The sequence below is a fragment of the Mesoplodon mirus genome, assembly GCF_964341445.2.
Source record: "Mesoplodon mirus genome assembly, chromosome: 13".
In the NCBI taxonomy this organism is placed as follows: Eukaryota; Metazoa; Chordata; class Mammalia; order Artiodactyla; family Ziphiidae; genus Mesoplodon; species Mesoplodon mirus.
Genome location: NC_138989.1, coordinates 66940401 through 67059465, shown reverse-complemented (window position 1 = coordinate 67059465; position 119065 = coordinate 66940401). Strand labels below are relative to the sequence as shown.

The following is a 119065-nucleotide window of genomic DNA, read 5'->3' as shown; positions in this document are numbered from 1 at the left end:
TTTTTCAAGAAAGTTGATTTCAGAGGGAGAAGGAATGGCAACCACAATTATCAAAGGTAAGAGGAAGCTATCAAATGAAAAAAGAAAAATGCATGAGTTCCCTTTCACTTAAGATCACGAAAGTTACCAGGGAAAATGTCATCCATATAGGAGTAGAATACTAAGCATCCTCTAAGGGATAATGCAGTGATATTTACTGCCGTAGGAAAATGTCTGCAATACATCATTCATACGTAATATTCAGTTGAAAAAAAGCAGGTCACACCAAGTATAGTCTGATTCCGTTTATGCAAAATTATACACAAACACACACACACATACACGTACACCATTACCATATCTACATGTATAGAAAATTCACCAAAGAGAGGGGGATTTAGGCTTTTCTTATTTATATTTTTCTGCTTTGTTTGAACTTTTACAATGAGCATGTATAATTATTATAATCATTTTTAAAATTATACTTTTATAATACTTTTTGTAATCATTTTTGAGGAAAAAAAGGCCTAAGTTCACTCTTTAAAATGATGAAAAAAAATAGATATGGCAAACCTACACTTTTTCATCAGATGCTTGCATATTAGGACCAAGGAAACTTGCAAGAAGTGTATCTAGAGAAACAGAAAATACTTCCTTATGAAACCCATAAAACATTATTACCCCAGGAGGTAGTATAAGCTAAAAGGGCTTCAATGACTCCAATAGCAATAGGTCCATATTGGGTTACTGAGAGAAACCAAGATGTTTTGAGGGTGCTGCATTCCAGGTTGAGACAGGGGCTTCTGAAGTGCTAGAGTGTCTCAGCTAATGTTCTGGGATTACCATATCACCCTCCTCTCTGAAGCCAGAAAATTTCTTCTTAAGTCAACAAAAATTTTGTAAACTAAAGGTTCCCTTAGATTTTATTTTATTATTATTTTTTGCCAAACTTTTATTTTAAAAAGCTCGAGCTTTGTGAACTGTTTAAAAAATATATTAAAAAGCTGTAAAATATAAAACAGTAGAGAAAGGTATTGTGGCAGATAGAGTTAAGGTGGTGCATGGGTACCACCATGGCCCCTGCCTCCTGCTGTTCATATCCTTCTATAATTCCTTCTCCTTGAGTGTGGGTGGGACTGGGCACTTACTCCTAACCAGTAAAATATGGCACAAGGATGCAATACGATTATGTCATTTACAAGACTCCATCTTGCTGGCAGACTTGCTCTGGAGTCTCTCTCCCTTGCTGGCAGTAATCGAGCAAGCTACCCTGAAGCGGAAACCCCCATGACAAGGAACTATAGGAGGCCTCTAGTTGCTACAGGCAGCCTCAGTCCTACAACTACAAGGATTCTGCCGACAACCTGAGTGAGCACTGAAAACAGATTCTTCCCCTAGTGGAGACTCTGATGAGACTGCAGACCTGGCCAAGACCTGGATTGCAGCCTAGTGAGACCCTGAAGCAGAGAATCCAGCTAAACCAGGCCCGAACTCCCTGACCCACAGAAACTATGAGATAATAAATGCAAATAACCCACTAAATTTATAATCTTCTATGCAGCATTAGATAACTGATACAGGTACTAAATAAACAGTGAAGACTTACCCTACACCCAAACCTCTTAACACAACAGTTACTTGTTTCTATTTTAATCACCCTTCCACCTTAACCCCTACTCTCTAAACTGTTAAATATTACAGCCTCCACTCTGGCATGTGGAGGCATGTTCTCATGAAAGGAACCCCTGTGTGATCCAAGGGAAGTAAAGCATAATACCTGCTCTGACCTCAGGGTTTCAACATAAGACAGTATATAATTAGGGTTGAACTGTGTACACCTCAAGGCCACGTGTCCCAAGTGCATTAGTTCCTTCTTCCAACAGCTCTTTTCCTAACTCCCAATCTTGGTCTGGGACATCATCACCTGTAACTTGTAATAATTCTTCACTTCTTCACAGACAAGACATTTACTCAGTCACCACCTCCTGTTGGCTCTATAAGTATCTCTTTGAGTCTCTCATCTTCATCCTTATCCCTACTTCCTGCTTCAACATCTTCATCTTCTCTCTCTCTCAGGTGAATGTCACTGCCTTGGAACTGGTCTCCTGATGCCAATCTCTCTCTCCCAATATATTTGCCATTGGAAAACTGTCCTAAAACACAAATCAGACCATGTCATTGCTCGGCTTACATTTTTCTTTTTTTCGGCTTAAAATTTTTTAATGATACCTTGTTGCCAATAGAATAAGGTCCAGATACCTTAGAATACCACAGGAGTCCTCATAGTCTGCCCTTACTTACTTCCTTAAGCATTCTTATCTCTCATCTATCCAGCCAAGTACTCAAAGTTCTGGATAGCTTAATATTCCCCAAACATGTCATTTCTCTCCTAGACACTCTTGCTCACTTTGTTGTCTGGTCCTTGAAGGTCCATCCCTACTTCTCTCCCCAGAGAAACTTCTATTCATCTCTTACATCCTAGCTCAACTGTTACCATTTCTAGGTTGCTTTCCCTGAACACACAGGTACAGTTAGTGTCCCCCTCCTTAGTGCTTCAAAAGTAGTTAGAAAACACCTCCATTATTCTTACTTATCAAATTACACCATGACTGTCTGCATGTCAGTTTTCACCACTAGACCAAGAATCCTTGGATGACAGAACTATACTTCCTTGAGTCATCAAACGCTAGGTACTGTGATGAGTGGTAGGAATTTCAATAACTACCATTTATCAGGACCTAACAAGTGAGAGGCACTGTACTGAGTGCTGAACATCTTATTCATGCATTAACTGAACAGATATTACTAGGCATCTACTAGGTATGTAAGTGATCACTGAGTTTATTGTACAGGGAAATAAACAGTGACCACAGAAACAACTATTTAAATAACATAATTTTAGATACTGATGATGCTAAGAAGTCAATAAAAATAGCACAAAATAGCAGAATGCCTGGGGTGAGGAGAAATCACTTAACCCCAGAGGTTCAGCCTTTGAGAAGACAGCATTTGAGCTAAGATTGAACTGATGAGAAGGAGACAACCACACAGAGAAGGGATTATTATATACAATTCTCACAGCAGCCCTTCTAAGTCGAGTTTTTAACTCCATTTTAAAGGTGGGGAAAGTACAGCTTAAGCTGGCTGATCTGCTAAGGTAATAAGCCGAGACCCAGCTGGGACCGGAACCCCGGTCTGCCTGACTCTGGGCCAAGGCTCTGGTGAACACTGTCCTCTTCAGTCTGCCTGGTGCTAAGCCCACTCTGTTCCTATGGCTGGGACACCCCTCTTCTCCCAGCCCAGGGCACCCTTCCTCCTCCTCTAACAACTCACAGGTCACCTTCTCTGAGGATGACCCCAAGTGGAAAAGAACATTTCACTCCCCAGAACATCTACCACCCTTTGTATTCTCTCATGATACTTCTACCTATCTCCTGCTGGAAATAAGTATGTTCCTGTGCTTGGGCAGCGTCTATTCAATATGTCTGACGTAACCCACTCCATCCTCCATGCCCTAAGCCTACAGAAATCCTTGCTCTCAACATTTACAGGAAGAATCAAAAGTAAATACATAAATAAGGAAGGAAGGGAGGGAGGGAGGGAGGGAGGAGGGAAGGAAGGAAGGAAGGAAGGAAGGAAGGAAGGAAGGAAGGAAGGAAGGAGGGAAGGAAGAAAGATAGTTTAGTGGGTGTGGCCAGACACCCCAGTGCCTTCCAAGTATTGCCAGGGCTCCAGCACTGAAATGGAGTGCAACTGTCAGGGCTGTTTCTAAGCAAAAGGCCCAAGGAGAGCCAAGAAAATGAAGCAGGACAAGAGACAGCCTTAACGAGAGAGCTGAATGCACACTAACCTGCTTTAAGTTGGCTTTTCATAAGCTGCGTCTGGGTTCCCTCCCCACAGTCAAAGAGCCAGCACTCGCCTTCACACCGAAGGACCAGAGCAGAGGCACCCCGGGTTGGGGATGGGTATGCTGCGCCTGTCCCCAGAAATGTCACATCCATAGACATCTTCCACCCTGGAACGAGAATATCCCTTAGGGATTATTACACAGCGCTGCTCAAAATCACCAAAAACAGGTTCTTGTGAGTTTTAACTATTACCTATGTTTTGGTTATTAAGAATAGTTTGGATTCCTGTTCTCTGATAGTTTTCCACAGAAATCTGAAGAAAGATTTTAGTAACTCTTAATCCGTTAAAACCACAAATTACCAAACCTTGTATGACTGCTCACACAGACAAAAATAAATGTTAAAAAAGCCAAACCCAGTCAATTAATAACTATAATTGAATTCCAACTATATGACATTCTGGAAAAGGCAAAACTATGGGAATGGTAAAAACCCAGTGGTTTGACTCTACAAGGTGGGTACTATATCATCATCCCCATTTTAGAGATGAGGAGGCTGAGGCACAGAGAGGTAGTGACTTGCCTAGGGTCCCACGGCTAGTAAGTGGCAGAGCTAGGATTCAGACACCAGGACACTAGCTCCAGGGCAACTCTATCATGTCACCTTCTGTCTTAAGCGTTCCTTATGTTGTAGCTTTATTATCCATAACAAAGGTCCAGGTGACACCTTAATTTCAGATGTCTAGCCTCTAGAATTGTGCAAGAATAAATTTCTGTTGTTAAAAAAAAAAAAAGGACAGTGGTTTGGGGGAAGGGGGATGAATAGGTGGAGCACACGGGATTTTTAGGACATGGGATTTAGCACATGGGATTTTTTAGCAAAACTGTTCTGTATGATACAGTAAAGACAGACACACATCATTGTACATTGGTCAAAACCCATAGAATATACAACACAAAGAGTGAATGAACCCTAATGTAAACTTTAGTTAATAATAATGTATCAGGGAACCAGATCCCACATGCATGCCGCAACTAAGAGTTCACATGCCACAACTAAGGAGCCCACTAAGGCGCTGCAACTAAGGAGCCTGCCTGCCGCAACTTAGACCCAGTGCAACCAAATAAATAAATATTAAAAAAAATAATGTATCAATATTGGCTCATCACTACCACACTAATGTAAGATGTTAATATTAGTGGAAATTGGGGGGAGGAGTGGGTATATAAGAACTCTGTACTTTCTGCTTATTAATTTTTTTAAAAAGTCTTTCTAATAAATAAACAACTCTAGTGAGATTCTGGGCAAGAGCTGGAATTTAATTATGCTCACTGAGTGATAACTCTGGTGCCCGTGGTGAGCAGCCCTTTCTCTGAACCATCATAAACCACAGCAATGCTCTACAACACTCTAGAGTAATGCTAATACCACACAGTAATGCTGAGTGAATGTCTCACTCCCCTAATAATAGAGTCCATGAGGGGTTAGCACCTGGGCTTCTGATCTTATAAGTGATCAGCCATAACCTGTTGAGTGTGTAGATTTCTGCCAACTCCTGAGATCTTTTTTTCCTTTTACTACTTTTGGGCACATCTATCACTGATATACTTCTGTGATAGGAGATATGCATCAAATAAAATAAGCACAAACTCAAACTTATATATCAATATAACCAATTATAGAGCATCCACATTGATGGCAGGGAAGAAAACAAACATATAAGTTTAAGAAAAACTACTAAAACAAGAAAATTTGACAGCGAGCTAGATAAATATATCATCTATAGGGAAAAAAATCTATCAAAAACTTTTCTCAGTCCTAGCAATAACCAGATAAACATAAAAATGAGGAAAATACCCCTCAGTCACAAGAGAAAAATAAGCCTTATAAAATAACTAGAAAGTTAATAGGAAAGGAATAGACCCAAAAAGAGATACACATTAGCTTCCCTGATAGGAAGATTTACTATCACAGAAATGTCTATCTTTTCATAATTAATGTATATATATTTAATGTAAATTCTATCAGATTTCCAGTGGGATTTATCTTGGAACAAAAGCAACCCAAAGATCACATGGAAGAAAAAAATACATGTCTGAGAATGGGCAAGAAAAGTACACAAAGCATTGAGTAGTGACTTAACTTTTCTAGATATTAACACTTACTACACTCATCAGGCATAAAGAAAACAGAACAATATTGGCACAAAAATAGAGGTGACAGAGAAGGGACAGTCCAGAAATAAACCCAGGTACGTACAGAAGTCAATATACAACAAAAGTATAAAAAGGGTGGCTTTTTTAATGAACAACACTGACATAATTGGCTACTTCTGCAGCAAAAAGTAAAGCAAGTTGCTTATTTTGCATTGTATATAAAAATACATTCCATGTGGTTTAGAAATGTAAATGTGAAAGGTCCAAAAAATACGTTCAAAAAATTAGGAGAATATGTATATAACTTTGGGGATGAGAAAGCCCTTAATGGCAAGACATGAAACCCAGAAATTTTTTAAAACGACATTTTTACTACATAAAAACTTTCACATATCAAGATTCTTAAAGTCAAAGGACCAAAAAAAACACCTGGAGAAAACTGTACGGTATGATAAAGGGTTAATGCCCCTAAGAAATGGTCCAAGTAAATGCATTAATAAAAACAAAAAAACTGATAAAATAGAAAAATAAGCAATGAATATACACAGGAAATTCACAGTAGAAATCCAAATGGCCAATAAGCATGAGAAGTGCTCAGTCACCCAGTAGTTAGAAGAAATGCAAGTTAAAGGGACAGAGACATTGTTTTCCACACATCAGCTGGCGAATATTAATGCTATCCGGTGCTAACCAAGACGAGGGAAATTGGGTACCTGCATCTCACTAGCGGTGTTAGTCTGAATTGCTGTTATGTTCTGGGAGGGTAAGCTGGCAATATATATTACCAATAATAATGATGCTGCTAATAACAACATACTTTAACCCAGCAATCCCATTTTTGGGAATCGATCTGACAGAAATAAAGGATCTGTGTACAATGATGTTTATTGTGCTACTTTTAAGGAGGCTAAAATTTGGAAACCATCTGAATATATATATACATATATATATATATATATATATATATCAATAGGGAAACAACTGAACATTTTATTGTATATTCACATCATGAACTATTTATTCTACAGTTCAGCCAGGTCTGTAACTCTTGTCCTGAAGGGATGACAATGAGAAAAGTTACAGATGGTTATGGCATAATCTCATTTTTATAACAATGCCCAAACCCCTACATTATACAAGACAGTCTGGTGAGGAAGAATGTACACCATATTGCTAATATTGGTTATCTCAGGGGTGATTAAAATGATGGCGGTGATAGTGGAGATTATTAACTTCTCTTTTAAATCTTTGAATTGTTTTTGGTTGCAATAAGCAGCATTTCATTTATTTATTTGATTTTATTTTATATTTAATTTACTTAATATTGATGGTTTGTTTTTGTTTTTGTTTTTGCGGTACGCGGGCCTCTCACTGCTGTGGCCTCTCCCGTTGCGGAGCACAGGCTCCGGACGCGCAGGCTCAGTGGCCATGGCTCACGGGCCCAGCCGCTCCGCGGCATGTGGGATCTTCCCGGACCGGGGCACGAACCCGTGTCCCCTGCATCGGCAGGCGGACTCTCAACCACTGCGCCACCAGGGAAGCCCCAATATTGATGATTTTTAAGAAATGTGTCATAATGCCGAACATGCTCTTCTAACTACGTATCACCTGATCTCCCTTTCCATTTGCGGATACTGTCGCCTCACACAGCAGGTGGGTGGTACGTCTCTCCACCCCCCACACAAGCCTTCAGGTTATTGCTAGTGTCCTTTCCATGTGTCACTCCACATTTTCACTTCCAAGATCAGGACTTCCTCTGATAATATTTGCAGAGGCTTTCTTATTGGATTGCAGTTTGCAAGAGGCGGAAGAATACACAGAATGTAGAAAGTTGAAAACTTAAGGTAATAAATGCAGAAAGTATAATAGAATATCATCACTTTGCATGTGTAACAAATAATAGATCTAAGCCAGTGGTACGGAACCCTGGAGAGTATGAGAGTATTAGAATCACCTAGAGAGCTTTTAAAACATAGCAATGATTGGGCTCCATCCCAGAACAATTAAACAGGAAATTCTGCAAGAGACGTGTGTTTTAGAATTAAAAAAAAAAAATTCTTCCCCTGTGATTCCAACATGCAGTCAGTTTTGACAACCACTTAGTGAAAGGCTAATGGAGAACTATAATGGATGGATCGGGCTGACGTGAGCTCACTAGTCAACTGGTCAACCTTTTTTTAAAAAAACTTTTGTTATGAAAAATTTCAAACACAGATTAATACAATGCACTGTCACATACCCATCACCGAGCTTCAACAATTATCAACTCACGGTCAGTCCTGTTTCATCTTTATCCCTCACCCATCGTCTAAGAATAGTTGACAAGTGGTATTATTGGGTACTTCCATCAAGGAGCACATGCTGTCTGGCTGTCTCTCTTTTTCTGACGTTAACAGCCACTAATGATCATTTCCAGGATCAATTATTTCATTAGGGGTTGCCAAGCTGATATTCTCTCATTCCTTCTGTGGTTATTAGCTGGCATCCTTCTGTAATTCCCTGATCAATTAGTTAGTCACCCTGCAATACAATTTGTACCAGTGATCAATCTTGACACCACAAAGAGAGACAAGACCTAATCCAACTCCTGATGCGATGTAATATGAAGTACACAGTAATTTAGGAGGTTTTCTTGCCAAAAAGTATAACCTGCATCTGGAAAAGGCTGTTATCTAAATACCAGTTTATTAAAGGACACCACAGGGATGGAAAAAGCAAAATTCAGTATGTAAGAAACATTACAGGACAAATGACTTGGCTTCTTCAACAAGTGAAATACAAGGAAAAACAATAATAAAGAGGAAGGAGATGAAGAGATATGAGCCGTCAACCAAGTGTAGCATGTGAAGCCTGTTTGACTCCTGATTTGGACAACCAGATAATGGGAGGAAAAAAAGAGACAATAGGGGATATGTAAACTTTCACTGGATAGATGGTAACATGAAATTCTTATGAGATTGATAATGGTTTTATATTTAAGGCGTTACTGTGTTCTATAGACATAAACAAGTATTTAATGGATGAAACGGTACATTTAGACTTTAAAATAATCCAGTGGGGGTGAAGGTACCAGATGAAACTGACTTGTGAGTTGGTACATTCAGTACATGATTCTATTTTTGGATATATTTGAAAGTTTCCATAATAAAAAGATGAAAAACAAGCCAAATAATCAACTCTTCCACTAGGTCGGAAGTAATCAGAAGTTAATTTATTTAATCAGTGGTGCATGTTTTGTGACATGCACCATTCTAAGCACTAGGAAATAAGTGACCAAACCAGATTTTGATCCCTGTCTTTTTGGACAAAAACAAAAAACAAAAAACAAAAAACCCAGCCGCTTGTTTTCTAATGACTGTGAACCACTTTGGAGCAAGTGCACATTCCCGGCGAGAACACAGCACACGATCGATCGCAGTACTGTCACTTGACACTCTGGGCCAGTGGTTCTCAGTCCCGGCTCCATATCACAAACACCTGGTGATTCTGGGGCCTCAGCACTTGGAAGGCTTCCCAGAAGATTCTAAAGGCTGCCGGGTTCAGAACGAGTTTCTAGGCAGGCAGTGCCAACCCTGCAATCAGCCAGTGGTGCAGGTAGGGCAGACACTGCCAGCCTCCATTTTAGAGATGAAAAAAGCGTGACCCGCGAGATAGAGTGAGCGGCCAAGGCCGAGCCAGGGCCAGAGGCCAGGTCTCCAACCGTTGGCCAGCCAAGCCTCTCCTCCTAGTCAGCATCAGTGTAGCAAAAGGAGGGGTGGGCGTCGGCAGGAGCGCCGGGCAACTGAGGCCCCCGTCTGGGGGGTGGGGGTGGACAAGGCGCGTCCTCGCTCCCCGGCGCTCCCGGGCCTGGGTCCTCTGCTCCGGTCCCGGCCCGCGAGTCCGCAGGAAGCGCGCCCTCAGCCCGCTCGGCGGGCGCGTGGGGGGCCTCAGCGGCGCAGACCCTGGCCCGCCCCCCTCCGGCGCGCCCTGCCCCACTCACCCACTCCCCGAGACCCGCGGCAAGAGCCGAGGGAGGCGCAGGCCCGCAGCGAGGCCCAGCCGTCCACGGGGACACGACGCGCGCGGGCGGAAGTGCGCCGCCGGCCGTGCCCGCGTGAGGCCACTCTAGGAGGCGCCGGAGGTCCGCGCTCGGTGGTGCTCGCCGGAGCTCAACCGCGCGCGCCCGGCCATCCGCTCTGTCCTGCAGTGGGACTCCCTCTCCTTCACTCGCCCGCACCAGCGCGCTTGGTTCGATGGCGGCGGTAACCCGTGAGGACTAGAGCCCCAAGGTGAAAAACGTCTACTGTTAAGCTTTTTGTTTTCCGTGTAATGTTTTCAAACAAGAGTGTTCTCCCAGATGCTTTGCTCTGGCATGTCTTTGTGTAAAGTCTGTTCTTTCATGGGGATGAATCGTTCTACCTTAATCACTAAATCTGAAAGTGTAAGCTTGCGCTGCCTTAGAATCAGGGTTCATAGCAGCGTTACTATAGATCCCGAGTCTCCGCTCCATTTCACTTTGCTATTCCAGGGATACAGCGGAATGTTTGCTGAAAATCTGAAGCGGCCTGTGCTGTGCTCGCACGAGCGTCGCGGGTGTGTTCACTTAGTGAACGCACAGCATTGCCTGCTGGACGCGCGAGTGAAGAGCCGGGGCCTAAACTGCATGTAGTGACTACAACCCACGGGGAAAACACTCATTGATTTAAATCCCAATTTTCAAAATTCCAGGCTTGGGATTTCCCTGGTGGCACAGTGGTTAAAATTCCCCCTGCCAATGCAGGGGACACGGGTTCGAGACCTGGTCCGGGAGGATCTCACATGCTGAAGAGCAACTAAGCCCACGTGCCACAACTACTGAAGCCCGTGCACCTAGAGCCTGTGCTCTGCAACAAGAGAAGCTACCACAAGGAGAAGCCTGCACACCGTCAGCGAAGACCCAAGACCCAGGCAAAAAAAATAATAATAATTTAAAATTTTCGTGCTCCTATGCAGTGCTAGATGCACTGGTATTTGCTCACATGCTCAAAGTGGTCAACGTATCCAACAGCTTCATAACAGGAATAGAAGTGCTGTGGATGTGAGGTTTTTAAAACTACCTGGATAGAGGGATCAAGATCCCATCCTCCCCCCGACCCAGACTGCTTTGCTCAATAAACCATTAGATCATTTACTTTTGGGCCTCTTCAAAGCTTTTATTTATTCAAATGTTAATTGAGCTTCGACTTTGTGGATAGTATTATTTTTGATGCTGAGAGAGTTTTTTAAGTATGTCATGGCCCCTGGTTTTAGGAGCATACACTGAGGTTGGGAAAAGAGGTATCAGGAAGCCACTAACATGAGGGAACAAAAGAGAAGCCAAAGGGAGTGATAAGACGATAGAAATAGGGAGATCACTCAGTTAAGAAAGGGTTAGGGAAAACCCTGGCAGTCCAGTGCTTAGGACCATGCACTTTCACTGCCGAGGGGTCCCACAAGCTGCGCTGGGTGCCCCCCACCCCCCATAAAAAGAAACAGAGACTTGAACTGGTTCTTGTAGGATGGTCGAGACTTGGATTAGTGTTCTGGAAATGGAAACATAAGGTGGATTTGTTTGTGTGGGGACTGGTTTAGCAAAGTATTAAAAACTGGACCTTGAACGTTATTTATTCTGACACTTGCCTAGCTAAGAAGTGCTCAGGAAGACACATTCTACAGCTAGGTCTCGATCACAACTCAGCTGGGGCTTCCCCACAGCGGTACCCTCCATAGATCTGCCCACTCCAGAGGCACCTGGCTGGTTCCTGCCACCCACCACCCATACCCCAATCAAGGTTTCTTACAACTCCTCAGAGGTTCTTATAGCTTTAGAGAATACTGGACAGTGCTTCTTGTTCATTTTTAAAACTTTACATTATGGGAAATTTTTAACATACACAAAAGTTGAGACAATGTTTAATGAACCATTATGTGTAATCGTCACTCAGCTTCAACAGTTAGTAACACCTGGTCCAGTTTGTTTCACCTAGAACCCCTGCCCCTCCAAAGACAACAAAAAGCCCTGGATTATTTTCATTTCCAGGCACAGTATCATTTTTTCCATGAACACTTCTAAAAGCATTTAAGGATCTTTTCTTTTTTTAAAAATCTCATCTCTGTATAATGATGGTAGACAGTTCAGTATATAAATATAAAGATAAGGACTTTAAAAAATGCAACCATAATATCATTATCATACAAAGACAATAATTCCTTAACAAAGACAATAATTCCTCAAATATACAGTCACTGTTCAAATTTTCCTGATCATCTCATAACTTTTTACAGCTCATTTGTTCTAGTCATAAAATCAAAATATAAAATAAAAGAAACTGAAAGCTCTCTTAAAAAACTTAGCTACAGGGAGATTGGTTCAAGATGGCGGAGTAGGGGCTTCCCTGGTGGCGCAGTGGTTGAGGGTCCGCCTGCCGATGCAGGGGACGCGGGTTCGTGCCCTGGTCCAGGAGGATCCCACATGCCGCGGAGTGGCTGGGCCTGTGAGCCACGGCTGCTGAGCCTGCGTGTCTGGAGACTGTGCTCCGCAGCGGGAGAGGCCACAACAGTGAGAGGCCCGTGTACCGAAAAAAAAAAAAAAAAAAAGATGGCGGAGTAGAAGGACGTGCTCTTACTCCCTCTTGAGAGAGCACCAAAATCACAACTAACTGCTGAACAATCATCGACAGAAAGACACTGGAACTCACCAAAAAAGATACCCTACATCCAAAGACAAAGGAGAAGCCACAATGAGACGGTAGGAGGGGCGCAATCAAAGTAAAATCAAATCCCATAACTGCTGGGTGGGTGACTCACAGACTGGAGAACACTTATACCACAGAAGTCCAGCCACTGGAGTGAAGGTTCTGAGCCCCACGTCAGGCTTCCCAACCTGGGGGTCCGGCAATGGGAGGAGGAATTCCTAGAGAATCAGATTTTGAAGGCTCGTGGGATTTGATTGCAGGACTTTGACAGGACTGGGGGAAACAGAGACTCCACTCTTGGAGGGCACACACAAAGTAGTGTGCGCATCGGGACCCAGGGGGAAGGAGCAGTGACCCCACAGGAGACTGAACCAGACCTACCTGCTAGTGTTGGAGGGTCTCCTGCAGAGGCGGGGGGTGGCTGTGGCTCACCGTGGGGACAAGGACACTGGCAGCAGAAGCTCTGGGAAGTAATCCTTGGAGTGAGCCCTCCCAGAGTCTGTCATTAGCCCCACCAAAGAGCCTGGGTAGGCTCCAGTGTTGGGTTGCCTCAGGCCGAACAACCAACAGGGAGGGAACCCAGCCCCACCCATCAGCAGACAAGCGGATTAAAGTTTTACTGAGCTCTGTCCACCAGAGCAACAGCCAGCTCTACCCACCACCGTCCCTCCCATCAGGAAACTTGCACAAGCCTCTTAGATAGCCTCATCCACCAGAGGGCAGACAGCAGAAGCAAGATCTACAATCCTGCAGCCTGTGGAACAAAAACCACATTCACAGAAAGATAGACAAGATGAAAAGGCAGAGGGCTAGCTACCAGATGAAGGAACAAGATAAAACCCCAGTAAAACAACTAAATGAAGTGGAGATAGGCAACCTTCCAGAAAAAGAATTCAGAATAATGATAGTGAAGATGATCCAGGACCTCAGAAAAAGAATGGAGGCAAAGATCGATAAGGTGTAACAAAGACCTAGAAGAATTAAAGAACAAACAGAGATGAACAATACAATAACTGAAATGAAAAATACAGTAGAAGGAATCAATAGCAGAATAACTGAAGCAGAAGAACAGAGCAGAATAAAGAAAAAAGAATGAAAAGAAATGAAGACAGCCTAAGAGACCTCTTGGACAATATTAAATGCAACAACATTCGCATTACAGGGGTCCCAGAAGGAGGAGAGAGAGAGAAAGGACCCAAGAAAATCTTTGAAGAGATTATAGTCGAAAACTTCCCTAACATGGGAAAGGAAATAACCACCCAAGTCCAGGAAGCACAGAGATAAACCCACAGCAAACATCATTCTCAATGGTGAAAAACTGAAAGCATTTCCTCTAAGATCAGGAACAAGACAAGGATGTCCACTGTCACCACTATTATTCAACATAGTTTTGGAAGTCCTAGCCACGGCAATCAGAGAAGAAAAAGAAATGAATACAAATTGGAAAAGAAGTAAAACTGTCACTGTTTGCAGATGACATGATACTATACATAAAGAATCCTATTCTGTGATTATGTGAGAGAATACCTTTGGTCTTAGGAAATGCACACAGAAGTACTTAGGAGTAAAGGGGCATCATGTCTGCAATTTATTCTTAAATCATTCAGCAAATAAATATTTATATAGTGAGAGAGAAAGAGAGAATGACGAAACTAATAGAGCAAAATATAAACAATTGGTGAATCTCGGTAAAGGCGCTTGGGAGTTCTTTGCACTGTTCTTGCAACATTTCTATAAGTTTGAAATTATATCTATATTAAAAAATAATAATGAAAAGGAGGGAGTGATCAACTGTGACAAATGATGCTTAAGGATCTAGTAAAATTAAAGTGTGACCTTTGAATTTGGCAGTGTGTAGGTTTCTGTGGATGCTGGCTATGAAGGCCTGATTGGAGAGGTTCAAGAGCAAGTGGAAGGAGAAGAGTGGAAGTCAGGAAGTATAGAGGAAGTACTGAAGGGTTTTGATTTAAAGAATAGTGACTTGGGGCAATAGCTGGAGGGGAAGAAGAGTCAAGAGTCCTCCGGCCCCAGTCAGCAGGACAGTGATCCAATAGAGGGAAAATGGATGATGCAGAGAGGGGAGAATTGATGAGCAAGGCCCTTAAGCAGGTGAGAGGAGATGGTACCTCATGCCCAAGTGGGGGGCTGGTCCTGGCTGACAGGAGTGTGGCCCATTCCTAAGCACGTGGGTGCAGATGCAGGTTGGCACTGCCCTCCAGCCAAAAAGCACCAGGAGCACAGCTGTACCTGTGACCAAGTTGGGTTTCTCACTCACTGCAGCCGGGGAGAGCACACAAGTGGGGAACTCTGGGGTGTCGGTATGAGTGTGTTAGGAATCACCTATTACAGGATTCGGGGTTTCGTTGGGTAGTTTTGCAGAGGGCGCATGGAAGCCGGGGTTCACTCGGGATTGGGTGCTGTCAGGAAGCAGGGACACACCTATGACTGATGATCTCAATAAACCTTTTCTATAGGGAATGCAGACTAGAGTGAGGCTAAAACTGTAATGGGTAAAGTATTGTAGTCAAGCATATTAGTCAGGATGCGGGGGCCGGGGGGAGGGCATGAGGGAGGTTATTTCTGTGGTTTGGACGATGCTCAGGTTTGTCCGTGTGTAGACGGGCTGGTGGAGTAGCCTTGTTTTGGTCTTGAGCCACTGTGGTCAGAGTGGCCTTGTCTGATGTTGATGTTCTTGTCTGACGTGAGATGGTTTCCATGCAACAGGACAGCCCTGGCCGAAGCCTAGCTGTGAGTTCCTAGTATCAGGCCAGCTCCTGGAAGTTAGGAGCTGCTGCTTTTCACTTTCTCAAGGTTCCTGGGGAGATGGGGAGAAGGGGAGCTTGAGGACATTCTCTTCTGATCGTCTTATTTGTCTGTGAAATAGGAAGCAAAGCTGTCTTGAGAGCAAGGATGTGGGAGGATGTCAGGGAATCTGACAGTAGGGAAGGTATCAGAGTCCCTGGACGGGCAAGTGCCAGGAGCATTGAGGGTGCCTTGAAATTAGTGATTTTGACTGAGCACGACTGGGATGTTCTACAGCCGTGCTGTGCTGCTCAGCCTGTGCTCAGAGGACGTGGAGAATCTAGTTTAAACAGGATCAGAGTTTTGTCAAAACAGGACGCAAGGGCTTCCCTGGTGGCGCAGTGGTTGAGAGTCCACCTGTCGATGCAGGGGACACGGGTTCGTGCCCCGGTCCGGGAGGATCCCACATGCCGTGGAGCGGCTGGGCCCGTGAGCCATGGCCGCTGAGCCTGCATGTCCGGAGCCTGTGCTCCGCAACGGGAGAGGTCACAACAGTGAGAGGCCCACGTACCGCAAACAAACAAACAAACAAACAAAACAGGATGCAAGAGCTCTGAATAGTGGCTTTGCCATTTGAAGTAGCTACGTGACCCTAAGAGCTCTGTGCCTCAGACCTTACATCTGTAAAATGGGGAAAATATCAGTACCTAACACCTCATAAGGTTGTTGTGAAGTTTAAATGAGTAAATGGGTATCAGGTACTTAGAACAGTGCCTGGCTTGAAGGAAGTACTCAGTAAGTATGAGCTATTATACCATTTCCCCCTTTATCACGAAATCAACATACAGTTTTCCTGCTTTAGTATTCTAACATTAGGGTCTTAGAATCTGTATGTGGTAGGGGGAAGAGATGAGAACTCATTCCTTTACTCCTCTGATTAAACAAAATAAGGAGAGAAAGGGAGTAGGGAACCAAACAGAAGGAAATGAAAAAATGGGGAGCACGATTAGCTCCACAGTGAATTTCAGTCTAACAGCATAGTCCTAAGGGATCAAGTATTCTGGAGTGTGCATGTGTTTTAAGGTTTAAAATAATACCAAGTTTTAGGAGTGCCCTATATACAGCAGCCTTTAAAAACAAGGTCATACATTTCTGATGCATATGAAAATTTTATTAAGAAAATACACACATCTCGATGTTTTGGATGAACAGATACACACTACTATATTTAAAAGAGATAACCAACAAGGACCTACTGTATAGCATAGGCAACTATATTCAATATCTTGTAATATCCTATAAGGGAAAAGAATCTGAAAAAGAATATGTGTATATATAAAAACTGAATCATTGTGCTGTACACCTAACACAACATTGTAAATCAACTATACTTCAATTTAAAAAAAGAAAATACACACATCTCAGTAGAATTTATGAGAAGAAATTTATAACAAATGAGAAGAAAACAGTTCACACCATTAGGAAGTTTTTAGACTGACCCCGGAACCATCTGGAGTAAGTCAATCTGGTAAAATACACTCTACACAAGGCGTTCCCCTTAAACCGGCATTCCCATAAGCTATTACCAGAAGACGGCTTATTCCATCTCTTTATCTTAAATACAAAGGTGAGAAAGGGTAAGCAATGACTTTTGCTACGTGTGGCTTCCTTCAAGTCAATATGAATGCTTGGGACGTTATCAAAGGAAACACAATATAAATTGCAAAATATGGTTTTAATTTCAGTTAAAGGTCATTAGGCAAAGTATAATAAAACATTAGGCAGAAATTTTACTCTGTCAAATACTTAGCTAAAATAGATCTCAGAAATTCCTTATTCCACACATACATTTTTATATTACTACTTTCTGTTATGACCTTTTAGTGGAAGAAGTTATAGATATGGATGTAATACAATAGACATAATTAAAAATATATCTTACAATTCCAATTCATATCGACATTGGCAGATGTCAAGATACAAAGTGTATAAGCACTATTTTTTTTTTTCTTTTTTTTGCGGTACGCGGGCCTCTCACTGTTGTGGCCTCTCCCGTTGCGGAGCACAGGCTCCGGACGCGCAGGCTCAGCGGCCATGGTTCACGGGCCCAGCCGCTCCGCGGCATGTGGGACCTTCCCGGACCGGGGCACGAACCCGTGTCCCCTGCATCGGCAGGTGGACTCTCAACCACTGCGCCACCAGGGAAGCCCTATAAGCACTATTGAAACTAATTTGCACAGAGTGATAGCAGTTGGTGGTTCTGTGAAGATTAGCAAATCAAAAGATGTTAGTGAGCTGGAATTTTTGGCGTAATTTATCAAATTCAAAACCAAATCTTTTGTTTACATCTAGTACTTAAAATGCTTAAGACGAACAAATTAAATAGGTTTATGTTGTATTTGAATTATAAATGGGAAAAAGTAAAAATCACACGAACTGGTAAAACACGTTAAAAAGGACCTAAGACTAATATCGTAACAGGTGAACAATTTTCATCTGAAATAACAGTTCTTGAAGGGATTTAAGATCCAGATAAAATCGCCGGTCACAGAGGCCCTTCTTCCCTGAGAAGGGCTGAGGTGACACACAGCTCTGCCTTTCACCAGCAGAGAACTTGGGCAAATCTTTTAACCCATCTGAGCATCTGTATCCCTCTCTGTAAAAGAGGCACAGTGACAGAAGGTGGTTGTGAGGATTAAATACGCTGATGGATGTAAGATGCTTAGGACAATGCCTGGCAGAGTAGGTGCTATCCATAAAATGTAGTTGATCATCATTTGCTAACTGAACATACCTAACGTGTTGGTGATAATTCAGTGACTATGTAGGAATCAATGATTTGCTAGAACGCACACATAAAATTAAGAAAATTAAGGGGAACAGTTTTCCTAGAACATAAAAGGACACACTGAAAATTGGGGAGTATATACCCATAAATTTCCCCTTCGTCCTAAAACTTTTAAAAGTGTGCTGAATGTAGGGGTAATTTCCCAAAAAGCAAAGTGGAAAATAAGTTTTTATTTGGGAAAAACAGGATTGATTAAATAGCCATATCAAAGAGTCCATTTACTGGCAAAAAGCTGTTACAGAAATATACAAAGCATCCCAGTCATTTGACTTAATTTGTGTGTTTTACGTCACTGAACTCTGTACACATTTCCAGACCCTGACTTTTTCTCTTTGAGAGGCACTATTTTCCATATCCAAGTAACGAAAATAATTATTGTTTTAAAATCTAATCACTGGTTTTATTTGAGAAACTGCTGGCAAGGATTAAGGGAATTATGCAGTAAGAGTCCTGTCCTAATTAGGCCCAGATTAATTTATAAAATTTGGAAGAAAGCATTGAGCTTTTTGTCCACTTATATTAAAACATCTTGGGCTTCCTTGGTGGCTCAGTGGTTGAGAGTCCGCCTGCCGATGCAGGGGACACGGGTTCGTGCCCTGGTCCGGGAGGATCCCACATGCTGCGGAGCGGCTGGGCCCGTGAGCCATGGCCCCTGAGCCTGCGTGTCTGGAGCCTGTGCACCGCAACGGGAGAGGCCACAACAGTGAGAGGCCCACGTACTGCAAAAAAAAAAAAAAAACGAAAAACATCTTGACTTCAGATGAGAGGTAAGTTTTCTGTAGTAAAATTGTCTTGAATATTTTAAATATTAAGCATGTTACTTTATTTAGCTTGTCTGTGGAGGATTTATTTCATTTTAACATCTAGATGTACATGAAAGTACAAATCATAAATCAGTTGAGAGCCAAAGTAGACAATGAATCTCTCTGCCATTTTCTATAAAGTCAGCAATGTACCTGCACCTGTGGAGAGGAATTACGATATTGGTGTTACTTCATTCTTTAGGACAGTCCCTTTAAATGGAATCCCAGGAGAGAGCTCTGAGCTTTATATTAATGTTCTCAAGTATGTATGAGCAACAGAGCTGATTCCATTTTGGTGAATTCAACCTTGGAGCTGTTCAAAGTTGGAAGAGGTTATTTTTGAGGGGTACTGAATGGGCTTGGGAAAAGCAACAGGAGCATTTGGATGAAGTGTTTTTTCTAAGGCAAGACTTCTCCCACTCCCCTACTCTCCCCTTTGGGCTTTCTGTTATCTGAGAGTAAATAATGCTCCATACCCCTTGATAATTATTATGCTTTGGTCTTAATTCATTAGCAACTCCTTATCAAAGGAGAATGTAGAATCTCATTTCTCCAGAGGCTGATAATTTAGAGAAAGAAAAGACAAAGGATAGGGTAAGTCATATCATAAGACAAATAATAATAGAGAACAAATATCCACTTGATAATCTTTTATAAATGAAAACTAGTTGCTAGGTTTTCCTTAACAAGTCTATTTAAAATCTAGTTTAGAATTGAACAATGTTCTATTTACATATTTGCAGAACAAGCTGTTTAAAAGTTCTGTATTTTTGTTCTTCTGAACATCCTATGTAAGTTATACGTAACAAAAAATAGATGAAAGAACAGAATTTCAGTTTTCTTTTTCATAGAAAGTATATACTATCTGAGCACTAAACTTAAATGCACCCCACACTCAGTACGCTGGAGCAGTGCCACTCAGTGTGCTCTCTATACCAGCAGCATGGGCATCACCTGGGAGCTTGTCAGAAATGCAGAATCTCAGGCCCCACCCCAGACCCACCGCATCAGCAGGAGGAATTAGTTAGCTCTCCACATGATTTGGACATCCACTTTAAGACAGTGATTGGGAGGGGAGGGGAAGTGTGTGCATCAGAATCACCTGGGGACCTACTGAAAATACACCTGCCACAGCCCTGCTCCAGGTGGTCCAGGGGGCCTTAAAGGGAGGGGGCAGAGGCATCTGCATTTTAAAGCTTCACAGTGACTTGGTGGCAACTTCCTGGTTAAGAATCCATCCCTTAAAAGCAGCCGCATAGCACAGGGAGATCAGCTTGGTGCTTTGTGACCACCTAGAGGGGTGGGAGGGAGGGAGACGCAAGAGGGAAGAGATATGGGAACATATGTATAACTGATTCACTTTGTTATGAAGCAGAAACTAACACAACATTGTAAAGCAATTATACTCCAATAAAGATGTAAAAAAAAAAAGAATCCATCCCTTAAGAAAGTTTTAACCAAAATCTTTAACACTTTTCCCATTATAGTCAATAAACCTTACCCTCATTAGTTATCCAATTTATTTCACAGTACAGGTGGTGGTCTCAGATTAGAAAAATATGTATTCTCACTTTTCCCACTAAATAATTTGACAGACTAATCTATAGAATTTCTTCTTTTTTCAAAAGAATAAAAATGGCTGTCCATTGCTGTTTTTCAAATTAATTACCTTTTCTCTAGGTAAAAGTTTCCATAGAAGGTCCATTTCTTTTCCAATTTGCTGCCATTTTGCCATCTCCCTTCCCACCATGCTGATAGTTAGTTCCTGCCTGTATTCTTAGCTTATATACTAAAACATTTTAATTTATATCCAAAAAATTGTTACTTCTTAAAATACTGGTTGGTAAATAACACATAAGTCGCTTCTAAAGTATAAATATGATTTCTGTCTTATTTAAGTAAGCAGGCTATATGCCATTTGGCCTTGTCTTTTCCTTAAAATAATTTTAATTTCCATGTATACTGTATTAGGCATATTTAATAAGCAAACATCTTAGTAAAATTACTTTAATTCTACATTTTCCTGTCTTCAATAAGCATTAGGTGAAAAACAGGTCTGTAATTATTTTACCTGTAATGTTAAACTAAAATCAAGATTTCACAGAAAATATTTTTGTGGATGATTTTGTTTTGACAAAGGTAATATGAAAAACATAAACCTTTCATCCTTAATTGAAAAAAACAAATTGTGACCTGATTGCTTTTTTTACAAAACAGATGATATAATATACCTCTGACTTTACTCATCTGTTAAGTGGATTTAATCAACTGCATTTTCCCATACTCCAAATGGCAATGCTATTTCGAGCATTCTTAAAAACACTGAAATATATTCAAAATTATTGTGAATCAATCTCTACCTATAGGTAAAAGGAGACAGGAACATAAAAATGAAGCCTTTTTATCTCCCTACAGAATATCACATCTAACGTATCAAGGACTGTGGAGGGAAATATAAAATAATGTGCACACTGATATGTAGCTATAAATAATTTTTTGTAGTTAATATTCTAGAATGGGCATTTTTGTTTGTTCCCCCAAAGCAAACTATGTTAGGCTCATATATAGCAATACTACTTCTCAAAATGTTTGGGATTGTTCTTTAGGAACTCTCCAATGTGTAAACCACGTAAAAAAACTGGTCTCACTAGCCAGTTATTACCCATTTTACTGGGATTAAAAATGACATTTACTGGTCTGAACACCTACTTTATTCATTCCCACTTAGCTCTAAATTAATTTTGGTGGTTTCAAACAATTAAATCTATCTTCAATGGAGAAAGAGTTGTCACTACTAACGACAGTTAAAGGAATGTATCATATGAACATTCCAAAATTATCTCAAGTAATAAAGAGCATCACTACTGGAATAAGGGTATAGACTCATAGATGAGTCTAAATATGACTCATTTAGATGTGAAACATGGCTAATCTGTTAGGTCACACGCTGTCAAAAATCATAATTTATGCATCAGGTATCCTATACCCCCTTCTTTAGAATCATCTAGAAGAAAATGAAAATATGTGTTTTTCATAATAACCAAACCTAAATTTCTTGTTGGGCAATAAAATAGCAAAATTGAAGCAATTAAATTTAAGATATTTATTTTAAAAAGTTACACTGAGATTTTTATACACTGTTGAAAACAATGACTAGTTTATTTGTCTAAAGGCAGCAGTACTTCCCATTTCTCCCACGTTATAGTTAAGCCTTAGTTTAGTCCCAGAAAATACATAATAGAGTAGATTTGTCCTCATCTATCTACTGAAAAGGAATTTCAGAGCATGAAGGTAAAATGAAGCAGAAATAAAAGGACATTTTTAGATACTGACAATTTGTCCTGAGAATTTGGATAAATTTGGCTTCTTCCCAAAATTCTGTACTCATATCCACAGAAGTAAATTTCTATTTTAGTAGCCCTAAAAGAACTGGGTGAGAGAAGATGATTAGCCATAATAGTAAATAGCAAATACTTTGGCAAGAGTGAACAGGAGCACAAGTGAAGACATTCACAAGTACATTTTTAATGTCTCTGATGCGGTATGAGCTACAAATCAGAATGAAAGCATTACGGTCATCTGATTTCAGGGTGCAGGTGGGCATTAACAATGTAGTCAACAGGTCCATCCTGTACAGAAGTGGAGATTCATGGGAAAAAATAAGCAAAGTGGTAGGGGAGAATAAAACACAGAAAAAACCATAAATTTGAGAACGTCCTCTCTTTTTGTCTGAAGAAAGGAGTCCTTGAAGCATGGAAAGTGTTTATCAGTGGTGTGCTTCTATTCCGTTGTTGGTGGAGGGCGTGACGCAGGCTCTGGCCAATCGTACACATCCGGCAGCATGGAATCGTATTCACTTCGCCATATTCTTTCTCGAATGTATCTGGCCTTGTCCTCAGGTTCCGGGTATCGGAAAGCCATTTTATTAGCATATAGATATTCTGTAACCTGAAAAATACAAAAGATTACTGTGTAGACTCTGAGTATTAACACATTTAAGAGAAAAACTATTATTAAAATACAAAGTAATGAATTTAGAAGAATGGCGGGTTTTTTTTCATAATAAAAAATAACATTACTTTGACTCACTTCAAGACATTCACAAACTATTAAAAGTTAAGATAAAAACATCTGCACTCTCACCATAAGTTCAATATGTTTTAAAGTGACTTTAAAGTCCCCCCCCCCCGCCGGATTATTATCAGCATTTCCTTAATACTTCAATAATTTTAAGCTCTACCGTGTGTTGGTCCAGCAGACCTACTTGGTAGCCTGCCCCGCCTGTGTCCCTCCCCACTGCCCTGCTGAGACCGTGTGTAGGAGACTCTACTTCCTAGTCATAGCTGACTGGACTAGGGTGAAAATCTAACCCAAAGTGAGCCAGATGTTTTTCGTCTAGAATTTGAATTAAAAGACATAGAAATTATTATAAATCAGGTGTTGGACACTAGAACTGTAAGGTCAAGTAAAGTTAGGGCTAGAACCTATACATGGCAACTCGCCACCACCATCACTGAGTGCCAGGCATGTTCTATGTGCTTTATGTGGGTATCTCATTTAATCCTCCCAAGAACCCTAGGAGACAAGTACTATTATTATTCTCATTTTATACATGAGAACACCAAAGTTTGAGGAGTTTAAGTAACTTGCCCAAGCTATTTAAAGTGAGAACTGTTGTTTCAAACCCAAAGCATTCTGATCCTAGGTCCCAGACCCTAAACAGTTAAGCTAGGTTACTTCCCACCTAAACTGGCTTGAATGAATTTCTGATCTTTGTGGCAAGCCACACACAATGACTGGTGGTGAAGATAAAGCCTCTGACTCTCTGTTTTGATGTAAGATGGGGTAGTATGAAGAGCTTCCTCACAGGGTAGCACGGTGCCTGTCATCTAGTTAAGTTCTCAAGTTATGGTTTAATTTTAACTTTAAAACAATACAGTGATACATGGTAAAAAAAAAATCAAACAATTATGTCTTTCTCCTCCTCTAATTCCCGTTCCAAATGGTGACTACTATTAGAGTTTATTTCAGTATTCTAAAAGAAAAATTTAAAGAAAAATGATGGTTATTAAAGATAGTCCTAGGTCTTAGGAGTTTAACCTCACTATATTTTGAGACAGAATTCCCTTGAACAACATGGGTTTGAACTGTGCAGGTCCACTTAAATGTGAATTTCTTTCACTAAATATACACTACGTGATCCCCAGTTGGTTGAATCTGTGGATGCGGAACCTCGGAAAACTGAGGGCCGACAGTAAAGTTATATGTAGATTTTCGACTGCGCAGAGGGTCGGCCATTAACTTCCGCATTGTTCAAGGGTCAACTGTATTGTCCAGTCTGTTGTAGGAAACACATCTGTACCCACAGAGAAGACTGTGGGCAAGGCCTGAGATGGGAGGGAGTCCTCCTTGATCAAGCAGGCATGCAGCAGGTGACTGGTGACTGTATGGGGCTGCCCAGTGGCTGTGGGGGGTGCTGGGCGGCAGGTACACAGCACTGTCTGCTCACCTGATCCCTTGGCTCACCGGAGAAGGAGGGGGAAGAGAGACGATCCTGGGGGCTCTGCTCCTATACCAACCCCAGCACAGATCTCCTTCTATGTCCCCATGTACTACCTTTCATGTGGACACACCAGTAATCTAACCAACTGATACCTCCCAAAGTCTGTCCCACCTGTAATATCCTATAATTCTCAAGTTGAACTCTATTCATCCTAATTCTGGGCTCTAAATTCTTCAGTTGTTTTACAATAGTAAGGTATTCTGGTTCCTTAGTCTGGCATTTGTGTATCTGTACAAGCTGGTCTTAAAATAACTTCAAATCTTATCTAATGCCTTTTTCCTATCTATACCTTAGACTCCACAATCAAATGAATTGGTTATTTCCTAAACATATCATCCTTTACCAATTCCCAATCTTTGCTTAGTTTATGAGTATTAATATAATGTAACAATAACATTATTAGTCAAAGGGGTAAAATCTTATGATCATCAGGATACAAGTTGAAAGTGTGGTTGATAAATTCCACGTCTAATCCAGATATTTAAGAAAATCTTAGTAAATAGTACAAATAGAAGCCTACTTCTTCAAAAATATTTTTAAAATACTTATTTCAATCCTTATTAAAATACAAGGATGCTCTTATCAACCCAATTGTTTAAAACTGATTTTAAGTAGCAACTAATTTAGTAAGATAGGGAAAAATGAACTATACATTAAAAAAAAAAAACTTATTTGCAGATGATTCACAACTCAACAATTCCAAAAGACTTAACTGAGAAACTACGAAAAGAATTAGGATTGTTCAACAAAGAAACCTGTTATCAAATAAATTCATAAATATTAATACCTTCCCTATATATTAGAAATGACCAGTGAGGACATATACATGGAAAGAAAAAACGTTATTTTAAAGGATAACAACATTTCTGAATATCTTGGAAAATAACAGGAGACATGCCACATTTAGATGAAGAAAACAACAAATTATATTGAAAAACTTAAAAAAGAAGGAAAAAACCTTAATAAGTGGAGAGAGAGATTGAATAAGGAAGAGTCAATACAGAAAGACTCAATTTCATCAACTTCATTTATAAATATGACAGTTTCATACACAGTTTGCAGGGTTTTCTTTAAATTCAAAAAACTGATACAAAAATTCATCCAAAAGAATAAACAGTTCAGGACAAGAAAATACTGAAAAACCCTAATGATGGTTTTAGCATGTATAATGTGTAGTATCAAATAGTACACATTATTAAGTTAAAACAGTGCCTAATAATAGGCAAATATGGTCAGGAACAGACTCTTAGCAAATAAATCAAGGTTTTTATGTTAACAAAAGGAACATTCCCAATCAGTTGGTGCTGGGGCAACTGGTTAACTATTCAGGAAAAAATGTTTCTCTGTCTCACATCACACACTAAAATCTCAGAGGGATTAAAAGTTTTAAGTTATTAGAAAATGCAGATAGATATTTATGATTTTGGAGTGGGAGAAAGCGCTAACATTCATAGGAGGTGAGGAAACAATCCATAAAATAGATCATTCCATTAAAAAACCTTGTGAAAATGGCATGTCAAACAAGTTAAAATAAATGACAAATGGGAAAATACCTGCACCACACAAAACAGAAGGAACATTACCCTTAATATTTTAAGAGCACAGTGTTAGAAAGTAAAAGACAAATATGGAAGGAGTCCTATTGTTCAATAAAAACAAAAAAAATTCTTCAATTTAATAAAGTAAGTGTTTTAAATAAAAATTATATGCAAAATTAAAAATATATATATTGGCAGAGGTATGGGAAAACAGATACACTCATATCTAACAGGGGCAAGGTAAAACAATACTTTTTTTCTCAAGAATCATTTGGCAATGTGTATCAGAGGCCTTAGCATGTTAATCCTTTTGTTCTTAGGATAAGAAATTTATCTTAAGAAAAAACGATTACAAATGCACATAAAGACTTATCTAAGGATGTTCACTACAATATTATTTCTAACAAAACGAAAGATGCTTAAATGCCCCCCAAAATAGAGAAATAGTTAAGCAAACTATGATATAACAAAGAGAATTCCATGAAGCATTAGTGATCATGAGAATTATTATTGATTTACCTGGGGAAAGGCTTACAATATATTAAGTGGAAAAAACTGCAATGAGAAACCAATTTTATAAACAGGCACAGGTGACTGCATGTGTGTGCATTTTTATTATGTGTTTGGGAAGAAAAAACAATAGAAGGCAACAAATGCGAGTTATATTCTGTAGTAAGAATATGAGCAACCTAAAATTTCTTCTTTGCACCCTCTAAATGTTTCTGATTTTTCTCTAATGAACTTGTGTTACTTGCATGAAGAAAACACCATTAAAGTTTATGTGAAGAGGTATAAATTATTACTTACTTTAATAGCAATGTTAATAGAAACTTTCTGAATATTAGCAAGTGGCGGGTAAAGTCTCCCCTGAGCTAGCTCTTTATCCGTCAATTGACTTGTCAGAGCCTGAAGAGAAAAAAAAGAATTTCACTTTTGTTTGCTTAAATAACAGAATAATGAGGGCTAATAAAATGGGGGAAGGGTTGGGGGAGCAAAGAATAATACAGGTAACATGTTTTCCTTATTTCTAGCAGGAATACACTTAAACCACTGCAGAAATTAAAACTGTTTACCATTAAATACTAAAGAAATAACCGGATTTAAAGACTTTTTTAAAAATCAGATTTAAAGACATTTTACCTATGCTGTCACAATTATGTAACTTTCAGATATGTATAATACAGGTACAGTATTTATGAAAAGATTCATAGCTTACAATCCAACACTGGAAAAATGATAAATTAATTTTATGCAGAAGTAGAAGGTAAATCAAAAAAGCAACGGATGAGTAACTTCCTTTCCACTCATAAGGCAGATTTAACCCATTCTCTCTCTGTTTTTAAGATCCATTCAGCTTTATAATTCATCCTTTATAAAATAACCAAACAATATTTAAAACATTTACCTTTGCAGCTTCTAGGAAAACATGGTCACTAATATGCCGGGTGTTACAGAGAATAACAGCTAAAGCCACACCTGGAATACATTTTAAATAGTTTACGTAGTAAGGTCACTTCCAATTATGAAAGTAGCCAAATAAGTTCCTAGATTTAGAGCAAATTAATGGTAACCCACCCCTACCCCAAACAGCCCCTTCAAAAAATGAAGAGGTCAAGAGAAAACAGAAATCTGAGCACTAAAATTAAGTGATCTTTAACTGCTATAATTCTTACTTATTAGAAGAAATAATTTTAGAAATATCAAATGGCTTTTCTCAATTTAGTTTTCACATTTATCAAAATTACAAATGCATACAATTCATCAACAGTTGTTACAAAAACATAAATTCCTGGGACTTCACTGGTGGTCCAGTGGTTAAGAATCCGCCTTCCAATGCAGGGAATGGGGGTTTGATCCCTGGTTGGGGAACTAAGATCCCACATTCTGCGGGGCAACTAGGCCCATGCACCACAACTACTGAGCCCACGCACCACAACTAGAGAGAAAGCCATGCGCCACAAGGGAGAGCCCGTGCACTGCAACTAAGACCCAACGCAGCCAAAAATACATAAATAAATATTTTTTTAAAATGTTGATACTGACTTAAAAAAAATCAATTCCCAGTCCATCTCTAATCCTCCATTTCTTGCTCTACAGAAGTAACTACTTTTAATTCTTTTAGCTGACTATTTTAGTATTTCTCTCTCTCACAGCTTGCTTCTATTTCTTCTGACTGATTTTTAGTTTTGGAGATCACCGACTCCTTCCTGTTGGAAATAAGTATTTAGCTTTCTTGCACATTTCCAGCCCTCTTACCAATATAGTTAGAGCATAATTTTGGTTGAATCAGTGTTCAGTGTTTATATTATTATGACTTCATAAGTGATCTTCACAGCTGAGCTGTGTATTAACATTATATCCTAACTTTTCCTCTTCTGCCTTTTTGTTTTCCCTAAAGTTATTGTCCTGCTTTTGCCTTTGATTTTTTGGTACTTAAAATTACTTCATGCTGAGACACTTATTCATTTAGTTGTCTAAATCATCTAGTAATTTCAGCTATTTCACATTTCTCTAATTTCATCCTCGAGAATAAATCTCTGCTGAAACTCCAATCTGGCTTGGTTGCTCTCCATTCCAGATATGGAGCTATCATCCTGGAAACTCTCTTCATCTTCATGGGGATTCCCTTTGCTTCTAAGTTGAGTCCATTTCCTAAATTTCACTTCTTCCTAGGATTTTTGTTACTCCCTTTTTTGGGTAGGATATATTCTCCAGTGGTTTTCTGAAAAACAGTGCATAGGAGATACATTTCTGGAAATCTTGCATTTTTGAAGAGCCCCCGCCAGCACCCCAACACACACACACACACACACACACACACGCACACACATGTTTTTACTACCTTCCACTTTATTTGATAGTTTGTCTGGGCTTAAAATTCTAGTTTGGAAATAATTTTCCTTCAGAATTGTAAGGTATTATTTCAATACCTCACAGCTTCCGGCATTGTTGGTGAGAAGTCTGGTGCCAACTTGGCTCCAGATCCTTTTTCAACAATTATCTTTTTGCTGCATCTCTGGATGTAGGATCTTTCTTTGTACCTAATGTTCTGTAATTTCACAATGTGTGCCTTGAGGTGCATTACTTTCGCCCACCATATTTGGCACTTGGTAGGTGGGCCCTTCCTATCTGGAAATTTGGGTCTTGCAATTTGGGGAAATGTTCATGAAGTCTTTGATAATTTCCTTTCCTCCACTTTTCTGTTCTCTCTCCCTGAAATTTCTACTTTCTGATATTGTACCTCCTGGACTAGTCCTCTAATTTTCTTTTCTTTATTTTCCATCCTCTGATCTTTGCTCTATTTCCAGATGACTTCTTCAACTTTTTCTTATAATCCTTCTACTGAACTTCTCATTTTCCAGAGCTCATTTTTGTTTTCTAATTTTTTAAAAATAAAATTCTGTCTTGTGTCTGGAATATTTGTCTCCATGAGGATATTGATAGTTTTTTTTTAACATTCCATTTCCCCACATAATCTGTTTTTTCCTAAACTGCTTTTTTCTGTTTGTCTATTTAGTTTCTTTTATGAAATAAACTGTTCATATAAGGGATTTTCCTTAAAATCCCTTTCTTTGAGTGTTTCTCATATGTAAGAGTTAGGAACTTAAAAAATTGATTGCTATGAGCACAAATATGGCAAACCCTATTCGGGTTTCACACTATTCAAAGAGTATCCCAGCAGTCTTTGGCCAGAGTGGGGAAGTATGGTAACTCAGTTACTCAGGGATGGGAAGAGGATTATGGTGGTTAATAGCTTCATTATTTTAATCCAGCCTCTAGATAATTTTTTTTAAGTTGAGTATTCATTCCATCTACGTTTAATGTAGTTAATTAAATGTTTGGGGCAAAATCTATTGTCTTCTTACGTTTGTCTATTCCATATTCCCTTTCCTATTCTTTCTTGCCTTTTGGATTAAAAAAGAAAAGTCATTTCATTTCCTCCCCTAATATTCTCTTATCATAGTTTGGAAGTTCTTCTAGTCTTCTAGTGGTTATCTTAAAATTTATAACATGCATTCTGATCGAAGTTTCATGTTAATTTTTAGTTTTCCCTCCTGCCAGAAAATGGAAGTTTCTCCGAACAGTTTAACTCTATGTAACCAATAAGGTATTATTGTTGTGCCTTTTAATCTTGTCTCTATATCTTTCAAAATCCCACGTCATTATTGTTTTGCCCTACACATAAAACGTTCCTAATGTTTAATATTTGAATATTTGAATACTCAAATATTCACAACTTTCTTTGCTCTTCATTCTTTCCTACATCTCTGAGCTTCTAGCTGGGAATACTTGTCTTTTGCCTAAGGAATACTCTTTAGAATTTACTTTCCTTTCTTACATGTCCGCAGATGGTGAATCCTGTTTTTTTCCTTTTCTGAAAATATCTTCTTTTTTTTTTTTTTTTTTTTTTTCTTTACTTGGGCCTCTCACTGTTGTGGCCTCCCCCATTGCGGAGCACAGGCTCTGGACGCGCAGGCTCAGCGGCCATGGCTCATGGGCCCAGCCGCTCCGCGGCATGTGGGATCTTCCCGGACCAGGGCACGAACCCGTGTTCCCTGCATCGGCAGGCGGGCTCTCAACCACTGCGCCACCAGGGAAGCCCCTTCATTTTGTTTTAATCCTTGAAGGGGCTTTTCACTGTGTAATGAGCTCTAGCTTCACAAGTATTTTGTAGAAGCCACTCACACAGGTCACTCCACTGTCTTTTGGCATCTTGTTGCCCTTGAGAAGTCAGTTGGCCTGACAATTATTCCTTTGAAGGAAATCTTTTTGCTCTGGCTGAATTCAGTCTTCTCTTTGTTGTTGTTTGCTGAAGCCTCACAAGGATGTTACTGGATGTAGATTTCTTTTTACTTATCCCATGTGGATTTCACTGAGCTTCCTGAGTATTGTGTAGTGATGTCATCTGTCAGTTCTCAGCCATGAGGCCTGTAAATATTGCCTCTGCTTCACTTACTCTCATCTTCCTCTGTGACCTCAATTAAATGTATATCAATTAACGGTATATATCTGTTTTTCTATATTTTCCCCCTTTTTTGGTCTCTGGATCGTTTCTTCTGGCCTATCTTCCAGTTTATTAATTTCCTTTGGTCTAATCTGTTATAAGCCTCATTTACTGAGTTCTTAATTTATTGTATTTTTCAATTGTAGAATTTAGTGTTACTTGGCTTAATTTTTCAAGCTTGGCTTTTATCCCATAAACAGAATAAGCGCATTTGTTTCATAGCACTTGTCTGATATTTAGAGTTCCAGAGTTTTCTTTTTGTTGTATCTGCTACTTCGGCTTGTGTTGGCTTGTCTCTTTATGTGCTTCATTATCTTTTATTTCTTAACTAGGGTTGTATTTGAAAATTTATTTGTAAAAGTAACTTGAGGAATAGGATAGTGTTATCTTGTACCAGAGAAGACTTCTGCTTGCTTCTGCCAGGCACTTGTGGGCACTGGTAGGCCAAAACAAAGGCTTGAGGTTTTCTAGATCACCTCAAGTGCAAACTATACCCACACTCCAAGGTATAGTCCTTTAAGGTTTCAGCCCAAAGTGGGAGGTGGCTCACTAGCATCCCATCCTTTACAGGTGCCAGACTCCAACTCTTGACCTCTCTCCATGAAAAGCACAGCTTTACCTCTAGGTCACTTCTTCTTGATTAGGAAGGCTCTGGCCCTTTTAGGTTTTAATTGTGTTGTTCATCCAAGTATAATTGCTGGAGTAGGTAATTCAAACATTTCCAAAGCCTTGAGTTTTTATCTGCTTTTTGATCGTTCTTTTGGCCAATCCTGTTTCTAAGCCCATTTTAACCTCTGCTACCAAGTCATTCTTTTGTCTATATTTATAGTCCTAATAACTGTTATTAATAAAGTTAGAACATTGAAATGTTATATAAAAGTAATCAACTGCCAAATTCTCTGTTAGTCAAATACGATATTAAAAATGGCTTTGTTAAAATCAACAGAAAAGTATTCTTTTCATGGTCTTTATGCCAGAGAAATATTGTTGGATGGAACAGACTGATTTTGAACATTATCAAGTTCTACAAGTGATGGCAGAGTTCTCAGTGATGGCAGAGTTTCTGTTACAGATGCTAGATCTCAAGAGACAAGCAGAACGGAACTCTACACAACCATTCTGCTGGGGGAAAAGGAGGAAAGTGCACTAGAAAAAGGACGAAAGTGCACTAGGATATTCACAGGCCCAAAATCTTTATTTTAACAACAGTTATAAAAACGTGCTTCCTTGATGCCAGCCTATGTGTGCTATAAATCTGTCCTAAAATCTTAGAGCCTGCTGTCAGTTATTCAGGGAGACGCCCACAAGGAGAAAGACACAAGTACAAAGGAAATTCATACCAAAACACTATTTTACTCAACATAATTCTTTCATTAAAATGAATAAACTAAGGATTACCAGAAACTTCTGGAAAATAAACAGCACAAAGGAAGAAATATTTAAAAGAATCTTAATAACTCTCAGGAGAGATCTGAAAGGATGCTGCAAGCTTTAAAAAAGTGGCTATTAAAAAGTTATTCCATGACAAGAAAAGGTATTGAGAGTAAAAAATAATATTTGAACCTACTGAGTTGATGATATTATATTAAGCAATTATTATTTATTTCCTTTGGTGTGATACCACTATTATGGTTATGTTTAATTTTTTAAAAATTATTTTTTTAGTGACACATACTGAAGTACTTATTAATGAAATTATATGATGTCTCTGATTTGCTTTAAAATAACCCAGTGAAGGCAGAGTGGGTGGGAGTATAGATTAAATAACACTGGTTACAAATTGATAACTGCCAAAAAGTGGGAGAATGGAACATGGGATTTCATTATTCCCTCTACTTTTGTATATGTTTGAAGTTCTCCATAATAAAAAAAGACTGTTGAAACAAAACATACACTAGAAGTGCTAAAAAAAAAAGGAAAAAGGAAACCAAAACAGATACAGATAAATGAACAAACACCACAGAAATCCCCCATATTATAGAACAAAAAAGGTAAGAGGTGAAGAAAATATGAATAAAAGTTACAAGTCAGGGCAACAGAGGGATATGACCATGGTCTAACACAAGTTCCATAAGGGAAAAACAGAAATAATGAAAGGAAAGAAATGAGGGGGGGAAAAGACAGAACAAAAAATCCTTTGGAAGAGAAAATATAGTGAATTGGCCCACCTGCAGACATGCATGATAGATGGAAATCAAGCCCAAACCTGGATGCATCCCACTAATATTTCAGAAATCTAAAGATAAAGAAAACACTGAAACATTTTTAGGGAGACAAAGCTAGTAGGTATAAAGGAATGAGAATCTCATTGACACCAGATTTCTCATCAGCAACCCTGGCCACTGAAAGTGAATGGAGAAATGTTTCCAAAGGTCTGACAAAAAATGACTTTGAATCTACAAATCTCTACCCAACCAAACCATCAAGCTAGAGAACAAAATAAAGACATTTTCAGATATATAAAAACTCAGTTTTCATCCATGCTTCATAAAAAGACTTATTCAAAGATGTATTCCAGAAAAATGAGACCAACACAAAGACGAAGAGTGTACATGGGCAAGAGAGAAGCACCACAGAAATGATTTGCTGTGGGACAGGATCAGGATGAAATGAAGGAAGCTGGCGAGAAATTAGAGGAGGATTCATTATACTTGACACTTAAAAGACTTTGAGTGTCAAAAATTTTGTTGATCTAGAATTGCAGGTTCTACTGTATTTATCAAACCACACTCTTGTTTAGACATGAATAACAGTTATGTAATTTCAGAATCAATCCAGAGACAAAACATGGAAAACAACAGAACACAATGTAAATTTCAAAAAATTTCTCTGCAATGTAGGAATATCACCAACCATAGTTGAGAGAGAAAATAAGAAGATATAAGAAAGCTAAATCCCAGATTTTTTTTTTCATTTTTCACTGTGGCAAGCTAATAAAAACTGTCTTAAATTGCTTACAAAAGCTCTTTATTATATAAAGGTAACTAACAGGAAAGCTAAAAGTAGTAACAGAAATTGAGAGGTAGAGAGAGAAAGCAAGGTATTAGGAGGTATTAGGTATTACGTGTGGACTATTACTTAGATTTCACAGTTGGAAGTTCACACAGTCTAGAGTTGGAAGAATCAAGGGAGATAAATATGCCAGTCATGATGGTAACCATCAGAAAAACTCAAATGAAACCACAGTGGTTATAGCTGATAGATAAGGAGGTACCAAGGAGAGATAAAGAGCTTAAGTAATTTTTTAACATTCTGTTCCTTTTGCATTTTTATGAACCATGTACTACTTTATTTCTATAATAAAAACAAATTTAATGAATGGTATGAATAAATAAATTTTCAGGAGAAATAGAGCAAGTTGGATTTGCTGAATTCCTTGAGTTTTCCTGTACATTCATAGCAAAACCCTGTAAATACCACTGTTTTTTAAATCTTAAATTCTAAAGAATTTCATAAGGAATTTTAATGTAATTATTAATGATTACTCTATAACATAAATAATGGTGGCATTTACCTGGAAAAATATATACATTGTTTCCTTGACCTGGTGTAAAGACTTGCCCATCACTGAGTTTCACTGGCTCAAATGGACTGCCACTGGCAAACAAACATCTTCCCTGTTGAGAAATGAAATAACCTCAACTTTGTTACTTTCTGTGGACTAGAAAATTGAGGTGAATTAAAACAAAATTAAACCCTGTAGTAGACCAATATACTACTTGCAAAACAGGCGTAATTTACTATATAACATAATTCTCTCATTCAAATCCTTATTAGAATAAGGTTTGTTTTATGCATAGCAAGCATTCAAAGTTGAAAAAGTCCATTAATAAATTCTTTAAAACCTGACACTTCTATTTCCTTTAAAACTTAACAAATGTAGACAGCAAAAAAATATCATCCCTAATAATAAAGACTGCTATAAACATCTTTGAATGAGGGGAAAACATCAAAAATTAAACTGCTACCATTTACTGTACATCTGCTGATTCTGGCTCTGTACCAGGTGCTTTATATGTGTTAACTCAGTTAATTTAGCCCACATAGAAGGCTTATGAGATTATCATCTCCATTTCACTAATATATATTTTTAAAAAAATCTCAGAAAGCAAAGGCTTAAATATTTCCAAGTACTTTGTAAAAAGTCACACATCACAACTGTAGCAGTTAAATTTAAATCCAGATTTTTATGACTCTAAAAACCCATGGTTTTCTATTATGCTACAATGCCCCCCAGATAGGCAGTTTATAGAACAGGCATATGGTATAACCACAGTCACAGAAAAACATGGCATGTTGTCTTGTTAAAGAAAAGGAAGTCTCCAAATTTGTTGTATCCATCAATTTTAGTACTGTGCTCTATAATAGCATATAATACATTTTACTAGCACCTTCAGTATTTCTAAGAGAATTTGGTGCCCATGGAATTGAAAAGTACCTGAAGGTTAATTTATAAATCCTTTATACATAACTTTCCCCCACAAATTTCATCTGTTGCACCCCTACCTGACCAAAAAAAAAAAAAAAAAAAAAAAAGGCAAGAAAACAATAGTTTTCAAACAGGATTACTTATCTTGGAATACTTGAGGTATAACTAAAGGAAGTCATGTTTAAACAGCTACTTAGATGAAGTTAAAAGGTGATTCACAGAAAGTTGAACTATCTCCACACAGTAGGATGCACAAAATGACATGACACCTAAACATTTGACAGAGTTATTTTAAGTGTTTAGATAATGCTTTACTTTTCCCTACATCTACAGATGTGTATTATAGCAAGAGTGATTATTCTTTGAAATATAGTAGACCCTTGGCATTAGTGGATTTAGCACTCAAGAATTTGACCCTTTGGACAACCTGAAGATCTACCATGTGTAGTAATTATTATTTTTATAAGACATACTTTCAACTTCAAAATGACCTCAGGTTTATGTGTAGAAGCAAGTCAACTGTGCCAGTGGTGGGCCAGGTGAGTGTCTTGGACCTACAACTCCAGAAAGCTATAGAATTTTCTACAGATAGTTATTACCATTCTCTACCTGTTCTAAGCCTAGTTTTATTTGTGACAAAAATTTTGTTTCTTTAAAGATCACGGTTAATGCCATACGAGTTACCACAATGTATATAATAATATAGATTATTTTTGTGCCACCATTAATTTTAATAGATTTATAAAGTGGATTATACAATATAGCTCTTTATGGGGAAAATGTTATATCCTCATGATATCAGTAAATTTGGAGATTTAGAAAGATCTTGGGCATCTTCTCTAGAATGGCAAGATTCAACAGCAGTTCATCTTCTCCAGGCCATTTTTTTTAACATCTTTATTGGAGTATAATTGCTTTACAATGTTGTATTAGTTTCTGCTGTATAACAAAGTGAATCAGCTATATGTATATATATCCCCATATCCTCCCCAACTTGCATCCCCCTCCCTAATCCACCCCTCTAGGTGGTCACAACAGGCCATCTTTTTTTTTTTTAATTCTTCTTCTTTCATAATCAACCTATAGCTTAAATGTGGCAAGAACTTAATGATAACAGTATTCTCATTCTGAAGTCCAGGTTAGCCTATTCTTTGTTCTTTGAGCAACTGGCCATTAAAATATGAAAACACTTTTTTTTAAACGTATTTTTCTCCCTAAGCAGCAGAGGGTGTTAGACTAGCACTGAGACATCCCTCCACCAAAAACAAAAGGACACTTAAAATTTTAGCAGTAACTACAAATACATACATTTATGCCATTATTTTATGTAACACTAAGAAAAAAATTATGTAAAATTAAACTATGACACAATGCCTTTTTACCATTTTTAAGAGATAACACAATTTCAAAGTTATAAAAATTGTGAGAAAATTTGCATCTTAGAACTGATACAGTATATCATCAAACTGGTTTCCTTGAGGAATTTTTATTCATTCAAACGGTGTACATCTATTACAATAACATTAATTCAAAAAATAAAATTCTTAAATGTTTGAAGTCTTCTACTGATATACTACTACTGCCCAAAACATTTAAATTTTTCATATTTTGGAAATGCCAAGACCTATAATACATGGAGTATATTTATCAACTAGTCTTTGTGTAAGACTAAGATTTAATTTGGGGGGCAATAACCATTAGTTTTAAGTAGTAAAGACAGGTGAAGAGGATGAGCAATCAAGCTAATATTAATACCACTCTTTGGTAAAGAAGTAAGACAGTATACTAAAGAGACTGATTTTTTTTTAATATATCTGTATGCTGACTTTGTGGATGAGTTCAAAAGAAAAGATTTCAATAATTATTAGAAGTTTCAGTAATTATTATAACTGTTGGAAGCCACTAGTCAAGTGAATTTATTCTGACTAACACAAAGTGGCAATATAGAAACAAAAGGAATTTTGAGAGAATATATGTGTCAAAATAAAATTTATAACAATGAGAAAAAAACAATGCTAAATATATCAAGAGCATGAATATTAAGTTCAGAAAGTTCTGAGAGTTCTACTTTGGCAATAGTCTTCTAGGTTGTTTCACACCAATTCTCCCTCTGGTAACAATGAGAAAAACTGGATAAAATATATTAAAAATATGTTTTAAGGAAGTGGGAGTGCTACCAAGATAGGGAGAGCTTGGAGGTGGAGACAGTCAAGATCCAAAAAAAGAGGAAAGCAAGGTATTCGGGCCCAGCATTTGAAGCTTTCCTCCTTCAGGTGAGTGATTTCAAAAGGAAAATCTGTGGCTGAGTGCCTGAGCACTGAAGTTATCAGGAGTCTCATGATGACAGAGAGAGAAAAAGTATACTTCAGAGACCACTATGGGTGAGGGGTGCTGATAAATACCCCAGGTTTGGGCTTCCCTGGTGGTGCAGTGGTTGAGAGTCCTCCTGCCAATGCACGGGACACGGGTTCGTGCCCCGGTCCGGGAAGATCCCACATGCTGCGGAGCGGCTGGGCCCGTGAGCCATGGCCGCTGAGGCTGTGCGTCTGGAGCCTGTGCTCCGCAATGGGAGAGGCCACAACAGTGAGAGACCCGATACTGAAAAGAAAAAATATATATATATACCAGGGTTTTTGATTCATACCCAAGAGAAAATGTAAACAGATGAGGCCTCCCATGGACTACATCTTGCTGAATTATATGGAGCTGCCCCAGACTGACAGCCTCCAAAAGGAAAGGCAAAGCTCCTATGGAGGAAGGTAACTTCATTCCGAGCGTCAAATTATTCCTACTGTTCTTCATCCACACTACGTAGCACTCAATAAGGAAGTGAAAGACAGAAGTAAAACTAGGTTTACAAAAAGACAAGAACTGGATAACCAAGAAGAAAGACAGATAATAGAAATGGACTCACAGAGAGTGAGATATTTGTTACTATCAGACATTAACCTTAATTATGATTCATACATTCAAGAAATTAAATGACAAGACAAAATTTTAGCAGAGAACTGAAAGCTATACAAAAGAATCAAATAAGTAATTTAAAAATATTGTTAAAATTGTGAGGTGTGATAATACTGCGATTATATTTTTAAAAGAATCCTTAACTTTTGAGAGATATACTATAATATTTATAATAAAATGATATGTCTGAGACTGGCTTCAAAATCTAAGGTGAGTAGGATGTAGAAGAAACAAGATTGGGAATAAGTTGATCACTTTTGAAGCAGGGTATTGGTACATGGGAGTTAATTATACTGTTCTTTCTACTTTTGTATATGCTTGAAATTTTCCATAATAAAATACTTTTAATAGAGACAAAAACAAAAAATTTATTAATTTTTCTCAAGGGTATGACCTAACAATTACTACTCTTATATATCACTGTAAACAAGGCTTTAAAAATCACTTCCTAAACAACAAAGATTTACTGTATAGCACAGGGAACTATATTCAACACCTTGTAATAACCTATAATGGAAACAAATACAAAAAAATGAAAAAGTATATAACCGAATCACTTTGCTATATACCTGAAATTAACACAACATTGTAACCAACTTAAAAGAAAAAAATCACTTCCTGGAGTCACTTAAAGATCACTTGCAAGAACAATACAGAAAGTGATTACATTGTGGAGATTACAAATATATCTCTACAGAACAGTAAGGGAAAAAGAACTGTCCTAACGGTATATAAGCAGATACTTTTAACTGGGATATAACCCAGTGGCAGTGTCAAAGAATTCAAAAGAGCTAAATTTTAAACAATTTAGATGAAAGTAAAAATTTGTTCCAGAGAGCTGTCACACGACTCAAAAGAATGGCCCTATGATGGTGAAGATACATGTGAAGAGGGTAAAAACAATTATTTCATGACATGTGAGGGCAAGAAAGTAGTATTTATAAATTGATTATTTTTATAATACGTGATTTTAAGGCTGTGACGCTAAATTAATGAATTATGGAAAGAATGAAATAAAATTCCGCAAGTGAAAAATACAATAAAATTAAGAACCTAACAACAGATTTAGCACAGCTGAAAAGAGAATATGCAAACTGGAAGGTAAGTCCAAAGAAAATCACAGGATTGAAACACAGAGAACAAACAGGATGGTATACATAGAAAATAGTGTAAGAGACATATTAGATATGGTGAAAAAGTCTTGACATTCACATAACTGGAGTCCTACAAGAGAAGAGATAGAATGTGTCCAAAAAGACATTAAACCACAGATTCAGGAGTTCTACAGTCCTCAGGTGGAATAAATACAAAGAAAACCACACCTAAGTCCAGAGCAGAAAAACTGCTTAAAACGGAAGACAAAATGGTCTATCAAAAAGAAAACAGAAGTCCGAAAACAAAAGAATGATACATTCAAAGTTCTGAAATAAAGTATCTACCAACTCTGACTTATATGCAGAGTGAAACAATATCCTTCAAAATGAAGGCAAAATAAAGAAATTATCTAGAGAATTCATCAGACCCACACTTAAAGTAAGTTCTTCTGGTAGAAGAAATAATCCTAGATAGAAGCACAGGAATGCATGAAGGACACAATGGCAATAGAAAATATTAAAATGTAGGTAAATCTAAATGAATAATTTTTGTTTAAAACAAAAAGAATGTCTTTGGGGATTTAAAATATAGAGAGAATTACAATGCACAACAATAGCACAAAAGGCCTGAGGGTGTTAAAATGGGTACATAAAGTAACTGCTTTCCAGAATTGATACAAGCAATAATTTACATCAGAATTTGATGATCCATGGATACATGCTGTAATCTCTAGAGCAACCATAAAAAGAATCATTCAAGAATGTATAACTAATAGGCTAACAGAGGGAAAATAATAGACATAACCAATTCATACTATTATTAAAATACCTCTGTAAGTGTATAGGCTTCTTCAGCTGTGCATTCAGCTTGTGCTGTAGGATTACTTAATGCAAATATTATAGGCCTTTCATTGATATCAGCCATGGCTTTGATTACACCAGGAGTGAAAAGTCGGCCAGCTCCTGCAACTCCTGTAATAAAATAAGGGGGGAAAGAAAAGGAACTTTTTTATAGGTAAAACATACCTTCTCAATAGCATTTCTATAATAGGTTTAACGAAACAAAAGCACAGGTAAATATAAGACCTGTGCTTATCCCATTACAAAGATAAGATTTTGCATTGCTGAGATAATTCCAATCTTAAATCTGAAAAGAGAAACAATAAAATGTTAAAATTTTTCACTTAAATATTTATTGTCTACCCCAGATTTAGTAAATTGTGGGCAATAAAAAAAGAGTGTAAGACTACCTCCATCATGTAGCTGTTGTCTAACACAGGGGTCCCCAACCCCGGGGCCACGGCCTGGTACCAGTCTGTGGCCTGTTAGGAACCGGACCACACATCAGGAGGTGAGCGGCGGGTGAGGGAGCAAAGCTTCATCTGCATTTACAGCCGTTCCCCACTGCTCGCATTACCACCTGAGCTTTGCCTCCTGTCAGCATTATGGTGAGCTATATAATTATTTCATTATATATTACAATGTAATATAATAGAAATAAAGTGCACAATAAATGTAATATGCTTGAATCATCCCCAAACCATCCCCCCTCCCTGGTCTGTGGAAAAATTATCTTCCATGAAACCGGTTCCTAGTGCTAAAAAGGTTGGGGACCACTGGTCTAAAAGGCATAGAGCTTCAGCTTTTTTTTTCCCTTTAACTTTTTATTTTATATTGGAGTATAGCTGATTAACAATGTTGTGATAGTTTCAGGTACACATAGAGCTTCAGTTTACAAGGTAAAAAGAGTTCTGGAGATTGGTTGCACAACAATGTGAATGCACTTAACACTACCTCACTGTACACTTATAAATGGTTATGGCCAATTTTATGTTATGTGTATTTTACCACAATTAAAAAAACTGTTTTAATTAAAAACTTGCACCTCAAATGTTAACTTGTTAAACTCTGTAGTATTCATTACAAAATAATAGGAGTTCAGAAGCAATAAAAGATCTTCTTGACTAAAGCAATCCAGTTTCTTTTTTTTTTTTTTTTTTTTTTTTTTTTGCGGTACGCGGGCCTCTCACTGTTGTGGCCTCTCCCGTTGCGCTCAGCGGCCATGGCTCACGGGCCCAGCCACTCTGCGGCATGTGGGATCTTCCCGGACCGGGGCACGAACCCGTGTCCCCTGCACCGGCAGGCGGACTCTCAACCACTGTGCCACCAGGGAAGCCCCACAATCCACTTTCTTGATAGAGTTCAGTTTAATGACCTTTTAGTAAGCCACTACAATGTCTCAGACACTGTATTAGGCCATTAGGATATAAAAATGAGCATAATGCAAGCAGCTTATAGGTGAGAGAAAAAACAACAGAGTAAACAGAAAATCAGAAAACCTGTAACAGGTGCTAAGCATGTAGTGCATAGAAGCACAGCATGAAGGAAGAATACTTAGCCCATGGTGGGAATCTGGGGATGACCAAGCAATGCCTCCCTCGGCTGAGTGTTTACACAGTTCATCCAATAAGACTTACATTCAATAGTCAAAGAAATTTTAAATTCCATTTTATAAACTGATATGTAATAGAGAAAAGTACTGATCTGGAGACCAAAGTTTTAGTGCTTGCTCGGTCACTACCGGCTATATGAAATATTCACAAATCTTAGGCAAGTTGTTTAACATCTCTGTGCTTGTTTTTCTCATGTAAAAAAGGAACTTCTACTCAGTGTTTCCCCATGTGGAAGTATGTGGACATAGTCTTAGGAATCCATGAGCTCTAAAAGAATTAAACATTTTTTTTCTTTTTGTTTCCTTGACCCTCCAGGGACTGAGTCAATGGACAGATTCTTAGGTTTCCATACTGAGTTTTGAGAGAGACACACTTGCAATCTTTAAGATTACTTCTCACTCTAAAAAATTATGAGTTCTAATCAGTGAAGAAGCTAATACAGACATCCTTTTCCTAACCATAAAGACTGTTTGAGACTTAAACCAGTAAGTTTACTATTTAACATTCCACAGGGCTCCTCCAAGAAATTGGCAAAATTACAAGAAAAATTATAGATTCAAATCTTACAGCTATATAGGAAATGAAACAGTCCCTCTTTTAAAGACTTTTACATTTTCTGCTCTGAACTTAATGCCATGTTGCATAGTCTGATGTCAGCTATGCAACGCCTGACTCTTAAAACATACCAAAGGCTTACAGCTTTGTTGCCAATGAAAATCTTTGACTCTGCATAGGATTTTCTTGGTCTCTCAAATAACCTTGGGCTTTTTCAGGTTTTGAGCCCACCAGTCATACCAACTCTAAAAGCAAAGCATGATCAATCACACAGGTTCTAGAAGTTAAAAGTACAGGCAACATCCATTAACAAAACTTTACACACTGTACCTAAAAGCTACCACATACAACACAGGGAACATAGCCAATATTTTATAATAACCATAAATAGAGTATAACCTTTAAAAATTGTGAATCACTACATTTACACCTGTCACTTATATGATATTGCACATCAGATATACTTCAATTTAAAAAAAGCTATCATAGAAAACATTACATATGCTGAAAGCTAGGTAAAATCTGTCATTTCATTTTGAGTAATCCTGCATGGAAGTTATAACTGGCATTACACAGGTAAGTAACAGAATGACTTGACAACTTTACTTACCAATTATAGCTGAAGGCTTAAGTTTATTTACTGCATCTTCAAAAGTATCAGGTACGCTCTCTGGGGCTAAGTGAGCAAATGGTTCCTGATGACTGTCTATTGTAGCTTTCCGCCCCTGAATTTTTAGATAAAATACAGTTTTTTAGTAATTGCTTATTAAGGATTAATTGAAAAGACATCATTATAAGTCACATATTGCTTCTACAATAAGAATATCTTTTCATTTTCATGTACATTTCTTTCTTTTTTTTTTTTTTTGCAGTACGTGGGCCTCTCACTGTTGTGGCCTCTCCCGTTGCAGAGCACAGGCTCCAGACGCACAGGCTCAGCGGCCATGGCTCACGGGCCTAGCCGCTCCACGGCATGTGGGATCTTCCCGGACAGGGGCACGAACCTGTGTCCCCTGCATCGGCAGGCGGACTCTCAACCACTGCACCACCAGGGAAGCCCAATGTACCTTTCTTTTTAACCCGTATCTTCCAATTCTATCTTCTTATTGCTCATAAACCCAAATATAAAACACAAATCAAATTCCATTATAACCAGAAACTTACTAATCCCTCTCAGAAACTCATTTATTCTGTTAAGTCCTCCTAAATCCAATAGGGCACAAAGGCCCACAATCCCTTATCTGGGCTAGCTGTGTTTTAAAATTCAGAATTTCATATTTTAGAACTGTCTTATGATAATATATCACAAATACCCTCGCAATGGGCACTCCACAACTGAACAGAACTTATGAATAGTCACACCAAGTACAAAAGGTGAAGATTAGAAATACCCTCTTTGGTCTTGCTACCAAAGTTAGTAGGTAAGTTCAGGTCTGTCAGATTTATTACCAAATGAATTTCAAGAAAAACTCAGGGATTTCAGAGTTTTTAGGATTTCAGAATTTCAGATTGACATCATGGACTTACACTACCAAAAGTTCAGAAACAAGAGGAAAGGGGAATTTGGGTTCAAGATAGCTGAATGTAGGAACATACTTTCCTCACCAAATCCCAGGTCAAAAACTGTAAAAATTAACTCCTTAGTAGTGTCACAAGGGCAGGAGATATACCACTGACACACTAGAACAATGAAGAATTTCTCAACAATGTAAAGCAGACAAAAAACATGTGGAATGCAAAAAGCAACCAGGCTGAGAAATCCTTATTTTGTTAAAAGAGAAGACCTCCCATGCAAAGGTGACTTTTTCCATCAGAACTCCAGAATAACCCCAGGTAAGGACCAGCAGGGGCTGGGAAAAGTAGCACACCATCATCACTTGGTTGGGAAGTAACTAAACGAGTGAAATACAGCCTCAACAGATCCAAGTTCTCAGAACAGTGGTTTCACATGCCTGCTCCCAGGAAGACCACAGCTCTTCCATGAGGGCTTCAACAGGAAACTCTCAAAGTCTCCAAAAGGAGGGCAGTGTTTTGGGTCCTCAGGAGAGATACGAAGCCTAAAACTCATCTTAAAAGAAAAATATACCCTGAACCTGCAGATGTACAGGGTTTCTCACTTGTATTCATTCTAAGCTCGACTCATTACAAATATGATAAAGAATCACAAAACATTTATAAAAACCAACATCACAAAAAGAAACGCCAACATAATTGTGTACTAGTAAAAACAGATACACCCCCCAATAGCCTTCCAAGTACAATGTCTTGTAATCCTTGCATCTTACGCACAAGCAAATATGGCAGTTACGGCTTTGGGAGGTGGCACAGTTAAATGATTAAGAGCATAGGATTCACAGTCAGGCTACCTGGGTGTGAATCCTACCTCCATCACTTATAAGGTGATGATCTTGGAAAAGTGAGCTGACCTTTTTAAACCTCTTTCCCTCATTTGTAAAATTTCACTGAATTTTTGATAAGATCAAATGAGTTTTTTTTTTTAAGTTTAAATGAGATAATACCTGTAAAGTCTTATCACCATGTCTGGTACATTTTAAAATACTTTAAAAAATTATTTATAACTTAAACATTCAAGATTTTTCATTCACATACTTTAATTTTTCATTTCATTTTCTGTACTAATAGAATACTGGTACTAATTAAGAAAAGATTTCAGAACTGGAGCAAAGTACACTAACATAAGCTTGCCCAAAGGTGTAGATGACAAGTAAGCTCTATATCAATATATATGACAAAAATACATTGTGTACTGGATAAGTTCAACTATGAAATAGTGTACCTACATTTCAATGTGTTACACAGTATAAGATATAAGGCATTTCTTAAGCTACTAAATATGGCAATCAATGATAGGAAGGCAGGTCGGTCCAAAGGATACCAAGTTGATCTGGGATAAAACTCTTTATTATCCATCATTTGACCTTAGGAATATGTGCCTTTTTCTGGGGAAAAGGTCCTTAGATTTCCATGAGATTGCTACAGGAGATTATGATCTCCAAACTGTTAAAGAATTTCTGCTCAAATATCAGATGTCCTGCTAATGATTTAATTAGAAACTTCTGAATTCCTATGAAAAACCACTAGGTTTTAGACGGGTCAAGAGTCAGAGAATAAAGCAAGAAGGAATAAGTCTGGTGCCAACACAGAGATTATGATTTGAATATGAAAAAAAACTAAACATATCACTATAACAACATTCTTTTGCTTCTCCAAATTTTAAATACCTTACCTTAAATAATAAACCAAATTTGTCAACCATCCAAATTTTCTTTCGTGCCTCTTCTTCTGAGACACCATTTTCCACCATAGCCATAACTATAAGATTTGCAATTCCAAGAGCAGCCTGTGCAACAAAACATAAATTTTAAAAAATAAGGACTAGAGTATGATGCAATACTAAATTACTTTATTTATGAGAAGTATATGTTATGAGGAATACTGGGTCTATTCTTCCCTTACAAAGCACACAAAGCTTGATTCTTTGTGATATTCTTTCCAAACATTTTACATTACTTATTCACAACACTGATCTTGAATTTATACCCTCTATCTCAACAAAATTATAAGTTCATTATACCCCATTTTCCAATTCTAAAGGAGAATGTTGGTTTTCAATCCTAAAAGCTTACAGGAACTTTACCTCTCCTGCTCCAAGAAATAAGATTCTGTGTTCTGAGATCGGTTTACCAATGACTTTTTGGGCTGCAAGCAGACCGGCTAGAGCAACTGCAGCCGTCCCTGTAAGACAAGTAAAACATTGTAAAGTAAAAAGTAGGCACATTAAAAAAAATTTTAAGTAGGCATCAAAAACCTAAGGTTTTCTTTTGCTTTACCTTGAATATCATCATTGAAGGTACAGTATTTTTCTCGATATTTTCTCAAGAACCTGAATGCATTATGATTTCCAAAGTCTTCAAACTGAATAAGTGTGTTCTGTCCATATCTAAAAACAGCAAAGCCCATAATAGTTGTGTTGAAAATACCACTTTTAAACAGCTTTCCTGTCTAATAGTCCTTATGATCACATTTTAAAATAATGTACAAAGTTAGTTCGTTTAAGGCCATCTGGCAATTTTCAGAGTCTGTGAAAGACTAGAACTCAAAATGTAGAAAACTCTATTACTCATTCAGAAAAATGTATGGGGTTCTTAAAATGAATGTAGCACTATGATGGACCTATGGGATATTAATCTGCATAAACTATTACCAAGTGCCTAGGAGGGTGTCCAGCACATGTAAGCACAAGTAACTTCCTAAAAAGAAAGAGATTTTGTCTCTGAGTCTCAAAAAGTATATATTTGATATGTGAATTTTCATTACATTCACAGTTAAACAGCAACACAGGAAAGTATATATTAAATAAGAGGTTAAAGAATAATTGCTGTATGAGTTGACTGGCATTCAGAAAAAAGATATCAATCGTCTTGGTGGGGTGGAGTAAGGGGAGGCTTGAAAAGGAGGTGGGACTTTATTTGGGTCTTGAAAGAACAACAAAAAGTAAAGCAGTAGAAAGAAAAACAAGGTATATTTTGCTGACCCTGAATTTTCAACAGTCTGGCTATATATTTCAGGGTCTATATGAAAGTATAAGGGAGAAGTTGGTTAAGGTAGGTTGGAGCCAGGTAACGGAGAATGTTGAATGCAAAATTAGGGAATGGGGACTTTATTCCGTATCTGATCTAGAATCACTGAAGGCTAGAGAAGGGAAGAATTCATCTGAGACTCCCTTTAGGAAGGATAAACCTGCCAGTGATACACAGCATATATCAACCTGGGGAGAAATGAGGAAGAAGGAAAAATAGCTAGGCAGCTATTATGAGAGGATGACAAGAAGATTTGAAGCAGAAGCCACAGGAAGTGAAAGGGACAATTATGAGACATCAGAATGAACAAAAAGAAGCTGATGATGAGGACCACCTCATCGTGGTGAGAGATGGGAGAGAGATGCTGTTAAAATGCGAAGGCAGCGTGGATGACTAAGAGATACTATCTGATTATCCAAGGTAGGGAAGTGAGGGGAAGGGGAGGAGACGGCAATTTTGGGGAAGATAAAAAGTTTAGTTTTAGATATATCAACTTTGATTCTGAAAAGGAGTTTTGTTTTGTTTTGTTTTGTTTTGTTTTGTGGTACGCGGGCCTCTCACTGTTGTGGCCTCTCCCATTGCGGAGCACAGGCTCCGGACGCGCAGGCTCAGCGGCCATGGCTCACGGGCCCAGCCGCTCCGCAGCATGTGGGATCCTCCCGGACCGGGGCACAAACCCGTGTCCCCTGCATCGGCAGGCGGACTCTCAACCACTGTGCCACCAGGGAAGCCCAGGAGTTAATTTTGTACTATCTTCCAAGTACCAGTAATCTACAAGGTAGGGCAGGGCTGGATCATAAAGAGTTTGGACTTTACCCTATGGCAACAGGAAACCACTGATAGATTTCAAACAAAAGAATGATACAACAAAGTGCATGTTTTTAAAAGACTAATCTGGTGGTAAGGTGAAGAGGAAATGGAGAGAAGTTGGAGGAAGTTTTAAAGAATCCAAAAGAGAGATGAGGACCTGCAGAAAGGCTGTGGCAATGGAAAAGAGGAGATATATTTCTGAGGCATTTAAGGGATAGTACCAACTGGATGTGAGGATTGAGTGACACTATACAGGGTTGATGGAGGAGGAGAAAGAGTCAAAGATTAGAACAAGATCAAAGGTCGGGCAACAGGGTGCATGTTAATGCCATTATTAGAGGCTGGATTTACGGAAGATAGGCAATTTAGAAAGGGAAGGAGTTGTGTTGTTCTGGACATGAATATGAAGGAGAAACAAAATGTCTAGATGGAGGATTCCAACTGTTGGAAACGCAAGCCTCAGAGGGAGGTGGGACTACAGAGATGGGTATTCATGGACTTAGGAGTCACGTGCATAAAGGTCATAGCTTACAAGACTATGAGAAGAGAAGAGAACTATGTATTCACCCACATTTAATAAGAGAGGAAGAAAAACCAGTGGAGATGACAAAGGAAAGAAAAAAGGTGGGAGAAAGACCAAGTTAGGAAAGTCTTTTAGTGGTCAAGAGAAAACACTTTCAAGGATGTAGGAGTGGAAAACCTGGTCAGATGCTGCAAAGAGGAGGAGAGAGAAGAAGACCAAATGGTCAGCGAATTTAAAACACGAAAGCTGCACAAGAGTTTCACTGGATTGGTGGAGTTGGCCTGGATGCCAAGGGCTGAAAGAACTCCACAGTGAGGGTATTTTAGGGGCAGTGAGTGCAGACTTCAAGATTTCAGTGTGCTCAAGATGTCAGATAACTCAGGAAGGCAAGGCAGAGGGTATCACCACACATCAGCACATCGAATCAGGCAGGAAAGAACCTAAGTTCTCCAAAATTTAATCTCCTTCTACCTATCTTCACAAAAGATAAAGGAAAACAAAACTGTGGTTCCTTTTTTTTTTTAAGAGATGCTTTCACATACTCAAACTTTTAAAAAATACCTGTCAGTAATGGCCTTCATAAACTCATCAATCAGATCATCGTAACGTGGTGATCGATCTCTTTTCTGATATAAACCCATGTAAAATGGATCTTTTAAGAGTGCCTATAAAACAGAACAAACGTAAAAATAAAAGCATTCTGTTATATAACCAATTTAAACATATTCTATAAAACAAAAATTGTAAAATAAAGAAGTTAATAATTTTTAAAACTTTATTGCCCTTCTTCAAAAAACTCAATAGTATTAATTTACTATTATTTGCATAAATATTAAAAGGCGTTTAAGACAAAGGCTAATATCTAATCACAGAATTTTCTCTTCTTATATTTCTTCAAAAGAGGAATGTAATAAAGCAGTTTTTTGGTTTTTTTTTTAATATGAGAGAAGGGTCAAAGGGGGAAAATGATTTTACTCACTGGATTATCAGTTCCTACATCAATACACACAGGCAGGCATCTATCAGGCCGTATTCCAGCACAAGCTGTATACAAACAAAGTTTTCCTACTGGAATTGCCATTCCATAGACACCCAGATCTCCAAGACCCAGAATTCTCTCTCCATCAGTCACCACAACAGCCTTAATTACAAATAAAATAAAGTAAAATAAATTATAAGTTGTCCAAAATGGAGCACTTAAGAAACACATTCATAAAAAGATTCTCTTCATCACAAAATAGCACATATTAGATTATTCCATTCACATGAACATGTAAATCTACAGAGAGAGAAGTGCATTAGTGGTTGTCTAGGGCTGAGGGGGGAGTGACACTAATGGGTACAGGGCTTTTCCGGCAGGGTGGGGATGAGGGAGCTGTGATGAAAATGTTCTCAATGACGATGGCTGCACAACTCCGTGAATATACTACAAATTACTGAATTTACATTTTAAGCCAGTGAATTGCATTGTATGTGAATTTTATCTCAGAAAAGCTACTGTTAAAAACAAAACAGAAAACCACAAAAGAAGATTCTCTTCACATATTTTCCCTCTCACTTTTAAAAATAAAATTGTTTCTTAACTAGCTTTCAAAGTTAACCAACCAAGAGTACTTAAAATTCTACGGTTTCTAGAATCTAGATGTAAAGAGGAGAATTAACTAGATTTGATCTCCCTGTGTCTTTGGTTTAGGAGTAGAATGCTTCTGACTAGAGGATCAACTTGAATATGTTCACAATGACTAAAAAGGGGAGAGGGGAACTTCTGATAAAGATGAACCCTAAGAGAAAAAAAGAGTTTAGAAATAACATGTTACTCCAAATAATAACTGAAGCCAAACAAGAAAAACCTTAGCAATGGAGAAAAAAATCTAGAATAAAAAATACACCTACAAGGTTTTAAGAGGATACTATGAATTTAATTATCTGACCAAATTTTTTTTAGGTTATTAGAACAAATGATAATTCATCAAAGATTATTTTGGTGAGGAAGACGCGCAATAAAGGCAAGTAAGATTACTGCCTGTAATAAACACTAAAGCCTACCAAAAGATCTTAAATAAGTCATTAGTTTTTGTTTTATGAAAGACAGCCAGATTGACAGCTGTTTATATTTGCTAAATTTGAAATGCTAAGAGTGATACATTTGCTTAAGGATCAAATCTATCTTAGATTTAGAAGAAAAAAGACATAAGGAGTCCTCCCCACTGCCCACCAGAATAAAAGTTCTTATGGCATTTTAATGTATTTTCTTTACCTAGAATAATATTAACTGAAAAAGTAAAGGAATATAGAGAAGCCAGGAGATACCAGTGGTAATGAAGTGAACAGGCTCACCCTACTAGGTCCAGTTGCTTTCCCAGGGCAAACTCTATACCAGTAACCCACTTTATAATTACTATCATGATTTCCTCAAAGCACTAAATCTACATGTATGCAAGTACCAAATAAATCAGAGCAACAATGAAACAAAACTGTTCTTGAAAATTTCACCTTGTAAGAGGTAACTTACATAGAAAGAAAAAACATTGTGAAAGGAAGGTTGTGCTATTAGTACCTTAACATGATTTTCTGGCCAGTTATCCACAATTGATCTAACATGACCTCTGTCTGAGATCGAAATAAATAATCCCCTGCAACAGAACAAAAACACTTTTGCATTTCACAACAGTTTTGGGGTTTTTCTAAGTTTTTGTTCCTAATTGGAATATTTAGATATTTTAATAAAACATCAAGACACTGTCATTTCCAAGCAGATTTACCGAAGTCACACAGGTTTATTTTCAAATATTTTCAACCACTTCAAACTGTAATTGCATTGTTCACATAGTAGCTGCAACAAAGGTTATTATTAAATGATGTGATCATTTTTACCCAGGAAGAAATGTAGCCACATCTCCTATTCAAATAAACTCAATATACCTCCAGTAAAAAGCAATATAAAGACAACCCACCAATGCAGGAAAGCACGATAAGGCTAAGTAGACTACTGTTAAGTCACTGAAACTGAAAATTTGAAACCTGAAGGAGCAGGAAGGGAGAGAAGAAAACTTTAGTAATTTCACATAAAAAATACATCCTTGAAGCATTAGGAAAAAGGAAAAAGTTATTTTAAACACTGTATATTGTTATCCAATTGAGATAATCCAGATTTCAAAAAAGGAAGAGAGGAAGGCAGGAAGAGAGACAGAAAAAAGAAACATAGGTTCTAGAAAACAGGCCAAGTAAAGACGAGGGCCAATGGGCTCCCAGTGCCTTCAAACTGATTCTTAACTTTCTCACTGATATCTTTTTTTAAAAATTTATTTTATTGAAGTATAGTTGATTTACAATGTTGTGTTAATTTCTACTGTACAGCACACTGATTCAGTTATACATACATATATACATTCTTTTTCATATTCTTTTCCATTATGGTTTATCAAAGGCTATTGAATATAGTGCCCTGTGCTATACAGTAGGATCTTGTTGCTTATCCATTCTTCTCATCGACATCTGAACTTTGGCATTACTATCCCAGCTTAAATCATTTAAACAGTTTCTCAACCAGAGCTTCACAGTAGAATCATCTGATGAGCTTTTTAAAATGCCAGGGTTCTACCCCCAGAGATTCTGATTTAACTAGCCTGGACTTAAACAACCAAGACCTACTGACCATTTTCTATGTAAAAAACAAAACAAAACAAAAAAACCACTGCCACTGCACAAATGATACACAGTTTCTGCCCTCACCCAAAAGCTCTTTATGTTTCATGTGAGTTCTCAACTCTGGGTGCACATCAAAATCACACCAGGAGATTTTATGAAACAGCAACACCTGGGCCCAACTCTAGACTAACTGAATCAGAATCTCTGTGGTTGGGGCCCAGGCATCAGTATCTTTTTGTTTTCCTTTGTCCTTTAATCTGGATTGGGAAATACTATTATAAGTGAAAATGAAACTATAAAAGAGCTGAACAGCTGGGTTATACCACAGATGTGCTTAGACATATTAATCGATGGCAGCACATAGGACAGAACAGAGAGTGTTCTCAAAGTGTCTTCCAGGGAATACCTGCAACACCATCACCGACGGTGTTCATTACAATCCGGACCTCCAGACCTTTCTCTTTTTCATCAGAATCTTGGGAATAGGAAGGAGAGGAAAGTTGGCAAGGATCAACATTTTAAGTAAGTCCCACAGATGTTCCATACGCACATTAAAGTTTGAAAGCCACTAGACTAGATGAGAGGAGACTGAAGATAAATGCTATCACACAGTGTTTGAATTTCTACATTTGTATCAATATGTAAGCAAGACATGGGAAAAACATAAGGATTGTGGAAAATGATTACAGGTTAGAGGAACAGACAAGAAAACTCAAATTAAGTAAAAATAGCATTTATACAATGCTTATAAGTTTACAAAAAACTGTCACATCAGTTTCCTCATCTGACCTTCTCAGCAGCTCTTTGAAAGATACTGGTATTCCTACCTTATGATAAACAGATTCAGAGGAATAAAGTAACTTATTCAAAGACTTGAGCCAATGCTCATTCCATTACCCTTTCCACTTAAAATATTTGGAGGTACTTGAACTATCTGAAAGTAAAATTTGTGTAAATTCATAAAAAAGGACAAACAATAGAAATAAAGCTGATAAAAAAATGAGAATCTATCTCTTAATTGGCCAGATTGTCAAAAAGTTTTATGATTATTCTGCAGAATATGCCACCAAAATTAAGAATACTGTGGGTTTTTTTTTTTTTTTTGGTACAAAAATGCACATTTCCTTTAACAATCATAAATACTTAAAGAAGGTTAGGGATAAATGATGGTATTTCCACAAAATAAAAGATATGACATGTTATACTTTTATTAATCCCTTTTGGTCCAAATTAAGCTTTTGTGAGGTGGGAAATGTGGTTGGATAAGACTGCAACACATAAAATAGAAATGTAATAGGGGCTATAAAGTGATGTTTTTTCTACACAATAGTCATTTGCAAATATATTTTTAAAAATAAGCCTTACCTAGGTCTTCTAAAGATGTGTCCATACTGGGAGCAGGCAAGACCAACTGTTGGTGTATATACAATTGGCATTAGACTTTCAATATCATCTTGCAGTATTCTGTAAAACAACTTCTCATTTCTTTCTTGTATTCCCATTATATAGATGTACCTGAAATTAAGCACAGCAAATAATGTCTACATCAGCCAGCATTAGACTAAAGACTTTGGCTTTTGAAGTCAAATCTAAATATCTAAAACTGAGGACTCCCTCCCCCTGGAAAACAAAACCCTACATTATCATTACATAATACCCAGGACTAAAAATCAACGAAAATAAAAATGTGCTTAAATGGTAGATGGTGATGATGAAAAGAATAATAACAGAAGCAACAGGTAACATTTATTGAGCTCTTACTGTGAGTCAGGCTCTGTATCAGGCACTGGAAATGCGAAAATTACCATGAGGCCCCACCCTCAAGGACCTAATCTTCAAGGTGACTGACACGTAAATAAGGAAATAAAGTGGCATTCATTCAAATATTTACAAAATACTATGAGCCAGGTACTATTCTGAACTCCAGGGATGTAAGAAGTGCTCCTGTCCTCGTGGAGTGAGTTTGTTTGTTTGTTTATTTATTTACCCACCCATCCATCCATCCATCCGTCTGCAGCACATGGCATGCAGGAGCTTAGTTCCCTGACCAGGGATCAAACCCATGCCGCCCTGCAGTGGAAGCGAGGAATCCCAACCACTAGACCACCAGGGAATTTCCCTCATGGAGTTTATAATCCAGGAGGCTTATAGGCATTTTAAGTTCTATACAGGGCACATAGGTAGCACAAAAGGAGGCAATGGTCAATTCATATAAATATATAAATAACAGCTTTTAAAGAATAAAGTTTAGAAAACAGGAAGATGTTGGCCTGAAAAAACAGTAATCACACTGAATTAAATATGTCTAAAACAGACTCATTGTCTTTTCCCCACATTTGTTTCTCCTCCTCTTATCACCTGATCAAATGGGAATCCAACCAGAGTCCATTCTTGATTTCTTCCTCTCCCACCCTCCCCCACCCCAACCTAATAAATCAATATGTCCCACAGAGACTACCTGTGAAATATCTTTCAAATATTTATTTCCTCCCTCCATCCCCACCCAGCCCAAGCCACCGTCACTTCTCACCTGGGCTACCTCAAGAACCTTTTTTTTTCAAACCTTATTAACACCACAGGCATCAAAGCAACAGCCTTTATTTTATTTTTTTATTTTAGGATTAAAGCTTCTATGTTTATTTGTTTAGTAAACAAACCATTAAGCTAAAAACTAGAGAATAAGTAACCAAAGATTAAAAGAGCACAGAGGTATTGTTGAAAAAAATTAAAAATAAAGATAGTAAAGTTAGTTTTTTTTTTAATTGGAGTATAGATGTTTTATAATGTTGTAGTCTCTAGTTTCACAATTTTGTTCCCCTGCTCCAATCCTATTCTTCTCTTAAAAACATACCTCTGGTCATTTCTATTCTCCCTGAATGGCTTCCAAATGCCAGTTTAATAGGCTTAAGCTCCTAAAATAGTTAACTAGACCTCAATGACTACTTTCCAGCCTCATCTTCATACTGAATTACTTCACTTCCTCAAATGCACAACTCTGACCTCGGAGTTGCAACATACGACGACACACCCTTTGCCTGGAACACCCTCTGTCCAGGCACAGTCCTCTTCTCATGCTCTCCAAATGCAGCTCAGTTGGCACACTCTCTGGGGTCCTTTTCTGTCATTCCCGGCCCCCCACCACACATATATACACTTCAGATTTTCCTGTCTTCAGGTCCCGTTAACACTCTCCTCCCTCTTCTGTAACTCTCACACCACTTCTTGACTTTGTCTTCCCTCCATGGTAACATGAGTTCGAGACTATATATATTTTCATATATATATATATATATATATATGCCCCATAATGTAAAGAAACCACTCTCACTAGTCACCAATATCCAATAATCCCCTATATTTTATAAACCCAATGAATTTTTTTAGTTCTACAGTCAGACTGATCCCTCTACCAGAATACCCTGCCCTTCTATCTTATTTTGCCTGCTCCTTGTAATGTATTGTTTCAAATTCAGCTCAGGCATCACTTCCTCCAGGAAGTGATTCCCCCTCCAGGAAGTGATTCCCCTAGCTCGGCCGGTGCTCCTCTTCATGTTTTCAGAATGTACTCTACAGGTCCCTTTTTCTCACTGTGCTATACAATGACAGTCATAGTATAGCTATCTATTGATGAGCTCCTAGAAGGCAGGCTGTGAGTTACTGCGGTAGCCATACATTCTAATTTGCCCGGGACAGTTTCAGTTACTTCTTTTTTACTCCCTAAAGTGTCTGGGATTGGACGATATATTACATGGCCACCCTATCTATCACCCAGTTTATATCCTCAGTGGCTAGCAATGGCACACACAAAGTAGGTGATCAATAAAAGTTATTGAATAGAATGGGTGCAAATTAGGTGATAGCCTCTGCTTCAAACATTCCATTCAAACCTGAAATGCTCTGTGATTTTAACCATAAAATATTGATTTCTGCTAAATTTTACAATAGTGAAAATAAGTGAAGGAAACAATCATTATAAACCAACTGACGAAAACAAAAGTTTCATTGAGACTGTATATTTCTCATGCCATAATAATCATAATACTCCTAGTTTTTCTGATCAGAGCACCAATAAAAAAACTAAACATCTAATCAACTCTTACTTTTCCAAAGGGCCATTCAACTTTTTCACGTTTCTGTGGAATCGTAAGGCTTGAATATCTTGTGTCTCTATTTTGGGAGGTAGAAGTCCTTGAAGACCAAGCATTTGTCGTTCCTGTAATGTAAATGCCATCCCCTAAAAAAGGAAAAAAATGAAAGGATTAAAAATTTTTACTTACGGGGTAGCAATGGTGCATCCTACCGAACATAATTTAAACATGAACTTAAAAAGATCAACAAGATATCATTTTTGCCCAGACTTTCATAAATTTATAAGATTGATCATATCTAGTACTGGGGAGGGTATGGTAAAAGAATTACTCTCACATAGCATTGCTGGAATATAAACTGGTTTAGGCTTTTTGAAAGCCAATTTCAAAGTACTCTTAGATTTTTTTAAAATGCACATACTTTATTATTTTTTTAACTGAAGTACAGTTGACTTACAATATTAGTTTCAGGCGTACAACATAGTGATTCAATGTTTTTATAGATTAAACTCCATTTAAAATTATTATAAAAGAATGACTATATTTCCCTGTGCCGTACAATATATCCTTGTAGCTTATTTATTTTATACAAAGTAGTTTGTACCTCTTAATCCTCTACCCCTAGCTTGCCCTTCTCCCCTTGCCTCTCCTCTCCTCCTAACCACTAGTTTGTTCTCTATATCTGTGAGTCTGTTTCTGTTTTGTTATATCCATTCACTTGTTTTGTTTTTTAGATTCCACATATAAGTGACATCACACAGTATTTGTCTTTGTCTGACTTATTTCACTAAGCATAATACTCCAGGTCCATCTATATTGTTGCAAATGGCAGAATTTCATTCTTCTTTATGGCTGAATGATATTCCATTGTGTGTACATATATCTTCTTTATCCATTCATCTTTTGATGGACACTTAGGTCGCTTCCATATCTTGAATGCACATAAAGCAATTCTACTTCTAGTTAGTTATCCTAGAGATATATTCATATATAAAGATGCATATATGAAGAGATTAGTTGTAGCATTGCTTCCAGTTCTCTTGCCTATTACAAACTAACTAAAAGTCCATCAATTATGGAAGAGTTAGCAACCTATGGTATTCCCATACAAACACTTAAACATGTATCTCTAAGTGTGTAGTAGAAAGATCTCCCAGATACACAGTTAGGAAAAAAAGTCAAGTTGTAAATCAAAACAAATTCACTGTTAATTATTATGTTTAGAAAACCCCCATAAAGTACATATTATATACAGATGTATGCATACATTAAAAATGAAATCAACAGAATACAGTTTGAAAGAACACAAACCAAATTAAGAGGCTACCGTGACTAGAAAGGAGTGAGGCTGAACAGAGGGAGGGGGAAGGAAGAATGATACTTAAGAAAAATTAACCTATGTAATAAATTCTTTTTCAGTTTCTGGTATTCAGCTATGGGTTAAAATTATTTTTTTATCAGTGATGTCAGTAAAAATGCCAGAGAAAGGACTTCTAAAAATCTTTTCCTCCATATAAGCAACAAGAACCCTGGCCAAATGATCAGACTTCTGGAAATTAACCAAAGCTTTCAGCAATTGGAGAGCATTTATTCAAGAAAAACTGCTGAATTTCAGTAAGAACAGCAAGCTTCATGGCATTGTAACTTGCCTTGTTCCTATTCTCCCCTCCCCAGATCCACAGTAACCTTCAAAACGCAATCACTGTGAAACAATCACTTTGAAAATCAGAGCCTGGAAGTCACTGGAGAAGGCAGGAGGGTTTGGAGATCCTTCTAAAGCCCCATATCCAGGAAACTGTTATTATTTGACCTGGAAGACCCTATCTGCAAGGCTGTCTTTATTCGACCTGACTTGGAGCTCAGGCAGTGTGAATAGCCTTTCCCACCAGAAGGGTCTGTAGAAAACAATCAGAGGCAATTATTTAACATAGCAGCTCCCCAAGGCAGTAGATAACAGCTGGGGCAAACAACAGGCTAACCAAAAAGCTGAAAAGGAAAAGCTGAGAAACGAGATGTCCATGGGGAACTTTGAAATGCTGAGACATATTCCTGAGAACCTAGAAGGTCATACGCACAGCTCTACGCATGTCCAGAAAAGACTTGAGAAAGCCCTAAGCTCCCACTTCTGGCTAACCTTGAGGCTCTGTGTAAGCAGGAAGAGAAGGCTGATGCGTAGCTGTAAACTGCCTAGCTGAGTCCTGAAGGCACACCCCAGCAGGTACACAAGCCCCCTGGCAAAGAATGGGAGATTTAATGGTTCTAGGTATTTAAGTTTCTGTTTAATCATTGGCTGATCACTAAGTTAACAAAGCAGAGACTTCAGTAGGCATATATAACAAGAAGAAAGAATTAGTTCAGAAATGACTGGGAGGAATGAATATCTGGTTTCCAGGGCAGCCACATTATTTTAAAAGCCCAGTTTTCACCAAAAATCATAAGGCAAGCAAAAATCAAACAAACAAACAACAACAGCCAACAAAACACATAAAGTCTGACTCATATACAGGAAAAAAGGGCAGTTAATTGAAATTGCCCCTGGGGAAGCCCAAACATTGTACTTACTAGACAAAGACTTTAAATTACTTATTCTAGGGGAGGGATAAATTGGGAATTTGGGATTAACATACTACTATATATAAAATAGGTAAACAACAAGGGCCTACTGTACAGCACAGAGAACTATATTCAGTATCTTGTAATAATCTATGGAAAAGAATCTGAAAAAGAATATACTTTGCTGTATACCTGAAACATTGTAAATCAACTATACTTCAATTTAAAAAAAGAAAAGAATTAGTTATTTTAAATATATCAAAAAAACTAAATATATAAAAAAACTAAAATAAACACCATTTTAGTGTTGATATTGATAAACAGAGAAGCTAAAAAAGGAACTAAATAGAAATTCTGGAATTGAAATTACAACTGAAATTCCAATTCTGGAATTGGAATTCTGGAATTGAAACTACAACAACTGAAATAAAAAATTCACTAAAGGGGCTCAACAAGCAGACTTGAGTGGTGGAAGAAACAAACCATCATATTTAAAGATGGGTCAGCTAAGATAATGCAGTCTGAGAAACAGAAAGGAAAAATAAGGAATAAATGTGAACAGACCTGAGAGACCAGCAAGAGTACCAACACGTACATAACAGGAGGCCCAGAGGTGAGGAGAGAAAAGGCTAAAGAATCTTTGAAAAAATAATGGCTAAAACCCTCCCAAATTTGATGAGAAGCATTAATCCACACATCCAAGAAGCTCAATAGCTCCAATCAAGAAAAACTCAAAGAACTCTACCCCTAGATACCTCATATTCAAACTGTCAAAAGCCAAAGACAGGAGAAATCTGAAAGCAAAGAGAAGTGACTCATCACGTGCAGGGGATACTCAAAAAGAGTAACAGCTGATTTCTTATCAGAAACCATGGAGCGCTGAAAGAAAAATAACCTGTCAACCAAGAATTTCTAAATCCTACAAATCCATCCTTCAAAAATGGAGAAATTAAGACATTCCAGATAAACAAAAACAGAGAATTCATTGCTAACAGACCCGTCTCACAAGAAATACTAAAGGAAGTCCTTTAGACCTAAATTAAAGACATTAGACAATAATTCAAATCCACACAAAGAAATAAAGAACATGGATAAAACAACTACATAATATAAAAGACAGTATAAATGTACTTTTTGTTTGTAGGTCTTTTTTTCTCCTACCCAATTTAAAAGACAATTACATAAAGCAGTAATTATAAATCTGTGTTGACGGTCATGCAATGTATAAAATGTAATTTGTACTTTGTAATTTGTATGACGAAGCAGCACAAAAGAAGGAGATGGACCTCTACGGGAGCAAAATTTTGGTGTACTGTTTAAATTAAACTGGTATCAAACTGAACTAGACTGTTTTAAAGATGGTAATTGTAATCCCCAGGGCAAACCACTAAGAAAATAACTCGGAAATAGGCAGGAAAAGAAAAGACAAGGGCATTTAAATGGCATCATAGAAAATTTAATACAAATGAAGGGAACAATGGAGGAAAGAGGAACAAAAAGCACATAAGACATTTAAAACAAATAGCAAAAGAGCAGACATAAATCATACCTTATTAGTTATTACACTAATGTAGATGGATTAAACTCTATAATTAAAAGGATTGGCAGAATGGATAAAAAAACATGATCCAATCATATGCTGACTACAACAGACACGCTTTGATTCAAAGATACAAATAGGTGGAAAGTTTCAAAGATACAAATAGGTGGAAAGTAAAAGAATGGAAGAAGATACACCATGTCAATAGTAACCAAAAGAGAGCTGGAGTAGCTATGTTAGTAACAGACAAAATAGACTTTGAAACAAACATGTTACTAGAGGAGTGCATTTTGCTGAAAGAATCAATCCATTAAGAAGATACAACAATTATAAACATATTTTGTTAGATAACAAAATACATGAAGCAAAAACTGACAGGATTAGGGAGTAAGACAATACAACAAGCTGAAAATTTCAATATCTCATTTTCAATAATGGAGAAAACAACTAGACAGAAAATCAACATGGAAAAAGAAGACTTGAACGACACCGTAAAGCAACTAGACCTAGCAGACACTCCCCTCAAAAGAAGCAGGATACACATTCTTTTCAAGTGCACAAGGAATATTCCCCAGGACAGACCATTCATCAGGCCATAAAACAAGTCTCAATAAATTTGAAAGGATTTAAGTCACCCTAAGTATGATCTTCAACCACAATGCAATGAGATTAGAAATGAATAATGGGGACTTCCCTGGTGGCACAGTGGTTAAGAATCCGCCTGGCAATGCAGGGGACACTGGTTCGAGCCCTAGTCCAGGAAGATCCCACATGCCACGGAGCAACTAAGCCTGTGCGCCACAACTACTGAGCATGTGAGCCACAACTACTGAGCCCGCGTGCCACAACTACTGAAGCCCGTGCACCTAGAGCCCGTGCTCCACAACAAGAGAAGCCACCACGTTGAGAAGCCCACACACCACAACGAAGAGTAGCCCTCACTCGCTGCAACTAGAGAAAGCCCATGCATGGCGATGAAGACCCAATGCAGCCATAAATAAATTAATTAAGTAAATAAATTTTAAAAAATTAAAAATAAAAGAAATTAATAATGGACATTTGGGGAATTCACAAATACTTTGATCTTAAACAACACACTCCTAAAAACCAATTGGTCAGAGAAGAAAGCACAGGGAAATTAGAAGATACTTCCAGATGAATTAAAACACACATACCAAAACTTATAGGATACAGTGAAAATAATGCTAAGGGAAATTTGTGGCTGTAAATGTAGCTTAAAAAAGCAGAACAATCTCAAATCAATTGCCTAACCTTCCATCTTAAGAAACTGGGGGGAAAAGGAACAAACTAAACCTGAAGCAAGAAGGAAGGAAATAATAAAGATTACAGTGAAAATAAATAAATAAAATAGAAAAAAACAATTGGAAAAATTAAAAGATTAAACCAGAAGTTGGTTCTTTGTAAAGACCTACAAAATTGATGAACTTTTACAATGAAAAAAGGGGGAGAAGACTCAAATCACTAAACCCTTTGTGCCTCATGTTGCTCCTTATAAGATTTTATCTAAGGCTGGAAAATATAAAGGGGTTAAAACCCCTGTATTTTTATATAGTTTTAAATGAACTGTGCAGTTCATTTAAAAGTGCTTTACCTATCCTATTGCCAAAGATAAATGAGTAGCTACACATGGTTTCACTGCCTATCCTCTATTTAGATTTTTTTTTTTTTTTTTTTTTTTTGCGGTATGTGGGCCTCTCACTGTTGTGGCCTCTCCCGTTGCGGAGCACAGGCTCCGGACGCGCAGGCTCGGCGGCCATGGCTCACAGGCCCAGCCGCTCCGCGGCACGTGGGATCCTCCCGGACCGGGGCAGGAACCCGCGTCCCCTGCATTGGCAGGCAGACTCTCAACCACTGAGCCACCAGGGAAGCCCTCCTATTTAGATTTAAGAGACACTCAAATGTGTTTTATTTATAATGTACAGTAGAAATTAAAATGATTATTAAAGAAGTAATTTTATGTATTAAGTGTTTATGTTAATAGTTGATAAAATTCTTAAATTTGCTGGCCTGGTGTAAGTGAAGACAACATAGTTTAAAATAGATGTCTTGATTAGCTCTCTAACAGTCAGCAGAAACAACCTTCCTCTCACCTGCCCTTCTCCTACTCTTTTCTGTCTTCCAATGCCACTTGTCCCACCAAACCTCTTTTGCTCATCTATGCAACCGCAATGCCCTCCCAATTTACACAAAAGTGTACCTCCCTCTGCAACAGAGCAGGACCCTATGGTCCTTGCCCACCCCCATGTCCTCAGCCTACCTTTTGTCTGTGGAAAGACTTCAGCCAGAGAATAAGTTTAATCAGAGAAGTGAGAAAATGCACAAACAAAGGAAAACAGTCAAAGGAGACCAAATAATAATCGTTTAGTCATTAAGCATAGTCAAGGCCCTTTAGTCCCTCCTTAAGGGCTACAGATAACATTCTGAGCCGTATCCTGGGAGCTGTCTTATAGATACTGAAACCCTCACTAGGTGGAAGAAGTTAACTATGTGATGACCAGGCTGTAGCCATGACATAAGCTGCCACAATTGCGAGAACTGGCCTCAAAGAAATGAGAACAAACTGACCCTGGAACTGAAGATTAACTGTACCTAAAACAATCAAGGTAACACTGGTCAGACCACCAATGACCAATGTCAAGATGACTGTCAGAGCTGACGGTGCTGCTTCTGCACGTAGGCGCCTCCCTCAACCTATGAAGGCTCTTGCCCACTGGTTGTGGGGGGCGTGTATGCCTTTGGACGGGCACCTGCCCTCCCCTCTCGTTGCTGGCATCCAAAATAAAGCAAACTTAACTTTCCACCAATCTTGCCTCTTTAATGGCTTTTGAGCAGCGAGCAGCTGGACCCTACTTTCAGTTATACTTCGGCTGATCTTGAGCTATTTTCCTTTAGATACATGCCATTTCTCCACATAAGTCAATATTGATAAAAATCCCTTAACTAGACTCTTCAGTGTGCAGGTAAGCATACTGGGGGGGGGAATAAAAGGCCCCTTCTATTTCTTTCCCTCCAAGTGCAGTCAGAATAATCCATCAGGGATTAGGAAATTACCAAACATTTATAAAAATGACAATATGACTAAACGGGATAAATCTAAATATACTGCATCTGGCCAACAGTTCTGGCCAATATGCTGCTCTTGGGTTTTTGTTTTGTTTTGCTTTTGAGCTAGAACTAGGAAATAAACTCAATCCTTCTTGGGTGGTAGAAACTGTGAGGGTGAAATTTGGGAGGTATAAACCAGCCACAATTGTTGCAATGCAGAGAAAAGAAAAAAGTTCATGCACTTCTGAATAGTTTTAGTATAAAGCTACAGAATACAAAAATGTCATACTTTATCAGTCTAAGATATATCAAACCTTTACCAGGAAGAGAGAAAATGTGTATTAGTATTATTGTTACTAACCTTGTTTGTTCTTGGGTTCAACATAAGTGGCTTGCCTTTCTCTTTTATGTGCAAATGACGACATGCCTGAGTACAAGGAGTGGCAACTATTTTAAACCTGGACAACATCGTTTCTCTCACCTGGGAAAAACAAAGCAAATAAAGATGATGAGAAACATATTATAGAACTGTATGTATATCAGGGATCAGTTTTCAAAAGCAGATTTAGAAAGCTTCACTTCCCACAAGTGAAAAAATTTTTTCAAAATACATTTATGTTGGCAGAACCTTGAAGATGGCAGAGGAGTAAGACGTGGAGATCACCTTCCTCACCACAAATACATCAGAAATACATCTACATGTGGAACAGCTCCTACAGAACACCTACTGAACGCTGACAGAAGACCTCAGACTTCCCCAAAGGCAAGAAACTCCCCAGGTACCTGGGTAGGGCAAAAGAAAAAAGGAAAAACAGAGACAAAAGAATAGGGATGGGACCTGCACCTCTGGGAGGGAGCTGTGGAGGAGGAAAAGTTTCTACACACTAGGAAGCCCCTTCACTGGCGGAGACGGGCAGTGGGTGGGGGGGAAGCTTGGGAGCCACGGAGGAGAGCGCAGCAACAGGGGTGCAGAGGGCAAAGCGGAGAGATTCCCGCACGGAGGATTGGTGCCGCCCAGCACTCACCAGCCCGAGAGGCTTGTCTGCTCACCCGCAGGGGTGGGCGGGGGCTGGGAGCTGAGGCTCGGGTTTCAGAGATCAGATCCCAGGGAGAGGACTGGGGTTGGCGTTGTGAACACAGCCTGAAGGGGGCTGGTGCACCACGGCTAGCTGGGAGGGAGTCTGGGAAAAAGTGTGGAGCTGCCGAAGAGACAACAGACCATTGTTTCTGGGTGCGTGAGGAGAGGGGACTCAGAGCACCGCCTAAACGAGCTCCAGAAGAGGGCACGAGCCGCAGCTATCAGCGCAGACACCAGAGATGGGCATGAAACGCTAAGGCTGCTACTGCAGCCACCAAGAAGCCTGTGTGCAAGCACAGGTCACTATCCACACGTCCCCTCCCGGGAACCTGTGCAGCCTACCACAACCAGGGTCCCATGATCCAGAGACATCTTCCCTGGGAGAACACACAGCATGCCTCAGGCTGTTGCAATGTAACTCTGGCCTCTGCCGTTGCAGGCTCGGATACCCCTCCCTCCGCCCAGCCTGAGTGAGCCAGAGCCCCCTAATCAGCTGCTACTTTAACTCCGTCCAGTCTGGGCGGGGAACAGATGCCCTCAGGCGACCTACACGCAGAGGTGGGTCCAAACCAAAAGCTGAACCCCGGGAGATGTGTGAACAAAGAAGAGAAAGGGAAATTTCTCCCAGCAGCCTCAGGAGCAGCGGACCAAATGTCCACCATCAACTTGATGTACCCTGCATCTGTGGAATACCTGAACAGACAACAAACCATCCCAAAATTGAGGCAGTGGACTTTGGGAGCAACTTTAGACTTGGGTTTGCTTTCTGCATCTAATTTGTTTCTGGTTTTATGTTTATCTTAGCTTAGTATTTACAGCTTATTATCATTGGTAGATTTGTTTATTGATTTGATTGCTCTCTTCCCTTTTTTTAAATATATATATATTTTCCTTTTTCTCGTTTTGTCACTGTGTATGTGTATGCTTCTTTGTGTGATTTTGTCTGTATAGCTTTGCTTTTACCATCTGTCCTAGGGTTCTGTCTGTCCTTTTTTTTTTTTTTTTTTGTATAGTTCTTAGCACTTGTTACCATTGGTGGATTTGTTTTTCGGTTTGGTTGTTCTTTCCTTTTTTATACTTTTTAATTTTTTATTTTTAATAATTTTTTTATTTTTAATTTTAATAACTTTATTTTATTTTATTTTTCTCCCTTTTCTTCTGAGCCGAGTGGCTGACAGGGTCTCGGTGCTCCAGCAGGGTGTCAGGCCTGAGCCTCTGACGTGGGAGAGCCGAGTTCAGGACACTGTACCACCAGAGACTTCCCAGCTCCATGTAATATCAAACGGCAAAAGCTATCCCAAAGATCTCCATCTCAATGCTAAGACCCAGCTCCACTCAACAACCAGCAAGCTACAGCGCTGGATATCCTATGCCAAACAGCTAGCAAGATAGGAACACAACCCCACCCATTAGCAGAGAGGCTGCCTAAAATCATAATAAGTTCACAGACACCCCAAAACACACCACCAGACACGGTCCTGCCCACCAGAAAGACTAGATCCAGTCTCATTCACCAGAACACAGGCACCAGTCCCCTCCACCAGGAAGCCTACATAACCCAATGAACCAACCTTACCCACTGGGGGCAGACACCAAAAACAATGGGAACTACAAACCTGCAGCCTGAGAAAAGGAGACCCCAAACACAGTAAGTTAAGCAAAATGAGAAGACAGAAAAACACACAGCAGATGAAGGAGCAAGATAAAAACCCACCAGAACAAACAAATGAAGAAGAAATAGGCAGCCTACCTGAAAAAGTATTCAGAGTAATGTTAGTAAAGATGATTCAAAATCTTGGAAATAGAATGGAGAAAATAAAAGACAGGTTTAACAAGGACCTAGAAGAACTAAAGAGCAAACAAACAATGATGAACAACACAATAAATGAAATAAAAAATTCCCTAGAAGGAATCAATAGCAGAATAACTGAGGCAGAAGAACGGATAAGTGACCTGGAAGATAAAATAGTGGAAATAACTACTGCAGAGCAGAATAAAGAAAAAAGAATGAAAAGAATTGAGGACAGTCTCAGAGACCTCTGGGACAACATTAAACACACCAACATTTGAATTATAGGAGTCCCAGAAGAAGAAGAGAAAAAGGGACTGAGAAAATATTTGAAGAGATTATAGTTGTAAACGTCCCTAATATGGGAAAGGAAATAGTCAATCAAGTCCAGGAAGCACAGAGAGCCCCATATAGGACAAATCCAAGGAGAAACACGCCAAGACACATATTAATCATACTATCAAAAATTAAATACAAAGGAAAAATATTAAAAGCAGCAAAGGAAAAGCAACAAATAACATACAAAGGAATGCCCATAAGGTTAACAGCTGATCTTTCAGCAGAAACTCTGCAAGCCAGAGGGGAGTGGCAGGACATATTTAAAATGATGAAAGGGAAAAACTTACAACCAAGATTACTCTACCCAGCAAGGATCTCATTCAGATTTGATGGAGAAATTAAAAACTTTACAGACAAGCGAAAGCTAAGAGAATTCAGTACCACCAAACCAGCTTTAACAACAAATGCTAAAGGAACTTCTCTAGGCAGGAAACACAAGAGAAGAAAAAGACCTACAATAACAAACCCAAAACAATTAAGAAAATGGTAACAGTAACATACATATCGATAACTACCTTAAATGTAAATGGATTAAATGCTCCAACCAAAACACAGAGACTGGCTGAATGGATACAAAAACAAGACCTGCGTATATACGCTGCCTACAAGAGACCCACATCAGACCTAGGGACACATACAGACTGAAAGAGAGGGTTTGGAAAAAGAGGCTAAGCAATACACTACTAAATAACCAAGAGATCACTGAAGAAATCAAAGAGGAAATCAAAAAATACTTAGAAACAAATGACAGTCAAAACACGACGACCCAAAACCTATGGGATGCAGCAAAAGCAGTTGTAAGAGGGAAGTTTATAGCAATACAATCCTACCTCAAGACACAAGAAACATCTCAAATAAACAACCTAACCTTATATCTAAAGCAATTAGAGAAAGAAGAACAAAAAAAAAACCCCCTAAAGTTAGCAAAAGGAAAGAAATCATAAAGATCAGATCAGAAATAAATGAAAAAGAAATGAAGGAAACGATAGCAAAGATCAATAAAACTAAAAGCTGGTTCTTTAAGAAGATAAACAAAATTGTTAAACCATTAGCCAGTCGCATCAACAAAAAAAGGGAGAAGACTCAAATCAATAGAATTAGAAATGAAAAAAGAAGAAGTAAAAACTGACACTGCACAAATACAAACAATCATGAGAGATTACTACAAGCAAATCTGTGCCAATAAAATGGACAACCTGGACGAAGTGGACAAATTCTTAGAAAAGCACAACCTTCCAAGACTGAACTAGGAAGAAATAGAAAATATAAACAGACCAATCACAAGCACTGAAATTGAAACTGTGATTAAAAATCTTCCAACAAACAAAAGCTCAGGACCAGGTGGCTTCACAGGCGAATTCTATGAAACATTTAGAGAAGAGCTAACACCTATCCTTCTCAAACTCTTCCAAAATATAGCAGAGGGAGGAACACTCCAAAATTCATTCTATGAGGCCACCATCACCCTGATACCAAAACCAGAAAAAGATGTCACAAAAAAAGAAAACTACAGGCCAATATCACTGGTGAACATAGATGCAAAAATCCTCAACAAAATACTAGCAAACAGAATCCAACAACACATTAAAAGGATCATACACTGTGATCAAGTGGGGTTTATCCTAGGAATGCAAGGATTCTTCAATATACACAAATCAATCAATGTGATACACCATATTAACAAACTGAAGGATAAAACCCATATGATCATCTCAATAGATGCAGAAAAAGCTATTGACAAAATTCAACAGCCACTTATGATAAAAGCCCTCCAGAAAGTAGGCATAGAGGGAACTTTCCTCAACATGATAAACGACATATATGACAAACCTACAGCCAGCATTGTTCTCAACGGTGAAAAACTGAAACCACTTTCACTAAGATCAGGAACAAGACAAGGTTGCCCACTCTCACCACTATTATTCAACATAGTTTTGGAAGTTTTAGCCACAGCAATCAGAGAAGAAAAAGAAATAAAGGGAACCCAAATCGTAAAAGAAGTAAAACTGTCACTGTTTGCAGATGACCTGATACCATACACAGAGAATCCTAAAGATGCTACCAGAAAACTACTAGAGCTAATCAATGAATTTGGTAAAGTAGCAGGATATGAAATTAATGCACAGAAATCTCTTGCATTCCTATACACTAATGATGAAAAACCTGAAAGAGGAATTAAGGAAACACTCTCATGTACCATTGCAACAAAAAGAATAAAATACCTAGGAATAAACCTACCTAAGGAGACAAAAGACCTATATGCAGAAAACTATAAGACACTGATGAAAGAAATTAAAGACGATACAAACAGATGGACAGATATACCATGTTCTTGGATTGGAAGAATCAACATTGTGAAATGACTACACTACCCAAAGCAATCTACAGATTCAATGTAATCCCTATAAAACTACCAATGGCATTTTTCACAGAACTAGAACAAAAAATTTCACAATTTGTATGGAAAGACAAAAGACCCCGAACAGCCAAAGCAATCTTGAGAAGGAAAAACAGAGCTGGAGGAATCAAACTCCCTGACTTCAGACTATACTACAAAGCTACAGTAATCCAGACAGTATGGTACTGGCACAAAAACAGAAATATAGGTCAATGGAACAGGACATAAAGCCCAGAGATAAACCCACACACATATGGTCACCTTATCTTTGATAAATGAAGCAAGAATATATAATGGAGAAAAGACAGTCTCTTCAATAAGTGGTGCTGGGAAAACTGGACAGCTACATGTAAAAGAATGAAATTAGAACACTCCCTAACACCATACACAAAAATAAGCTCAAAATGGATTAAAGACCTAAATGTAAGGCCAGACACTATCAAACTCTTAGAGGAAAACATAGGCAGAACACTCTATGACATTAATCATAGCAAGATCCTTTTGGACCCACCTCCTAGAGAAATGGAAATAAAGACAAAAATAAACACGTGGGACCTAATGAAACTTAAAAGCTTTTGCTCAGCAAAGGAAACCATAAACAAGACCAAAAGACAGCCCTCAGAATGGGAGAAAATATTTGCAAATGAAGCAACTGACAAAAGATTAATCTCCAAAATTTATATGCAGCTCAGTAACAAGAAAACAAACAACCCAATCCAAAAATGGGCAGAATACCTAAATAGACATTTCTCCACAGAAGATATACAGACTGCCAACAAACACATGAAAGAATGCTCAACATCATTAATCATTAGAGAAATGCAAATCAAAACTACAATGAGATATCATCTCACACCAGTCAGAATGGCCATCATCAAAAAATCTAGAAACAATAAATGCTGGAGTGGGTGTGGAAAACAGGGAACACTCTTGCACTGCTGGTGGGAATGTGAATTGGTACAGCCACTATGGAGAACAGTAAGGAGGTTCCTTAAAAAACTACAAATAGAACTACCATATGACCCAGCAATCCCACTACTGGGCATATACCCTGAGAAAACCATAACTCAAAAAGAGTCATGTACCAAAATGTTCATAGCAGCCCTATTTACAATAGCCCGGAGATGGAAACAACCTAAGTGTCCATCATCGGATGAATGGATAAAGAAGATGTGGCACATATATACAATGGAATATTACTCAGCCATAAAAAGAAACGAAATTGAGCTATTTGTAATGAGGTGGATAGACCTAGAGTCTGTCATACAGAGTGAAGTAAGTCAGAAAGAGAAAGACAAATACCGTATGCTAACACATATATATGGAATTTAAGAAGAAAAAAAATGTCATGAAGAACCTAGGGGTAAGACAGGAATAAAGACACAGACCTACTAGAGAATGGACTTGAGGATATGGGGAGGGGGAAGGGTAAGCTGTGACAAAGCGGGAGAGTGGCATGGACATGTATACACTACCAAACGTAAGGTAGATAGCTAGTGGGAAGCAGCCGCATAGCACAGGGAGATCAGCTCGGTGCCTTGTGACTGCCTGGAGAGGTGGGGTAGGGAGGGTGGGAGGGAGACGCAAGAGGGAGGGGATATGGGAACATATGTATATGTATAACTGATTCATTTTGTTATAAAGCAGAAACTAACACACCATTGTTAAGCAATTATACTCCAATAAAGATGTAAAAAAAAAAAAAAAAGAAAAAACAAACACCCGAATCCAAAAATGGGCAGAAGATCCAAATAGTCCTTTCTCCAAAGAAGATATACAGACTGCCAACAAACACATGAAAGGATGGTCAACATCACTAATCATTAGAGAAATGCAAATCAAAACTACAGTGAGGTATCACCTCACATCAGTCACAATGGCCATCATCAAGAAATCTACAATAAGTGCTGCAGAGGGTGCGGTGAAGAGGGAACCCTCCTACACTGTTGGTGGAAATGTAAATTGATACAGCCACTATGGAGAACAGTATGGAGGTTCCTTAAAAAACTAAAAATAGAACTACCATATGACCCAGAAATCCCACTACTGGGCATATACCCTGAGAAAGCCATAATTCAAAAAGAGTCATGTACCACAATGTTCACTGCAGCTCTATTTACAATAGCCAGGACATGGAAGCAACCTAAGTGTCCATCGACAGATGAATGGATAAAAATGTGGCACATATGTAATGGAATATTACTCAGCCACAAAAAGAAATGAAATTGAGTTATTTGTAGTAAGGTGGATGGACCTAGAATCTGTCATACAGAGTGCAGTAAGTCAGAAAGAGAAAAACAAATACTGTATGCTAATACATATATATGGAATTTAAAAAAAAAAAGAAAAGGTTCTGAAGAACCTAGGGGCAGGACAGGAATAAAGACGCAGACGTAGAGAATGGACTTGAGGACACGGGGAGGGGGAAGGGTAAGCTGGGACGAAGTGAGAGAGTGGCGTGGACATATATACACTACCAAATGCAAAACAGATAGCTAGTGGGAAGCAGCCACATAGCACAGGGAGATCAGCTCGGTGCTTTGTGACCACCTAAAGGGGTGGGATAGGGAGGGTGGGAGGGAGACGCAAGAGTGGGGGGGAATATGGGGATATATGTATACATATAGCTGATTCACTTTGTTATACAGCAGCAACTAACACAACAATGTAAAGCAATTATACTCCAATAAAGATGTTTAAAAAATACATTTATGTTTCTACAGGTTGTAAGGGATTATAAAATACATAAGGTGAAGGCAAAGATTCACTTTTCCTGACAACAGTCTAAGTCCTTGGATAATAATCATTGCTACTCTTTATTTATTACCTACTACAGTGTGCCAAATATTTACCCTTTTTCTAATCCACACAAGTGTGGCAGGTATGAAACATCTAGTAAACAGCAAGTGTTTTCATGGAAGTGATTTCAATGTAAACAGGTGTGGGAGAGTTTAGGTTGAAGGTGGAAATGTAAATAATAGAAAAGCCTGGAGCACACACTTTCAGAGGAAGTGAAGCCATCCAGATTCTTAATCTAGACGTCAAATTTTAAGGTATTAGTAATATTCAATATTTAAATTCAGTGTACTAAATTTTTTGTTTTTAGAAAACCTGTTATGTAATATTTAAAAATCATGCAAATTGCCTTGAAAACGTGTTTTTGTCCTTTCACATCCATCGCAAACATTATGAGAATTTTTCAGAATAGAAAACTACATAATACATTAAACCTTAAATATTTACTGATGGGAATATAATAGATTCTTCTGCATATCAATCTCCTACTAAATATCAATTTGCAATGCTCATTTATTTATTTAATCATCATAAACCATTATAATTATCATGCAATAGTTTTTAAATGGAATTTCTATTTGTTGAGAAATCCATGGGCTGTATATGGGGGTGCAGCAAAATCATCTACATTAGGATTTTAAGTTAATTTTTATGGAGCTGAAATTCACATAACAAAATTAACTGTTTAAAAATAAACAATTCAGAGGGATTTAGAAAATCCATAATGGTGTACAACCACCTCTATCTGGTTCCAAAACATTTTCATCATCCCAGAAGGAAATACCACACCCATTAACCAGTTTTCCCCACTCCCCCAGTGACTGCAACCACCAGTCTGCTTTCTGTATTTTTGTATTTACCTATTCTGGATATTTCATATAAATGTGGTACCTAAATATGGGCACAAAACAAGAAATCTGAATGATCATAAGCACATCAAGAATCATGGGAGACGGGAATTGGGGAAAGAGATAGAACAGATGTTGTTTAAAGGTACAAACTTTCAACAAGACGCCTAAGAGATAAGTCCTAGAGATCTAATGCATAGTGAACACAGACAACAATATTGTATTATAATCATCTAACTTGCAAAGAGACTAGAACTTAATTATTCCAACCACTAAAAAGAAATTATAATCAGGTAATGTGCAGAGGTGCTAATTATCAGTACAATGGCAATATTACAATGTATCAAATTAACCCGTTGTACACCTTAAATTTACACAATGTTTCATGTCAAATGTATTTCAATAATGATAATAAAAAAGAATCACGAGAGACACCATAAGATAACTGATTGGTTTTCTTCAAAAATGTAAATGCCATGAAAAACACTAAAGAACCATTGCAATTTGAAGAAGAGCGAACAGATAGGACAACTAAGCGCAAAACCTGATCCCCCAAAATGCCATCAAGGATATTACTGGGATAACTGGCAAAATTGGGAGATATACTGTAACTTACATAAAAGTCTTGTATAATTTTAAATTTTCTGAGTTCAATAACCATATGTAAGAGGTATCCTTTTCTGAAAATACACAGTGAAGTATTAAGGGGCCAAGAAGTATGATGTATACAACCACATCTTTCAAATTATTTCAAAATAAATTTTGAAAAGACAGAAATTGAAAGTGCAGTTTGTGTGGTTCTTCCAGGAGAGAAAGCATTATTTACCACAATTAAAACCTTGGTACCAGAAGACTGGATTAGTATTGCAGCATATTGGTGAGCTAGGAAACTCTAAAACAGTATGGAATACCTTGTATTTTATTTAAAATCAAAGACCATCTGAGAAAAATACACTTTGCAATTAGTATTTGTGGTGTAATAAGAAATATATTTGGTCTTGATCCCCAGTTCTTGTACAGAGTTCCTAAAAACTGCTGGAATTTCTTGAGTGACAGGAGTGTCTTTTGTTATTCATAAGCAGCCCCTTTTGATCAGACCTGAGTTTATGATAATGAGGTGACTTAGGGTGAGGCCACTACAGAACCTCGGTCACCAGAAAGACCAAGTGATTATTAGAGAGTGGGAACTTTCAGTACCACTCCAGTTCCCCTGGGAAAGGGGGTGGGAACAATGGCGATTAAGATCCATAAAAACTTTTGAACAAAGAGAGTTGATGAGCTTTCAGGTTGGTGAACACATCTAGGTGCTGGGGGGTGGCAAGAGCAGAGGGCAAGGATGCGCCGTGCCCTCCCCGACCCCACCCCCAATACCTAGTCCTATGTGTCTTTTCCATCTGTTCCTGAGTTGTATCCTTTTATAAGAAACCGGTAAATATAAGTAAAGTGTCTCCCTGATTTCTGTGAGCCATTACAGCAAATGATCTAACCTAAGGGGTTGTGGGAAGCCCTGATGTACAGCTGGTTGGTAAGAAGCATAGGTCAAAACCTGGGGCTTGCCGACTGGCATCTGAAGTGGGGGCAGTCCTTCCGGGCTGAGTCCCTAACTTGTGGGATCTGAAGTTACCTCCAGGTAGACAGTGTTAGAATTAAGTTGTAGCACACCCTGTCAGTGTCTGTCTAGAGCTGGAGAACTCCTGGGTGTGGGGAAAAAACACATTTGGTGGCCGGAAGAGTTGAGTCTGTGAGTAGGAAGAAAGTTTTTCCCTTCAGTAGTTAAGATCAGCATTCTGACATATAAAGTCTTCTATTTTCAGCTCCTAGCTAAAATTTTGCTTCTATCAAATACTGAATTTAGTCTGTAAAATAAAGATTACCTATTAAATCTACCTCATAGGTAACTGTAATGATCAAATGAGAGAATAGATGCAGAAAAGTATTAAAGACTTAAAGAGTAAAGTGTTACAGCACTCAAATTATTACTTTATGACTAAGTGATAGAGAGTGAAATAAAATATAAAAGTAATTTTAATAGTGTCTTTAAAACAAGTAGGCATAAGTTAAAAAACAACTTAAGGAGAAAAACCAATCTCTGCCAAAAATAGAACCAAGGACTAAGGAGAGACAGACAGACAGCAGGCTTAATAGCAGCTGGAGGCAACAGGACAAAATGGGGAAAACCCACACCTAACTCCTCATGTTATACAGACAGGATGGAAGAACTGTAAAAATGAGTGAAGTAAAAACAGGAAACAAAATAAGGTGGGGCTTCCCATTTTGAACAAATATGAAAACTCAAGCTGCTTACTTGAGCTTCCTGGATATTGAGGTATGCTTGTGGTTTCTCCCTCTGGTGTGTCATTCATCCTGCCTTGCCCTGGGGGTTAAGTGAATTTACTCTCTGGGTGGTGTTTATAAACTGGACTGGGACTGAAACTGCTAGGCCACTGACTGCTGGAGAATACTCTCCCTGGCCCCCTAGCTGGGGGTAGAAAGCAGAAGTTCAATGTACTAGAGACCAAAATTAGAGAGAGGTCATGACTAGGTACAGTGAGCACAAGCTCTGCAGTCAGACTGAATCTGGATGCAGCTAATGACCAGTTTGGAATCAGTTATGCTACCCAATCATTCCCAAATGGTCTCAGAATTGGTGTCTGTCTGAGACACGTTTTTCACTAGTCTATAACCAAATGAGAAAAACTAGGACAACGTCGTATTGAAATAGGAGGGAAGGGGGCAGGGCACAACCTCTGAAAGAATGACATAGCCCAAGGACATGACATAAACGGATTAGAACCAAATGGGTCCAAGATGGCAGACAGGTCGACTTCCACTAGACCTTGAGCCTCAGTAGAAGCTCACTGTAACACGTCAGCAAGCTAAATGACAAACCCACAGGTGCCATGACAGTTCTAAGGTGACCATAAGGATCAAAAAGTGGGCGGTGGCCCAATTCCTGGAAATCCCCGCCCCTTCCTGAAATAGCTGGAATACTCCTCCCACTCATTAGCCTATGAAATTACCCACCACTATAAAAACTGACAACCCCATACCCTGGTGCCTTTCTCACCTTCTGAGATGGCCCACGCTCTGTTTGTGGAGTGCATTTCTCCCAAGGCCTCTCGCCTTCTGAGATGGCCCACACTGTCTGTGGAGTGTGTTTCTCTCTAAATAAATCCACTTCTTACCTATCACTTTGTCTCTCACTGAATTTTTTCTGCTATGAGACATCAAGAACCTGAGCTTCGTTAAGTCCTGAAACCAGGTGTGTGATCTCAGTTGGAAGACTGTGGGTTTTTCCTGGGTTCGAGTCCTGGCCTCGTGGGTTCAAGTCCCAGTCTGGGTTTTGGCCAGGTTTGAGTCCTGGCCACATGGGTTCAAGTTCCAATCTGAGATGCATGGTTTCAGAATAGTTTTTCATAATACTAAATTTATTGTCTTAGTCTTCATGTTGTAATTATCTTCCTCCCTTTTTGGTGGTAAAAAAGTTTTTTTTTGTTTTGAAAGGATGGGGATGGTAGATTGTAGTCGTTTTTAAAAAGGTCTATAACCTTGACAGAATTAAAAGTTGGCGATCTTACGTCTGGTCCCAATTGCCCCCCTACACACACACTTTTCTTTTTTTAACTTACCCATGAAGTCCAACAGTCTGGGAACCCCTAACTTAAGTCTCACTTTTCTTACCAATAAAGTAGGGAAGGGGAAGGGAAACTCTATTTTGCAGTTGTGTGCAGTAATGATAATATTTAAACAAAGCATCAACCCTTTAGAGCTTTTTTATCATCATCATAAAGAGCTCGACCACTTCACTTGGTTTATTCAATAAAATCCATATCCAGGCAATCTGGCAGAGTGGTCAAAGGCAAGCTCTGGAATCAGACCACTGGACTTAAATCCTAGCTTCGCCCCTGCTACACTGCCAGCTCCATCATCTTGAGTAAGTCGGAGTTAAGCCTCAATCTCCTTGGACTGTAGTTATTTCATCACTTGAATGGGGATGATAAACAACAGGACCTATTAAATAAGGCCATTTTAAGATTAAAATTAGATAATCCATGTAAGATGATTACCACAGTGCCCTCTAAGTGCTCTATAAATGTTATTTATCTATGCATTATTGTTATTAGTAGTAATAAACTGAAGAGGTCAGAAGATGCTTTCTAAATGCCTGTTTCTGCATCAACATCTTCCAATGTAAAATCCATATTAAGAGGCTATGAGGGGGCTTCCCTGGTGGCGCAGTGGTTAAGAATCTGCCTGCCAATGCAGGGGACACGGGTTCGAGCCCTGGTCTGAGAAGATCCCACATGCCGCAGAGCAACTAAGCCCGTGGGCCACAACTGCTGAGCCTGCGCTCTAGAGCCCGCGAGCCACAACTACTGAGCCTGCGTGCTACAACTACTGAAGCCCAAATGCCTAGACCATGCTCTGCAACAAGAGAAGCCACGGCAATGAGAAGCCTGTGCACTGCAACGAAAAGTAGCCTCCACTCGCCGCAACGAGAGAAAGCCCGCACACAGCAGGGAAGACCCAGCACAGCCAAAAAAATAACTTAAAAAAAAAAAAAAAGAGGCTATGAGGTTTGTATATTAACTATACTTCAATAAAAAGTTTTTTGTTTAAAAAGAGGCTATGAGGAAAATCATGGTTAACATTTATTTAAACTATTTCAAATTAAATCTCTAGGTCAAGAATGAGAATCTGGATGACATACAGATCCAGGCAAATATCAAGTGTCATCCTAAACAATATCTACATAATCAATATGTTTCCTAACTTTTGAAATTTGTACATATTGATCAAGGCAGGTACAATATGCAGCCATATAATCAAAACGGTGACTTTCAAATAAAATAATTAACTTTTAATAAAATGGTTACTGTTTTATTAAATCAAATGTGGAGTAATTTTGATATTTAGTATGAATTTTGTTCTCTAATATTGATCCTCAGTAAACAACTATAGATTTTAGTGTTATGTTTTTTTAACTGTTTTTTTTAATTTATTTTTTTATACAGCAGGTTCTTATTAGTCATCAATTTTATACACATGAGTGTACACATGTCAATCCCAATCGCCCAATTCATCACACCACCATCCCCACCCCCCTGCGGCTTCCCCTCCTTGGTGTCCATAGTTATTTATGTTTTAAAATATGGTTAAGTTGGTCTGAAATTCACCAATATAAATTATAATTAATTTTAGTTTAACTTAATATAAACTGTATTGTAGTTTAGAATAGCTCATTTTCTTATATGAAATTAAATACAATTTATGCACAAACAGCATTATGGTAAGAGTTAATTTACAAAAGAAATTCTCAAATGGTAAATGGGTTTTTCCTTTATGAATTTTTAATGCATTTTCATAATAAATTTATTAAAAGACAAAAACATTATACATAAACACCTTCTAAGAGTGAAACCTGTAAGCGGTTCTGTCTCAGGAATAACTATTGAGCAACAGTAAGTTTTAATTCTCAAGAGAATGCAAAACTTCTACAGAAGCATAGCCCAACATTTCCTTTTATCTTATGGTAAAGGTATATCAGCATTTCTAGCCTCTATGCCTAACTTTTAATTAAGTCTTTATAGCTACCATAAAAGAATCAGATAACAGATTATAAATCATTGCTCACAGTTGATTATTTAAAGGTCCACTATTAGAAGATAACGCTAAACATTTTTCCTTTATTTCTGCAAACCATGTAACATAACAACTCAACTAGTTATAGTAGTTACACAAGATATATTTACCTGTCATTTGCGTAACTACTATAGTGTGTGTATATGTATGTGTATACACACACGCGCACACACACAGCTGTGTATGTGGGGGGGGTTGTAAGGAAATGACTGTTTCTTCTCTAATTTCCAGAATGCTTGGCAACTAAAGATCAAAACTTAGGAGCACAACACTGCACTTAGCTTTACGGCATGAACAATGCTTAAGGAGCATACAAGCTTAAGAGGAGGCTGGAGCTACTAAGTTAGATTGCCTGAGTTCGAATCCAGGCTTTGCCACGTAAAACCTGTGATCTTGGGTAAGTTACTTAGCCTTTCTAATTTTCATTTGTAACCTGGAGATAATAAAGAGTGCCAACCTCAGGGCATTATTTTGAGATAATTCTTGCAGAAAACAGCGCTCGGCTCCTGATTAACAATTAATACGTGCTTCCATGTTATCAGTTGCAACACTAAAAGAAATAAGTGCTATCAACTGTTTTGTTTTGAAGTGACTGCCACAAACATTAAGAAGGTAAATCAAACAGATATGCGATAACACGTTTTGTAAGGAAGCATCTCTGTTGAGATCTGTTATTTTCATTAAGCTTCTTCTCACCAAACGGCAACAGAAATTTTCTAGAATTATCTTCGGAACCAAGAAAGTCAAATCCGGGACCTCAGTGTAACACCACACAAGCAGAAATGGATATCACCAGCGTCAAAGAAACGCCTGCCAATCCTGGTCCACAGATGTCATTTCACATGAATGGGCAGAACCGTTCCAATCTTAGAACTTTCTAGCTTGCAACAAACTTCCTTTACAGCAAGGAACAATCACAACACACAAACAAAATGCCTAACTCCTGCCATTAATTCATCCCTGCAGAAAAAGAGAACTATTCGATAAAGGGATTTGGAGCGACAAAATCGGTCTTTAAGGGGCGCGGGAGTAAAGGGTATAAGAGATGCTCCTGTTAAGGAAGCCGCAGGGCCTTACTCCAGGTCGGGAAGTGGGGGGCGCACTGGGACGAGCGAGTCTCGACCGGGAAGTCGCGTCCCCAAACGTGCGCCAGGGAAGAGCCGCCCACGGTCAAACAGTGGGTGCCGAGACCCCACCGTTCCCCACGGTCTCAGCCGGGACTCGACGAACCCCTTCCCTTCACCCCGCCCTCCCATCCGCCAAGCTGGGACCTTGAGGGCCGCACGCGCGGAGGCCGGCAGCGGGTCCGCGCTCGGCTCCCCGGGCCGGGATGAGGAGGCCGGCGCCCGCTCCCATCCCGGAACTCCCGCCCGGCAGGCCGCCCGCAGCTGCGAGCCGTGCGGAGCCTTACCCGACGTCTAGCCAGGCGACAGGTGGTGCTGCCGGCGGAGAGGCCGCGGCCCCGCAGCCCACCCGGACGATGCTCAGCTCCGACCGAGTTCGGCCCTCCCCTTCTCGAGGCTTTCCGGAGCCGGCTCCAGGTCAGGATCGGACTGGCTGGGTTGGCTGGATACTAGCCGAGGCAGCCAGTAAATCCGCGTACTGAGAAGAGGGAACAGGGAGTACAGCCGGCGCGGCCCCATGGGGGGAGACTGACGGGGGCGCAGACCAATACGGAGGCAGGAGGCCAGCCTTGAGGGGCGGGGCTCCGCTTTGAGGTTTCGCGAGCGGCGCACCCGCGTTCCAGCCTTGCAGGACCTTCCTCTATCTGGTGACTAGAGGTAACCATTTGGGGCCAGGTGCATGCCCTTAGGGGCCCGACCCCAAGGAGTGAAAGAGGGGTTCTGTAGGGTGGGAGAAGTCCGGATATAAAGATGATAACCGCCGCCCCAGGAAAAGACCTGGGGCTAGGTACCGCAGACTTCGCCTTCCCGCGGCTGGCGGTATGGTTGGGGGTGATGGCTGCGCGTTCGCGCGAAAAGAGGCTCTGCGCAGGCGCGGACGAGGCCGGGAATGGGGTGGGGTGGGGTGGGGCGTGTCGGCGGGTACCAGTCTCAGATCCCGAGAAGAGGGGAAGGCTGGGAGTTTGGGTCGGTTCTGGACAGCCAGTGGAGGCAGGGAGAGGATTGCAGAGATTTAAGAGCGGGATGCACGCCAGGAGAATGGAGAAGCAGAAGAGGGAGGACCCAGGAAATGCGAAGCCTCCGCACTTGAGGACCGCTTTATGTTTCTGAGCAATTTTTGTTTGTCTAAGAGTTGCTCTTCTGCCGAATTCTTTGCTACTCTCCACGGTTGCTGACACACTTTTTGGCCTGCAGGGAATTTACTAATGATCCCTACAATCACAGGCACCATAAATAGATATTCAATGTTCCCTCTCAGAAAAGCACTGGAACCCTAAATTGTCATCTTGAAAGCTGCAGGACCATACCTTAATACAACTATACCCGCCCACGGTTATGATATTGGAGGATATTTCTTCATTCTTATTTCAGAAAATGTTATCACCAAAAATTCTTTACTGTAATCGAGTTCGTGTGCTTTTAAAGTATAGTAATAATAGTTTTTAACTAAAGATGTAAAGGATAAAAAAGAGGCAAGGCAGGGCTTCCCTGGTAGTGCAGTGGTTGAGAGCCCGCCTGCCGATGCAGGGAACACGGGTTCGTGCCCAGGTCCGGGAGGATCCCACATGCCACGGAGCGGCTGGGCCCGTGAGCCATGGCCGCTGAGCCTGCGTGTCCGGAGCCTGTGCTCCGCAACGGGAGAGGCCACAGCAGTGAGAGGCCCGCGTACCGCAAAAACAAAACAAAACAAAAACAAAACAAAAAAGAGGCAAGGCAGATTAAATGAGAAAATTAAAAGTGATGGAGATCTAGGATAGAGAAAATTGAGCAGAAGTAGAAAAAAGTGAATTCCCTCCCCTCCTAAACTCATTGACAATTGTGTAAAATTTGGAGCAGCCATATCACTCTAAGCATGGAAGGGTGGGGCATATTGGGGAAACAGTAGCTGGAGCATAAATGATAGGTATGGCTGCTATAGTAACCACCGCTGGGAAAGAGAGGCTATAAACAAGCATGACCTAAAATAACCCTGCTTGCCAGAAATTGTCAAGATGCCGCAATCTGAATGACAGAAAATTTAAAAATTACAAGTGTCATTATAAATGCTTCATTAGTAGAGGTAAAATTATTTTGTCTTGAAAGATAGTTTGCCCTACAGTAGAATGATCCCAGGTTGAAGGGTTGTAGAGAGCTATCATGGATGGGACTTTTTTTGGTTAAATCGAGGTCAGTTCATTCCTTATTAAGTGAAATATATGTTAATGTCAAAGAGGCACACAGCACTGTTTCACTGGTCCGCCCCAATTCACTTCTCCTTAGTCGCTTAGGTGATTGGTCTGAGGCGTCCTATCCAGTACAGTGATATGTGGCTATGGAGCACTTGAAATATGGCTAGTCTAAATTAAGATACACACTCAGTTCCAGAACAGTGCAAAAAAAAGGGGGAAATATCTCAATTTTTAAAATATTGATCACATGTTGAAATAATAGTTTGGATATTTGGGGTTAAATGAAATATATTATTAAAATTAATTTTACCTCTTTTTATTTTTTTAACACGACTACTATAAAACTTAAAATTACATATGTAGCTCCCATTTGTGGCTTGCTTTATATTTCAGTTGGGCAAGGACCCTGTTGGAGTCACATACATGGAAGCTTTTGGGTGGGACTTTTGAAAAGGCTTTTTTTTAAAAAGGAAAGGCTTTTTACAAAAGACTCAACTGGCATGTACCTTTTGCTTCATCCCACTTCTCCTCACTAGAAATGTTTGGAAGCCTGGCACCCATCATCGGACCATAAGATGACAAGCAAGAGATTGAAGGCTTACACTGTAAGTGTGTTGGCAGGATGGAAAAACCAGGGTCCCCGATAGTATTACTGAGCCATGTTCAGCCTTGATTCCTATGCCTGTATTTCCTGTTTTGTGAAATAAGCCTCTGTTTGTATAAATCACCTCAAATAGGGTTTTCTGTTATTTGGGCTAACAATAACTTCTAACAGTTACTGTTAAAATGCACAAAAATCTTGGTTCCTGTCATATTATCTTAATTTCTACTTCTTTCTTTAGAATAGCTCATAATTCCCATTAGGTCAAATCGAGGATGTCAGATCTAAAGTTACTATTTTACTACTGCTTTAATAATGATAATAATACTGCTTTGATTTTGTGTGCCCCTAACCTACTATATTAGATACTGGACCTTTAAATTCATTTAAAAATAATTCTATACTTGAAATTTGTCTATACACATATTACTTCTAGAGACCTAGGGATGTAGTATGTGATTGCACTTGGCTTTTTAAATTTAAACTAATGAGACATCTTAGTGTCTCCCTTTATTACTGAATCAAAATAGCATCACTTACAGATGAAATAGCTCAATTCAAGCAAGAATGTTGGACCTATAGAGGCTAAAAAGGTAAATTCAGAAGAGCACAGTAGTTTTCAAAGCTTAGGAGGATTATTGTGTTTAAAGTGTTGGAATGACGTTCCACACATTTGTTTTCAGTCATACAGAAAATTCACCACTGGTTGCAGAGTAACAACCACTTTAACCCAGGAGTTGTATCTTTTGGTGTGGTCCTTGCTTATAGAAACCAGCAGAGAAACTGTGGAAGGTTTTAGATTTTATGTCTCTATTAATGATTATTCATGTAATCAATTACATTGGTCTTTTTCCGATGCTTTCATTATTTAGACCCAGAATATATGTAATATATCACCAAGTACCTGTGACATGAAAGGAACATGTTAGTTGCTATATTAACTTCCAGTATGCGTGTGTGTGTGTTGGAGAAGAAGACTTTTTTGTTGAAACTTGTTTTGGACTTTTTTGTTGAAACTTGTTTTATGTTTTCCACTTTCTGGATTTCCTTGCGAGAATGAAAGGACCTCTCCAAAATGCAGGGTTCTCTTCAGTAAATGGAGTTAGAAGCTGACAATCCTGACTAGAAATACAGCTGAACAAGAAATACAACTCCAAGTGGAATATAGATTATCAACAGATTAGACATCCCATTTATGGATAATTTGGGAATGATAGAAGATCGTCAACATCTCTATGAACACGTATGTGTGTAGGGAGGTGTGTTTGCAAACTGTCTGAACAAATCCCTCAGTTCTTCAACCATTTTTTCCTTTTTTTGTTGTTTTTTTTACTTACTTTGGGAGTTTCGAATACTCAATTCTAGTACTATCTCTCACACTGTCTTGAAAAAATCACTCAACATCTTTCTCCCATCAAGTGGACAAAGTTAAACTTCCCCTTCCTGTATCAAAGGGCATTGAAAGGAGGAAATGTGACAAAAAATAAGCAAGGGCTTTGTAAAGTTAACACGATACAAATGCAAATGAAGCATTCTCATTCAGGTTCCGTGCCAGGCATGTAAGTGATGTTCAATAAATAATAATTATCATTCACTGAGCACTTATTATCTGCTAAGCATTGCTTTAAGGCTCCTTATGTATATATTAAAATGACTTAACATTTTAAGTGTTAAATGTCTTAACACTATGATGTAGGTATTATTATTATCCCCATTTTACAAACTGAGGACTTACAGGTTGGACTCGTCCAAGGGTACCAATAATAAGAGGAAGAGAGATACAAATTATGCTGTACTCGCTCTGAATATTTTTGAGTATTTTTATGTGCAATTCAATGTCTTGGAAAGACCAGAAAGAGCATCTGGAACCTGATGGCACCCCCCACCCCAACCTGGAAAGTGGGAAGGCTCTCCCCACTTAAACTGTCTATTAAAATCCCCTTCATAACTCAAAGGCAAATTCTAATCTCTTCAGTGACTCCTGGTGTAATAGTATGTGAATACACATTGGAATTACCTTGGTGCTTAAAAAAATATATTGCCTTCACTATACCAGTTAAATAGAGAATCTTCTGATATGAGACTCCAGCACCTGTGTTTCTTATTACTTCTCATATTTGTATTTCTTGTTTAAGTACTTTTCATGTAGTATAAGCTCCGTGAAAGTAAGGATTTATAAAAATTGTTTCTCCCTGTATTCCTCCTAAGTCCTCACATACGATTAATGTTTCAGTAATTCGTGGGCAGGTTTTGAATGTTGATGTCTTCCTTGTTCTAATGAAAGAGTTCTCAGAGTGTGGTTCTGGATCATCATCTCATCATCATCATCATCACCTGGGAACTTGTTAGACATGCAAATACTCAGGCCCCACCCCACACCCACTGAATCAGAAACTCTGTGGTTGGGACCCAGCAGTCTGTGTTTTGACAAGCCCTCCAGGTAATTTAGATACGCGCACAAGTTTGAGAACTACTGTCTGAGGCCATGTATTGATTAAGCAATCCTCAGAGTGTGGTTTACTTTTTGTATAAAAATTTCACTGAGGGCTTCCCTGGTGGCGCAGTGGTTGAGAGTCCGCCTGCCGTTGCAGGGGACACGGGTTCGTGCCCCAGTCCGGGAAGATCCCACATGCCGCGGAGCGGCTGGGCCCGTGAGCCATGGTTGCTGAGCCTGTGCGCGCAACGGGAGAGGCCACAGCCAGCCGTGAGAGGCCAGCGTACCGCAAAAAAAACAAAACAAAAAAACAAACTTGTCAGCCTAGTCTGGGGGTGAGACATAAAAACACTTGGTGAAGGTAAGTACTATCATTAAGAAACAACAATGTTTTCATTATTCCCAAAATACAATGATGTGCTAATGATGATAATTACCTCCATAAAAGTGCTAACAATTCTTTATATAATTAAAATAAATATAACTTTGCAGGCTGTCTGAAAGAGTAAACTAATAGCATAATAAACAGTGTCTTCATTACCAAAATATTTTATGGACAGTTCTGGAAATTTTTGTGAAGAACAAAGAGGTTAATATCATAGGCTTGTTAATAATCGAAGAACCTTTACCCCTCAAGGAAAAATAGCATTTTGATGTTTATGGATAATATTGTATCACACTTGATTTTTCTCTAAGACTTTCAAGTATACTGGAGAGAGTAAGGCAAAAATTTACTACGTCGTGTCATTGTGGAAATAACCTCTTTCTTTTAGTGATCCAAAGTGATTTGGTCTTGCTAAGGCTGCCCCTAAGATATTCCAGACTCAGAGGCTGCTTGGTGTTACTTATTCTAAATCCTAGTCCGGGCTCCATCATTATCTATAAGCTCTTAAGGGAGGACTCCAGGATCAGCAACATTGGTATCACCTGTGAACTTGTTAGAAAAATGAAATCAGGATCCCCACTCCAGACCTACAGCATCAGAATCCAACAGGTTTAGGCGGTTCCACACAAATTAGCACTTGAGAAGCACGGAGGACTCCTAAGTCCTAGATCCTGTGAATTCATGTTGCTGTGAATGGATTTTTATTTCTAGATACAGAATAAGAAGAAGCCCATGATACTTTCTATACCTTCAAAAGGTTCCTATGCCAGGGCAAACAGTTATTCTTTCCTTCTCACACTGAGAGTATGTAATGCTTAAATCTTGAGCAGTACAATTTTATTGTTAATTCACCAGATGTGTAATTACGAACTAGGCACCAGGTGGAATGTTTGCACTGAATAGGATGCATGTAAAGTCTCTGAATAATGTCTAGGAACAAAATCTCAGGAATGTTTGCCTTGACCATCCAAGTAGTGTTCCTGGTATCTTGAGCATAATTTTATATACAGGTCCTTAATAGACCCAGCAGGCTTCATGGCTCTCTGACTATGTGGGATGAAAAGCTACCTGAGGTTCTATCTCTTGGGGGCAGTACAGGGACATTTTTCTATAAAGTGTTCAAGATTCTCTGGCCAAGAGATTAACTACAGAAGAACCTGAATTGATAACTTGAGTTTGATTATCCAATATATTTTCCTACTGAGCAATAAATGGTGGGTTCTTGGTGCATGGAATATCAGAACCCTAGAACAGCTCTGACACTAAGTTGAGTATTTCATATTTTTTACATCAACGGGATGTGGTCTAACCACAAAGGAAACCTGGTGTGCCTCTCCTTCCCCGTGCTCTTTGACCTTAGACTGACTAGCACTCTGAAATGCTTCTCAAATGAATCACCTCCTATACCAAGCTGCAATCCTGGGCTGGGAATTCTCAGTGTTATTTCCATGGCCATTGGTTATCTTAGGAATGTCTGGGGGAACCCCAGGACCTCCCTGGAGGTTTGATTCAATTCTGATGGTTCATGTTGGGGTCTGCACCAGCTCCAGCAATTAATAGGGAGCATTCTGTTTTAACAGGCATCCAAAGGGAAGTAGAATATCTTTCCTTTCTTACACTTGAACCAAAACTAAATTGCACAGAACAACATGGAATAAATGATTAGTCCTAAACAATGCAACCTTGAAAAAATTATATCTGGATTCTAACATACTAAGGGCACCAAATGGTGCAAACAGAATCTGTTGTTCATATCTTTGTGCCTGCAATTAGAAATGATGAGCCATAAGCTTTATTCATAAAATACCAGATCGGGGTACTTAATCTTTTGTGTGCAATGAACACCATTGACACTCTGTTGAAGCCTGCAGACTCCTCAATGTTTTTTTAATGCATAAAATAAAATACATAGAATAACTGAAGAATCCAATTATAATGAAAGTTATCAAAATATTTTAAACCTCAAATTTCGGGTATAATAATACATATGCTACTTTATATTGCATTAAATAAAAATCTAACAATGGGTCTAATAACTAGTAAAGATGGATATAAATGATATTACACAGTACCTGCAACAACTGGAAGGTGATAAGAAAATTCATGGTTTCTATAATCGTAGCAGTTTGTTAGCTACATCCATAATTGAAGAAAATGCTAAATTCTGGGTAGAGATTAGTGAGAATAAATATATTTTCCTTAGTCCAAGTTCAGATACTACCTATGGTTAAGAACCCCCCTGTATTAGGCTGTTTTGGTCCAAGTTCAGCTAAGAACCTCGTTCTACCTGTTGGCAATTTACGAGTTCAACTTTCAATACTGGAAAATAGTTTCCTGTAGTAATTTCTGTTGTCAGAGCTCCAGTTTCAAGGTTATGTGGAAACATTCTCTGTCAAAAGGTCTTTTTTGACTTTCAGTAAAATTTTACTCCATTTTAATTTGTTGAGCGTTGCTTGGGACAATGTTACCTGGGCTTTCCTGTAGTCTGGTGACTCAGAATTATGACACGAATGCAGATTTACCTGGCTAGCATTGCAGAGGTTGCTTTCAAGTTGAAAGCTGGCCAAATTTCCCAGTCTCCAAGGTCTGTAATTTAGGACACGTCTGTTAGTCATCATCTGTTCTTTGTTAAGAGGAATTTGTTCATGTCTCTCCCTGTGCCAGAGGCATGTATTGTTAGACATATTAAGAAAGTAATTTATTCCTGACATTCTTACTCTTGAAGTAATTGCTCTGGAATACATTTTCGAAAGCTTCCATGAAGATTTTTTTAAAAAGCATTTTCAATTCTTTTTTCTTGGTAGAAAAATGTATTTTAGCACCTTTTGTGAAGAAAAAATGATTTTTACATTTTTAGATTTCATTCACATTTTCTGAAGAGACATGAAAAGCAGCAGTAGTCCTTATGTAAGTTTGGGGAAGGGATAGAATGTTATTTCATGCCAACTGTGAAAATAACATTCAATAAGCATTATTGCCAACAGTGAGAAAACAGAAATTGAACTCTCTGTCATGAATTCAGCCCATTCTGTACTTATTAGGGGAGAAAAGAGGAGTTAGAAGAAAATGTGACAAGGAACATTCTGGAGCTCATTTTACTCTGTCCAAATAGGGGAGCTGGACTCGCCTCCAGGCTGCCAAGCCCTTTCAACAAACAGCCTATGTCTCTGCTATCTCCTGTGAAAACGTTCCCTTCTTCATTTCATACAATCTGGCTTCCATCTCCACAAATGTTTTTTAAAACTGTGCAAAACTTCCTCTTTTTTAGTAGAATTCAACCATATTTTTTTAGTCCTCAACTACCTTAGTCTTTCAGCCAAATTTGTCCCAATGGACTTGTCCTTCCTTCTTGAAACTCTCTTTGTTGTCCCTGGCACAATACTCCTCTGGATCTCTGGCCTCACCTTTGCCATCTCCTCTTCCTCCTGCTCTGTAATGAAAAGTGACCCCCAAGGTTCAATCCTAAATGTAACCCATTGGGATGACCCACAAATCTGGGTCTTATGCTGAGTTTTCACCTTTGATCCTGTTCTTTTTCCCCCCAAACGCTCCACTCATTCAGTAAACATTTTTTGAGTGCCTACTTGGTTTCAAACAAACATTTGGTTGTCCCCACCCTCAAGGAGGGTTCAGGTGACGGAGGTGCCAGGGCAGGTGAAGGACTGCAGAGTGAAGAGAGGTGGGAAGCAGACACATCTGCAGGTAATTATGTCAGTACAGTAATAGAGCATTACAATGTATAATGGGGACACAGAGAAGACACACCTAACCCATCTGGGATAGGGGTGAGGAAACTCATTAATTGTATCATATTTTTTCTTCCAGTTTTATTGAGATATAATTGACATACAGTACTGTACAAGTTTAAGGTATTCAGCATAATGTCTGGACTTACGTATATCAGGAAATGATTACCACAGTAAGTTTAATGAACATCCATCATCTCGTATAGAGACAAAAGTAAAGGAAAACTCATTAATTTTAATTCAAACATTAATTACCATTCATTCAACAAACTGTAGCAACGACCTACTATCTGTCAGTTATCAAGCCAGGCACTAGGGCTGCAAGATAAGCCTAGTTCTTGCCTTCATGGAGCTTACAATCTACTAAGTGGGAGAAACAGACATTAAACGAGTCATACAATTTTATAATTGAGATAAGTTCTCTAAAGAGATAAGCACAAAGTGCCAGAGAGTGTTTAATAGGGGGAGGTAATCTGGCTTAGGAATCAGTGAAGACTTTCCTGGGGAAATAACATTAAAGCTGAGGCCTGAAGCTGAGCAGAAAATGGGCAAAGTGAAGAAAGAGTATTCAGGGTGTATGATGACTCCAAAGAAGGAGACTTTGACAGAGGACTGTTTGATTGATACCAAGATGATGAGGTGAGAGGGACAGGCACAAGATGATTTTCAGGACCTTGAAGTTAAATAATTTAGCCTTTAAATTATTTAACAAAAACAAATTATTATTTGAAAAACAGAGACCAGGGCTTCCCTAGTGGCGCAGTGGTTAAGAATCCACCTGCCAATGCAGGGGACACGGGTTCGAGCCCTGGTCCGGGAAGATCCCACATGCTGCGGAGCAACTAAGCCTGTGCACCACAACTACTGAGCCTGCGCTCTGGAGCCCGTGAGCCACAACTACTGAGCCCGCGTGCCTAGAGCCCGTTCTCCACAACAAGAAAAGCCACCACAATGAGAAGCCCGCACACCACAGTGAAGGGTAGCCCCCGCTAGCACAACTAGAGAAAAGCCCACGCACAGCAACGAGGACCCAATGCAGCAAAAAAAAAAAAAAAAAAAAAACGTCGTTGGTTAAAAAATAAATGTAAGGAAATGGAAAGTGATCATTCTTTGGTCAGATCTCAGGAACAGGACTGTATTAGACATGCAAACCACCTACTTGATAGCGGGCAGCTCAACTGTTCTGTGAGCATTTCCCACTCTTGGGGTGAAGGTCCGGCCAGAGTGGGTGGAGTAGTGAGCTTTGATAGGCTTTGCCTCTGGAAACAGAGTCTGGAAGCCACCTAAGGCTATGCCCTTTTGAACACTGTAAACTATGCACTGTGTATTTATAGAGAATTACTGTTTCCCGTGCCATGGAAGTGGCTATAAAACCCTTCCTAGACTTCCGGGTAAGATGGCGGAAGAGTAAGACGCGGAGATCACCTTCCTCCCCACGGATACACCAGAAATACAGCTACACATGGAACAACTCCTACAGAACACCTACTGAACGCTGGCAGAAGACCCCAGACCTCCCAAAAGGCAAGAAACTCCCCACATACCTGGGTAGGGCAAAGCGGAGAGATCCCTACACAGAGGATCGGTGCCGAGCGGCACTCACCAGCCCGAGAGGCTTGTCTGCTCGCCCGCCGGGGCAGTCGGCACTGGGAGTTGAGGCGCGGGCTTCGGTCAGAGCGCAGGGAGAGGACTGGGGCTGGCGGCGAGAACTCAGCCTGAAGGGGGCTAATGTGCCACAGCTAGCCGGGAGGGAGTCCGGGAAAACTCTGGAGCTGCCGAAGAGGCAAGAGACTTTTTCTTCCCTCTTGGTTTCCTGGTGCGCGAGGAGAGGGGATTAAGAGCGCTGCTTAAAGGGGCTCCACAGACGGGCGCGAGTCACGACTGAAAGCGCGGAGCCCAGTGACAGGCGTGGGACGCTGGGGCTGCTGCTGCCGCCGCCAAGAAGCCTGTGTGCGAGCGCAGGTCACTGCCCACACCGCCCTTCCGGGAGCCTGTGCAGCCCGCCACTGCCGGGGTCCCGGGATCCAGGGGCGGCTTCCCTGGGAGAACGCACGGCGCGCCTCGGGCTGGTGCAATGTCACGCCGACCTCTGCCGCTGCAGGCTCGCCCCGCACTCCATGCCCCGCCCTCCCGCCCGGCCTGAGTGAGCAAGAGTCCCCGAAGCGGCTGCTCCTTTAATCCTGTCCTGCCTGAGCGAAGAACAGACGCCCTCCGGCGACCTACACGCAGAGGTGGGGCCAAATCCAAAGCTGAGACCTAGGAGCTGTGAGAACAAAGAAGAGAAAGGGAAACCTCTCCCAGCAGCCTCAGAAGCAGCAGATTAAAGCTCCACAATCAACTTGATGTACCCTGCATCTGTGGAATACATGAATAGACAACAAATCATCCCAAATTGAGGAGCCAAGAGTCAGTGCTGTGCCTCTGAGGTGGGAGAGACAACTTCAGGACACTGGTCCACAAGAGACCTCCCAGCTCCACATAATATCAAACGGCAAAAATCTTCCAGAGATCTCCATCTCAACACCAGCACCCAGCTTCACTCAACGACCAGCAAGCTACAGTGCTGGACACCCTAAGCCAAACAACTAGCAAGACAGGAACACAACGCCACCCATTAGCAGAGAGGTGGCCTAAAATCATAAAAAGTCCACAGACACCCCAAAACACACCACCAGACGTGGACCTGCCCACCAGAAAGACAAGATCCAGCCTCATCCACCAGAACACAGGCACTAGTCCCCTCCACCAGGAAGCCTACACAGCCCACTAAACCAACCTTAGCCACTGGGGACAGACACCAAAAACAACAGGAACTACGAACCTGCAGCCTGCAAAAAGGAGACCCCAAACACACTAACATAAGCAAAATGAGAAGACAGAAAAACACACAGCAGGAGAAGGAGCAAGATAAAAACCCACCAGACCTAACAAATGAAGAGGTAATAGGCAGTCTACCTGAAAAAGAATTCAGAATAATGATGGTAAAGATGATCCAAGATTCTATTTCCCAGATCCAAAATCTTGGAAATAGAATAGACAAAATGCAAGAAACAGTTAACAAGGACCTAGAAGAACTAAAGATGAATCAAGCATCGATTAAAAACACAATACATGAAATAAAAAATACTCTAGACGGGATCAATAGCAGAATAACTGAGGCAGAAGAACGGATAAGTGAGGTGGAAGATAAAATAGTGGAAATAACTGCTGCAGAGCAAAATAAAGAAAAAAGAATGAAAAGAACAGAGGACAGTCTCAGAGACCTCTGGGACAACATTAAACGCACCAACATTCGAATTATAGGGGTTCCAGAAGAAGAAGAGAAAAAGAAAGGGACTGAGAAAATATTTGAAGAGATTATAGTTGAAAACTTCCCTAATATGGGAAAGGAAATAGTTAATCAAGTCCAGGAGGCACAGAGAGTCCCATACAGAATAAATCCAAGGAGAAATACGCCAAGACACATATTAATCAAACTGTCAAAAATTAAACACAAAGAAATCATATTAAAAGCAGCAAGGCAAAAACAACAAATAACACACAAGGGAATCCCCATCAGGATAACAGCTGATCTCTCAGCAGAAACTCTACAAGCCAGAAGGGAGTGGCAAGACATAATTAAAGTGATGAAGGAGAAAAACCTGCAACCAAGATTACTCTACCCAGCAAGGATCTCATTCAGATTTGATGGAGAAATTAAAACGTTTACAGACAAGCAAAAGCTGAGAGAGTTCAGCACCACCAAACCAGCTTTACAACAAATGCTAAAGGAACTTCTCTAGGCAAGAAACACAACAGAAGGAAAAGACCTACAATAACGAACCCAAAACAATTAAGAAAATGGGAATAGGAACATACATATCGATAATTACCTTAAATGTAAATGGACTAAATGCTCCCACCAAAAGACACAGAGTGGCTGAATGGATACAAAAACAAGACCCATATATATGCTGTCTACAAGAGACCCACTTCAGAGCTAGAGACACATACAGACTGAAAGTAAGGGGATGGAAAAAGATATTCCATGCAAATGGAAACCAAAAGAAAGGTGGAGTAGCAATTCTCATATCAGACAAAATAGACTTTAAAATAAAGACTACTAGAAGAGATAAAGAAGGACACTACATAATGATCAAGGGATCGATCCAAGAAGAAGATATAACAATTGTAAATATTTATGCACCCAACATAGGAGCACCTCAATACATAAGGCAAATACTAACAGCCATAAAAGGAGAAATCGACAGTAACACACTCATAGTAGGGGACTTTAACACCCCACTTTCACCAATGGACAGATCATCCAAAATGAAAATAAATAAGGAAACACAAGCTTTAAATGATACATTAAACAAGATGGACTTAATTGATATTTATAGGACATTCCATCCAAAAACAACAGAATACACATTTTTCTCAAGTGCTCATGGAACATTCTCCAGGATAGATCATATCTTGGGTCACAAATCAAGCCTTGGTAAATTTAAGAAAATTGAAATTGTATCAAGTATCTTTTCCGACCACAATGCTATGAGACTAGATATCAATTACAGGAAAAGAGCTGTAAAAAATACAAACACATGGAGGCTAAACAGTACACTACTTAATAACAAAGTGATCACTGAAGAAATCAAAGAGGAAATTAAAAAATACCTAGAAACAAATGACAATGGAGACACGACGACCCAAAACCTATGGGATGCAGCAAAAGCAGTTCTAAGAGGGAAGTTTATAGCAATACAATCCCACCTTAAGAAACAGGAAACATCTCGAATAAACAACCTAACCTTGCACCTAAAGCAATTAGAGAAAGAAGAACAAAAACATCCCAAAGTTAGCAGAAGGAAAGAAATCATAAAAATCAGATCAGAAATAAATGAAAAAGAAATGAAGGAAACGATAGCAAAGATCAATAAAACGAAAAGCTGGTTCTTTGAGAAGATAAACAAAATTGATAAACCATTAGCCAGACTCATCAAGAAAAAAAGGGAGAAGACTCAAATCAATAGAATTAGAAATGAAAAAGGAGAAGTAACAACTGACACTGCAGAAATACAAAAGATCATGAGAGATTACTATAAGCAACTCTATGCCAATAAAATGGACAACCTGGAAGAAATGGACAAATTCTTAGAAATGCACAACCTGCCAAGACTGAATCAGGAAGAAATAGAAAATATGAACAGACCAATCACAAGCACTGAAATTGAAACTGTGATAAAAAATCTTCCAACAAACAAAAGCCCAGGACCAGATGGCTTCATAGGCGAATTCTATCAAGCATTTAGAGAAGAGCTAACACCCATCCTTCTGAAACTCTTCCAAAATATAGCAGAGGGAGGAACACTCCCAAATTCATTCTACGAGGCCACCATCACCTTGATACCAAAACCAGACAAGGATGTCACAAAGAAAGAAAACTACAGGCCAATATCACTGATGAACATAGATGCAAAAATCCTCAACAAAATACTAGCAAACAGAATCCAACAGCACATTAAAAGGATCATACACCATGATCAAGTGGGGTTTATTCCAGGAATGCAAGGATTCTTCAATATACGCAAATCAATCAACGTGATACACCATATTAACAAATTGAAGGAGAAAAACCATATGATCATCTCAATAGATGCAGAGAAAGCTTTCGACAAAATTCAACACCCATTTATGATAAAAACCCTGCAGAAAGTAGGCATAGAGGGAACTTTCCTCAACATAATAAAGGCCATATATGACAAACCCACAGCCAGCATCGTCCTCAATGGTGAAAAACTGAAACCATTTCCACTAAGATCAGGAACAAGACAAGGTTGCCCACTTTCACCACTCTTATTCAACCTAGTTTTGGAAGTTTTAGCCACAGCAATCAGAGAAGAAAAGGAAATAAAAGGAATCCAAATTGGAAAAGAAGAAGTAAAGCTGTCACTATTTGCAGATGACATGATACTATACATAGAGAATCCTAAAGATGCTACCAGAAAACTACTAGAGTTAATCAATGAATTTGGTAAAGTTGCAGGATAGAAAATTAATGCACAGAAGTCTCTGGCATTCCTATATACTGATGATGAAAAATCTGAAAGTGAAATCAAGGAAACACTCCCATTTACCATTGCAACAAAAAAAATAAAATATCTAGGAATAAACCTACCTAAGGAGACAAAAGACCTGTATGCAGAAAATTATAAGACACTGATGAAAGAAATTAAAGATGATACAAATAGATGGAGAGATGTACCATGTTCTTGGATTGGAAGAATCAACATTGTGAAAATGACTCTACTATCCAAAGCAATCTACAGGTTCAATGCAATCCCTATCAAACTACCACTGGCATTTTTCACAGAACTAGAACAAAAAATTTCACAATTTGTATGGAAACACAAAAGACCCCGAATAGCCAAAGCAATCTTGAGAACGAAAAATGGAGCTGGAGGAATCAGGCTCCCTGACTTCAGACTATACGACAAAGCTACAGTAATCAAGACAGTATGGTACTGGCACAAAAACAGAAAGATAGATCAATGGAACAGGATAGAAAGCCCAGAGTTAAACCCACGGACATATGGTCACCTTATCTTTGATAAAGGAGGCAGGAATGTACAGTGGAGAAAGGACAGTCTCTTCAATAGGTGGTGCTGGGAAAACTGGATAGGGACATGTAAAAGTATGAGATTAGATCACTCCCTAACACCATACACAAAAATAAGCTCAAAATGGATTAAAGACCTAAATGTAAGGCCAGACACTATCAAACTCTTAGAGGAAAACATAGGCAGAACACTCTATGACATAAATCACAGCAAGATCCTTTTTGACCCACCTCCTAGAGAAATGGAAATAAAGACAAAAATAAACACATGGGACCTAATGAAACTTCAAAGCTTTTGCACAGCAAAGGAAACCATAAACAAGACCAAAAGACAACCCTCAGAATGGGAGAAAATATTTGCAAATGAAGCAACTGACAAAGGATTAATCTCCAAAATTTATAAGCAGCTCATGCAGCTCAATAACAAAAAAACAAACAACCCAATCCAAAAATGGGCAGAAGACCTAAATAGACATTTCTCCACAGAAGATATACAGACTGCCAACAAACACATGAAAGGATGCTCAACATCTTTACTCATTAGAGAAATGCAAATCAAAACTACCATGAGATATCATCTCACACCAGTCAGAATGGCCATCATCAAAAAATCTAGAAACAATAAATGCTGGAGAGGGTGTGGAAAAAAGGGAACACTCTTGCACTGCTGGTGGGAATGTGAATTGGTACAGCCGCTATGGAGAACGGTATGGAGGTTCCTTAAAAAACTACAAATAGAACTACCATATGACCCAGCAATCCCACTACTGGGCATATACCCTGAGGAAACCATAATTCAAAAAGAGACATGTACCAAAATGTTCATAGCAGCCCTATTTACAATAGCCCGGAGATGGAAACAACCTAAGTGTCCATCATCGGATGAATGGATAAAGAAGATGTGGCACATATATACAATGGAATATTACTCAGCCATAAAAAGAAATGAAATTGAGCTATTTGTAATGAGGTGGATAGACCTAGAGTCTGTCATACAGAGTGAAGTAAGTCAGAAAGAGAAAGACAAATACTGTATGCTAACACATATATATGGAATTTAAGAAAAAAAAATGTCATGAAGAACATAGGGGTAAGACAGGAATAAAGACACAGACCTACTAGAGAATGGACTTGAGGATATGGGGAGGGGGAAGGGTAAGCTGTGACAAAGTGAAAGAGCGGCATGGACATATATACACTACCAAACGTGAGGTAGATAGCTAGTGGGAAGCAGCCGCATAGCACAGGGAGATCAGCTCGATACTTTGTGACCGCCTGGAGGGGTGGGATAGGGAGGGTGGGAGGGAGACGCAAAAGGGAGGGGATATGGAAACATATGTATATGTATAACTGATTAAATTTGTTATAAAGCAAAAAAATAAAATTAAATTAAAAAAGAAAAAAAAAAAAAAAAAACCCTTCCTAGGAAAAGTGATTAAGTTTGGGTTTTTTTCTTTTATGGTGTGACTAGTCCTCATTTTCTTTTTTTTTATTTTTATTGAAATATAGTTGATTTATAATGTGTTAGTTTCAGATGTTCAGTAAAGTGATTCAATTATCTATCTATATTCTTTTTCAGATTCTTTTCCAGTGTAAGTTATTACAAGATACTGAATATAGTTCCCTGTGCTATACAATAGGTTTGATTAGGGGTTTTTTGACTTAATTTTGGCTTTGGTGGCAACTTTTGGATAAGGAGGGGAACTCTGGCTTCATCCCTGGACTTTGTAGCAAAGATGGATGGAGATCCTGGCATTTAATTAGGCTCAAGAGAGAAAGAGTTAAGGATTTTTTTTTTTAATTCAAACGATTTTATGAGACGCAGTCTAATGACAGTATGAAGAAAATCAAAGCCCACAGCAGTCTTAGTTAACAAGGAAATATTTTGATTTAGATGCTACACATAAACTCCTCCGAATATGAGGGCACTGTGCTCTCAGTGGACCACAGTATCTACATATAAAAATCTAAGGAGTTTCTCAGAGTCCAAAGCACTGTGGTCAGGGTGACAATCCATACCTGTCCATAATAATGATCTGTTTAGTTGAGTAAATGGGAAGCATTATTCAGTCATCCAAAATATCTTGATCCAGGTTGATACCTGTTGTGTCAATATCTTCTAATTCCAAATTATCCAAATCTACTTCCAGTTCAAGTAAACTCTTTTCTTCTTTGTTGGCCATGGGGGGACCCACAATAACAGGAGTAAGGGAAGCACTTTCCCATCAAGTTCCTGCTGAGCTGCAGATCTTGAGGGCCTTTTGCCTCTTCCATAACATTTCTTTCTTCATTTGGCATAACAAGTGGGTATTGTTTGGCCGGCCACAGGTCAGCCTAAGCCTAAGCAACCCCAAGGGCTGCTTAGTAGAAAGGTCTGGAGGCTTCCTGACCTGGGAGAGATGTTTATCAAGGGTTGAGCAATCAGAAAGTAAAGCAAGCTTGATGTGTGGAAAGGCAAAGTGTTCTATTTTGAACCTTCGAGTCTGAGGTGCTCTGTGAAGATAGTCTAGTCGTGGGGAGCCAGACCTGGACTGACGGGGCTCAATGGTTGGAACCAAGCTAGCATCAAATGAAAATAAGCTCTGAGTTGGGAAGGATGGTCAGACAGGCAGTATATGGGTGATATGCCTCTTATCTAAGACAGAGGATTCTGCCCCACGACCCTGCTGACTCAGGCTAAGTTGCTTCATCAAGGCAATGTCCTGGGTGAGGGAGAAACAGCCTGGCACTGTGAGAGCTGGCATAGCTTTGTCGAAGAAGAAATGATTTGGCTGAGTAAGATGTTCCAGTGATCTCGCTGTAGGAATGAATCTGCTCATTTGCAGTGGAGAAAAGTTCCTGACTAAGTCAGTCGGCTGACTGCCTTCAGAGGGATAGAGCTTATATCCTAGAGAAGGAATTAACATGACTTCTTAGAGTGCAAGCCTGTCTGCAGTTATTGCATATACACGGCTAGCTCTGACTTCTTTCCGGCAGCAGGTAAACACATTCAAGAAGTGGACTTGAGGGCCTCCCTGGTGGCGCAGTGGTTGAGAGTCCGCCTGCCGATGCAGGGGATACGGGTTCGTGCCCCGGTCTGGGAGGATCCCATATGCCGCGGAGCGGCTGGGCCCGTGAGCCATGGCCGCTGGGCCTGTGCATCCGGAGCCTGTGCTCCGCAACGGGAGAGGCCACAACAGTGAGAGGCCCGCGTACTGCAAAAAAAAAAAAAAAAAAAAAAAAAAAAAAAGAAGTGGACTTGAAATGCAACAGGAGAGAGAAGAAGGAAAGGCTATGAAGCAAAGCATCTTCCATAAAGAAAACGTTCTCAGATAAATCCCTCTCCCTCCTCTATCTGCCCCTTGTTTGTTTAGACATAATCTCTTTCATTCATCAGCTGGCTTTTTAACCCAGCTCTCTTTTCTGCTTCTTCACTTTCTCCTGAATACTCCCTTGAAGGACTTCTCCAGGTAGGAAGTCCTCTCCTTTAAGTAGCACACGTCTTTTTTTTTTTTTTCTTTCCTTGCTTCATTCTTCCCTCAATTTACTGAGAATCCATCTCCTGTAGGATCCTCTGCTAAATGTGCCTGGCTACACATGAAGTCCAAAGACTTCATTCTTGACACCAAGGACTTTACAGCTGAGTAGAGACATAAGATTTTTTACATCCTTTACCATAATATTGGTGCTGGAAGGTGGAAGAAACTGGAAAGTGCAATAAAATAGGGCGAAACAGGGCTTCCCTGGTGGCGCAGTGGTTGAGAGTCCGTCTGCCAATGCAGGGGACGCGGGTTCGTGCCCCAGTCTGGGAGGATCCCACATGCCGCGGAGCGGCTGGGCCCGTGAGCCATGGCCGCTGAGCCTGCGCGTCCGGAGCCTGTGCTCCGCAACGGGAGAGGCCACAATGGTGAGAGGCCCATGTACCGAAAAAAAAAAAAAATAGGATGAAACAAAACTGAAGAAGTTCAAAAGAGGCAGATTGCTTCTGGCTGGAAGGGGTGGGGAAGACTTCCTGGAGGGGGGGACATTTGCATTAAGCCTTGAAAACTGGAGACAATTTAAACATGTAGAAATGGGGCATTCTATCTGTATTATACCAAAGGCATACACTTACCCACGTTCATGTTTCTCAGTCTCCTTTCACAGTGCAGAAAGCACAGATGTGGGATTTGTAAAAAGGAAGCTGATGGTAAATAAGCATTTTTAAGTGTTGTGTGTTGTTATGGCTCCATCCTCACCTTCAGAATCAGAGAACCTCCCCGTTGTCAGCTGTCAGTTTGGATAACTGGTGGTAGTGTACCAGAAAGAATGCAAACATCCTCTGATGGATGGATGGACCCAATTACCCTTACTTCTTTTTTTTTTAATTGAAATATTGTTGACTTACAATATCATATTAGTTTCAGGTGTAGGTGTAGTGATTCGGTATTTTTACAGATTATACTCTCTTAAAACCTATTACAAAATTATGGCTGTAATTCCCTGTGCTGTATCCTTGTTGCTTATCTATTTATACTCAGTAGTTTGTATCTCTTAATCCCATACCCCGAATTTGCCCCTCCCTCCTTCCCTCTTCCCTTTGGTAACCACTACTTTTTTCCTACATCTGTGAGTCTATTTTGCATATACATTTATTTGTATTTTTGTTTAGATTCCACATATAAGTGATATCATGCAGTATTTTATTTCACTAAGCTTAATATTCTCAGGTCCATCCATGCTGCTGCAAATGGCATTATTTCATTCTTTTTTATGGCTGAGTGGTATTCCATTGTCTATATACCATATCTTTATCCATTCATCTGTTGATGGGCATTTGGGTGGCTTCCATATCTTGGCTATTGTAAGTAGTGCAGATATAAGCATTGGGGTGGAATGTATCTTTTTAGTACTTAATTTTAGTATATCTTCCAATGCTGAGTTTTTAGATTTTATATTTATGGATGATAAAATGGTGGATTTACTCAGATCCTTATGCTGCAGATGGGGAAGTTGGATTTAATACATCCTAGGTCACAAAGAGGAAAAGAAATGATGTCAGGATGATAACAAATATCAGTCTGTGACAAAGTTTTCACTAGTCTGTGGTGAAATGAGAAAAAATAAAGAGGCTGCAGTGAGTTTTGTTTTTTTTTAATAAAGTAAATGTATTAAACACAAGGATTATCCTTTATCCAGAGATTAAATTTTTGGTCTTAAAATGTCATGTTAAAATGTTATGATGGTAATTATGGTATATTTAGCCAACATCATATTATGCAGCCATTAAAAATGATGATTGTGAACACTAATTTAAAATAGAAAAAATCTGTGCTATAAAGCTAACTAAGAAAAGCAGGAGTAATGTACAGCTTTGTAAGAATTTCTAGAAAGGAAGGACTAGAAAGGAACACACAGAAAAATTGGTTATTATAGGATTATAATAAATTTCTCTTGCTTCCAAAGTTTCTGCAATATTAGATGGCATTTTATAATTAAAAACATTCTTGGGCTTCCCTGGTGTCACAGTGGTTGAGAGTCCGCCTGCCAATGCAGGGGACACGGGTTCGTGCCCCGGTCCGGGAAGATCCCACATGCCGCGGAGCGGCTGGGCCCGTGAGCCATGGCCGCTGAGCCTGCACATCCGGAGCCTGTGCTCCACAATGGGAGAGGCCACAACAGTGAGAGGCCCACGTACAGCAAAAAAAAAAAAAAAAAAAAAAATCTTTAAAATAATCCTTTCACAATGAGAGAAAAAGAGTCAGAAAAGAGATGAGAAAAACGACGATGAATAAACTTGGTCTGATTCATTCATAGATCAAAGATCAGAGATGGTTTGCCAAGATTAAGTGCAATAAAGAAATAAATAACTAGCAAAAAAAATGATATGATGGTAGCTGTTGGTAGCATGGTGGTGCTAAAAATAAAAATCTCCTTTCTGAAGATTCCACAGAAATGCACTGGAGATAAGAGAATTGACTGGCCTGTGTACTCTTAAAACTAAATGCTCAAACTAATAAACTTGCTAATTTAAGGAGCAGAGGATGGTTTTCTAGAATACGGAATAAAATAATATCAGAATTTGAAGGGAACACAGAGATCATCTGGTTTGTGCAATCTCCTCATTTTACAGATAAGGAATCTGAGGTCCAGAAATGTCAAGTGACTGCGCCAGTTATGTGTCCTTTTATTTTTATATTTTCAAGTGGCTCTATTTATAGTGTATCTGACTTGTGTGTGAGTGTATGTGATCAAACAAAACAATGTGCTTTTGTCAGACAGGGTATTTATCATAACCTCAAATTATGTACAGGAAGTGAAAAGGGTTCCTGGACCCGATTCCAACCTGTGTCCTTGGAGGCTTCCCCACATCCAATTCTCGGATGCTGGCAGGGTGTCCTACAATTCAACTCAGTCTGACACTCTCTACCTGGAGATAGAATTTGATTCCACAGGTTAAGTGCTCAGTCCCACAAGACCACCCTCCACTTCAGAGGCCAAGAGCAAGTCCAGGTTGTTACCCGTGCTTCTGACTGACCCCCTCCTTGGGTTCAATTAATTTGCTAGAACGGCTTTCAAAACTCAGAGAAACATTTTACTTGCTAGATTACCAGTTTATTATAAAATTATATTAAAGGGCATGAATCAACAGCCAGATGAAGAGATACATAGGGAGAGGTCCCCCACAAAGGAGCTTCTGTCCTTGATGTGCTTGGGGCCTGGCTCAAGGGCACACAGAAGCCTTCTTCTTCCCCAACATGAAAGCTCTCCACAAAGGACCAAGAACTGTCCTTTTTGGGTGCTTATGGAGGCTTCATTACATAGTCATGATTGACTAAATCATTGGCTAAAGGCAATGGATTCAACCTCAAGCCCCTCCATGCTCCCCAGAAATGAGGAATGTGAGGTGGGGGGTAGGACTGAAAGTTCCAACCCTCTAAACATGGGGTCAGTTCTCCTGGCAACCAGCCCCACCCTTGGGCAGGATCCAAATGTCACCTTCCCTGAAGTATTTTCAGGAACAGAGGACAAGAAGCCAAATATCCCATTGCTCTTATCATTCAGGAAATTCCGAGGGTTTTGGGAGCTGTGAGCCAGGAGCCGTGGATAAAGACCAAATATATATTTTTCCTATAAATCACCATATTGCAGTCAACTTTAAGAAATGCTTGACGTCAATTCCTCTGAGTCTATACTACTGTTTATAAGTAGTCACGAAATAATTGTGTTTTATTGGTCTGCACTCAAGAAGGATCTCAAGAGCTTACATGACCAGGCAAAACACTGACCTGTCAAAATGCCCTTCCTGTGCTTCCTCACCTGTACAAAAGCAAAACATCCACACCACTCATTAACTTCTCTGTTCCAGTAACTATAATCAAATGAGTGATATGACCTGTTCTGTGGGCTTCAGGGTTTGTTGTTGGTTCATTTGGTGAATTTACTCCCTGCCTACTCTGTGTTACAATGGGGGATCATCAAGACCAGACTTGCCATCTAGTTCAATGTCTAGTGGAGGAATCTCATTTACAAAGGACTTCAGAAACCTGGTAGGGGATTACAGACTGATGTTGGAGGCGCCAGGGGCCTGCCATTCGATGTGTTTGTGCTGAGGAATGACTCAATGAAGATGGCATTTCAGGGATATCCGGCATGGATGTATCAAGCAGACGGGATGGAGAGGAGCTTAGAGTCAGATGTGATGATCGGGCGTGTGGTTACTGAGGACAGAAGAAGGGAGGCTGTGAGACTTTTCAAGGAAATAATGCCTAGAAATTGATGACTAAAGGGATAAGGGAGGTAAAAAAGAAGAGTGAGTCAAAGGTGCTTCTTTTGGAAGTTTAAGTGATTGAGAAATTGCTGATGTCATTAGACAAAGCTAGGGAAGTTGGGAAAGAAGACTTTTCCCTAAACTGAGAGGGAGAAACCATGGGTCCTAGTACTTCTTGCTTCTCCTTGTTGCCCTGAATCTGTCTGTATTTTCAGGATTCCTATTTCAATGAGTTCATATGAAAGCCAGTTAATGCTGTTAATGGTAGCTTCCTATTTTATTCTTAATAGATAATTACATCATAGAGAATCAAGAACATAATCTGTATGTAAATTCTGGATTATCGTTTTTTGACTACCTCTCAAAAATGGACAATCTCTGTCTTTGTTTCGGCTGAGAGAGAGGTATCCGACTGGGCAGAGGTGTGTACATTTGCAGCATCCCTGTCTTTTTCTCCGTTGAGGATGGTGCACATTTCTGGTTTTATTCTTGGACCTGAAGAGCTGGAAATATGGGTGTGGACTGGCTTGTCAAGCCAGAAGGGGCATGAACTGAAACAGGAGGATAATAGCAACTTTGACCATGCTCTGACTTTTGATTCTCAAGAAGTGCTGTTGGGGCAGTTCCCGGGTTTTAGGACCAGAATATCTTTGCACTGAAAAGCAAAGTCCAACCAAGTGGCTATAAGCTTCTCTCACTGATAGGAATTTGGCCCTAGCAGCAGGCTGTAGTCAGCCATTAAACCATAGGTGATTCTAGGTTTATTACGCTATTTTGCACAGTATCTACCCCACCCCACCATGCTGTGGACAGTGTTTTTGAACCCTTGTAACTTGTCTCCTACCATGTTTTCTTTTATAGAAACCCCAGCACCCCAGAATAATTTTATTTATTTGTTTTATAAAACAGTAGCGTACTGGGTGGGCATCTTCAAACTGCACAGTGATAATGCTTGAAATTTATGGTGGCTGCTAAGTGCTGTGCTTAAAGGCACTTTACTCAGTAAAAGTAACAAAAAGTCTAAAGAAACCAGCATCTTAGGGACATATATAATTAGAAGGGCAATTCCCCTCCCTTGTGCTTTATTTTTCAACCAGAAAACTGTATAACCCGTGACATAACTTATCGTGGCATTTCCCAATGGCCTTGCTAAAGAATGTAAATAAAACTAAGTGGTTTGTCTTTTCTAAGTGGGGATTCTGTGGAAGCACTTCTGAACAATTAATATCATGTTTTTTTGCTGACATTCATGTTATGAGCTAAACCCTAGGTGTGTGGGAAAGCAAGTGCTTTTGACTTGGATAGCTCTTCACTCCCTAAGAAGGGCACTTTGTACCTACTTCCAAGGGGGAATAAACAGGATGCATAAGTAGAAGGCTGTAACATGCTGATGAACCAGAGTACAAGAAGCAAATATCTAGCAGCACAATCATACAGTTGGGATAGCCATGGGATTTATTGACAGATGGAAAAATTCTTGGGATATTAATTCTTATTTTGACACAAAAAAATTAGTATAACTGAACAAGTTATACTGTCTATCAGTATCTCAAATTCCTCCCTGGAGGAAGCCCTGTGGTTTTTCTCAGCTGGATTCTAGCCCTGGACTAATCTCCAGACCTCAGTTTCCTCAAATTGGGGGTGGCAAATGCAAAGTGACTGGTAATGTGTGTGGGAATTCTTTTGGGGGTGATAAAAATGTTCTATATCTCCTTGTTGTGTTGGTTGTGAAGCCAAGCAAGACCCTGTGAGGCCTTCCCAGGTACAAAAGCCCGTCTGTTTCTTGTTTATAGCAAAAAGGCTTTAGTCTCCTAGGCCTTCCCCTAGTTCCAAAGACACATCAGTTACTAATTAGGAAAGTGAGGGAATGCAGAAACAAAGGAAAAGCAGTTAAGCAAAAAAAGTATTTTTTTAACATTTATTTATTTATTTACTTTTGGCTGCCTTGGGTCTTAGTTGCGGCATGCGGGCTTCAGTCTAATTGTGGCTTGTGGGCTCCAGAGCACGTGGGCTCTTAGTTCCCCGACCAGGGATTAAACCTGCGTCCTCTGCATTGGAAGGCAGATTCTTAACCACTGGACCACCAGGGAAGTCCCCAAGAAACCTATTTCTGCACAGCTGTTAAAATTTTCTACTATGTTTCTGGGTATGATTATTGTCTATTTAATTTTCTTCTGTTTTTTGAATATTATATAATGAGCATTTATTGCTAACTAAAACTATTTAATAAAAAAAAGAAACAGGGGACACAGAAGGCTTTTGAACTCGGAGGACCCCACTCCTGCTCAGTTTCAGAATGGTACTGTTATGGACTGAATTATGTTCCCCTCAAAATCCGTTTGTTGAGGTCTTAACCTCCAGTACTTCAGAATGTGACTATATTTGGAGAGAGGGTCTTTAAAGAGGCAATTCAGTTAAAATGAAGGTCATTAGGATGAACCCTAGTCGAATATGACTGGTGTCTTTTTAAGAAGAGGAGATTAAGACACAGACACACAGAGGAAAAGCCATGTGGAGACACAGGGAGAAGACGGTCATCTATAAGCCAAGGAGAGAGGCCACAGAAGAAACCAACCCTGCCAACACCTTGATCTTGGACTTGTACCCTCCAGAATTGTGAGAAAGTAATTCCTATTGTTTAAGCCACCCACTCTGTGGTATTTTGTCATGGCCACCTGCAATGGTTACTTTTAAGTGTCAACTTGACTCGACAACCAGTGCCCATATATTTGGTCAAACATTATTTTGGACTTTCTGAGAAAGTGTTTTTGAATGAGATTAATATTTCAATCATGGACTTTGAGTAAAGCTGTTTACCATCCCTAATGTGAGTGAGTCTCATCCAGTCAATCAAGGCCTTAATAGAACAAAGACTGACCTCCCCTGAGCAAGAAGGAATTCTGCCACAATACTGCATTTGGGCTGCAATTCTTCCCTGGGTTTCCAGCCTGCTGGCCTACCCTGCAGATTTCAGACTTGCCTCTCCACAATCATGTGAAACAATTCCTTAAAATTAATCAATAAATCTCTCCCTCTCTGTCTCTTTTTTTTTCTCTCTCTGTCACATACACACACACACACATCCCATTCTGTTTCTCCGGAGAACCCTGACTCATATCTTGCTCTAGCAAACTAATACAATATGAGAATTATAATTCAATAAGGCTGTGTAAAAAAAATTTCAGAAGACTACATCCAAAATGTTAACAATAATTATTTGGTGGTAGAATTTGGAGTGTTTTAGGTTTATTTGTAGTTTAGCTTATCCAGACTTGTGATTTTTTTGTGACCATGTGTTATTTGTGTAATGAAATTTAAGAAAAGATTCCTATTTGGAGGAATGTTTAGAAGCAAGGTCAGATAACGAAGAACCCAGAGGACACAGGGATATGGTGGGATGCATTATAATACCACTTATCATGAAGATTTGGATGAAACATAAATCAAACTACATCTACTACAGTGAGAAAATCTCAGCATACAACACAGTTAGCTTATGATATAGCTACTAAGGTTCTTCCTGGAATATGGATAATAAACATGGGTCATTTTTCCTATCAACTCTATTTTTCTGCCATTTTCAGTAATTCATTCAGTCAGCTAGCAAGCTTTTGCTGGGCACCAGATATGTCCAAGGACCTCACTAAATACCAGAGATTGAAAGACAAACAAAATAGACTCACTCCAATCGAGATGTTTACATTACAGTGGGGGAGATAATATGGTACAATGTGATACGGGCTCCCACAGGGTTAGAATGGTTTGTACCCATGGGAGGGGCTGCCAGCCTGGGAGAGCTGGGGATGATAGGAGGCTTTTTAAATCATCAGCACAATCCTGCAAGTTAATTATTATTACTCCATTTAGTAGATGAGTAAACTGAGACTTTGATAGGTTAGATAATTTGCCCAAATCTCTCAGGTGGTAGAAGAAAGGGATGTGAGCACAGTCTGACTCCGAAGTCCATGTTCTTTCCACTGTACTATGTGCTGTCTCTAATGCATTGTCATGTGGACAAGCAAACAAGTAGGTTATATTGAAATATAATCAATTTAATTTCTACCTTGACATAAGGACCCTGGTCTATAAACTCTCTATCATTTGTCTTAGTCTTCATTACCTTATCCTACTCTTTTACCAGTTCTCATAATTGCTAATAATTGTAACAACAATAATTAACATTTATTGTTTCCTATGTGCCAGATACTATACTCTATACTTAAGATAGTTTCTCTTGGGTATTCCTTGGCAGTGCAGTGGTTAGAACTCTGTGCTTCCACTTCAGGGGGCATAGGTTTGATTCCTGGTCCAGGAACTAAGATCCCGTGTGCTGTGAGGCCAAAAAAAAAAAAAGATAGTTTCTCTCAATCAATCCTCATAACAACCTAATGTGGTAAGCTGTAGAATTATCCCTATTTTATAGACAGAGAAACTGAGGCTTAGAGGGTTAAGTGATTTTAAGTGTCAAAGCTGGGATTTGATCCCAGATCTAGATTTTTTTTTAAGAAGTAATATAGTATTTATTTTTTTTAATTTTTAAAAAACTTTTATTGGGGTATAATTGATTCAGATCTAGATTTAGCCATTTTGCTGCAGTGCCAAAAACTAGACAACTGACAGCCTAAAAACTCCTTGCTGCCTGCTGGCTTTTTTTTTTTTTTTGCGGTACGCGGGCCTCTCACTGTTGTGGCCTCTCCCGTTGCAGAGTACAGGCTCCGGACGCGCAGGCTCAGCGGCCATGGCTCACAGGCCCAGCCGCTCCGCGGCATGTGGGATCTTCCCGGACCGGGGCACGAACCCGTGTCCCCTGCATCGGCAGGTGGACTCTCAACCACTGCGCCACCAGGGAAGCCCGCTGGTTTTTTTAATTAGAAGAAGATTCTGGAATGTAATTGATCTTCCAGATCACGCAGGAATGATAGTGAATTTCTCTTCAGTTTCTGAGGAGGAGCTCCTTAAGGGAGTTTCAGAGAGTCTATTTCATTTTTTGTGTTGCTCCATTCATGAGTTGTCCTCCTTGGGATGCTGGGACTCTGGGTTGTACTAAGAGACAGACAAGGCTGCTGGGATGTTTGGATTTGGGACCAAGGGCACAGAAATGGACCCCATTGCAGATTCTGTCTGGGTAGCGGGCTTTGGTGTTCCGTCCCTCTGGAGCCACATCTGTGCTCCCCACAGGAATCTAGAGGGCTCTGGGCTCTGCACAGAACAAACTAGGGAGTGTCCACAATGACAAGACACTGGGAGAATTTGTAAGGCAAGACAGTTCAGCCCTGGCTGCCTGTTGACCGGGATGCTCTTTTCCTGACTCAGGATAGGAATGGCCCCACATGAGAGGCAGGCAACAGAGGCAACAGACATCCCTGTTGTCCCGGGGCCTGGGGAAGTCTTGGCAGAGAGGAAGGGGAACCAGCCCACAGCCAAGGGTTTGATTGGGAACAAGGCTGAGACATACCTGCAAACTCACTCACCTTCAGCATAAGGTAGATCTGGTTCAGGTCAGAGGCAAAGAGGACTTTCAGAATGTTGATTGCTTACTGTGAAAGCATTCACACTTTGCCCGTTTGCCAGGGAGTTTCGGAAAGCTCAGAAAAGCAGCAAAGGTTGTTCAGAGTCTAACTGACCCAGGGTGGACTTTCATAAGGGTTGTCCAAGCTTTGGAGCTTAGTTGATAGGAACATGCCTGACCTTCAGGGGTGGGGCCTGGGGATGTGATAAGCCCCTGCTCCAGGAAGCACTGGCACACAGGTCATGGCAGCAGCTGTGAAACCTTAGAGCCCTGGTCCCTGCTTCTGGGACACAGGTGGTGCGCTCTATTTTGGAGTTGGGAGGGGGAGGGAGGAGGGGATCTCTGAGAGTCTTGCCCAATACCCTGGTTGCTCAGGTTATCTGTGGACCATCATGGTACCCTGCCCTCCACCAGGCTGCAAGTGGTCGGAGGCTGAGTCTTAGTCACCAACTGCAGTCTTCACTGGATGCCTCTGCCACGACTCCTCTCCCCGCAGCCCGCTCCCAGCACTCCCTCCACCCACTGTGCATCCGCAGGCAGAGGACTTAAGGATTCGTAGGACAATCTACCCCACGCAGGCAGGGAGATGGAAGAACAGAAGAGTCGTTGGGATGGTGCAGGCGCCTTTCAGCTTGGCCCAGATCTGGCAAGCTGGGTACAGCACGTGACCCTCATGGGTGCTGAGGATCATGATAGTCCTGGACGGTGAGGCTCTGCCCACTGAGGGACAGTGAGAATGTGGCTTCCAGGAAGAGCCAAACCTCCGGTGGCAGTGCCGGTGGGGTGGGGTCAACCATAGCCAGGACAGATCAGCACTCAGCATCCAAGGCCTGAAAAAGGAACACTAGGGACAGGCACCTGTAACAACCTCTATGCTGGGGGCAAGGACACTTGTGCCCACCTGCTCGGGTTGACTGTGAAGGAGGGGTTTGGGCCAGCAGCGGACAGATATGGATCTGAAGGCTCTGTTTACTAAGGACCCATGGGCTGCACACTTTCGTAAGATCTGTTTCTTTCTTTCTTTTTTTTTTTTTTTTTTGCGGTATACGGGCCTCTCACTGTTGCAGCCTCTCCCGTTGCGGAGCACAGGCTCCGGACGTGCATGCTCAGCGGCCATGGCTCATGGGCCCAGCCGCTCTGCGGCATGTGGGATCTTCCTGGACCGGGGCATGAACCCGTGTCCCCTGCATCGGCAGGCGGACTCTCAACCACTGCGCCACCGGGGAAGCCCCGGGCCGTAAGATCTGTTTCTGAACATCGTTTAGAGACCTTAGGGTCTGTTTTATACAGCAGGTGGGGGGTTAAGCCAGATTAAAGGTTATAAAGCAGTCCTGGTAAATGGATTGATTTTTCCCTAAGAAAAGAGCATTTACTGAATTTGATTAACCTTTGAAAACCTGCTCTTGTTCTTCATTTTTACAAAATTTAAATAAAGGGTTACAATGGTCAGTATCATACTGACACATGCAGACTTAATATTTGTTGAGTAAATCCACAAACACATACAAATTCGGTCAATTCAACAAATATTTGCTAGATGGCTAATAAGTGCCTTTATGAGGATTAGAATCTAGTTCAGTGGCTTAACTTTCTCCCTGTGACACGGTAAGAAATACAGTTTATGTTGTGACTACACACACGCAAAACTGGAAAAAAAGTTTCACCAAACGATTTTTATCTTACTGGGTGAAATGAATTCTGATTTTTCTATTCTGTTTTTTTTTCTATTCTACTTCTTGTTTAAAAAGTTGATGAAGACCCACTGAATTGATTTCATAACCTATCAATGAGTCACAATCTGCAGTTCGGAAACACTAGTTGATGTAAGAAGTCACTGAATTTTAAATTTCATCCATATTTAGCTAAAAGTTGAGGGAGTGAATTCAGAAGTTGGTGATCACGAGTAGATGCCTGCTTACCTGCTAGTGTTGTGTACAAAAGTGTGTCAGGGGAGCCACGTGGCCAAAAGGCAGAAAAGTGAGTGATCTCCCATTGACCCTGAAGGAAACTGGGAAATTAAATTCCCCTTTGGCTATCTTCCCATAAACCAGAGATCATCATGATAGGCAATGACTAACATATCTGTCAACACTGAAAACACAAAGACTTTCCCCAGCTAACAAATCTTTAACTGAAGAGTTGATGACATATGCAATTAACTAAGGGCAGACACATCTGAAGGAGTCCCTCGAAGATACACTCAAACCAGAAACTGCTAGTTCTGGAGAAGCTGCCTGATGTTAATGACTCAGATTCTTAGAGTTCTGACTCTCATCTGCTCAAGAAGTGACCACTCCTGCCTTTCTCTCCCCTTCACCTTTATAATTCTCTGGTAGCACCTATGACACCCTATTTCTTATACGTTATGGACTTATAAATCTGTCTCTCTCCTAGATTATAAACTGCTTGTAGACAAAAAAAAATGGTTTCTTCTCCATCTTTATATTCCCAGAATGAGGCACAAAATAAGAGCTTTGTTGGTGTTTGTAAAACAATTGAATGATATTGGTTCAAATAGGTGGGAAAGGTATTAATAGGAAAAGTATAGACAGTTAACTTATTGAGGAAAAATAAGTTGCAAAAAAGAAAACTGGACTTTATGAAAAAGATTTTATTTATTTAAAAATTTTATTGAAGTATAGTTGATTTACAATGTGTTAATCTCTGCGAAGCAAAATTTCTTCTACAGCAAAGTGATTCAGTTATACATATATATATTCTTTTTCATATTCTTTTTCATTATGGTTTATCACACGATACTGAATATAGTTCCCTGTGCTATACAGTAGGATCTTGTTTATCCATCCTATATGTAACAGTTTGCATCTGCTAATCCCAAACTCCCAAGCCTTCCCTCCTTCACCCCGCCTCCCCCTTGGCAACCACAAGTCTGTTCTCTGAGTCTGTTTCTGCTTCATAGATAGGTTTGGCAGATATATTTTTAATTTTTTGAGGAAACTGCATACTTTTAGGAAGCCCTAAAGTCAAAACTTGTAAGCAGATAAAATCGATGATTCTGCATTCCTATCTTCTTTCAAACAACCAACTTCCAATTAACTAATTTAAAAATCTCATTGATCTTACATAAGTTCAGAAGCACATATACTGAGCAGTGTGAGCTTCCCTTTATTTACCCTCTGGGTATAATGTTGCTACATTTCAAGGCACATCTCCTGAACGTGCTCTGGGACTTCCAAATTTGGAACCATTCCGGGTTGACAAGACCTATTTTGATCGCAGTTGTAAAGTCGTCATGGACTAGAAAAACGCTGTTCTGTTCTACATTCAGCATGTGGTGCTTATTTTGATTTTTACACATTTTAGGTAGAAGAGGAGGGATGCCTGGATGTGTAGGGAGGAGGGAGGAAAAACAAAGAGCTTTATTTAAGATCTTCCAAGAAAGATAAGAGGTTTCCATTCAGTATTTTGAATTTGCTTGCCTAAACTATTTTGGCAAAATTACTCTGCATCATCAAGTCACACCATGAAGACAAACATCTCATCCCGCAGGTCCTTATTGTAAGGAAACAGCAAGAAGAGGGAAGGGTGACTCTTGAGTTCCAGTGATTGGGCAGATTCAAGCTTTGGCCGTTAAGTTAATTCCAGGATGGATTTCACAAAAGCTCAGGTGGGACCAATACCGAAATAACTGTGATAGATCAAATGTCATTGTATAGAGCAAATGCCATCAGTAGAGCCATGCTAAGGGTCCCAGGCCACTAACTCCTCCAGGACACCATCTCGAGAAGCACTGTAACTGTACACTTAGATGGCCATTTGTGGTGCATGTGTGGTGTTTCCAACAATGAGGGAGTGGTGTGTGTTAGTAATACATAGAGAACGCTGCTTATGAAATTGGCTGCATCCAATTCTATTCCATACCACGTTATCAACACCAGTAAAGAGAAGATCTTGCTGTTGCTTCCCAATCTGAGGAGGGTCACCAGTGTGATTCCTTATTAGGAGCCATTCAATAGTGGTGTCATCCCTGCCAGCCCCAAAAGCCGTGGAGACCTTCACCCAGTGGCCATCTTTTATACAATAAAGAGAGAGCCTAGTTGGTCATGAACAATTTACTCCCCCCCCCCAACACCGCCCATGCAAATGAAATTAGTGCTCAGCAAAAGATCCATTTACTTAATCTCTTATTGCATTTAATTAGCTGCTGGGAAATAAGAAAACGCATTTTTTTTTAGCAAGCTAACTTATTACAGTTCCTATCTCGCTTCTGTAGAATTAAACTCAAGTGTTGCAAATGCCTCAAACCAATGTTTGCTTTTGTTAAAGCAAAAAGAAGCACTAAATATGTGCTAAAGGTTGTAAAGATTCAGATAAATGGAGGAATCATTTGCAAAAGTCTGCTCTAATGGACTGAATATTTGCATCCTTTCCCAAATCCATATGTTGAAACTTAGTTCCCAATGTGATGGTGTTTGGAGGTGGGGCCTTTGGGGGGTGATTGGGTCACGAGAGTGGAGCCCTCAGGAAAGGGATTAGTGCCCTTACAAAGAAGAGCTGAGAGAGAGCTTGCTTCTCTCTCTGCTGTCTGCCATGTGAGGACACAGCAAGAAGACAGCTGTCTGCAAACCAGGAAGCTAGCCCTCATGAGACACCACATCTGCTGGCTCCTTGATCTTGGACTTCACTGCCTCCAGAATTGTGAGAAATAAATGTTTGTTGTTGAGCCACCCAGTCTGTGGTAATTTGTTATAGCAGCCTGAATGGACTAAGACACACACATGTGTAAAGCACTGTGCTGAGTCCCACAGGTTTGGAGTGAGGTCTGCAAAGACTGGAACACAGGCATTGCTTTCCGCAGCCTCCCAACTCTGGGTCAGGGAGATAGGTTCTGATGTAATAATTTGAATACAAGTTGGCTAGTGATAATCTTGTAGTCACCTATAATGGAAAAGAATCTGAAAAAGAATATTTTATACACACACACACACACATACATACATACAACTGAATCACTTTGCTATACACCTGAAACACTGTAAATCAACTATACTTCAATTAGGGAATTCTCTGGTGGTCCAGTAGTTAGGACTCCACGCTTTCACTGCTGTGGCCCAGGTTCAATCCCTGGTCAGGAACCTAGATTATGCAAGCTGCAGCGTGGCCCAAGAAAACCCTAAAAACCAAACAACAAAACAAACAAACAAACAAAAAAATGATACTTCGGGACTTCCCTCGTGGTCCAGTGGTAAAGAATCTGCCTTACAATGCAGGGGACGTGGGTTCGATCCCTGGTCAGGGAACTAAGATCCCACGTGCTGCAGGCAAATATAAATAAATAAATAATAAATCTTAAAAAAAAAGATACTTCAATTTTAAAAATTAAAAATTTTTTTTTTCGGGAGAAGGAAGGATTTATTACTTATAGCAAATAAGGAGAACACCAAGGATCTCTCCCAAAGCAGTGTCTCCAAAGAAACTAAAATTATTTTTCAAAAATTGGCTAGTGATAAAGGCCATTGCAGGAGTGCAAGTGCATGGGGAGAAACTGACCAGGCTGTTAGGCCTGGGGAGGACTTTCAGGGTGGGGTTTGAACAAGACCTGGAAGAAGTGGTTAAACAAGCGGTGGTTACAGGGAGGGTAACCTGGGCATGAAAAATAGACACCGAGTGTAGACATTTTGGGGGGAAGTGACTGAGATAACAGTAAGTGTGTCAGTGAATTGGGAGAAGGACAGCAGAAAGGAAGAGGAGGCCACGTGGGGAGGTCAGGCAGCCAGGTGGCCAGGTAATGCCGTCTGCATTTTGCACACCCTGGAGAGCGGGTGTCTCCTAGAATTTTGTCCTAGGTGTCTCTCTTGCCTTACATTAGTCCTGGCCCTGATTGTACAAAACAAACATCCAGAAGAGCCCTTAGGCTCCCAGCCTGTGACCTCTCAGAGGGCAGGGATCATGTATTGATATTTTTATTTGTATATTTATCTTTATATTCCCTATGCCCTCGTGTTGGGCGGAGAGCATGGCACCAAGGAGACTCTCAATAAATGTTTATTGAATGAATAAATATTTGTTTAATGACACAGTCAGGGCAACCAAGGCAAATGTTGTCAGCAAATAAATACTGGCCTCTAAATAATCAGTCTCCAAACAGAAATTCAGCAAGGTAGAAAGAGTATTTGTTACATTAATGTGTGGAGGGAAGACCTTGCCCTGGAATGAGTTCAGTATTTAAAACTTATTTTCCAATGTGTAGAATGTGTATAACTTGGTCTGATACCCTTAACACTGGATCTGATACCCTTAACACTGGTCTGATACCCTTAACACTGGAACAAATGCATGATTCACAATACAAAACTCCGAAGTAGAAAAAATGTTCTGTAAAATTTATCACATTCAGTGTGCTCTCCTCCTACCTCCGTTCCTGGAGGGAATATTTTTTGAAAGAAATACAAATAGTTCTTTTTTAAAAAAAATATAAATGTCACTCTATTGTTAGATTTGCGGTTGCTATGTTACTTCATTATATTAAATGTCACTTCTGCTCATCCAAGAACAATCTTACTTTTCCTTCTCTCTCTCTTTTTTTTTTTTTTTTGAGGAATAACGTATCTGTGGCCTAAATAAACATTCATTTGGGAAAGTGAATTCTTAGCACAAAATTTGTAATAATGAATTCAGCTTTACTTTTATTCTAATAGAGTTTTAAATTCAGGAACAAATAGAAAGGAACAATTCGAACTCTCTTTTCTCTAGCGATCAAAATCAAAGGGAGAAAGACAGCTAATGTCCTTCTTCTACACCCACTTCATACTGTAAAGTGAAGTAACACACAATTCGTAGCTTTCTACCAGGTCCCTGGGTTTTAAATAATGGGCAACTCTGGAAGCACTGAATTTACACCCAACTAGAACTGAATTAATAGAAAAAGGTGAGTTAATGGTACTCTTCATCTATGATTAAATATATTCGTTATCTAACAGATAAATGACTTTAGTATTTGTTTTCAGAAGCACGAATTGAGAGGTGAAAATGCCCTAAGATGTACAGAGGGCTCTGCCCTCCTGCTTCTCCACCAGCCTTCTCCCTCCTTCCGCTCCTCAGCCCCACTGCTACAAAAAACAAAACAAAACACTGCAGCTTATTATTATTATTATTTGCGGTACGCGGGCCTCTCACCGTTGTGGCCTCTCCCGTGGGATCTTCCGGGACCGGGGCACGAACCCGTGTCACCTGCATCGGCAGGCAGACTCTCAACCACTGCGCCACCAGGGAAGCCCTGCAGCTTATTTTTTAATGTGTTCTCTTGGGGGGATGTGCATAGCAATTAAGAAATATGTCTTAGACTTGTTTTATGCTTAAAAGTGCATGAAATAAAAAACACTTGTAACTTTCTATTCTGATAATCCCTGTTGATTTTTTAAATTGAAAGCAATAAATATGTTTGGTAAGAAAAATTCAAACTACACAAAAAGGTATATATTTGAACTAAAAGCTTCCTTCTTCACCCAATTACTCTCCTCCTAGGAGACTCCTGTTAATGATTTCTTGAGTGCCCTTTTAGAAAAAATAAAATGGCTGTATCAGCACATATTTCTTTTTAAAAATTTACGTACATTGATTTATAATATATTCTCCGCTGAACCTTGATTTTTTTACTTAATAATATACCTTGAACATCTCTTTATATCAGCACATATAGATCTACTCTATTTGTTTTATAATGCTCCCTAGTATTCCATTGTATAAAGGTACCCTGATTTATTTAAACTGTCCCCTGCTGATGGACATTGCAATAATTTATTTGATGTTACAAATAATATTTCAATGAACACCTTTTAACATATATCCTGATGTCATTCTTCATATGTATTTACAAGGTAACCAGGGTTAACGTATACAGTAGCATAGGTTGTACACTGCATAAAGTGCCTCATCTGTGTGGGCACCAATCACTTTGTAGACATCATAACTTTATTTTTTAAATACTTTATATATACATATTTAAAAAGTTTTTATTGGAGTGGAGTTGATTTACAATGTTGTGCTAGTTTCAGGTGGATGTCATAACTTTAAATACTTATTATGATACTTTCCTGGCAGATAGACATAAAATGTCTTGAGGAAGGGGTTCTTTTTTCTAATTTGCACAAAATCATCACCACCCTGGTGAACCACTGTCAACAGAACTGCTGAGTCAAAGGGCACATGCACATGGACTTTTGATAGATATTGTCAAGTTTCTTCCCAAACTTAAAAGCTACAAAAAAAATTCCATAGTGGGTAAAATTGGGTGATTTGCTTGTTACCTACTTTCCCTTCCTTTCAGGGGACGATCTAACGTATACTCTCTTGAAGGAACAGAGACCAGTAGGAGAGAGAAGCAGCTGCTCTAGGCCCAGAGCACCTAAAGTCTGCAGACTTGATTCCTGAACAAATATATGTTGATAAAATTGACTTCTTTTCTTTTCTTTTTCTTTTTTTTTCTTTCTTTTTTTTTGGCTGCACCACACACACGGCATGCGGAATCTCAGTGGAAGAGCATAGTTTTAACGACTGGACCACCAGGGAAGCCCCTTTTTGTTCTTTCAAGGAGGAATTAAATGAACAATATTGGGAAAGGTGCAGGAACGCTGTGATGGAGCTATGGTGGGAGGTCGGTATTGTGGAATAAGGATGGAATTGTTGAAATACATCTGTTGTGGGCCATATGAAAGAGAGCTCTATTACTGTAGTTTTCTCCAATCCCTCAAGGAAGAGTCAGCTGTCCCAATCATAGCCTGGCTTTCTAATCCAGTACACATTATAGGGCACTTTTGGACATGGATGTACTGTTCTGTTGGTCAAATTGTGCTTGACGTCATTCTCATTGTCATAAAATGCCTCTACACTTGTCAGTCACTGGAATTCTATTGGATTCTACTGTAAATGCAAAATTGAAGGAAAAGTAAGTGCAATCCTGAGACCGATTCATTGAGGAGGAAGGAACGTGTGAAGCAATGTCCACAGCAAACTGAAAATGGAGACAAGGAAGGTGAGGGATGGGGGGAAGAAACCAAGGTGGGGAAAGGTCAAGGTGGAGAGAAAGGAAGACCATAGAGAGTAAGAATGGCCTGTAGGGGCTTCCCTGGTGGCGCAGTGGTTGGGAATCTGCCTGCTAATGCAGGGGACATGGGTTCGAGCCCTGGTCTGAGAGGATCCCACATGCCGCGGAGCGGCTAGGCCCGTGAGCCACAACTACTGAGCCTGCGCGTCTGGAGCCTGTGCTCCGCAGCAAGAGAGGCTGCGAGAGTGAGAGGCCCACGCACCGCGATGAAGAGTGGCCCTCTCTTGCCACAACTAGAGAAAGCCCTCGCACAGAAATGAAGACCCAACACAGCCAAAAATAAATAAATTAATTAATAAACAAATAAATAAATTAATTAAAAAAAAAAAAAAAGAATGGCCTGTAGAGGTGAGTGGCCGAACCCTCCAATGACTCTGATTGGTCAAAGCAGGAGAGGAAGCCCAGCCCCCTCAACCAGCTTTGAGACTTTGGGCAAGTCCCCTGCTTACTCTGTCTGCCCTCAGTTTCCCTACTTGTCAAAGAGGCCTGAGAATGACCCCCTTCCTAGGATTGTGGGGTACAACGTGACAAAGAACATGAGAACGCTTGGGGATGTTAAAAGCAGGGACAAGATGACACATGGTCATGTCCGTGGTCTTGATCTGCCTCTCACGGTGCTGTCTATTGATCCAATTCTCTTCCAGGATGAAGCTCGCGGAGCTTTCTCCCCCGGCCCTTGCAGAAACAGGAAACTAACATGAGAATCTTCAAAGTTTGCAAAACAGGATGGCCTGTAATGAATCTCTAGCAACTATCAGGGGCAGAGAGCCTAAAAAGGTGTTATTATGTATTTCCCTCTTGTGATAAAACTCTAATCTGTTTAATGTTTCATCTTCAAGGACAAAATGCAGCTTACAGCCGGGCCCCGAGCTTGTTTAAAGGACAGCGGCGTTCCTGGGGGTAATCACTTTGCCTTTCATCAGGATGAGTTCTGAGGCAGAAGCCTTAGCACCCAGCTCAGGTAAGGCAGCACAGAACATTTTCTGGATTCAACCGATTCTACTAAACCTTGTAGTTCAACACAGTTCATTGATTGCTATAGATTTAACCAGTTGGGCTGGAAAATGTTTATATACGTTTATGGTTAATTTTTGGAAGTAGGGGTGTTGGTGATGGTGTGAATTAATGTCTCAGATAGGAAAGGTGTTTAAACTTGAACTTCTTCTTCTTATTATTATTTTTTTACTTTTATTTGCATTTTGTTTAATGCTGAATTTATTCTTGCACCATAAGTTTTTGCTTCTTCAGTTTCTTCTGGGATATATTTTTTTCTGTGCAACAATCTGCCCTTTTTCAGTAAGGTTCACTGGATGGTGGC

General features: G+C 39.5%; 2 protein-coding genes across 4 annotated transcripts in view; both read right to left on the bottom strand.

Annotated features, from left to right (window-relative positions):
- The window catches only part of ELAC1 (elaC ribonuclease Z 1), a 19056-nt gene extending 8961 nt beyond the window's left edge, over positions 1 to 10095 (bottom strand). Inside the window, exons 1-3 of one of the 3 annotated variants that reach the window (XM_082640869.1) lie at positions 9963 to 10095; positions 8255 to 8503; positions 3830 to 3994 (exon numbers count right to left, since the gene is read on the bottom strand). In XM_082640869.1, the coding sequence (XP_082496995.1) occupies positions 3830 to 3986 (157 nt within the window). In that variant the 5' untranslated portion in view covers positions 3987 to 3994; positions 8255 to 8503; positions 9963 to 10095. Of the gene's footprint in view, positions 1 to 3829; positions 4012 to 8254; positions 8504 to 9962 lie in introns of all 3 variants that reach the window. The other 2 variants (XM_082640870.1, XM_082640868.1) reach the window with 2 other exon arrangements.
- Positions 10096 to 22156: 12061 nt separating this feature from the next.
- Positions 22157 to 80043, bottom strand: ME2 (malic enzyme 2). The gene is made up of 16 exons (XM_082640309.1): positions 79801 to 80043; positions 63860 to 63979; positions 56352 to 56485; positions 53617 to 53766; positions 51161 to 51236; positions 49583 to 49744; positions 49165 to 49268; positions 46521 to 46630; positions 46328 to 46425; positions 45917 to 46030; positions 43280 to 43394; positions 40491 to 40633; positions 34689 to 34791; positions 27575 to 27645; positions 26977 to 27075; positions 22157 to 23016 (listed from the first exon to the last, which is right to left on the bottom strand). Exons 2-16 carry the CDS (start codon positions 63965 to 63967, stop codon positions 22849 to 22851), a joined length of 1755 nt encoding a protein of 584 aa, XP_082496435.1. The 5' UTR covers positions 63968 to 63979; positions 79801 to 80043; the 3' UTR covers positions 22157 to 22848.
- Positions 80044 to 119065: the final 39022 nt, after the last annotated feature.

What these genes read in the sequence shown, in the direction of transcription:
- ME2 (XM_082640309.1), bottom strand. Translation starts at nt 63,967, where the DNA reads ATGTTGTCCAGGTTTAAAATAGTTGCCACTCCTTGTACTCAGGCATGT. An exon ending in TGAACCCAAGAACAAACAAG is followed by an intron (nt 56,486 to 63,859) that starts GTTAGTAACAAT and finishes TTCCTTTTTTAG; the next exon opens with GGGATGGCATTTACATTACA. An exon ending in TTTTCCTAGAAGCTGCAAAG is followed by an intron (nt 27,076 to 27,574) that starts GTAAATGTTTTA and finishes TTTTCTCTTCAG; the next exon opens with GCTCTGACAAGTCAATTGAC.